General features: G+C 45.5%; 2 protein-coding genes, 3 long non-coding RNA genes and 1 pseudogene across 11 annotated transcripts in view; 3 read left to right on the forward strand and 3 right to left on the reverse strand.

Annotated features, from left to right (window-relative positions):
* The first annotated feature begins 231 nt into the window (after nucleotides 1-231).
* LOC125754100 (uncharacterized) lies at nucleotides 232-67,840 on the forward strand. Its single transcript, XR_007407520.1, has 3 exons — nucleotides 232-691; nucleotides 66,726-67,509; nucleotides 67,709-67,840. It is a non-coding gene; the product is annotated as an uncharacterized LOC125754100 (long non-coding RNA).
* Nucleotides 64,630-72,903, reverse strand: LOC125754099 (uncharacterized). The gene is made up of 3 exons (XR_007407518.1): nucleotides 72,458-72,903; nucleotides 66,781-67,835; nucleotides 64,630-66,200 (listed from the first exon to the last, which is right to left on the reverse strand). It is a non-coding gene; the product is annotated as an uncharacterized LOC125754099 (long non-coding RNA).
* A 9,248-nt stretch (nucleotides 72,904-82,151) lies between these two features.
* Nucleotides 82,152-82,252, reverse strand: LOC112661956 (U6 spliceosomal RNA; annotated as a pseudogene).
* A 23,186-nt stretch (nucleotides 82,253-105,438) lies between these two features.
* On the forward strand, nucleotides 105,439-113,061 carry KCNE2 (potassium voltage-gated channel subfamily E regulatory subunit 2). Its single transcript, XM_025449921.3, has 2 exons — nucleotides 105,439-105,591; nucleotides 112,361-113,061. Exon 2 carries the CDS (start codon nucleotides 112,373-112,375, stop codon nucleotides 112,742-112,744), a length of 372 nt encoding a protein of 123 aa, XP_025305706.1. The 5' UTR covers nucleotides 105,439-105,591; nucleotides 112,361-112,372; the 3' UTR covers nucleotides 112,745-113,061.
* LOC125754101 (uncharacterized) lies at nucleotides 112,880-116,839 on the reverse strand. The gene is made up of 2 exons (XR_007407523.1): nucleotides 114,302-116,839; nucleotides 112,880-114,218 (listed from the first exon to the last, which is right to left on the reverse strand). It is a non-coding gene; the product is annotated as an uncharacterized LOC125754101 (long non-coding RNA).
* A 72-nt stretch (nucleotides 116,840-116,911) lies between these two features.
* SMIM11 (small integral membrane protein 11) overlaps nucleotides 116,912-144,179 on the forward strand; it is a 37,433-nt gene continuing 10,165 nt past the window's right edge. The window contains exons 1-5 of one of the 7 annotated variants that reach the window (XM_035709299.2): nucleotides 116,912-117,054; nucleotides 120,414-120,497; nucleotides 121,141-121,238; nucleotides 126,708-126,885; nucleotides 137,214-137,396. In XM_035709299.2, coding sequence (XP_035565192.1) covers nucleotides 121,227-121,238; nucleotides 126,708-126,872 — 177 coding nt within the window. In that variant the 5' untranslated portion in view covers nucleotides 116,912-117,054; nucleotides 120,414-120,497; nucleotides 121,141-121,226 and the 3' untranslated portion in view covers nucleotides 126,873-126,885; nucleotides 137,214-137,396. Of the gene's footprint in view, nucleotides 117,055-117,149; nucleotides 117,279-117,456; nucleotides 117,694-120,413; nucleotides 120,498-121,135; nucleotides 121,239-126,707; nucleotides 126,886-137,213; nucleotides 137,397-144,179 lie in introns of those variants that run through there. The other 6 variants (XM_025449809.3, XM_025449810.3, XM_025449812.3 and 3 more) reach the window with 6 other exon arrangements.

Here is a 144,179-nt window from a genome sequence, read left to right on the forward strand (position 1 = left end):
CACCACACAGATTTAAGCTTCACTGCCAAGTATGCTCCCTATAAGAGGATCTTAACGTATTTTTTTTGTATTTATTTACTTTTTATTGACAAACTGCCTCCCTCCCATGCTGGGGTCTTCTAACCAGGCTCATTCCTCCAGCTGCTGGGAAAGGGGCTCAAGGGGCCATCCTGTCTCGCTGGCATGCTGGATGTGGGGTGGGGAGGCGGGGAGGATGGGCTTGAGCAGACCACGAGGCACACCCATCTTCCTGCAGGAAAGCCTTGCTCTCTGATTATCAGTGGGCAGCAGGGAGCTTTTGCTTTGGACCCACCACCATCCTCCTAGGGAAGAGGCAAACAGAGCTAAAGAGGACCGCAGGGGTCAGCTGCTGCTCAGCCTCCCTCTTCCGGTGGAGAAGACAACGGAAGTTCAGAGAAGTGAAGCAGCCTGGCCAAGCTCCCTTAGGCACCACGGGGAATGGGGATCAAGCTGATATTTTTTCAGGCCATCCAGCTGTTTTACAGACACCCAGATCTGGGGAGCAGGGAACCTAAGGACAAGAGGGAGAGCATATTCCCTGGAGAGAAGGAGAAGCAGAGGCCGTGAACAAGCTTCTCGAAAGATGAAGAGGCAAAGCTCCAGATGTGGTGTAGCTCCCCTGACGTGAAGCAGCTGGAGAGCTGGGGTCAGGCTCATCAGCCCTGAGGAGGTGAGTCCATGGGGAGGTGTTTCCCACTGCTTCATGGTCTCAGTGGGCACCCTGGCAGGCGAGGGCCTGGAGGCTGTTCATGCCCCCTTGTCTGTCCCAACTTCTAAGTGATCTCGGTTTGGATGTTCTACTCTGCTTGGCTTTCTGTCTAGGACTGGAGTCTGCTGGGAGGAATTTGCCATAATCTGCTATTCTTGCTTTCAAAGTCACCAAGGGACGCAGACAGGAGACATATGCTCAGTGTGAACGAGACATCACAGCTAAAATCATCATTTTTCTAGTTGCAACCAATTGGATTTTACAGGACTAAGTAATTAGACAAAAAGTCATAAGCGGACAAAATAAGAGCTTTCTGCCAAGAACCCCTCTGCTTCAGGGTTTGAGGTTGGAATCAGCGGCCTGATTTATGGGGATCCTGTTCCCTGGGAATGCAGAACCCTGTGCCAGAGTTGTAGGGCTTCATTCCTCCTGAAGACAGCCTGGAGCAGAGACTGTCCAGGCCGCATCTGTTTTGCAGATTAGGAAAGACACACAGAAAGCACACTATTGTGCTTCTGCCACTCTCATGGCTCATGATGGCCTGAGTAAAGTGTTGATGGCCAAGCATTAACATGCAGCGCACACAACTTGGCCTTCCTTGGAGAATCTTCTTCTTTTTCAAAAAATACTTGAATACCATATTTAGAAGTCCATGACTACTAAGAGGGAAGTTTGGGCAAGAGGATCCCTCTTAGGGATCCGATCCTCTTTCCAGGATAGATCTTCTGTTTTTATTTTCAACAACAACAAAAAATAGCATGAATAAACTATACACATATCTTGGGAGTTTACTGTGTGCCAGACACTGTTCTGAGTACTTTACCTATTGTTTTCGTTAGTCCTTAGTATGGCCCAATGAGATAGGTCCCATTTTAGAGATGAAGAAACCGAGTCTCAGAGAGAGTGAGAAACTTGGACAAGGTTTCACATAATTAGGTGGCACAATCAAGATTCCAGCCCAAATAGTCTGGCTCCAGAGCATACCCTTAACCACTGTTCTTTATTTTTCCTTAACACATTCATCATTTTAAGTCAGTGTGTGTTTGCTATAGACTGACTGAATGTGTCCCCCACCAAATTCACATGTTGAAACCTAATGCCCAATGTGACGGTGTTAGGAAGTGGGGCTTTGGGATCTGATTAGGTCATGAGAGAGGAGCCCCCATGAATGGGGTTAGTGCCCTTATAATAGAGACCCTTGAGTGTCCCCTTGCCTCTTTAACCACATGAGGATTTGGCATGAAGATGGTTGTCTATGAAGCAAGAAGCAGGCTCTCACCAGACACCAAATCCATTGGCACTTTGATCTTGGACTTCCCAGCCTCCAGAACTTTGAAAAATGAATTGTTGTTTCAAAGTCATCCAGCCTGTGTTACCTTTGTTATAGCAGCCTGAATGGACTAAGACCGTGTTAGAGATGGGCCTGGGCTGGGCTTTTCTAGATGAGTCTTCTTGTGTGTAGATCTGATGTAACCTTTCCAACTTGCTAGGACATTGTAGAGCATTCTGGGGATAGGACTGATATTCAGTGCCCTGAGCCAGGTAGGTAGCATGGCTTCTGGTGGGGGCATCAGCACTGCCTTATGGAGGAAATGTGAGAAAGAAGGAGAGTGGAAGGTAGCCTCCCAGATGTCCCTCATGATCCCTGTCGTCTGGTAATCCCTTCTCCTTCAGTGCATGCTGGACCTATCAACTGACTTCTAACAAATAGAATATGGCAGAAATGATGGGATGCCACTGTGGAGATTATCTTCCATCTTGGCTGCTCCCATTCTCTTGGATCACTCATCTTTGGAGAATCTAGCTGCCGTGTCGTGTGGTAGCTCTGTGCCATATGGAAAGGGTGAGGTCTTTCAACAACCAAATAAGTGAGCCTCAAAATGGATCTCCTCCTCCCCACCCCCCTCCAATCAAGCGTTTGGATGAAACCATAGCCCTGGTTGACAGCTTGACTGAAACCTCATGAGGGTTCTTGAGCCAGAGGCACTCAGCTAAACCACATCTGGATTCCTGACCAACAGAAATTGTAAAATGATAAACATTTGTTGTTTTCAGCTACTAAGTTTTAGGATAATTTGTTACACAGCAATAGATAATTAATACAAGGAACATCTGGCACTCATCTCCCTCAGGTGTCCCTGAAGAGCTCTGATGGAAAAAGGCTTGGGCAATCTGTGGGTTTTCATCAGCCCCCATTGGTGTGTCCTGGATGTGCCCTGAACGTGTAGGTGTTACCTGATGTCTAAGGGCTGGCAGGAAGGAAAGCTGTGTTTGGACTAACCAGTGGGGTATGGACATCTTGCCTGCACATGCTGGGCATGGAGGAGGAGACAGACGACTCAGGCTCATAGGAGCCACAGCCACCCCAATAAGTTTTAGTGCATACTCTTCCTACCCTTTTACCCTGATTCTTTCACCAAAAGTGGAATCTGTCAGAAAGCTTTATAATATACACAGCACTTCTATGTACATTCTTTCTTGGGTTTTTCTAGTTATCCTAGGAAGCAGATAAATAAGGAAACTGAGCCCCCCAAACTTGTATAACTCTATATGGTTTACAAGTTCGCTCATATTCATGTTCTCACCCAAGACATCATGTTCATGCTTGGGCTCAGAAGGGTTGAAAACCCTGCTGGTGGGCACCCGGGTGGCTCAGCGGTCAAATGCCTGCCTTTGGCTTGGGTCATGGTCCCGGGGTCCTGGGATTGAAGTCCTGCCTCAGGCTCCCCATAGGGGGCCTGCTTCTCCCTCTGCCTATGTCTCTGCCTCTCTCTCTGTGTCTCTCATGAATAAATGAGTAAAATCTTTAAAAAAAAAAACAAAAAAAAAACTTTACTTGAGCCAGGACCTGAACACAGATAAGAGACACAGAGCCTAAAGATAGCTCCCTCCTGCCCCCTGCTTGGTTTCTAAGCCCCAGTATACCTCTGAGCCTCTTCCTGCCCATTGAGGACCACAGAAGAGGTTCTTAGGAGGGGTTGAGTGGAGAGGGGGAACTAAAGAATTAGGCATCCCTTCAGAGAGAATTCTTTTTTTTTTTAAATTGGAGTTCAATTTGCCAACATATAGCATAACACCCGGTGCTCATCCCGTCAAGTGCCCCCCTCAGTGCCTGTCACCCAGTCACCCCAACCCCCTGCTCACCTCCCCTTCCACTACCCCTTGTTCATTTCCCAGAGTTAGGGTCTCTCATGTTCTGTCTCCCTCACTGATATTTTCATTCATTTTCTCTCCTTTCCCTTTATTCCCTTTCACTATTTTTTATATTCCCCAAATGAATGAGACCATATAATGTTTGTCCTTCTCCAATTGACTTATTTCACTCAGCATAATACCCTCCAGTTCCATCCACGTCGAAGCAAATGGTGGGTATTTGTCGTCTCTATTCAGAGAGAATTCTTTTTTAAAAAAAATTTTTTATTGGTGTTCAATTCGCCAACATATAGCATAACACCCAGTGCTCATCCCGCCAAGTACCCCCCTTAGTGCCCGTCACCCAGTCATCCCAAGTCCCCACCCACCTCCCCTCCCACTACCCCTTGTTCATTTCCCAGAGTTAGATGTCTCTCATATTTTGTCACCCTCACTGATATTTTCACTCATTTTTCAGAGAGAATTCTTAAAAATGCTGAAACACCATAGAAAAATATGCAAAGGAAAAAAAGCCCTCCCCCAACCAACCAAGGAAAAAACCTCTCAAAAACACAATTAATTTTTAGCTATAATTTAGGGACAATAACATTATACTTGACTTTGAAGGTTTTTATGAAGGTTAATTAATTAATTGATGAATCAGTTCATTAAATATATGACAGAATGTCTTCCATGTGCTAAGCATTATTCTGGATACTTGGAATGTAGTAGGAAACAGGATCTAGAAAATTCCTATCCACATGGGGTATATTAAATTCTAGTGGAAAGATCTGCTTATTCTATAGGAGCTAAAAGTATGTTTAGTTTTAATTCATGTGTAGAGGTGGGCTACTTTTTCACTGAACTGTATGCCATATATACTCTTCCACTGGTTTTAGGAATTTACATATTAAATTTTTAAATTGCTTTAGTTTACTTAACCTTATCTAATTGTTGGGCATTTTGACCATTATGACTAAAGCTGCTGTAAACCATTCTCTATAAAAAATTTTCAACAATTTCTTCAAATTATTTCCACAAAATAAATTCCTAGAAGGAAATTACTGGGTTAAAGATGTATTTTTGACTTTTGTTAGATTATATCAGATAATGCTCCAGGAATGTTGCATCAAACTGCATAATCAGTAATGTTATTTTTTAAATCCTCAGTATTGCTAGCATTGGATTTTTGTCACTTAGTTCCTTTTTTTGCTAATTTATATGCTCAAAATGGTATTTTACAGTTGACTTGAATTTTATGAAGCTGAATATTTTTCTTTCAATGTCATATATAGAAATCTAGTCAGGCTAGGTAAAGGTGTGGTAATAACATCACAAAAATCTTAGTGACTTAAGATTTCTTAAGGTTTAATAAAGGTGATAATAAAGGTTTATTTCTTGCTCATGGCTACATTTTCAGTGTGGGTTGATCAGAGATCTTGCTCTTCATTGTAGGAGCCAGACTGGTAGAGCATCCACTATTAGAAATGTTGTTGACTCCTGAGGAAGTGGAAGAGAATAACAAATTATGTTTAGGTCATTAAACACTGTGGCCTAGAAGTTACACATGTCATTTCTTCCACCATTTCATTGACCAAAGCAAGTCTCATGACCATACCCTACTTCAAGGGCAAGGGATCTGCAATTCTATCATAGTCCTAAAAAAAGATTCAGAAAAATATGAAAGAATTAATGACCACCACGTCATGATTTATTCTTTGTGTTTTTTCCTATATAAATGGACTATTTATTCTTTGGTTACTTTATGGGAGGCATTGGATTCTGAAAAAAAAAGAAGCATAATATTCTTTATTTAATGCTCTTCTCTGAGAACATTAGACACTCATGTCACCATCCCACAGAATTCTTCTGAGGTCCCCTTTCCCCTTCCACCAACTCAAAACCTGCATTAACCTGGAAGTATTTTTGACTTTGTCTTCAGTTTCTTTTTTGCTAAGTCATAATGACGAACTCAAGAAGTGTCCAGTCATCCTTTCCTCATTCTCAACAATGGGGCATTGTTCTCTCAGGTATTGCCTATAGCTTTGAGACTAATTGGTGTGGAGCCCAAGGAGTTACTTTGAAGTGATCGTTTCAGTGGATTCAAGGAGTGATTACAGGATAGTGAGTTACTTGTTCCTTTTCAAAGGCAAGTCAATTTGACTTCATTTCTGGTTAACCCAGTGCTTCCTTTGATGACACCCATGTAGAAGAGTGTTACTAAAAACAATCAAAGCATATTTGTACTCCAACTTAAATACTATTTGATGTATTTTTTGTTATCTGACTGAGAGAGTATGGTTGTTTCAGGTAAATGCAGACCTAATTTTCCTTTTAATATAAATCTGATAACTTTAATGAGTTGACTCTTGTATTTCTCACCTGATCGAGTTCCTTGTATAAACCAACTAGAAAAGAAATAATTAAGATAGAGATTTAGTTTTCATCTGGGATAGCACCTTTAAGAAAACTATGCTGTTCTTAACAAAGATCACTATGTGCTGGTTTGAATATCCCCATTTGGGGAAAAGGGTCTCATACAGAAAGAGGTGTGAGTCACTTGTGGTCAGGTAATTACGTGTGTGGGGGAATGAATGTGTGTCTGGGAGACTGCACAGATACTGGTAACAAGTGAAGCCAAGAGTCTACTCCATTATGTCATTGATACACCCCTGCTCAAGAGGGGCAGGTTCTAGGGTACATCTCTTGCAGTTGAATGCTGGGAAGTGCCTGATGAACCAGGCATGGAAGCGTTTCTGCTTGGGCTAGTGGGCTTGACAAAGGACAAGGCTCTCTTCTATTTACTCTGGGGGAGGCCTGGGAGCCTCATAAAAACTCACAACCCTTCATGTCTCACCTAGCCCCCAGTGATTCTTAGCCCTTGCCACACATTAGAATCACCAGGGAAGCTTTGAAAAATACTGACATCTGGGACTTATCCCCTAGAGATTCTCATTCCGTTAGTCTGTGGTGAAGTCTGGGCTTCTGTATTTTTTCAAGTTGAAATCCAGTGAAGCACAAATGCTTCACATTCTTTCTGTGTCCAATGTATGAAAACATACATGTTCACCATCAAACATCAAACAACCTAACTTTGGGGCATTTGTTTTTCATACTCATGAGAAGTAATTATTTCAAGTTCATTCTTTTTTAAAGATTTTATTTATTCATTCATGAGAGACACACACAGAGAGGCAGAGACAGGCAGAGGGAAAAGCAGGCTCCCTATGAGGAGCCCGATGCGGGACTCGATCCCAGGATCCCAGGATCATGACCTGAGTGGAAAACAGACTCTCAACCACTGAGCCACCCAGGTGCCCCGAGAGCTAGTTATTTCAACCCTTTCTCCTAAATTCTGTGTAGTATCTTGTGTGGTGGCTCCCCCAAAGGATGTCCATGACCCTTTGACTGTGACCTTATTTGGAGAAAGGATATAACTAAGTACAGACAGGCAGCTTGAGATGAGATCATCTGGATTACCCAGGTGGGCTTTAAATCCAATGAGAAATATCTCTGTAAGAATAATAAGAAGAGAAGACACAGACACAGAGAAGAAGGGATGACCATAGGAGATGGAGGCAGAGGTTGGAGTGACAGCCACAAGCCAAGGAATGTCTGTGGCCACCAGAAGTCGAAAGAGGCAAGGAAGTAGTCTCTCCTAGGGCCTCTGGAGGGAGCACAGCCTTGCCAACACCTTGATTTGAGACTTCTCCCCTTCACAACCACAAGAGGATAAATTTCTGTTATTTGGAGTCACCAAGTTTGTGGCAATTTGTTATGGCACTCACTAAATATGTCCCATGTCCTATTTCCTTTTTTCTTTACTCACCCTTCCTTTGGCTCTTTCCAGGTGTCTTTTGGCTGTTTTCCAGATAAAGTCTATACTTTTTCTGATTTCTCTTCATTCTCCCTTGACTAAGGCCTCCTGACACCACAGCAGCAGCAACATGATGCTGACCCGTGGATATGGGCTCCAACAAAGACTCTGGCTATTGTCTTGCTTATTTTGAACATTCTTCTTGGAGTGGTTCACATTTTCTCTTCACAGGTTTATCTCTCTACCTGTGCCCTCAGATAATGTCTCCTTTATCTGTTTTCCCCAGGGTCTTTGTAGTACTAAGTTGATGCATTGATGTATAGAAGCAAAGGCAGTAGAGATAGAGAAAAGGAAAGGGATAACCCTAGGATATGCAGCTAGGGCCAGAACAAGTTTTATGGATCAAATGCATGATTTTCAGCTCTTGAAAAGCTATTTGCAAAAAGGATCTTGTTCATTGCCTTCGCGGAAGGGCACAGGAATGTTGGGGCATCAGAATCTGAGAATGTTCTAAGTCTTCAGAGTCTGGGAATGCTTTAAGTCTTATTTCTTTGGTCAGTCCTTTTATTGTATCATGCAGAAAAGTAGCTCCTCCTTCAAATAGCTCCTCCTACTAAAATGGGCAGAAGCAGAGGGGAATGGAAGCAGCTGTGTTAAAACACGGTCTTCCTGAGTATTCACTGGCTTTGAGTGAAGTTTCACATTAGGCTAGTGTCTTGCCTGGGATGCCTAGTGGTACCTGCAGATGATGATGTGAAAGAGAAGAGGGCCTCTCAGTAGGGTCTTGTGAAGGTGTGGGTTCAAGAAGGGTAACCCAAGCAGATCCAAGGATCAGAGCTAGGGGACCCAGGGCAGGAAGCAGAAAGTCTGTAGAAACTATGATGATCAAAAAGGACTGTACAGGTCCCAGGATCTTCTGAATCAGTGAGCCAGTTCCTGGTTCCAAGTAGTGCTGGAAGGAGAGCTGGCTTGGTTGGTGCAGGTTTCCTTTCCTTTCTTTTCTTTTCTTTTCTTTTCGTTTTGTTTCGTTTCTTTTTTTTTTAGTAACTCTTGAATTTTATTTTAATGAACTTTTAATTTTAGAACAAATCTTATTTTAAGATATGTAAAAATATTGTAAAGATAGCACAGAGAGGGGCACCTGGGTGTCTCAGTCGGTTGAGCATCTGACTCTTGGTTTCAGCTCAGGTCATGATCTCAGGGTCATGAGATTGAGCCCTGCATCAGGCTCTGCACTCAGTGGGGAGTCTGCTTGAGATTCTCTTCCTCTTCCTCCCCACTCCTCTCTCTCAAATAAATAAATCTTAAAAAGAAAAGAAAAGATAGCACGGAGAGTTCCTATATGCCCCATACCCAGTTTCCCCTATCACTAATATCTAATCTGAGTATGAGTATGAATATTGGTCACAATTAATGAACCAATATTGATGCATTCTTTTTAACTGAAGTGCATACCTTTTTCAGATTTCCCCAGTTTTTCTTTAATGTCCCTTTTATGGATCCCATCTAGGATCCTACATTTACATTAATTGCTGTATCTTTATGTTCCTCTTGGTTGTAACATTTTCTAAGACTTTGTTTTTGATGACTTTGACAATTCTGAGGAGTACTGTTCAGGTATTTTGTAGGATTTGTATGATGTTCTCCTCATGATTACACTGGGGCTATGGGTTTTGGGGAGCTAAATGCCATTCTCATTACATAATATCAAAGGTACACTAAAGGTATCGATATGACTTATTACTGTGGATGTTAACTTGGATCATCTGAGGTAATGTTTGTCAGATTCCTACACCGTAAATTTACTTTTTGTCTCCCTTTCCATACTGTCCTCTTTGGAAGAAAGTTTCTGTGCACAGTCCATACTTAAAGAGTGAGGAGTTATACTTTGTCATCTTGAGGGTATACCTCATTCTGTATAAATTACTTTAAATTCCTTCACAAGAGATTTGCCTATTCTCCCCCATTTATTTATTTATGCAATCATTTATTTATAACAGGATGGGCTTATTGATATTTACTTTGTACATTGAGTTATAACCCAAAACTGTGTTTCAAATTTTGTTGCTCAAATTTTTCCAGGTTTGGACATTGAGAACTCTTTCAGTTTGACATAACCCCAACAATGTGAGTTGTTTTTTGTTTTTGTTTTGGTTTGGTTTTGAGTACTTCCTTACTTTCTGGCACTACAAGATGTTCCAGGATCATCTTGTATATTTTCTGCCCCTGTCTTAGAATCAGCATTTCTCCAAGGAGCCATGGTCCCTTTTATTGGAGAATGTTACTATAAACCAAGATCTGGATGGCCATTGCTTCTGGTCTCTTAGTTGACAGAGTAAGAGGAATATGTGTGTATACTAACTTGTGTCTATACACCTAGCTACAAATATTTATACACACATAACCATCGGTATCTGTTTTAAGCTAAATATGAGTTCATACTGATGTCTCCAACTCTACTCCATTACTACATAGATTATTCTAGCCTCCTCTTATTTCTTATCTGTAACTTCCCACCCCAAAAGTAAGAAACTCAACTCTCTCCACATGCTATCCATTTACTTAACTGCCCAATTCCAATATACATAGATAGTATTTTGAAAGTCATTAACTTGTTCCCTTATGTGAAATAACTTTATTAGATGGAATGCAGTGCGGTGTCTATGTACATTCCTCTGGCTTTTAATCTTACAGACTCTACCCATTTCCAAAGTTTCTTAGGTCAGCACTTTATTCCCCTACTTCTGTTTTTATCTGGGATCTCCTGACCTCTGAAATTGATATTTTGTTCCAGCTTATCTAGAAGAATACCAGGGAAGGATTTAGACTTGAACCAGAGTTTTTGGTTAGAATAATGGGATACTTTGATCATCAGGGTCCATATTAGTTGCTCAATCTTACACCAGTCATGCTGGGGTTGTCCTTCTATCCATAAGGACATCATTTCTATAGAAAAGGAGCAATTCCCTAAAGGAAATATTGGGACAGATAAAAAACACAGATGTCCACAACATTCTACTCCTTAGTCCCACAGCAAATACACAGATCCTTCTCATATTTATGGTTCAAAATATGCCTCCTTCTAACAAAATTTATATATATATATATATATATATATATATATATATATATATATATATATTTGCCTAAAGTCAAGCTAAAGCCCACACAATTACCATATCCAATTGCAAATCCAGGGTCCTGGCTGATGAGGTTTCTTTTCTTTTTTCTTTCTTTCTTTCTTTCTTTCTTTCTTTCTTTCTTTCTTTCTTTCTTTCTTTCTTTCTTCATTCTTTTAAAAAATATTTTATTTATTTATTAATGAGAGGGAGAGAGGGGGGTGGGCAGAGACACAGGTGGAGAGAGAGGCAGAGAGAGAGAAGCAGGCTCCACACAGAGAGCCTGACGTGGGACTCGATCCCAGGTCTCCAGGATCACACCTGGGCTGGAGGCAGGCACCAAATCACTGAGCCACTCAGGCATCCCTCTTTCTTTCTTTTTCTAAGCTTTGGATATCACTTCTTATGGTCAAATACCCAGAAATATTTGGATTTTTAAAAAGAAGAAAAAACAGACTAATACTTAACCAAAGAGATTAACCTTTAATGGAGAAATAGCAAGGAAGATTTTCTGAGTCAGGAAACGTTCATACATTTGTAGTTCTCTTCACAAAATTCTGCATAGGTGCTCGACTACTCCATTCCTATGTTAGTCAAGTCCAGTGGAGAAAGCAGAAAATGAAGGCTATGGATTCATGTGTTTTGGGGACATTCGTTTCTACTCTCAGAATTACTTAGTATATGTTCTTATTTTGTCTATATACAGGGTTCACTTACCAGTAACTCAAACTCAGATAAGTATCTTTTACTTTTCATCACAGTTTCATTTAGTAATCACCTTGTGTTTGTTAAGAATTTTGTATTTTTTCTTTAGTTCTATTAATCTCAGTTGAATTTCAAAGCATTGAAATGAAACTATGTCAAATTGTTTACTTTGAAAACCTTTAAAAATGTCAATGAACTGGGAATATTAATTGGCACAGAGTGTCTTCAAAGGCAGAATGAGATACAATATTGACCATTGCTAATATGATAAGACAAAAGTTGACATTAATAAAAGAATTGTAATAATTTACCATCTATTTGATCTCTGATGCTTCTTAGCATACTATAAAGTACTATAGAATTAAGAAAGCTGTTATAAGTTTATGAAAGGTAATAATGCTCTGTTTGCAAGCAGAGCCTCTCAGTAGTTGAGTCTTTATCAATTCCATTTCTTTAAAGATTCTGGTATTTAACACACACACACACACACTCAAAGTTCCCCAAGTGGTAAAATATTTTAACCATTTCCATTTAATGAATTAATCTTTTTAATATAAAAATCTGAGTTTAATATAATTGTCTCACTCATAAGATTGATAAAAAGACAGAGGTATTACAGTTTGTGTGGACCAGTATTAGGACAAACATTTAAAATCAGGCGGCTAAACATGGCCCTCTCTCAATTCTAATAATGTATTACTATGATATATAAGCCTATCTAGAGATAATGTCAGAAGTTTCCATTTAAGACTCTTTATAGGTATGAGATCCTGCACTCTCTGCCTTCTGGCTTCCTGGCTTCCCTACAATAGACAAACTCTGATGAGTAGCCCATTGTAAAGCTCAATCTCTTCATGCCTCTGCTAGAAAATCTTCAGTAACTCATCATTTCTTAGGTTTCTACCTATGGTCTTCCATAATTTGGCTATCGCTTGCCCATTTACCCTTATTTCTCATTTATTATCCTCCCTCTATTCTTAGTTTTTCTTTTGACTGGAAAACCATTTCCTAGTTTTGACTAGCAGTTCCTAAGGGCAACGGCCCCATCTTGTTTATGGCAAACATCATAGTGGTTATAATCTCTTCCTAAATATGAATGAATAAATGAATGTGTACTTACTCAAATTCTACCCATTTTTTTCAACACTTAGCTTGAATGATACCACTTCTAAGAAAACTGATTCCTTCATCTGGAACTAACTTCTACCTTCAAGCCCTGTGATTTATAACTCCTTTTGTTACACAATTTCTACACGCATATATCCTTTGCTAATGATCTATGCTCATTCATCTTTGAAAACATGAAAGAATAGGAAGAGGAACTTGGAAAATAAAAATAAATAAATAACCAGCTGATCTGATGTCTGTAACACACATTTGCTTTTCTTTTCACAAATGACAATTGATCTTATCCTACCAAAATTTGGTCTCTTCATTATGTTATCTCTTTTTTCTTCTTCTTCTTTCTCCTCTAACATAAACCTATCAATCTCTTTCTTTGCAGGGTCATTTTCATCAGCATTCAAACATATTCTTATATTTATCTTCTTAAAAACAGTCCGTGTTGATACTACATCCTTTTCTGATCACCACCACATTCTCTCTGCTCCCTTTTACAGCAAAATGTTTTCAGTTGTCCATGATAACCTGTCTCTACTTATTCATCTTTTATCCTTTATGCATCTCATTTAGATTGGGTTTACAACCCATTGCTTCACCGTGGTCATTCCTATCAGGGTCATCAGTTTGATCTTCATATTGCTAAATTCTGTGGTCATTGTTTTCTGTTTATATTCAAGCTCAAAGAGGCATTTAACATAGTTGATTATTCCTATTGAAATATTCTTTATGTTGGCTTTCATGACATCATACTCACCAGATTTATTTCCACCTTTTTTACTACTCTCTAGTAATGGAGATAAACTAAATCACAAATAGTCTCAATTAATCAAAAGAAGGAAGTAAAAGAGGGGAAAAAGAATAAAAAACAGATAGGAAAAATAGAAATAAAAAAGGAAGATGGTAAACGAAAACTCTAGCACATGGATAATCGCATTAAATATAAATGTTCAAAAAAACCCCAACTAAAAGGCAGAGATTGTCAGACTGGATAAAAATGCAAGATTGCACCATGTGCTTCCTACAGTAAACTCTCTTTATGTACAAAGACACAAATAGGTTAAGAGTAAAAGGATTTTAAACATACACCATGCTAACTTTCACAAATACAGTGAAAACTGAATTTGCTATATTAACATCAGACAAATTAGACTTTGGAACAAGGAATATTACCAAAGATAAAGGGGAGTTCATAATGATAAAGCGATCAATTTTTCAAGAAGAAATAACAATTCTAAGTGTTTATTCATCAACAATCAAACTTCAAAATACATAAAGCAAAAACTTAACTGAAAGGACAAACAGATAAATCCATAATTACAGTTTAAGACACTCCTTTCTCTGTAACTGGTGGGAGAGAATATCAATAAGCATAAAGAACTTGAGCAATATGTCAACAAGGTGATATAATTAACATTTATTTTAAAATGCTCCATAACAACAACAGAATACTCATTTTTAAAATTTGCACATGGAATATTCATTAAGATAGGTCATATGTAGGGTCATAAAATAAGTCTCAATAATTTTTAAAAAAGTGAAGTCATATGGATTTTGTTCTTTAATAATGGAATTAAATTAGAAATTTATGACAGAGATCACCCATGGAGAGCATGCTGAAAGAGAGAAGATATGGTCCAAGGCTAAAACTTATGGAAATACCAGTATGGTGGTTCCACAGGAGGAGCTTTTGAAGAAATCCAGTGAGAAAAGGTCAGAGAAGACTAAACAGAACCAAGAAAGATGAGTCACAGAGCCAAGGAACAGAGCAATCCAAGGAACTACAATGCTAAATGAAGAAGTATCCAATAAAATGAATGTTGAAGCAAATCCACTGTGCTTGAAGACATAGAGATTAGTGGTGGACCTCAGAAAGAGATGATGTTGATGAAAAATGGAAAGTAAAGGCAGTATCTATCCTTTTTCCAAGCAAACCTCCTTACTTCTTGGGAAAGCCAAAAACATAAAAACAATGCAGTGGCTGGAGGGAGGGTCAGGGTCAGAGGAGGGATTTTTTTTTTTTTTTTTTTTTTTAGTTTGTTAATTTGTTGTTGTTTTAAAGACAAGAGAGATTTGAACATGTTTGTAGACTGAAGATTAAAAGCTGGTAGGAAAGGAGTTGAGAAGGGATGGAATTATGACCATAAGTGGGGGATACACCTTGAATACAGAGATGAGAAGTAACAATGTAAGGATGAGTGAAAATGTAGACCAGTTTGCTGGAAGTTGCTATACAGAGCACCACCATTGACTCAGCTTTTACCTTTATGTTGATGACTCTCAAACTTTACCCTTAGCCCTAACTTTTGATCTCCAGACCCAATTTCTAAGTGCTCTCTGGTCTTGTTCACTTAAATAGACCACCACTTTGCATTTACACATATGAAAACAAACTTGTATTCTGTTTGACAAGTTCCCTTTCTGTCTCCCCTCTCTTCCCTTTTCCCCTCTCTTGAGTCAGGCGATTAGAACTGCAAGTCAGCCTGGTATGTGGCATATCCTAGCCTTAGGTCAAATAAAAAGTTGGGCTCCACTTGTCAAGAGCTACAGGTCATGGAGTGGGCTATTGATGCGTATGGGTTGGATGTAGGTGATGGATCATAAAAGATGGGTTTTGTAAACAAAAGTAAAAGATATGATGACAAATCAAAGCCAGCCAGGTTACCCCAAAATGTCACCAATTCACAGAGGTGAAACAGGAAGGAGAATCTAGGTAGAAAACAGCAAGATGAAATTTTGTGCAATTAGAGGGTTTGAGGGTAGGAAGCAGATCCTGGAGGAAGCCCTGAACTGGTGAAATGCTGGATACAAACCCTTACCATGGTGATACTTTGAACTTGACCATGCACATAGAAAGAGTCATTAAAAGCATGAACATGGGGCAGCCCAGGTGGCTCAGTGGTTTAGCGCCGCCTTCAGCCCAGGGTGTGATCCTGGAGACCTGGGATTGGTCCCACATCAGGCTTCCTGCAAGGAGCCTGCTTCTCCCTCTGCCTGTGTCTCTGCCTCTCTCTCTCTCTCTGTGTCTCTCATGAATAAATAAATAAAATTAAAAAAAAATAAAAGCATGAACATGGCATAGACTCCCCAAGTTTATAGATTGAAGGATCCATCATTCTTCTACACCAGCCTTGGAATGTGGACTTTCCCTTGATTGTTCTTTTCTTTCCTTCATCCCCATCCTATCACAATTTATTTTTGAGCACTGGATATTCTTCCTCTACCATGTCTCTGTACTCTGGCCCCCAAAGCATGCATCTCTTTTTTTCTTGTCCTCTCACCAACCACTGTCTAGATTCCTTACACCTTTTGTTTCTAGTGAGTTTAGAAATGTAAAAAAAAAAAAAAAAAAAAAGATTCTCTCATAGTTTTCCTGCTCTTGGCAGACTAGACCTGGCTAGAGGCCAGTAGTAGCAATGTGCATGAAAATGAAATATATATATATTATATATATATAATGATGAAGAGAAACACTGATCCAACCCTTGGAAAATAACTCTCCTGAAAGTTGTCTAGGTTTATATTCTGGGCCAAGATGTTGATTGTTGTTTATTTGCTCTGAGCCAGACATGGTGGCCACAAGCTGCTTGGCTTTCCAAAGCTCTCACAAGGCATTATAGCCCTGCATAGGCCCCCTTCAGAGAAGATTTAATTAGGGCAGACAATATTAATGTTTTGGCCTGAAGACTGCTATAGTCACTCTGCTTGATGGTGAGTTCAGGAGTCATCCATGCTGGGCCATGACCCCACTCTGTTGCCCGCATTGGTAACTTTAAGTTTCATAAATGCTTGGATGTGTAAGCCCTCAGAAAAGTATCCTCTTTCCTCACTTACCTCTACCACATGGGATCACCTGTGGTTTGGGGCCAATGTATTAATAGCACTATAAATACAGCTCAGAAACTGGTCATCACTTCTCTCTTTGATATCACCTTTTTTAAGGACAAAAACCTCCATTTTGTGGTAGACATTGCTGCTTTTGACATACAGGAGTCTAGAAACAGGGTCTTGTCAAAATTCAGTTCAGATGTGTGGCCACATTTATTCCAGCCTTGGCCCAGCGGCAGCAGAGTTATCTGTTACAAATAGTTAAGCTACCAGTCACATCAACCAGCAACTATTCCTAGCCTCTCTGCTCACAGAATTAAACTATTGATACATCCTCATGTCCTCACATTCAAGAAATATAAAAACCTGTGAGAGCACTTATTGATAATGACTCTTCCTGGACCCTAGTATAAAGGGACAGGTATCCCAACCATTGTGTGAGAAAGGGAGAGAACTGTGACCTGAGGGTTGGGTGATATGTGCTGTCATGGAGGCCCATGTAAGGCAACGGAAGGTGGCAACATGGCCTGTCACTCAGGCCACTGAGGAATGCTGACCAACCTCAGAGACAGAACTGGCTAGGGAGAACAGCACCCCTAACAGAGACAGCCCTGAGTTTCACTGAAAGATCCAGCTGACCTTTGGTGGGGCACGCATCGTGGTTTAATTTAGGGGGCAGAGAGACTGGAAATAATTTCCTTGCCTGCATGTGACTCAGGTAGAGAGAAGACACAGTTCTAGGTCTCAAACTCCTGTCCCTAGGTTTCCTCAACAGTGATTCTTACTAGTGGTACCACTTCCCTAAGGAGAGTGTATAATAATGCGAGGGGGGGGGCATTTTAGTTAGTCACCATGCTGTGAGTGTTGGCATGAGGAACTGAGCCAGGAGGCAAAACAGTCAGCAAGGCCTAGGACCGTGGCACCCAACAAAGATTCATCTTGCCGGGATGTCTCCCTATGAGAAACACACATGGCCTTCCCAGAAAGCTCCCATCAAGTCAGGACAGTCTCTGTATTTTGGAGTTTCAATATGGTGTCCTGCCCCTGTCTTTGCCTGTCAGACCACAGAGCTCTGAGCTCCTAAAGAGAAGGCCTCGCCAGCTCGGCCTGCAGGGGTTGGCACTGGCCAGCTAAGGCAAACCAAGGGCCCGTTCAGTTCAGCAGCTCCTGCAGTTGACAGTGACCCCAAGCCTTCACTAGCACCGCAGCAAAAAATATCTGTAGTAGAGATTGCTCCTCTGAGAGGAGAACTGAATTCTACAGCAGGATTCATGATGAGGATGGCTTTAGAGGGCTGGGTGGGAAACAGTTTTAATTCACTACCTGTAGCTCTCAGGGAACAGAGATGTCTCCTGAAATACGAGTTCATTCAGCTTTTAGAAGGTTCTAGAAGTTTGCACTACCAGGTTTTTCTTCCCTAGGCACCAACCCAGTTGCTGGTTGGTCAGTTTCTTGAACCAGAGCAATGGTATTTTGACAATGGCTAGAACCAAGCTTAGACATAGAGGTAGCAAGATTCTGGCTCCCTTTTTAAGTTTTCTTCTTCTCTTCCCCTCTCTAAAGGTAAGAGCAGAGCCTGCCCGTGGTTTGCTAATTGTCTTCAAGTGAAAAGCCTGTTTAATTCAGAAGAGATTTTAGACTCCCAGGGGCGTGACGCCCATCATTTCACAATGGAGAATTATTTTGTGGTATTTATTTTACGATTCCTGACCCTTGTTCTAAATCTTGCCGGTGTGTTTTCATTTAAAATGTATTAACTGAAACTTGGCATCGTGACTTGGCTCTATTAAGCTCTACAACAGCTTAATCCAGATTTTATTATACTGGGACTTGAGTATATGAACTGTAATATGGGAAATGCTTGGGGATAAATAAAGTAATTTTGATACTTACTATGCGTTTAACTCTTCTGGTGCCCTCTTGGCAATTAAACTGGAGTACTTGTGGTTGGATTTCAACATTTTCTAAATGTTGTGACAGTGACTGTTAAGCCTTCCTGAGACTGGGGCTAATGGGATCTGGGGTAAATAGCAGACTCCGTTGGAAGTTCTAGGTTCTGTGATTGTCATTCATTAGGCTTGTCTCGTGAATGTGGGGCCTGATGAAGCAACCTGAAGAAAGCAGCCTCAGTCTCCACTCTAAGTTCCGGGATACTCAGATCTGCTCACATCCTTACCAACTATACTTGGAGCTCCTGTGAGTTATTCAACCTCAGGGATTGCAAGTGGACCTCTTGACCTCCCCCTCAGACCTGCTCCTTGACTGTACACCCCTTCTGGAAGTGGAGCCACCATTTAATCAGTTGCTCCTGCAACTCACTCTCCTCTAACACAAACTTCTGTCTGCAGTCCATCCACTTCTCTCCATCTCTACTCCCCCATCCCAGGTCCAGTGCCAGTACTTCTCACATGGGGTACCCATTAGCCTCCTACTTGTCTTCCCATGACTGTTTGGGACTATGTTCATCTGTGGCCTTCTCTCCTACAGCTAGGGTAGTCTCCTCTAAGTAGAAACCAAAGCACTTTACAGCCCTGCTCCAAAGCCTTCAATGGTTTCCCAGTGCACCGGCTTAGAATTTAAGTCTTTCATGTATCCCGAAGACCCTGAAGAATGTGTAAGGTGGCCACCTAGCTAGGTCCTCTCTTGGATCCTGTTCTAAGTCCTTCTGTTAATCCATCAAAATCTGTGTGTTTGTGATTCCAGGCACTCTATCTGGAACTCCCAACCACATTCTCCAAGGAGATGCAGGTCTGCTCTTGTCTGCTGTTCTTTCTGGACCTCTGGAGACCCCAGGGTGCATATAATGGTGGGCTTCCTCCATGAACCCTCAGCAGCTATGGGTACAAAGCCCTTTGTCTCAGGCTGACTGCTGGAATTAAAGTACTTTAGACTCCTTTTCCAGGACATAAAATAAAATGTGCTTAATTGTCCCTAGATGTAATGCAAATAATTTATTTGCTTTTAAGTTTCCATGTGGGCCTAGAGAGTTTGTATGTGAAAGAAATATTTACTAAGTTTGTAAATAATGTATAGAAAGTTAGAAGGGAAAAGAAGGTGAAGGTGGGTGAAGGCTGTTTGCTTCAGTGCTGCTGGCACCTACTGAAGGAAATCTGAAAGGTCACATTCTAAGGCCATTTTCCTCTGTTTTTGTTTTGTTTTCTTTTGTTTAGAACAAATACTATACTTTTGAATTTAGGATAGCAGATTTGTAAACCACTAAGGAGGGAAAAGCAGATGTTTGAAAGAGATGTACAAAGTCTTTTATCACTAGTCTTTTCCATAATGAGCTGTTAAGAGCTAAGACATACTTCTGGAGAATCTAGACAGGCCCCTGGAAGCCCAATTGAGCTTGATCCACCCAAGACCCAGCTAGGAAAAATAGAAGGACATTTCTCCCAGGCCTACCCAGTTGGACGGAGCCTCCTCACCAGTTTCTCAAGCACCTCTTTATTGCACTGTGCCTCTGAAAGTGGAAGGGGAATTTTCTTAAGAGGTCTTCTAGTTTGGCTCCCTGGCCTCAACAGGGGAGCTAAGAATAATAAACACCTTGTGCACTTGGATCCAGAGAAGCTAAGTGACCTTGCCTAAGGTCACACAGCTAGTAAACAGCAGAGCTGATGCTAGAACACAGGCCAATGTGGGCCAGACCTATGATGTTAACTCCTATGCCGTATCTTTACTTCCTAGTCCATATCTGTGTAAATCCATGGTTCTCAACATTTCTGTGTTGTCATATTCAATGCTGAAGTGATGTGCTTCTCCCTGTTGTTTCTCCTTTTTCCGAAGTATTGCCCACCTCTTCCTTCTTCCAAACTGTCTACAGGCCAATATGAAATAAAAATGTAGTAACTCTCTTTTTAGAGAACGTTCTAACCCCTTGGTCCTCTGTCCCACCTCCTTTGCCCATCATAACAAGGTTGAGAAACTAAAGCATTTAGAACTTCACAACTGCTCACCAGGCAGAAAACGATTCCCTTTCATTTATTGTGCAAAAATATGCCCAAAATGTGGAACATAATCTTCTCCATTCCCAGGGATACTGGCCTGGATTTCTGTTAGCAACATTATTTTCTTTGGAGCCTTATGCACCTATACAGAAGGATCTAATTATGTTTTAGCAAATCTCAGTGAGAAAGATCTAGTGTAGTAGGTTGATCTCATTTCCAAGTCAAGATCACATGGAAATTGTATTCCACTTTTAAGCCATACAATCTTATTATATTTTAAATGATTTCATAAACTGTTTGAAATTCTTTCAGCAACACAGCAAGCTGTATAAAAATGTATATGCAAACACACATATGTAAATCTGAATATATTGAGAGGGAGCATAGAAAACATAAGGTACTGGGGTTAAAACCACAGAGACAGGACATGAAATGGTATGTCCTCTTGTACCTTCCTTCATATACTTGTGCTAGCAATCAAAGAATATGTACCATTTTCCCACCTGAACCAAAAGTAATCTTAATTAGGGAACCACAAATAATGTGAAATGTGATCATGCCTGTGATCCACCAAAGCCACTCTTCTACTTTCCAGGTAGAAGGCTGAAAATTCTCAGGACCCCCTCCATCTATAGGCTGCATGCTATCTGTGGGAGCATGAAGAACACATCTGATATCTTGCCATAATGGTGCATTTCCCTAATAGGGAATGACTAGTTTACTGCCTCCTGTAGCATAGAGTTCATGCAGCTACCACCCTCTCCTGTGAATTCAAATGGGTAGATTCGTGAATGGTACAGATGGAGAAATAAATTAACTTTAGAAAGGATGCTGGCATTGATGCTCCTGGGACTGAACTTCATCCAAGACAGAAATAGTCTTTGTGCTTTCAAAACTGGGAAGTCTGATGCAATTTTACTCTCCTTGTCAAATGGCTGGATGTTGTGCAATGACCATGAGGGGGAAATGGGAAAAGCATGAGCCATTCAGGTGGCTTGATATGAATAACTTGAAAATGAGGCAAATTATCATGCCAGGATTTTCTACTAAGGTATCAGAAGATTTTTTTGGAGTTTGAAATGTTGACAATTGGATTCTGTGCCCAAACAAATTGTCTATGAAAGGTTCTTGCCTGCTTGCCTTCCTCCCTTCCTCCCTTCCTTCCTCCCTCCCTCCCTTCCTTCCTTCCTTCCTTCCTTCCTTCCTTTTCTTCCTTTCTCCCTTTTCTTTCTTTCCCTTTTTTAAAAAAGATTATTTATTTACTTATTCATGAGAGACACAGAGAGAGAGAGGCAGTGAGAGAGAGAGAGAGAGAGAGAGAGAGAGGCAGAGGGAGAAGTAGGCTCCATGCAGGGAGCCTGACATGGGACTCGATCCCTGGTCTCCAGGATCACACCCTGGGCTGAAGGCGGTGCTAAACCTCTGAGCCACCTGGGCTGCCCTCTTTCCCTTTCTTAAATACTTACTGCATATAAGCTAAGTGATGTGGTACTAAGAGAAATAAGACATGATGCCTACCTTCATTGACTAATGGGGGAGATGGATGTGGACCCAAATACCAATTCTACACTTGATCTTAGCCAAAAGGCTGAGAAGTGATACCAACTTTAATATTTGATGGTATGTGCTGTGATTGTACCCCCCTGGGGATGGGAGGGACATTTATGTGTGCATTTCTATTTGAAATTACTTATGTGTTTATGTTCCATTTCTTCCTACTAGAATACCAACCTTTTGAAGGCAGGGATTAGCTTTATTCATCAGCATATTCCCAGTGTCTGGGAAAAAGCCTCATTAACAGTAGGTTCTAAACAAAGATGTGTTATGAGCACAGGGCTGCAGAAATGCTGAAAAGGAGGAGATTGCCTACAGCAAAGATGGTGATGAGACTCAGAGGGAGGATGTCTTGTATGAGAACAGGGCACAAACGGCAGTGTCTCATTGGGTAGAGAAAGTGAAGCAGACACATCCCTGGAAGAGGGGACAAGGTGGGCAAAGACTTATACGTGTGAAAAAAACTTCAAAAGGGGAAGTTAGGGCAGGGAAGTCATGTTTCAGGCTTAGTCGATGAGGAGCAGGAGAGGAAACTTTATCAAGAAAGATTGGGCTGGACTGTGAAAAGGTCTAGAACAAAGTGAAAAATAATATGAATTCACTGAGTTGTTGGAAGGTTAACAAAATCTTTTCTTAACTATTTGGGATATAGAAATAAATAAACTCTGTGTGTGTGTGTGTGTTCACTGAGCATTTCACACATAGTAAATAACTAACAAAATTAGTTTCCTTGTATAGCATGCCAAGGAATTTATCCTACAGTTATTAAAGTCACCCCCTGCCTGAGGTATTTAACAAGGGGAGCAGCACGATAAGATGGGTATTTTGGGAAGCTCCAGAAAATGCAAGAGGCTGTAACAGGGAGGCGAGGTTAGACTAGAAGTTAGAAGTGATAATGACCAAATTGAAGTCAAATCTGTTTGGAGAGAGAAGGTTTCCATTCAAGGGATATTTAGGTGGTAAAGGAATAAATCTTCATATCCAATTCAATGTGGAGAGGAAAAAGGAACTGAGGATGACATCAAAATGCCTTTATTGCATTTATTATTGTCTGATATGACAAAATATATCTGGTTTTTGTTTGCTTGTTTGTTTTGTGCACTGTGTCACCCACTAAAAGTGAACTTGTTCTTTTTTTTTTTTAGACTTTATTATTTATTTGAGAGAGGGAGAGTGAACGAGAGAGAGAGAGAGAGAGAGCACAGGCAGGGCTCGATCCCAGGACTCAGAGATCATGACTTAAGCCAGAGGCTTAACAGACTGAGCCATGCAGGTGCCCCAAATGTGAGCTTCTTAAGGATTCTGCCAATTTTGCTCTCTATTGTATTTCCATAGCCTAAAACTGTGCCTCTCTCCTAGTGAATACTCAATTAGTATTTGCAAATGAATTAGTGAATGAGTGAGAATGCTCTTTGCCATAGATCAGATAAGGAAGGCAGGAAAAATATCAAGTTTGGATGAAGAGGTTGGAAAGAAGGCACAAAAATAAGGATCTCCAGTTGGGTGGAGCTGCCTGAGGTTCTGTGAACCCACAAGAAAAGCCAAGATTACAAAAAATAGCAAATGCTGGAATCATTTTGAAGTCGTTAACATGGTGGTGATGAATGAGATTGTTACAGAAGATAAGAAGGGGCACAGATTTAGAATGAAAACCTGGGGCACACTAATATGCAAAGGAAGACGTGGAACCAAGACAAGAGATGAAAAGGTGCGTGGGAAGTGTCAAAGGAAAGTCCCGACAGCGTGTTGTCCTAGAACCATGGCAGGAGAAAGCTTCGAGAAGGCTAGTGTCAACTGACAAACCCAACAGCACAGTAGTTTAATGGTTCAAATTTCAAGGGAGAGAGCTATTGATGTGCTAGGGCAGGATGTTGGCTTGCAAGTCTGGTTTGCAAGACCCAACTGTTGACTTTTGTGGAATTTTGTGAGCTATCATTAAAATTTAAAAATTAGATTTTATAAGCTTACCATTAAATATATTTTATTAAAATCAAAGATAATAATTAGTTTATTATTTATTTTCAAAGTTGTTTATTTATTTTATGTTTATTATTTATTTTATTATTTATTATCAAAGATGCTAATTATTTTATTACATTTTACTATTGTCTGTGTTCTTGAGGTTCTTTGTGTCTATTGAATCTGTGTGGTTTAAATGTTGCATAGTGGCATGATACTAACTGTCTCCTCTCAGCTTTGCATTCAGTGATGTTGGTAGCATGAAGTCAGCTACAGTAGGAATATTTACACCATGGCAATTGGCAAAGGAATTAAATCAGGGCTCTTCTCCCCACACAGCTGGTTATTAAACATTTACTGTTTACAATGGCATACCACTGCTTAAATGGGGGGGGGGCAGGGAAGGATCCAGTGTGAGGTCCATTTAGACTAGGGAGGATGGGAGTAAGAAGCCATTGGAGAGGGTGGTGGAGATGCTGGGGACAATGGTGCTTGGATGAAACATGGCTCTGAGCGGGTGGAGGACTGGGTCCCAGAGCCCAACTATGGGGAGGGCCTATTGTCTGCTGACATGGCGTAAGTTCCATTTAAATATATAACAAGATAATGAGATTTTTTCAGCCATATCCTCAAGGAGACTATGGTTGCTCCATTTAGTCTACTTTTCTTTGTAGAGTTCAGCTTTGAGCATTTACAAGTTTGTCTTGAGTGTACTGCCATATTGCACCCCCCCCCCCAGTGTGACAGACCATCAGCCTATTTATTTTGCATAAACTCTCTTCCTTGGCAAATTGCTAGACAGGCAGTTATTTTGTGTGATAGACTGCTTCAGTACGGACAGTTTCAATGTAGTCACTGGAGATCCAATTCAAATGCCATCCTTAAATCAGTGAAGTAAATTCCTAGAACAGATTGCCAGAGGGAACTTAGTATTTCTCGATCTTTTTAAGCCCTGCTTTGATTTTTGATAAACATGCAAAGCTCAGGCTCTTTAAAAATTTTACTTGAGGGGCACCTGGGTGGCTCAGCTGGTTAAGCATCTGACTCTTGATCAGCTCAGGTCTTGATCTCAAGGTCATGAGTTGGAGCTCTATGTTGGGCCCCATGCTGGGCATGGAACCTACTTAAAAGAATAATAATAAAGATATAAAAATATTACTTGAGGTTCAAATTAAGCATAATCTTCCCACTCCATAAAAACACTCCAGTGTTTATAAACTACATGTGCCTGCCCCTTTACCCTCTCTTCTCATATTGCCTCTCTCCTGGGAGGGGAGTATGCGACCTGCCAGCTGAAAGCTACCGGATTTAATACCCTGAACAATGACGTCAAGCAGGTCCATCAAAAAGGCAAGGTGCAACAAAAGCTCCAATAACTGAAGCCCCACATCACTAGTTATTTACCTCACATATCCTCCCACAGAAGCACGCAACTTCACCTGTTACTCTGTGTGCTGGTCTCTTTCTCCTCTTTCCCACTTAGGATGCTTTTGCATGATACTTGCCAGATTTCATAATCATCTCTCCAATTGTCCTTCCTGGTGACCATTTACAATTCCATTATATTAATAGAACGCAGTCTGCCTAAACCATTTCCTCACAGTTGGGTACTTGGGCTGTCTCCAATTATTCACTTGAATACACAACAGGACTCGAAACATCTTTTTACACATGTGTTTGTTTCCTTGGAGTTGTTCCTGGGGACATTTTTTTTTTCCCTAGAGGCTCCACCAGGTCAAAGAGTAGAATGATTTTTATGACTTGTCCCTTATTGCAAAATTGCTCTTGAAGACTTTTTTTTTTCTTTTCAGTTTATGGTGCCACCAGCAAAGTTTATTGAGCCTGCTTCCCCAAAGCCCTGCCAACAAACAATTTTGCCATTTTTATTCATTTCTCCTGTTGTTTTGGTTGCAGCACAATTCCACATAGCTAAGGAGATGGGGTCAGAAAATAATCTCCCCCTAATTAAAGCCTGCTCCAGGTATATGTAGAAGGTTTTACTATATATTATAAAGAGTTAAGAAAGATTTTTATCATTCAAGTACAAAAGTGAAAAAAAATGTAGGGACACAGGCTACCTTTTTAAGTTGTTAGAGACAAAAGAGAGATAGCATCAAAAGGCAAATGATGAAGTACATTGTAGAGCAAATGAGAAGGTAGATGTTTCTTGTTATTATTTTCAGCCCTTTACGAAGCAAAAGAATTGCTGGAATTACTAAATTTGGGGATCAACCTGTAGAGTAAGCTTTGTTTTTACTCTTCCTGTTAAATATGTTAAATCCAACACTATATGTGGGATATTATCTTTTCTCCCTACTTGGCTTGAGATCTGTTTTCTCTCTCAGTAGCAGTAATGCAAAACAAGAACAATGAAAATGCTATTAAATTGGGTTTTTTTTTTGCATTTTTAAGAGCGCTCATTATTTACATAGCAGTCCCTACAGGCTGCATGTGGGTATCTCTGGCATTCATAACAAACAACAGACATATACAGCACATTCCTTTAAGAAGACGGCTGTATTTATACTTTATTATTTTTGGACATTTAAAGCCAATTTCCTCTAAAGGGACACGACTTGCATTTTTAGTTTCATAGAGAATCTTCTCAAAGGAAGCAACTGGATTCAATGCAGCTATCGGATTCTTTCACAGATTGCAATGTCATATCCCTGCGAGAGACAAATGTCTCCAAAGGCTGCATGTGCTGTGCTCTACCTCTAGTTGCTTATTAAGGTCTTAACTTCTGTAATCTCAGCTCTCTCTTGTTGTTAACTACTGAGAAGTTATCTGTTATTTTTAGAACTTGTTTAGCACGGTGAGATTTCCTAATACACATTTACATGGGCTGACTGAGATCCTCTTCCATCTTTGAAATAAAGAGCCTATGTCTACAAAAGCAACGTGAGGTGCCATACTGGGGCACATTCCAAATGACCCAGCCAAGAGAACAGCTTCTGCCTGAAATAGAGGAATTTGTTCTCTTGATGGGATGGAATTAAATTTCATTATTGTTTTCCTTTCTTTCTGAGAACTTATTTTTTCTCTCTTTTAGCTTATTCAACATCCCTAATGCATTTGATACACACTTCCCCGTTGGAAATTGCCCCACCTTGGTATCTCTGACCTCTTTCTCTGATTGTCCTGCTCTCCGGTAACTTCTTATCTGGAATCTATTGTGGCTCTTCTTCTTCCTCCCCCCACCTTCCAAATGACAGTAGGCCCCAACACTCAGGCCTTCTTTTCTGTGTGTATTTCTCCAGGGAGCTCTTCCGTCTCAACGCTTCTTCTACTGTCTCTGGACAAAGACTCCTGAATCAGCATCTTCTAGTACATTCCTCTTCGCCAGGCTCCAGTCCCTTACCTCTTAAGAGCTGTCTACAAGTCATTTCTATCACCACATCTTCCTGACCGTGCTGTCCGTCTGGCAAGCGCAAGAAAACACCTTCCTCCCCAGTATGCTCCGGTCAGCGAGTTCTCTCAGCTTTAGCTCCTCTCAATCACCTAGACCTACCTTAAGTATCTTTGGCCCTTTGCCTTTTCCTCAAATCCAGGCACCAAACTGTGCTTGGATGTACCTCAAAATTTCTCTCACATTAGTTTTCCGATCTTGGTCTGATTTGCTGCCTTTATATTCTGCTCCCCTTGCCTGCATAACCTGTGAGCTGAACACCCCCGTGCCCATCTCTTCCCACATCCCTCCACCCTGCCCATCCCTCTCAGACTTCCCAAGCATCATGGTAGCTGCTTCCTTGCTTGAGTATTCTCAGTGCCTCCCAGTCTAGACCTCCCAGTTCTGTGTCTTTCCTGGACTTTATAATCTGGCTCCAAGAAGCAATGTTTCTTTCCCTCTAACCTCCAACACAAAACATTCCCATGGGCTGATTGCTTTGTCGTAGCTACATAACAGTGTGCTGTAACTGTCTGGTACCGACTCGCAAGAGCTAGTATGAAATTTTCAGGAAGTTTTGGGGCCAGTTAGATGCAGCTATTATTAAAAAGTAAATTGTATAAACCTAAATAAATTATGTTTAAAAAGTCCTTAAAACTCATGAGTTTCTAATTATTTTACTCTTATCCGTGCTTTTGAGATTATTTATGTTGCATGCGGAAATGCTCTATGATGGTGAGCTAACACACATTTCTTCCTAATTCTGAATTCAGTAATCACACACTGGTATCTAGGAATCAGCCATGTTCAGAATATTTATACCGCGGAGATTGATAAATGCCACAAATAGTGGTTTGTTTCTTTTCCTAAGAGAGGAATGTTGAACATTACCCAGCATTCTACTGTGCTCATCCCCTGTATATTCCTCTGTCTGGGACTTTCTCCCCCCCCCCCCCCACCTTATCTTGCAGATCTTCACTTTTTCCTGCAATACAAAGTCTTTACTCATCTATAAACACCAGTTAAACTCTCCTTCTCCATCACACTTCCTCTGACAGTAATTACTTTCATTGATCTATTTTCCACCCAAACCCTGTGTTCTTCATATCCTGAAGGAGACAATCTAGTACTTAATAGGATGTTTTGCATTAATTTGGCTTACTTCGTTGATTCAATCATTGTTAGGTCGATGTGTTCCTGTAGAGCCTAGTATGTGCCATGCCTGGTGCTGGTTTTCTTTCTGGCCTTGCTCACTTACTGCCTTTGACTTCCTTCCACTACAGCTTCATGCACCTTGAAAGTCACCAACCACTTGACTTCAACGTCGCTTTTGAGTCCAACACAAAGCGGAGCCTAATGGGGGCTCAACCTAGATCCATAAGTTGATACAACACTCTATAAGTATTAGATGTCCAAGGATACTGATGGCGACTATTGCTGAATTTCAGGGGAAAAAGTGCCTTGGTTCAAGTTGCTTGAAACTTTTGTTTCGAGTGCTGAAAGTTTCAGCGCCTCAAGTCTCATATCAGGGGATGGGGAGATGATGATGAGGTGTTTAGGAGGCCTGAGTGCAGGACCACGTGACCATGGTCACACCACTGTTCAGTTTCTATACTCAGATAATATTATTTGTCCTGCTTACCTACTTACTTGGTTACTGTGAGGACCAGAAGAGGTAAGTATGTACAAGTGCTTTTGCAAGGGTTCCTCTAATGTACAGACCAAGAGCCTTTACAGCACCCCCCCAACCCTTTACTATATCCATGCCATGTTCTTTCCTTCAGCCATCTGTAAGCAAGAACAAAAGGACTAATCTGTATCTTCCTGATTGCACACCATTTCCCCCATTTTTTCCCTAAGATAAGGAGGCAGAGATGCCAGGATTGATGTCCAAAATGAGATTAGAAAAAGCAGGAGCGTGGCACACTGTCATTACCAGTATCAAGCAGTCATGGCACCATCTCCACAGGTTTTGGTGGCATCATAAAATGTCCCTCCATAAATACATAGATACATCCATATAGGTAGCTGATTTTTGATGCTTTCAACCATCCTGTGAAGTGAATAGGGCAGGATGATAATGATGATGATGACTAATGATTCCTTTTTTATGGGCTTCCCCAAAGACACATGGCGGCTCAGTGGTTGACCAGGATGAGAAGCCAGGTTTCTTGTTTCCAAGCTTAGCATGAATTTATAAGCACCCACTGTCCCTCTCATCTGTTCAGCAGCACCACTCAACTTTGTGCCTTTTCATGAAGGTTTCTGTCCAACATCTCTGTGACACAAGGGAAGGAACCTACCCTGGGAGTCAGGGGGTGTTATTTGAAGCAAATGACTTTGAGCTTCTCAACCTCTTTGTACCCCGGAGATGGATGGCATCTGTCACAGGCAGTGGTTGCGCTGCTGCTCATTGTACTCGCCTCACAGGGCTTTGAGAGGCCAGAAGATGGTAGATGTGATCATGCTTTGAGAACTAAAGCTACATGAACCAGGACATCATCAAACATGACAATGTTCCGTATTTTTAAAGCAGCTCCTGGAGAAGTTGGTGAATGAAAGCCATCCCTGTGCCAGCATTTCTTCTCTTTCTGTGGTTTTCCCTGACTTTTCCTGGCTGCATCCTCCATACAGAAGGCATTGAGGAATCCATACAGTTGTTTCTTTTCTTTACAGAGTCTCTAAGAGTCATGGCAATTAATCTGAAAACCTTTCTATCACTTGGCCAAAAAGATCAGCCATTAGATTGGTCACTTGTAAGACTATTAAGTCTCATCTGTCCTTTTTTGCCTCTTTTTGACATTGAAAAGATACTAACTTGTCCCTCAAGTTCCTGTCAGAATTGCAGGATCTGTTCTCTTGTGGTGTCTTAGGATGGTTGCAGTCCCTCACTGGACAGTTTGAAGAGTAGGAAGTGGGGGGTGAGTAAATGTCCAGTGGAAACACGAACAGGCTTGGGCTTCTGGTGGGCCCATTGCTATCTGCTGTTTTACTCTTCTAAGAATAGGAGCAAATCAGACTGAGGCCAAGCATTTGCTGGAGTGTCAGTTAGTACTGACTTTATGAAATGGGGATAGCTTTTTTTGTTTTTGTTTTTTTTTTGTGTGTTTCTGTTTTGTTTTTGCAAACTACTAATGTTCTTTTACCTTTTGCATTTTTGTGGGGAGAAAAATCTTCCCAGTTCTCCTTCCTTTGTTGGCGCTATCCGTTCCCCCTCAGGGGAAGAAGTTGGGAAAGAGTCAGAGTTGCCCTGTCAGGATTAAAAGGGAAAGAAGTTTCTGATATCCAAAATAGGATTTTGCAGCAAAACAATAGTTTTGAAGACCAGACTTTGCAGAAAGGGAGAGGACTTTGAAAATTCTTTAACATACCAGGAACTAAGGCTGGAGGACCCATATCCTAAATTTTTTCCATAATTATGGAAGAGATAGACTTCAGCCAGTGACAATTAGGCCTTGGGGCTTGCAGTTCAGGGTAGGGGAAAGATATGATAGACGGGAAGGGAGAGCTTAAGCTCATCCTACATAGGCCTTACATTGTGGGTTTAGGAAATAAATGAGAAGGAAAAAGACTGGGTCAGGTACCAAAGATCTTGCTCACACACTTCTATCCCATGGGACTTCCAGAAACATCTGGATAGGTGAGGTAGCCCCACCCCTCAAGACTCAAGGCATGTTTTCCTGGGTGTGTTAAAGGGAGGCTTCTGACCTCTAGGAGGAACCCTGCTTCTCATCATTTCCAAAATGGCAGGGGAGAACTGGCAGCAGGACTGACAGAGGGGAGGCAAGAGACTAAACCCCAGTCCTGTGTGTGCCCTCACAGTCACAACCCCAGAGTTGGGGGGGCGGTGGGGGCCTACTGGGTAAGCTGAGGGAACCACAGTTCAGGACTCTGGGAGGAGACTGTTTCATAGACTTCTCCTGCATCAGCCTGGGAAAGACATCAACTGAGTGGGTCAGAGGGACAGACAAATAGATCGGCCCTCCCCAGCTATCCTCACCTTCAGTGTGGAATGGGCAGCAGATGGGCCTGGATGTCTTTGAAGAAACAGGCAGAAGCCAGACAAAAAATCTGGCTAGGGAATGCTCTCCAGTAGGGAGGTCCAGAGATGCCTTTCCCTGTCTCTTCAAAGTCAGGAGAGCCTTACCTTTCCTCCAAACACTTAGCTGCTATATTGGAAAGAGGCAGAGCAACAGGGGAGGAAATCTGAACCATCCTAGAGAGACTGTTAAGATCAGCCGTACAGAGAATTGAACTTTGAATAAACTGACCAAATGTTTGCATTGAAAGGAGACCACTTAAATTGGAAAAGTCTGAACTGTTGTTAATGGCCAGGCCTGGTTGCCTCCACTGCCCAGCAGGGTGGGGGCTCAAGACAAATAGCAGATGAAGTTATATAGAGAAAAATAAAGGATCGTTTCTTTGAGCCTCTGTGTTGTAATGTGAATAAATTTGTGGCCTCAATATATTTGCCTTCTCAGTCCCCTCTCTGCCAGCAAACATTTCTGACAGAGATCCCAGTCTCCTGCAAATTTCTCTGAAAAATCGCAACTACCTGACTGGTGTTTCTATGCATAGTTAGTACTGTCCTGGGATAAGGTGAAGAAATGGCCTGATTACTGTTTTCTATTTGAGGTTTCCATTTTCTCCTAGCTGGCAAAGGTTAGCGAGGGTGCCTGAACTTTTTGCTATTATAGTCACATGTTCCCTCCGGGGGGTTAAGCGAGGAGGATATTTCCACACAGCTTCCCCCAAGGCTCCCCCTTAGCTCATAAATGAGGAAACTTCCATGACTATGCCCTCCTATCCATCCTTTTTACCATCTTCCTAGTGTGTTTGGTTAGGACTCAGAGGATTTGAGTCAACCCTTTACTAACTGAAGGCTTGAGGATCCATGAGACGTATGCATCCTGTTTCTTGGACTTCTATTCCTGCTAGGAGCTTTCTGTTTCCCATCCACACTTCCCCTGGGCAGGTCTGCCCTTCTCTTTTGTCCCACTCCACATGACTGGATGGGTGGTTGGGCCAAGGGCCTCTCTTGGGCATGGACATCTCTTTTCAGAGGTTGGAAGGTGGAGTAACCAGGGCCAAATGCTTCTGCAGGAGTTTGATGGTCTCTGGTTTAGGTGTGACCCTAAAACTATCCGAGGGAAGTCGGTTATTCTCTATCCTGGCATCCTATTTATTTCATTCATTGCAATTATCATGAGATGTGCCTTCCTTATATGTTCATTTGTTTACTTAAACAAGAGGGAGGGGCCCTGTGTGCCCTGTTTATGGTTACATCCCTAGTACCTGGAGTAGTGCCAGGAATACAGTTAGTACTCAATAAACATTATTGAATTAATGTGTTGAGGGACAGAGGGAGTGACACAGGCATTAGGGAGTGGGGTCGAGTAAATGCATAAGATAGAGGAAAGGAAGAAGCTGAGGTGGCACCCTGATTCGTAGCTTGACTTTGCTACTTCCTAGAGCCCTCATCTACTGAGGGTGAGTTAGTTCCCTCTCTAAGCTGCGGTGAAAAGAGGAGAGTTCTATCGTAGTCTATCTTCTACACACATGACAGATATTTTAAAAAATGGCATAAAGTTCATATTCGGTGTTGGTGTTGGTGATACCTTTGTTAAAACTGATGAGCCTACGTTGATGACAGGTGTGATTTTACTACCATATGTCTACCAACCATTTGAGGCAGGCTAGCCTGCCAAGAAACTTCTGGCCAGATGATTGAGGAGTGGCGGGAGGGACCATGCAGACTCACTTTACTCAAGATGCCATGAATCCCAGATGCAGGCAGGCGAGCTTCGAGTCCAGTTGGTTTAATGCCACTGTGAGACTCCTATCTCAAGGAGCCGATGTGGCGTCGTCCTTCAGGGGACTTGCTGTATTAGAGAGCTGTGTGACTCCTCTCTACTTCCAATGCTAGCATTTGAGTGACAGCAGGGAGGCAAGCCACGGAGAAGGTGGTGGCCCAGCTTCTCTCCTATGCCGGCGGTGTCTGGGCTGGCGAGGGGAGTGAGAGAGCCTTCTGGTTGCTGTTTGATGTACTGGGTTCCCGTGCAAGATTCAGTTTGAAGAAGGTTTCCATAGTAGAAACCATTTTAAAATCTTAAAACCACAAAATTACATAACTTCTCCAATTTTTTCCCATTTGTGACGTGACCACTTTACAATCCTATACGTCTCCAGGGTGGCAGCAGTTGAGGGCAGAGTAGCTTCTCTGAAGAGCACTCTAATGCTATTTATAGCTCGTGGCAGTCATTTTACCCCCTCTAAACTCCTGAAGAGTCTTCCTACTGAGTTACTTTTCTTTTCCCCTAAAGCTACATGCTTAGTGCTGAGGAGGCCACGACCCACGGATAGCTAGGGAGTAAAATAGCCTGTCCACCTGCTAGACTTCCAGAAAGGTCCAGGGTCATTTCTCAGGGTGACTGCTCACTGAAAGCTATGCCAACACCTGGAAATACTCTGTAGTGTGTAGATGTAGTATAATATGGATGTGAGGAAAAATTGAGTCCCTAATTAGTTGAAAGCTTGCACAGGCCTCCCAAGAATTCTGTGGTAGAACCATCTGGATTTAGTCCTTAGTCCTGGGATTAAAGGTACAGTTGGCTCTCATTCCAGTATTCCTGATGGAATATCAAGATATTGCTATGGATGCAAAGCGTAGAGTCACAGGTGGTTTTAATGTGATTTTTTTTCTTTTTAATATTTATTTATTTATCTATTCATGATAGACACACACACATACACACAGAGAGAGAGGCAGAGACACAGGCAGACAGAGAAGCAGGCTCCATGCTGGGAGCCCGATGCAGGACTCGATCCCGGGACTCCAGGATCGCGCCCTGGGCAAAAGGCAGGCGCTAAACCGCTGAGCCACCTAGGGATCCCCTTCAATGTGATTTTAATTTTGATTTTTTTTCCTGATAAAATGGGAGTCTCTTTCGGATTATGCACATTTACACACATGAATCCTACAGAGCAATGCCTGACCCATAGCTCAATAAATGTTCATAACACTGGTCCGCCAACCTTACGATGTTTTCGCCTGGGTTGAGGAAGCATAGGAGCAGTTTGGTAGACTTCGGTCTTCGTTTGCAAGGCTGGGTGAAAATGATTTCCAGGTACAAGAATTGACAAGCCTGAAGTAACTTTCCCCATGGGCAACTTACGTTTTCCTGGCCTAATAAGTGGGAATCTTGATAAATATATTGCTATGTTGATTATGTGGGGGCAGAGTCACTAAGCAGTGGGGTAAGCTTAAAGCTCAGGCCTCAACCAGATATTTTAGAAAGGGCCCCTTGCCCTTAGTTTAAGTCAAAATATATTCAGAAACCCTCCCACCCTCCTCTTGCCAAAACTCAAGGGCTGCCTCGGAGATATTTATGCCCTTTGGGAGAATCTGCCAACATACAGTTGTCTCTACTGGGCAGTGAGACTACTGCGGCCCCTCTGTGTCGCCAGCTCTGGTTCAGACAAGACGGGCCTGTCTTCTGCCTCCGGGACTCCTGGGTCTCAGCCAGATCCCGGGGTGAGCTGGGGAGTGAGGACGGGGTGGGGTGGACTGCTCGGGGCTGGAAGATGAATGGTTTCATCAGTTTGACAGGGGAGGAGGGAGATGGGCCGTGGGGCTTGCAAAACATCACATCTTGGCAAAAATACTTTGAAAAACAGGAGATTCCTGGAAAGCAATAATGCTGACAGCGGAGAGCGAGTCCGGGGCCTGCCAGAAAGTGGAGCAGGGCTTTGGTTGAGATGCCGAAGAGGTGCTGAGTCTGAGAACAGGCTGGCCTCTCCTGCTGTCTGCAGGCCTGTTTCGGCTGCAGGCACTGCTGTGAGCTCCCTGTTCACGCAGCATCCCCTACCTGCACGTAGAAAACTGGCCTCTGCTTTGGTCAGAAACGGAGCCCTGCCTCCCTCTCTCTGCCCCGGCCCAGCTGGCTCCCACCAGCATCGGGTCCTGCTTCAGGCTGTGCCCTCCACTTCTGGGGTCTCCCTCCGACCTGCTCGCAGCCCAGTCATCTCTTCCCTTCCAGGCTCAGCTCAGGCACCACCTTCTCCCCAGACCTTTCTCACCCAGGCCTCTGGCCCTCTCCTCCTCTCAACTTGTACTACACACAGCCCCACTTTGCAGTCCTGGCTCACAAACAGCGGTGTTCCTGTAGATGTTGGTGTCCTTTTTGTCCTTTTAGAGTGGATTTCCCGAAATGTTTCAGCTCATCTGTTGTAGGATCAAAACAGTTCTCTTCAAACAGCTGCGTGAAGCCTCCGATAGGCTCTGGCTGGCGCCTTGGCCCTTCTCCATATGGGTTCCTCCGTTGGGCCTCCTCTATCCTGGGAGATCAGAGGCCCTCAGGGCCGGCCCGCACCTGGTACTGGGCTCCCCATCAGAAACAGGAGCACCACAGACACCACGGCCCTGTCTGTCGGCTGGGGTGTGTGAATGCTTTGGGAAAGCATCTCCTCTGAAGGCTGGGGCGCCGTGGCTACCAGCCAGAGTAGGTGATCGGCACTCACAGTTCAAGGCACCTGGTGACCTCCCACGACCAAGGGGATGGGTGTCTGCATAGGTGAAGATAGGGATCTATCCACTCGCGATTTCAGACACTTCCTCCAAATGACCTTTCTACCAGAACTGTGACCCAGAAGCAACTGACTTTGTCAGACTTTCTCTGGTCTCCAGCCCCTGCGGCTTGCAAGGAATGTCAACAGTCGATAGCCTGGCTGATGGGTAAGGAATAGGAGGGGCGGTTGTGTATTAGGTGCATGCTGTGCCATGTGACTATTATAGACCGAATTGTGTCCCCTCCAAAAGTCATAGGTGGAAGGCCTAGCACCCAGGTCCTCAGAGTGTGGCTGGCTATATTGGAGATGAACCCTTTGAAGAGGTGATTAAGGAAAGGAGGTCATGTGAGTGGGCCCTGATCCCTTCTGACTGGGGTCCTTATATGAGGAGATTAGGACACAGACACATAGAGGGAAGACCATCTGTAGATGTTGGTGTCTTTTTTGTCCAGAAGACAGCAGCCTACAAGCCAAGGAAAGAGGTCTCAGAAGAAGCCAGCCCTTTCAAGACCTTCACCTTGGGCTTCCAGCCTCTAGAACAGTGAGAAAACATATTTTAGTCATCATCTGCAGTACTTGGTTATGGCAGCCTGAGCAGACTAAGACAGGCAGGGACATGTGCGTGTGCCTACATGAATAGTCCTGAGGTGTCCTCAACAATCACATCCTGAAAGCTCTGTAAGCAACTCAGGTGCCATTTGCCTCAAGACTGCGCTCCTCCTGGCCTCCCGGGGCTGGTGATGCCAGGTGAGGAATTCCACAATTCCAGTGTTTATGATCCCGTGTGGGGACCCAGCTAAATGCAACTTTGTTCTATGTGCCCATGAGACCCTGCTCAGGAACAAAGATCAGAGACCAGGGGAAGCTTGGACCTGGCAGGTGATGGGGACGTAGGGCCATTTTGTCCTTGAGATGAGCTGACTTGGCCGATGGTGGAGCAAGGGTGTCTGGGAGGCCACCGAAGCCCTGTGCAGCCCCAGGATTCCCCTGACACAGACAGGAAAACCTGGGGCAGCCCCAGAGTGAAGCAGCCCTGGGGACTGATTGCCAGGGTGGGTTTCCCAAGGCTTCTGCGGAGAGCTTCCGGAGGCTGAGGACTGGGCATTGTGACTCCACCCATGAGGTCTGGGGGCGGGGAGGCAGTGAATCTTGCTGATATTTCTTTCCTGTCAGTGGCCTCTATAGGAGCTCAGCCCGGAGCTCACCCCAGAGTGGAATGGTTTGTGGCCCTGGCACAACACCGACGGTTTCAAAGATTGTAGTTGCAAAGATTGAGGCAATTTGTTTTAATTGGAAACCTCTAGATGCATTTCCGGCACTGATATTCCCCAGATGACCCCCTCTGCGGACTGGGAGCTAAACAAGAAAATGTGTGGGTTTCAGAAAACCTGATGATTGGAGTTTCAGACAAGCCCCGTCCCGGAGTTCTGCATGTGTTAATGCGCAGATGAAAGGCCCCGTGTGACTTGGATCTACAGAAACTGTCAATTCTAAAAGGCCTTCTTTTGGTCTTAAAAGGTGTCCTTGAAATTACTCCCAGGTTTTGGCCCCAACTGACTTTCCAGTCAAATATAATTGGCCGAGTTTAGAGCACAGCTGTGCGGATTTTGAAGCTTGCCTTTGAGAGTTCACTGCTGGTGAGTGATCTCAATGATGACATGTGTAGAGAAACCAACCAGAGCACCAGAGGAAGGATAATGGGGTGCATTTTGGAAGATACTCTCATGAGGTAGGCCTGGCGAGCACAGGAGCCCAGAGCTGGTTCCACACAGCAAGGCCAGGTCTACAGGGGTCCATTCATTCCCCTCTTTGCCACCCCCACTTGCACTTTTGACTATTACCTGTACCTGTGGACGGCTGGTGGATGAGATGTGTGGTCCATGGCCATGAGCAGGGAAAGCTAATAGACTCCCAGAAGACCCGTCCCCTGCCCTGAGCCTCATTAGTGTCTTGTGGTTTCCAAACGTGCCAGTCGGCCATAGATTTTCAATGTCACGTAAAGATCTATGGGTGGCATGTTTTTCCGCACGCTGGCGACAGTGCCCTGTCAGCACCTCAATGTCAAAGTCACGAAACTCAAACATATATTCTCTTCCCCCGAGTGGCTTTTTCTCTTGCAATCCCTGTTTCTGCCGATGACCCTGGCCAACCCCACAGAATCCCCTGGGCCGCTCTCCTGCCTCTCACTTCTCCTCATCTAATGAGGTGCGCCCCATTCCAGATCCGGCACTCTCATTTCCTCTCTTCCCTTCCAGATCCTTCCCTACTGTCCCTCTTCTGGAGACTTTCTGCTGCCTCCTCACTGGTTTCTGCATCTCTAAGTTCTCCTCCTAATCTGCGAGTTCTCGAATTCAGTATACATCAGCATCTTAGAGGTTGTTAAAGTGTTGCTTCCTGGGCCCCTTCCCTAGAGATTCTCCTTTTGCAGGTGTGGGACGTGGCCTGGGAAACTTAACGTGTATTCTAACATGCTGCTGGGGCATTCTGATCCACTTGGTAGGGGACCACGTTTCGAGAAGTTCTGCTTTTACCTATTTGGCCCCTGTGGTCAGGGAGGTCTTCCTGTGGCCTAGCTGTCATTGGGCGCCTCCTCAACTCCGAGCCATCCAAGGCCCCCGTTGCCTTGAGCACAACCTACTGGGTCAGGCTTTCAGAGCCTTCCGTGTATGGGCCCCAACAGGATTTCTGGTCTCATTTCCCACTTTTCCCCTCTAACTGTGTAGGCTAGCTAAGTGGATTTTAAACTCATTTAAGAAACTGAATCCAAAAAAAAAAAAAAAGAAAAGAAAGTAAAAAAGAATCGATTAAAATAATTAAGTATTAGTATTAGTGCAGAGTCAGTATTTTTTTAAGGCTTTAAAAAATTTTTTTAAAGATTTTATTTATTTGACAGAGACAGATGAAAGAGAGAGAGTGCACAAGCAGGGGGAGCAGCAGAGGGAGAAGCAGGCCCCCCACTGAGCAGGAAACCCAACACTGGCTTTATCCCAGGATCCTGAGATCATGACCTGAGCTGAAGGCTGACACTTAACCGACTTAGCCACCCAAGTGCCCCTAGAGTCAGTGTTCTATATGAAATTCTAATTTACGTAAGTGGAAGCAGGGACCAAAGATTTTTTTTTTTAATTATAGAGGGCACACATGTAAAATTAGGAAAATTCAATTATTTGCTGTGGTTTGGGAAAAGACTAGTATTGGCATTTTCAATGTTACATGAATAGCAATCGAGTTAGTGCAAATCTGGGGTGTATAGTTTAGGGCCTAACTAACCCAGGCTACTTGTTTTTGAGTTAACATGAGGGGCACATGGGTGGCTCAGTCAGTTAAGGGTCTGCCTACAGCTTGGGTCATGGTCCCGGGATCCTGGGATTGAGCCCTGCATCAGGCTCCCTGCTCATCGGGGAGTCTGCTTCTCCCTCTCCCTCTGCCCCTCCCCACCACTAATGCTCATTCTCTCTCTCTCTCAAATAAATAAATAAAATCTTTAATATGCCTGAACGCGAAGGGTGTGGGCTTTGAAGTCAGACAGCCCTGGATTCCAAATGTGATTCCACAATTTACTGGCCCATGACCTGTGGCCTAGCCTCTCTGAGATTGTAAAATAAAGACAGTAATGCTCAACCAGGGGTAGGCTGGGAAGGGGATTAAGGATAATGTAGAGCTGAGCCCACAGTCACTATTGATGAGCAAAGGAAGCTCGATGTGGTGGAGAGATGGCTATGGCTTAACCCCGCAGGCCAAGAGTAGCTCTGAGCTGGAGGATGCAGTCCTCTGTGAGCCCTGGGAGCTTGACCAGCTGGCAGAGTAGAGAAGGGACCAGAGGGGCATGCTGCGGGGAGGGGGGAGAGAGAGGGAGAGAGATTGGTTGTTGCTATGGCAATGAGCCCCACAGAGGGGACTAGGGCCAACCAAGAAGGCAGCAGTGAGCCAGGTGGCAGCCCAGGGCTTTGGAAAGACATTTCAAACTATTCCTTCTCCTGCAAATGCTCAGGTTATGGTAGGCCTCAGGCCTATCGTGGATCATTTAGTAGATGATAACAGGTAACACAGAAGCAGTTCATGGCTTCAAATTATCCTCTCAGCTTCCATTCTCTCCCGGATTCAATCTGTTCTTCATAAAATCGAGAATAAGCTTCTGAAACAGAAATCTTATTGGAACCCTTCCCTGCCAGTCTTCCTTTGACTCTCTGCTGCCCACTGGTTTTCAGGTAAAGTCCACCCCCATTAGCATGACCTAGGTGAGGTTCTTTACGGCTTCCTTCCTGGCCATTACCCTCAGAAATATCCTTACCCTAAATGCAACAGCCATGTAGAATTATTTGTTCTCAACTTTTGATGCCTTCGTGCCTCTGCACATCCTTCTTTCCTCTGCTTGGAGGGTTCTTCCTTTTTCTTCTTGGCAACCCCCCCCCCCTTTTTTTCTTGAGTACCCAACTGAAATGTTACCTACCATGAGAATTCTTTTCCATTTCCTTCAGAAAAATTAAAATACTATTTTCCGCCCAGCTTCTATGGTACTCCCTGTGTACTTCTAGTTAAGCCCCTGTCACTGGATTCTGTAAATGTTTAGTTTAGGGTTGTTTTCTCCCCTAAGTGAATGCCTTCTCAGTATTCAGGACTCAGCCCAAATGTCATTTCTTCAAATCCCCAGGTCTAAGTAAGGTTCGATCCTTTGCTCTGCTCTTTTGGAGACCTGAATCTTTCCTTAAGGGTCTCTGTGTAACTGCATGTTCATGGGTGAGATTACCCAACCAGTACCTCCTCCCCTCTGGACTATAGGCATCAAGAGGGCAGGTATCAGATTTATCATTGAATCCTCAGTCGGTAGCACATCATGTCTGGCACACAGTAGGAGCTTGATAAATGTTCTTTGAATATATGAGCGAGTGAATGTATGAATGAATGGTTGAAGTGCTCCTCCTTTGGGTAACAAGAGGATCATCAAATCCCTTATTCTGGAACTGCTTTCTTTTTGGTTGAGTTCTTTGGGTTATAGTTTTCTTTAAGTTTAAGCATAAAGGGGAATTTATTGGAAGGTTATTTGGCATGCCATGTGATCCGAGGAGGAGTTGAAAAGTCACACTTAAGGAAGATGGGACCTAGGCTGTTTTACTGATGTCAACCCCAGGAGTTAATAGGCCTTTTCCTCCGGAACTATGCTATTAATATGCTTAGTTCTCGTCTCCTGATGTCTGTTACTCTCATTCAAAGTCCACATTCCCAGAGGAAAGAAGCTGATTGGCCCATTTAAGTAAAAGATGTGTCCCCTCCCCCAGTCAGCCCTGAAGAGGCAAATTCATGCTGTATAAACAGGGCTGCCAGTCGCCCATTCTTGGAGTTCCCAGAGAAAAGAGTTCACCATGAATGAAGGACAAAGTTACTGAGTCAGGTGTGCAACCTGGTCTTCTGATTCATACCTGATATTATTTCTTCTCACCCCCCCCACTCCTTTATATAATGTCTATTGTCTGTAGCAGAGCAGCGTATGGAGTTGGGAGAAATGATGTGATGGAATGGAGGGGAGGGATGAACATCAGTTGGAATTTAGGAACACTCTGAGCAGTTCACCTTTAGCATCACTTTCTGCATCAGGTAAGATAATGCTAGCTCCCAGGAAACCAATACAAGAATGTATTTGGGCACAAACACAGTAGAAATTTCTTTCCTGCTGTCCTAAAATCTCAAATATGTTCCTGATCTGCTGGTGCCTCTTCTCCAAGAAGTGACTCAGGGACCGAGGCTCCTTCCATGCTGTGGGTTTTCCATATTCAGTTTAGAGAAGTGTATTTGCATCAAGTCAGTGGAATGGGAAAAAGATGATGGGACCTGGAAATGATGCCCAACACTCCTGCTCACAGTCTACAGGCTAGAACTCAGTCACATACCACATCTAATTCCAAGGGAGACTGGGGAATGGAGTGAGCCTGTGAGCCCAGAAAGAAAAGGAATTCAGTTTGAGAAGCTGCTAGTCCATCTACTAACTGTTTCCTGGACACGACTTTTGGCTGTTTCTTCTGGGCAGTGGATGAGTGTGCTTGTGTGTCTAGTTCTGCACTGTGCTACCAAGGGGGGCATGTCTGAATGAACAGGAAAGTTGCTATATGTTGGTGTTGGACAGCCAAGGTCTGGACTTCTGGGGGCTTGTTCAACTACACGATGATCTCACTCTTTCTAGAAACTGTTTCCCTAATCTATGAGATTGGGTCCCCATTTATCTTGCTGATACTACATGACTAGGTTATCCTGGCCCCAACTGGTCGACATAGGATTAGACACTCGACTGGCCACCCAGATCCTCTCATTTGGGAATTTGAAATTAGATCAGAGACTCAATCTTGGAAGTTGGCTGTGAAGTCATCTTCATGGCAGCCCTGGGGATGAAGACCCTCAACTCTCTGCAAGGAAGGCCCCGGAAGAGCTGGGCCCTGGCCTTCCCATGGCTGGTTGTTCGTGGCTTCCATGGCTTGGGGGAATCTCTACTCCCAAATTATTTAATGTCTAAGTTATTCAAATTGGTGGCTATTTCTTGCAACCCAAATAACTTTAATCAGTAAAGGAATTTAATGTTTATCTTGGACAAATCACTTCAAAACCACAGATTTCTCATTTATAAATTGAAGATAATTTTATCTGCCCTGCCTATCTCTCAGGACTGTTAAATAGAATAAAGCACATGAAGCACTTAAAAAAACTGAAAAACCATACAAATATAAGTGGGGGCTATTTGTCTATAGCAGGAAGAGTTTCAAGAGCTTTTTTTCCAAGTATGAAAACGAAGGTTTTCTTTCTTTTTTAGCTTAACTTTAATTGCTTTGTGGTCAAGTTCTCTCAAGTGCAGGAAATCTCCATAGTTTGAGGTTTACTTTTCTTTTGCTAGATATGTAATACTTTGATTATTTCTGACACTGAAATTACCCACGGTTTGCCTTTGCCAAACCAAGCCCAATTTTTGTATTATTATTGCTGTTAGAGGCCATATTCAGTGGTGCTGGTTGAGAGTCTGAATCGAACAGTTATTCTCAACCCATCACACCCAATGCCCTCTTTTTATACTATCTCTCATTCCCCTATACTTTTCTGAAATGAAACTGTTAGTTCACTAGGGCTGCCATAACAAAGAACCATAGACCTCGCAGCTCACATACCAGAAATGTGTTGTCCCACAGTTCTGGACACTGGGAATCAAAGGTCAAGATGTTGGGGTGTTTGGTTCACTCTGAGGACCTTGAGGAGAGGGTCTGTTCCAGGCCTGTAACCGGCTGTCTTCTCCCTGTATCTCCTTATATTGTCTTCCCTCTATGCGTGCCTGTGTTCAAATTTCCCCTTTCAATAAAGGCACTGGTCATATTGGACTAGAGCTTCCCCCCGCCATGACCTAATTATTATTTGATTATTTTTGTAAAGACCCTATCTCCAAATAAGGTTGCATTCTGAGGTTCTGGAAGTTAGAACTTCAACAGTGGAATTTGGATGCTGGTAGGGGGAGGAGACACAATTCAGCCCATAACAGAAATGAGGGACACAATTCAGCCCATAACAGAGATGAATCTAATCTCTGTATGTGGATTATATTTTAAATGGTCCACATAACGCCCTGACTTAAAAAGAAATGGGAAGTAATTTGTAGCAAATTGTATGTTTACATGGGTAAATGCTCCAGCAAGAGTGAGGCAGAAAATGTAGGGCCCAAGTCAAATACTTGGGTGTGCAGCCTCTGTATGAGAGCAGCAGATAGGATTGCAACCTGCCACAGGCGACTCAAGTACCATGGGGCACTGTCGGTAGTGACATGGTATCCCAAATAGCGATTGACTCTTTACAAAGAACAGTCTTCCCTCAATTTATATGGGAGTCTCACTCCTGGGTAATTGCAGCATATTTTAAACCTTGCAGCAAATACTTTGTGTTTGCATGTAAAACAAACAGTTTTTATCTCTGGGAAGCTCTGGTGGAACATTTGGAAGTCAGCAGGATGTGGGATCACTCTTTACTACAGGGGACTGTCCCAGGCTTTGCAGAATGTTGAACATTCTTGGCTTCCACCAAATAAATATCAGTGGGACACCCCTGGTCATTGAGACAAGAATACCATGAGAATTTTCATAATGGTTCTGACCCATTGAGAACCATGGGAGCAGAGAGGAATCCAACAGCCCAAGGAGAGCGACTGCCAAGATGAGGGATGAGAAGCAATGGGGGTGCACTGTGCTCCATGCTGAAGGGACCATGTTTGTTTCCAGCCAGACACTGGCATCCCTGATCAAGAAGGGCAGGACCAGTGCTCTCCTATTTGTCATTTTGTATGCCTGGGCGCAACTTGGAAGTCACAACTTGTCTTTGTCACGGTGGTATGTCCAGAGCCCAGCCTAGTGCTGGGCACATAGCAAGCATCCAATGTTAGTTTGGTATTGTTGAATGGCAGTCTTAAAGTGGGGTTGGATGAGTTGGTGTGAGAAAGTTCCATTTGTTTGTTTTATGTTTATTTGTTCACTTACATATTCCTTTGAAAGTTATTGAACTATGAGTTCACATTGTGCTAATTCCTGGAGAAACCCAGCAGTGAGAGGTAGTCCTTGATTTCAAAGTGTGCAGTCTAGGGGATCCCTGGGTGGCGCAGCAGTTTGGCGCCTGCCTTTGGCCCAGGGCGCAATCCTGGAGACCCAGGATCGAGTCCCACATTGGGCTCCCGGTGCATGGAGCCTGCTTCTCCCTCTGACTGTGTCTCTGCCTCTCTCTCTCTCTCTCTCTCTCTCTCTGTGTGACTATCATAAATAAATAAAAAAAAAAAATCAAAGTGTGCAGTCTAATGAGGGAGAGAGATCTACATGCAGGTCCACTCCAATGTGGTGTGAGTTAAGTGTTGGGAATAGTGGGAACAGAAGAAAAGGGGCACTCTAGCCAGGCTGGGATGAGAGGTAGAAATTCTGGTAATTATCAGAATTATATAGCCCCAAGGAGTGATGTGCTGCTGAGCTACTACTCTCCTTCTTGATGGGGAAATAAGATAATGGGGAAGTAGAGGAAGAACCCCAGTTTTGCAGACAAAAGATAGGTCATAGGATATCTTTTGTGCCATTTGTGGCCCATTGTAGGTCCTGATCCTCCCAAACTTCAGCCCGGGCCTGGAGCTCTCAGATCCTCCTCACCCCAGTTATACTTCCTTTCCTCTTCTTTTGTCACTCTTCCTGTCTTCTTGGTGTAAGCTCTGCCCTGAGCACAGGAGAACAAATATTCAAGGATGGTGGATCCTGGGGGCTTAGTCTGGCTTAGGCCAGATTGAAGAAGCCAATCCTTTTGGGAGTAGCAACAGACTCCTGCTCACCACCACCCCCCCCCCAGACAGTCCCCTAGGCCTGTCTCTTTGGAGACCCTACTTATAAAGTGCTGGTACAGTGTACTCTACCCTCTGCTGCCCACCCCCCTCCCATCTGTCTTCTCCTCATTTGCCCATGCTCCCAGCTGAGTGGACCATCGTAGATGTTTTCATTCATGTCCAACCTTCTAAGAAGGAGTTCTGGATTCCAGCTAGAATATGAGGACGGAGACATGCTTAAATGCACTCCTAATGGTAACAAGAAGAATTGAATTAAACAAAAAAGCTTCTGAGTGGGGTCCAGTGCCTCCATAAAACATCTTTGTGCTGGAGCTGAGAAGAAGACTTTGATGAAGGAATGATGAAGGGAACAAATGGGAAAAATGTGGTCCCTGCTCATCCTCTGTGAGTCTGAAGGCAGCAGAAACACTTCCAGGCATTATTTCTAGCCAGGGAAAGAGGCTAAGCAGTTGTCTGGAGCCAAAGACTGCCAGGAGTAATAAGAAAACCCTTTAAGTGAGCTTTCTCCATCTGTTTAGTTTCTCATGCTGAAAAAAGAAGAAAAAATATAAATAAATGATTCAGAGAAATGTCACATGCAATTACCTCCGCCAGGGAAAAATAAACAAGGCTTCACTTCATTAGGAAGGTTCTCACGTGACTGGTACCTTCCGGTGGTCTTCAACATTATGAGCTTCCAAGTTCAGTTGCTCAGACTCAACTTGGCTGAAACTTGGCTCTAGCAGCCAGGTGGGGCCATCTCTGGGGGGATCTAGTGCACTGGGCATCTCTCTCTTTCTCTCTGCTCAATCACATTGTCCAAAGATGAAATCAGGTTAGAGGGAGCATCTGGGTAGCTGAGAAGATGAGGAGTCAGTAAAGGCCCTGGCCTGTCTAGTATACTGGTAGGAAGGTGGGAGCTTACTCTGTGAGCACCCATACTAGCCTTCCATTGTTTTTAGCACCAGTCGCCCTAACCAGCTGGCAGTCCCTCAATGGGATCCTTGAGAGCAAATTACAGCATGGCCCCCGTTGGCAAAAACAGTAATGTGCCATGCCCTTGGGATTGATTCTGCCCAACAAGATCAGAGCAAAGAAAGTCGGTTTGGACCTTTAACTTTAAAATTGATTTAACTTTAAAATGGTGAGAGCATTGCTCTTATTAGCTTGCAGCTAACCTTGTAAGCCTCCAGCAGGGCCAGGAAAGTTGGTCATTCAACAGCGCTCATAAAAGCAATGTCCTTAAATTCTCTCTGCAAAGCACCCAGCCCAGGGTCTCATGCACTGATCTTCAGTAAATGGGATTTATAGATGCTGAGTAATAAATGGGGATTGCTTCTGTGCAAAGATCTCTTTCCCCACTGCCACCAGAGCAGACTATACCCCAGCTTTTCAGAAAAAGCCTATGCCATGTACCACCAGCAACCTCAACATTTTTGTTCCATGTATCATGGTTTCTTCAAAGCTTTCCTTCCTTCTCCCCTGCCCCTCATTCTTTTCAGAGGAGGGTGAGGAGGCATAGGTCTTCATCTCTCTACTAATGAGACCCTAACCTCGGTCTTAGTCACATCTACTCCTTTCTTATTTGGAAACTTTCTCCAACAATTTATTTCCTCTTAAACTCTCCTTCTCTGCTGCTTTCTTCTTCTTTTTAAAAAGTATTTGTTTGTTTATTTGTTTACTTATTTAAGAAAGAACACACATGCACACAAGTTGATGGAGGGGCAGAGGAAGAGAACATTTAAGCAGACTCTGTGCTGAGCAGAATCTGATGTGGGGCTCTATCTCACCACCCATGAGATCATGACCTGAGCCAAATCAAAAGGTGGATGCTCAATCAACTGAGCCACACAGGCCTTCTTCGTCTTTATCAACAAGTGTCTCTGGCTTTCCCTTCACACCTTAATCTTGGCTCAACTAAAAATGTGGTTATTTTGAACTTCACAAAACCAATCTATCCTTCCAGTGGGAGAACAGTCTCCCAAGCAACTGAGACCAAATTTTGGAGTCATTTTTGATTCATCTGCCTTCCTTGTGTACCTCTTGCATTCAGCCCTTCTTTTCCATTATCATTGTGACAAACCCAATTCAGATGCTTACTATGTCACACTGGACATAGAAATAATAATGGCTGTTTATTAAGTGTTTATCATCTGCCAGGCACTGTGCTGCATGCTTTATATATATTATCTCACTCTTCATATAAATCTTATGAAGTACCTGCTGTTATTATCCACTTTTTTTTCAGATGGGTAAATTGAGACTTAGTTAATCAAGTAATTTACCCAAGGCTAATAGAGCTGACAAGTGGAAGAGTCAGGATTCACAGGCAGGTCTGCTGACCCCAGAGTTTTAAACTGTGATGCTAGGCTCACAATTGTGGTTGCTTCTTCATTGGTCTCACAAACACACAGGGCCTCCTGTGCTTCCTCTAGTCTACCTTCTTCACTGTTACCAGAATGATCTTTCTAATGCCCCAATGGGACCACATCTTTCCTACTCACAATTTCTCATTGGTGCTTCATTGCCTGCAGGAAAAAGTCTAAACAACTTGGCTTGATATTTCAAAGCCAGTCCCACCTAGAGCCTTATACTCCTTCTTCTCTCCTTTTCAGCTCTTTTTACTGTAATCTTCTCTTTTCTCCAAAGTTAAGTGCAAATGTAATCTCCATGGAACATTTCTGACCACACTAACTGAAACGATTGTTCTCTTTGCTTAAGTTCACCTTGTGCTTAATTTGGACCCATGGTGCGTGTGGTGCTTGTACCCTGAGCTGATTTATAATATGATGACTTGCATACCTGTCTTATTATATTATTGAGGTAAGGGATATGTCTGTTTGTTTTTACAACCCCTACAATATCTGTCAAAATGTTGCACACCAAGGAAGGGTATTAACTGAGGTAACATTGGCTGCTGTGACAAATACTCCCCAAATATTGGTGGCTTAACACAATGAATTTTTTAATATTATATTTATTTATTTGAAAGAGAGAGAGAGAGATAGTGAGAGAGAGCGTGAGTAGTGGGGAGAGGGAGAAGCAAAGCTCCCCACTCAGTGGGGACGAGAGGCTCAATCCCAGGATCCTGAAATCATGACGAGCCAAAGGCAGACACTTAACTGACTGAGTCACCCAGGTACCCCCCACAATGAATGTTTATTTCTGAATCTTGTAAAGTTTAGTTGATGACAGAGGGGGTGAGAGTGGTGCTCTGCTCCACATAGTCATTCAGGGACCCAAATGGAAAGAGACACCTCCATTTTCTTTTTTTCTTTTTTTTTAAGATTTTATTTATTTATTCATGAGAAACACACACACACACACAGAGAGAGAGAGAGAGAGAGAGAGGCACAGGCAGAGGGAGAAGCAGGCTCCATGCAGGGAGCCTGACATGGGACTCGATCCCGGGTCTCCAGGATTAGGCCCTGGGCTGAAGGTGGCACTAAACCACTGAGCCACCCAGGCTGCCTGAGACTCCTCCATTTTCAACATGTGGCTTCCAACTTTGCTTTGGGCATTGACAACAAGACAGCAGATGTAGTAACAGAGAAAAATGGGGGCAGATGGCCTGGTGGGTTTCATGGCCTAGGCTTAGAAGTGACACATTCCCTTGGCTAGAACTCAGCCTCATGGCCACAGAAGCCATAAAGAAAATAGCATTGTGTGCTAGAAAGGAGAAGAAATGGAGTTCTGGTGAAGAGCTAAACAGTCTATATTTGTGAAATGAATAAATAATATATTGCTGTTGATTTATCAAGGAAGTGAGCTAAGAATGGTCATCTCCAAAGTGGGACACACACACTCTAGGATGTGCAGGATGATCTATTGGCACAAGGAAAGGTGTATTAGAACATGTTTTTAAACATCTAAGATAATAAGAAAGAACTTCAGTGTTGCCAGCATTGGGCATATGAAATGACACTGGTGCTTATAATTGGTCCTATGTCAGCTCTTCCCATGTCTCATCCAACATGTGAGTCATCTTGAAGGAAGCGTCAGCATCCCCAGTATGCAGATCCATTCATTCATTTTAGTTCAGGGAGATTTGGCAAATGCAAATCATGTGAGCTTAGTTAAGTAGGTTTATGGTTCATATTATCTTGTTTTTTAATAAAACCAATCCTTGCAAAGTGATCAAGCAGCTTTAAATCTACCTACAGAGAAATTGCTGGTTGTAGACAATACTAGTAATGAAAGCAGTAGTAAACCATTAGAAAAAATGTAAAGGCCAACCCTCTGATGCAAGCAAGCTCTTTGCTGGCCACGTTAGGAGGCAAAATAATGATAATCTCATCAGTTCTGGCAACAAGTGACCAAAAAAAAAAAAAAAATTGAAATGACCACAAAAATAAGATTTATGTCATCTCATTAACGATGTATCCTAAGCTAAATGGGTATTGTAACCGGGGTATCAACTAAAGTTGGTATGAAGCCAAAACTATGTGCAAAACATTTAAACACTTGCTATCTGGAGTATCAAACGTCTACAATTTTTTTTAATGTTTAGAGCTATTCACTTACTAAATCCAGTGCTTTACAAAAATCACAATAAATTTGATAAACATTTGGAAGCCCTTAAGGGCTTATTCAAATTTCTTATTTAATAGTTTCTTATTCAGTAGTAAATGGGAAAAGCTACATACTCTGGAAGAGACACTTGTCACTCCTGTTGCGGGCCCAACAGGGGGGAAATAAGACATGGAACACAAGTCAGCGACTAACTGAAAATGCGTCTGTTTGCCAGCACACACTGTTCACAGGTGCATTGAAAACATCACTGAAGACTTAAATAAGTACGAGAAGAAATTAGGCAGTGTGGGAGGCTTGCGATGTGGTTGAAGTACAGATGAATCACATCCAGGACAACTTTCTTTGTGAACCTCTAGAAACAGGTGGCCTGGAGAAGATATTTTTAATGCGAGGTGACTTCTGTAACAAGAACAATGTTTTATGAGACAACAGAATTAGCCTAACCCTTGATATGGCAGCCAATATGACCCGAACGTAAAAGGAATCCCAGGGTAGCCCTACAGAGACAGATCCAAAGGTGATTTTCATTTACTACTTCCTTTGCAGGCGAGTTAGCACCGGGAAGAGGTTGTTGCTGGAAGGTACAGAGTTTTAGAGGACAATGCTGATGAGGCCAATTCTTAAAACAAAATAAAGCAATAAAACAAACACCAAAAAAACCTGTACAATATGTGAGACTCTTCCGAGTATTCTGTAATGGAAGGGGAAGTATCATAAACACATCTTGTATCGTGCAGAGGCTTACTGATTATCTCTTATAAAATACTTAAAAGCATTTGTCCAACTTGGAGAGGAGGCATCCGGTTGCTTTTACAGTAAGATTAGTCTTGCAAATTCAGACACTTTCTGCAGCCTGTGGCTGTCAGGGGCCTGCTAGCTGGCAGAGATTTCTGAAGTGATAAATCAACATAATCTGCAAAGGTAAAGATGATATTTTACCTCCGAGTAAGAAAGTTACTGATTCTCAAGAGGAGATCATGCTATGGAGAAAGCATTTTGAAAACAGATGTTTGGAAATATTCCACGACTACATAGTAGTGTTGTCAAAAATGATGTGTTACCTATGAAAACTCATATCTGCACATTTTTTAATAACAGAAACTTCTTTTTTAACCTGTTCCAAAATCTTCCAGGGGAAGTATTTCAGTGAGTTTTTAATCTGTTGGTTAAAAATATCAAAAAGCCGATGTCTTCCGTTTAGATCACAAGAAGATTCTGTTGTATCAGGACAAAAGAAAGTTACTAGTGCCATTTCAAGAAAACCATCATGGTTGGTAAAACGAATGGAACGATTCCTGACACAGTAAATACAAACACACATGTACATCTTCCATTTGGTTCTTCATATTGGGGCGGTAACCAATTAGCCAGGCCGGCCAATAAAACCACTTCTCTAAAAACAGGCTATGTGGTTTCATGAAGCATAAAGCTAAGACTTGCAAAAATGATGAAGTGTACTACCCACCTCTCTCTTACCAAAGATATATTTTCAAGTATTCTTTCATTATCGGTCCAAATTTTATGGGAGACCAGGGGCAATGCTTAATTTAGTTGATAAAATTCTTCCAAGCATTGCAATCGCATGTCTTCCTGGCATCGCTCACTAGGTGATGATGAAGGGTCATGAGCGCAATAACAAAGTTTCTGAGTGATTTGAAGATTTTGAAGGATAGATGAGATCAAATCAAGATAAGAAGGTGTCATTTAAAAACACCCATCCTCTGGCTTTACCTGTGCTCAATTAGCACTTGAATAATGCCTGGATTGGTAGATGAGCTGGTTGGGGGGAAATGCTTGGCAGAGTGTCCTTTGACCATTCAACATTTATTAGTTCTCCACCACCTGGCAGGCACTGCAGGTACAAAGACACCTGAGACAATGGCTTGCCCTCAAAGAACATAGAATCCGGGTTCCACTGGTGATTGAACATGACAGTTGTGCCCCAGTGCTGATGTCTAAGCATCTTTCCTCCTCCTCATTTCCCCCGACCCCACCCCACCCACCTTTTCTCCAGTGAAGATTCCTTTCAGAAATTCTTTCAGTTCCCGCTGTTGTGCTCTACGTTTCCTGAGAGGAGCTGGAGATAGGTCTGTCATTCTAGAATCTTGAAACTTTACCCTAACTAATTAAGGATCTTCTAACAGTTCAATTAATCCCATCTGCTTTCAACCTGAATCTTTTTCTAATCTAGAGATTCGTATTTCCTGGCTCTTTTGTCATTTTGCTCACAATGTCTTATTAAAATCTCATCTTGAAGTTGTTGACAGCTCCCCTCTTATCTTCCTCTGGTAGGAGAATAGGGCGATATATTAAATTGGCATAAAGGGCCATGATATTAAACAACTGTGATTTGTGAGCATTAATTGTGTTCTAGGTCATGGGCTGAGCCCTTTACATACAGTTTTAAATTTAATCCTCACTTTAACCTTTGAACCTCTCTGGGGGAAGTTCAGCTGAGAGGGTTATCTTTTGGCCCAAAGTTATGCAGTTGGAAGGTCATAGTCTATGTTTGTGGGACTCCAAAGCCCACAGTCTAACCACTATACTACCCCATCTTTCCTCTTTAACTATACACCAATCCTCCACGTAATGCTTACATTAACTAAATCAGTCAACAAATATTTTCAGTGGTGAGATACTTCTAGACTCCCCTACCATCCAACCAGTGGGTCACAGTTTTGCAATTCAAATGGGAAGGAAAATAATCTTCAGTTCTACAAACTCTACCCTTCATATTCTTGTTAGACCCCAAGCAGCTGTGCCCCCCTCTCCACCTACTAGTTCCCATTTCCTTCTATCCCCTTTGCTGTGGCCACACCAAACTATTTTCACTCCTGATTTGGACTAAGCCACTCCTCGATGGCCAGCCTCTACAGATGCAGCACGTGCTATCTCCAGCATGCTCCACTTTCTTCCTTGTCTGTTTCTTGAACCCTCGCAATCCTCAAGACCTCGTTCAAGGGCCCCATCCTCTCTGAGACTGTTGCAGAGCCTGATTTCATCCAGCTCTCAGCAGAGGGGCTCATCATCCTCTGTGACCTTGTATCTCTATTAGCACACACTGTCCATCAGCATGCTATACACACACAGGCTGTGTCTGTTCAGTGTTTCGATCCCAGTGCCTACCATCTGGCCCTCAGAGGTAGTTAATTAGTGTCAGCTGAGCGAATGAATGAATGAACGAATGAATGAATAAAAAGTATGGAATGGGGACAGGGATGGAAGAATCTGGGAAGTCTCCTGGCCATCTCTGTAGCTGGAATGGTTATGCATTCCAGAACTTTGCACAAACACTCAAGTAGAATTCAGCCAGCCAGGGTACGTGGCAGGTCTTGGAGCAGGGGAAGAAGAGAGAGATCTTCCCTGAGTATCCCAGTGTTGAGATCCCCCCACAACTTGGCCTGAACCCAAGGCCAGAAATTCCAGAAAGCATCCTAATCCCCTCTACACAGCTTCAGCCCAAAACAACAAGCCTGTTGTTTTTAGGCTCTAGGACACTGGGAAAAAAATATAGGGGAAAAGTGAGCTGATCACACACCTACAAGTAACACTTGCCTGGGGTGGAATGTGGAGCTGGTTGCTTTTAGAGCAAAATATTATGGGCAAGAACCAGCAACAGTGCAGGGAATAGGGAGTATTAGATTCCTCTTGCTGCTGTAACAAATTATCTACAAACCCAGTGGCTTAACACAACACTAATATATTGCTTTCCAGTTCTGGAATTCAAAACCCTGGAATCAGTTTCACTAAGCCAAACTAAAGGTGTTGGCAGGGCTGTGTTTGGTTCGGGAGGCTCCAGGGAAGAATCCATTTCCTTCCCTTTTCTGGTTTCTAGAGGCTGTCCACATTCCTTGGCTCACAGCCCCTTCTTGATCTTTAAATTTTATCACTCCTTCTCAACTTCTACCCTTATGTATTATCTCTCATTCTGATCCTTCTGCCTTTCTCTTATTAGGACCCTGGTGATTGTATTGGGCCCACATGTTTTTATCTTGGAGAATTTCCCCTTGCAAGATTCTTGATGTAATCACATCTGTAAATTCCCTTTACCAGATAGGTAACTTTTTTTGGTTCCTGAGATTAGGATATGGACATCTTTGAAGAACCATTATTTTGCCGATTATAGGGGTAGGTTCAGAGGAGTTCATGTTCCAGTTCCCCAAGTAACTTTGTGTGTGTGTGTGTGTGTGTGTGTGTGTGTGTGTGTGTAAAGGAAAAAGGAAGAACAGACTAACAAAATGAATACAGCCTTCAATATAAAAGAAAACAAATCAGTTAAATATTTATTTTGGCTTACTTCTAAAAAAACAGGGAAAAACTGACTTAATGTATAAATAACAAAATTAACTTTGGTTGAACTGCAACTTTTTCACTGACTAGCTGTGACCTTGGATGACTTATTTAATTTCCCTGATCCTAGATTTTCTACTAAAACCAGAATATCAATACTTACTTCCCCAACTGTTAAACATGAGAAATTTTTAAACCCTGCAAATCATAGAAAATAATTCCATTTCTTCAACCCTAATATACTTTAATTGCACTAACAAAAAAATAAAAAGGCATATCCAGGGGGTACCAGCTCAGTTGGTTAAGTGTCTGCCTTCAGCTCAGGACATGATCCCAGGGTCCTGAGACTGAGCCCCAAATTGGACTCAGTGGGAGTCTTCTTCTCTCCTTCCCTCTGCCCCTCCCCCTGATCATGCTCTTTCTCTCTCATTCTCTCTCTTGCTCTTAAATAAAACCTTAAAAAAAAAAAAAAAAGAAAGAAAAGCAGATGCACACAAAAATGTATAGGGCTTAGCCAACTGCATAACTGGGCCAGAACTATAGCAAATATACCCAGTGTGATTGAACATACAATAGGAACGTTCTCAAGAACATTTCCTAATATTTTAAAAACGTGTCTTTTTTTATTTAAAAATTTATTTCAAAAAAAATTATTTCCAGCTCTATGAAGATATAATTGACATAGAACATTATGTAAATTTAAGGTATACAATGAGTTGATTTGATACTTATATATTGCAAATGATTGCCCCCATAGCATTAATACTTCCATCATGGCACATAATTAGTGTTGCATTTTTGTGGTGAGACATGTAAGACCTACTATCTCAGCAACTTCAAAGTGTATAATACGCTAATGCTAACTCTAATTGCCAAGATGTACATTCGATTTCCAGAATCAGTCATCTTCTAACTAGAAGTTCGTGCACTTTAACCAATATCTTCCCATTTCCTCTACTCCCAACCTCTAGTAGCAACCATTCTGCTCTTCTTTTCTGCAGGTTTGGCTCTTTTAGATCCCATATATAAGTGAGATTATACAGTATTTGTCCTTCTCTGTCTGGCTTATTTTCACTTAGCATGGTTTAGGAGTCAGTGGCTGTCTGTGGTCAATAGAGAAAACTCATGCTAACCTAAAGATTTGGGAATGGCAAGTATAGGTTTGCTGGCTGGAGAGGTCATGGTGGGTGCACTGCCATATTCTGACCAAGGTTGTGAAGCATCCTGTGGAGGACAAAACTCATAAACATTCCCATCTGGGTTTGGTGGACTCAGAAAAAGCAAGTACAGCAAGGGAGGATTGTTGCCTGGGAAAGGAAAAATCATTGGTTTGCAGCCTAGAGGTCTTCTGAAGTGATGTCTCTTGGTGAGGCTCAAACCTGGGACTGTGGTGTACATTCCCTGCATTGCTGTTCTAAGTCTTCTCTGGCTCTATAGCATTTCAGATGGTGCCCATTTCTTGTGACTTGTTATCACGCAGCTCGGTCCCCAGGGGAGACATTCACATCCAGCAGAGGGGTGGCGTTGTGGATGAGGATGGGCCCAGCTGTGGGCAGGTGAGAACACACATCCCTGTGTGGGCTCTGAACATTTCTCCTCCCCCTCCTGTCATCTCCTGTCACTTTGTGCCTCTCCCTTGGAGAACAGTGCTTTGTACATAGTGATTAGTCATTGTGAAGTAACTGAAAGACTTCTTTAAAAATTAGGATTTTAAACTACTGTAGTGGAAAAAATGATAAATAAACCCAACGGTTATTATTCTTTAAAGAGATAGTATGAATAAAACCTAGACTTTCAAACACTAAACATTCATATGATGGCCTTTCCGTAGAAAGAAGGGGATGACAAGTGCAGAAGTGGTCGCTTATCTCCCCTCTTCATGTTCCTCTAACCCAGCCTTGACTGAGCCTTGTTATCACCCTGAGAATGTTTAAAAAATACAGTGCCAGGGACACTCCCCAGACCAATTAGGTCGGAATCTCTGGGCACGAGCTAGGGCATTGAGATTTCATTTTAAAGCTCCCTAGAATCATTTAATGTCTGGCCAGGGGTGAGAACACCAGTCCTTATATTCTAACTTCCCAGGGAATGAACTTCCAGAATTGAATTCCCAGTCCCCAGGGGCCACATCTCCATGGTGTTTACTGCTTGGTCCAATCCACCAGGCAAACGTACCCAATCTGCCCCTGTTTCTTCCCCATCAGATTTTCATCAAAAGCCTTGAGAGAGTACCAGTGCTTGAGAAGCAACCTAGAAGACTCCAAGTCCATGACTATGATGTCAGGAGAGAGAATGGCCTCTTGGTGGTGTTGTCAAAGGAATTATCTAGCTTCTCAGGGACAGGTCACCTGGCAGCTGGCCTTCCCTGGCATCAGTGATCCTTGGGGACCAGTCCCAGCTTCTGCCTAACCAGAAAGGGGCTTATGCAAGGGGCCTCCTGACCCACCTAACGCCTTTTCCCTTCATCCTGTTTCCCACCTTGACTGTTTCCTAACCCTGATCCGGCGAGTGCTCACCCTGAATGGCCCCTACACCCCCTGCAACTGTCCTGAGCTCTGCCTTAGACAAAAAGACTCAGATTCAGGTCAGCTTTCTGGACTCAGTGTTCCTTGCTTCCTGGACCTGAGTTTACCTTCTTGTGGGGAGTCCCCTGGGCGTGGGGGGCTGCCTGTCTTCCAGTTCTGGTTGTCTACAACCCTCTCATTCCCCCTGCTGCCCAAACTTTGCTCATGACAATTATTTTTCTCAATTGCCTCATGCAAGGTTTCCGCGGGGAACCAAATCTGGTCCCCATAAATGTGTGGTGAGCTTTAAACAAATATTCACAGTGGCATTACAATAATGTCCACCAGATACAGCTCCAAGGGAATGGGTGGAAACTCAGAGTAGATGAGAATGTGGTTTCCAGCATCAGTCTTTTAAGTGCATAAGTATCTTGGTGAGTGGTAAAAGAACCCATTATTTATTTTACTTCTCCCTCAGCTCAAGTTGAAGACTTTTTGCCTCTAAACCATGAAGATGTAAATTACTGTGGCCATTTTGTGGGCTTTCCTATTATAAAAAACCACTTGTTTTCATGGTGGTTCAACATTGTTATTTTGAAATTTTAGGTGAGAAACTCGATAAACTCCCAGGATTCTTTTTTTATGCAAGTGGGATTTTGCCAAGCTTGGGAGCATCAGTCAATCCCTACCCTTAAGCAAATGGTAAAGAACCTACCTTGAGCGCATCTTGCTGTCCACCATGCATGTTCTTGTTGGCAGCAGGAAGAGGCTGCAGGAAGTCCAGACACTGCGTGGGGAAAGATTTTCGAGGGTCCTGGCCCTGGGAACATACCTTCAATCCTTGCTACTCAAAATGTGGCCCAAGGACCCGCTGCATCAGCTTCACCTGGGTAATTGTTAGAAATGTAGAATCTCAGAATCTACCCAGGTCCACTCAGCCAGAATCACCAGGTTAACAAGATCCCCAGATGGCTCATGTGTACATTCACAGCTTGAGAAGTGGTGTTCTCAGCCTTTTCCTGGCCCCTTCTTCCTCTCCTGAATTTTACTAACCTATGCCAAAGAAGCATTTGGTCCACATAGCCCCTTTCATCTAAAAGCTCAGAAGACAGTGAGTCACCTGGGTCTAGTGATTTGATGTCACCTGGGTCTCAGGTTGTGGCCTTGCCTGACAGGAGAGCTACACTTTGAAGAGGGTGGGTGCAGTTGGGGCAGGCTTTGTGTAGGTATGCCCAGGAGGTAAGTGTTTCAGCAAGGTAAATAGAGAAGATATCAGCCCTCCTCTTCTAGTGTCCCACATTTGTGAAAACTTTGGCATGAATGCTCTGTTCCCTGCTTGCCCCTATCCCATGCACCTGCAGTGCAGAAGACTCTGGGCCAAGGTTTGTTAACTCAAAATCTCAGTACCTTCTTCCCCTGTTGGTGTAGTGGGCATTACCAAAACCATCATTATCCCAGAATTGTTTACAACGAAATTGACTGGTTTTTAAAAAATATTTATTTATTCATGAGTGACAGAGAGAGAGAGAGAGAGAGAGAGAGAGAGAGGCAGAGAAACAGGCAGAGAGAGAAGCAGGTTCCATGCAGGGAGCCCGACGTGGGACTCGATCCTGGGACCCCAGGACCACGCCCTTGGCCGAAGGCAGGCGCCAAACCACTGAGCCATCCAGGGATCCCCCGAAATTGTTTACAAAACTTGCTTCTCCACCCATTTAATGGCTTGACATTTGGTTACCTGACTCCTTGGTAGTTCCTCTTCAAGGAGAGACAGAGTGGTGGATGGGGTGGGGAAGAGATGCAGGAAGAGTTACGACTTAGCTTTGCCTTATTTGGGTGGTTCAGATATGTCAAAACAGTCCCCCAGGAGATTTTTAAAATGCCAGTACCCAGGCTCCTTACAGACCTATTAGGTGGGAACCTTTGGGGGTGAAGCCAAACAGTGGCATTTTTTACAAGCTCCCCAGATAATTCTAATAGACCGCCAGGGTTGAGAACCTCTGGTCTCAAAAGATAGTCAAGAGCAATGGTTCTCAAACTTCAGCACACATCCAAATTGGTTGGAAGACTGGGCTCAAGAAGTTACATTTTTAACGAGTTCCCAGGTGATGATGCTACAGCTGCTGGTCCTTGTTCTGGGACTAAGCATGAGAACAATTGGTCAAAGGATCTGAGTGAAAATCTTTGCTGTGCTGCCAATTTGCCATAAATATGAATAATCACTTGAAGTCTTCTCTTTGCTTTGATGGTCTACAACAGGGGCAGGCAAACATCTTTACGTAAGAGCCATATAATAAATATTTCTAGGCTCTATGGGCCATATAGTCTCTGTTGTAGCTGCTCATCTCTCTCACTGTAGTACAAAAGTAGCCATAAATGATGTGTGAACAAATGGTGTGGCTATGCCCTATTAAAATTGCATGTAGGTAGCAGGCAAGATTTGGACCATCAACCATAATTTGCTGACACTTGTTCCACACTTTTACACACTTTTACTATCAAGGTACCTAAGTGAAGATTTTTTTAAAAAGATTATCTAATTTGGTGCACCTGGATCTAGGGGTGGATATCTCTCATTGGTCCTGTAAAATTCATGGCTATTACCTTTTTAAATATTGCCTCTTCCACATTTCCCCACTCATCTCTTCATGCAACTCTCATCTGGTAATATGTTACATTTTCTCCCTTCATCTTTCATGCCTCTGAACCACTCTTATATTTTTACCTCTGTTTCTCTGTGCTGCATCCACATCTACTTTTCATTTCTGACAGTCCTTTTTGGCTCCTTTTCAAATCTGCTTGATGTATTTTGACGCCTATTATATCCTCATCATACACTCAATTCCCTCATTCATTTCTTTAAGTATCTTTACATAAACCAATTTCACATTCTCTGTTAGTATTTCCAACATCTGCGATCTCTGCAGGTCTGATTCTGTGGTTTATGATTTCTCTTGATTTTCACAAACGGCAGCTTATTTCTTCCTGACTTTGGTGAATTTTAATTTTGAGCTCATAGTCCTTAAAACCCTATCTGTGATCATTCTTTGAGGTATTGCATTTTTTTTTCTATCAGATGCATGCACTATCAGATAACAGTCCCAATCTGTTATCACACAAAATAAATTGCTGACTTTAAGAGCTAATCAAGTAGTATGAATTTTGGCGCACTATTTCAGAAATTCTCAGGAGACATTTTTCTTTCCTCTTGTATCCAAAGGGCCTCTCAGAGTTGGTGGTCCTGGTTTTATGTGAGGGGTTTCCCAGTCACCTTTTTACCCTGTCTCTGGTGCCTGAATGACCCATTAAAGCAGGGGCTAGGTCACCAAGAAATGGCCATGCCCCCATAGGTAACCACTACCTCCAGCATTAGCTTTCTCAATTCATGCTTTCTCAAAGTTTCTGATCTCTCAAGAATGCCTTATTCTGATGCTGGTTCAGCTGTGCTTTAAAATAATTATTTTAATTAATATCATCTCCAGCTTTTTAAGTAGCCTGTTTAGGGCTGGTGTCATATTACCAGAAACATCAGTAGGTAGCTTCCTTATCTCTAAATGGAAAAACCAACAGAACCAGGACAAAATGCATTTTTTAAAATGAATCAATCGGTAATCTTTATATTGTTCTCTGCATTCTCAGGGCTATGCAGTCATCGTGCTACTGTGCAATCTGAGGACAGACTAATGAAATGTTTTCCAGATTAGACTCGGTTCATAATATGAATCTATTTCATAGACTTCTTTTTCAAAATGTACTGTATGGAATTTGTGGACTTAGCACTTGTAGGTTTGAGTTTCCCTGTGTGATTCAGAAGGCCCATATCAGGTTGCAATTTGTCCTTTTGCTGAGGCATCAATATGAACCAACTATTCCATGAGGCTCGTAGTGGAGACAAATCTTTTGGCTTTCTGAGTGTGCCTAGCTCACCCCCAGAATCCTCATCCCAGGGCACTATATGGATCTCCTCTCCTTGACTTGCACTACAAAGTAAGTCTTTTGAAATTATCAAACAACAACAAATCATTTTTGTGTATGTGAAAAATGGTCACCAACTAAAAGCTAGACGTTTTGTAAAAGTTGAGAGGCAGTTAGATTGTGGTGTGCATGGATGTGCAGGAAACACTTAACTCCCGATGGAAATGTGATTCGAGAAGACGCCAGGAGCTTGTACAAATTTTCCACATTCTTGAGTTGGGGAATTCTGGAAGAATCAAGAGTGCCATCCCATGAGGATTTCAAGTGCCTACTGCATATTAATAAATAGCTTCGTGAAAAATAAAGTTAAGCAGAAATGCTAAGTTTAAAAAGAGTCTGTACACTTTGGCAGTTTCTTACAAAACTAAACATACTCCTAACATACGATCCAGCAACCAAGCTTCTTGGCGTTTACCCAAACGAGTTGAAAACTTGTGCCCACACACAAACCTGTATATGAATGTTTATAGCAACGTTATGCATAATTGCCCAAACTCGGAAACAACTAAGATATCCTTCAGTAGGTGAATGGAGAAAATATGGCACATCCAGACAATGGAATATTATTCAGTGATAAAAAGAAATGAGCTATCAAGCTATGAAAAGACATGGAGGAAACTTAAATGCCATATTATTAATGAAAGAAGCCAGTCTGAAAAGGCTATGTACTGTATGATTCCAACTATATGACATTCTGGAAAAGGAAAAGTATGGAGATGGAAAAAGATCAAGGGATGCCAGGGCTGGGATTGGGGAGGGGGATGAATAGGCGGAGCACAGAGGGTTTTTACAGCAGTGAAACTGCTCTGTGTGATACTGTAATGGTGGATACATGTCATATATATTTGTCAAAACTCATAGAGTCTTCAACACCAAGTGGTAGCCCTAATGTAAATTATGGACTTTGAGTGATAACAATGTCCACGTAGGTTCATTGACTGTAACAAATGTCCGATCTGGTGCCAGATTTGATAATGGGGAAGGGGAGTGTGCATATGCAGGGACAGGGGACATATGAAAATTCTCTGAACTTTCTGTTCAATTTTGCCATGAACCTAAAACTGCTCTAAAAAAATAGTTTATCAATGAAAAAAAATAAAATAAATATGAGGCTGCAAAATGGAATGCATATTTACCTCTGCTGCTTCTTCAGTGTAGCTGTTACCCCCCGAGAGAAACAACCCTCCTGAAATCACACACGGGGTCTTGGTCTGAGTGCCGGCTCCTCTGTGTGTCTCACCTGGCTGGGGAAGTGATCTCGGGTCCCAGAAGGGAGGAATGAGCAATGACATCCCAGGGCTTGGAGAATGTGGAATGAAATGAGGACCTTCTCCTACATCCGTGAAGGAGAGAAGGGAACAAGAAAGGAACTCAGGCCATGTGGCATCTCTTGCCTTCCCCAGAATGGCCAGGGTGCCTTTCTGGGAAGGCTTGTGTGTTGGGCAGAAATCTGTACCTCTGGGAGCATCAGAATGAGCGGGGAGGGGCTGGACAGGCAGCCGGAAGATCCCACCTCTGGCTTCTCCTGATTCTTAGTGCAAAGCAGGACCTCCACACAGGCACACACTAACATGTGCAACAAGAAATGCACAGATGAAGACAGATGGACAGCGTACATTGATGCTCACCTGCCCGGCATCTGCTTGCACAGTTACGTGTGCACATTCCGAGTTCATGTCTATTATAGATACCCACGGACAGATGATCAAGGCAGCTTACCATTCTGGAACACAAGCGGTAGCTGCTGATAAACATGTTCTCTTGATGGCCTGGGGAGTTAATTGTTCTAATGCACATCCCCAGGGAATGCGACAGTCTTCCAGAACAATCAGCCCTCTTCCCTCAGTCAGCTGCAAGTGGTGGGACTCTGCCTGTAGCCGAGACTCCCCGTATGGTTGCTGGCAAGTGCACACATGTGTTCATGTCAGTCTGCCTGCAGGCGGCTTTCCCACCCACGCATCTTCAATGCCCAAGGCAGGTTGTAATTTAGCGCTGTCAGCTGATGACACTCACTTCCCTCTTGTGACACTGCAGGCGTTTGGGGGCAAGAACGTGCTGCCTGCAGCTGCCCGAGAGGGTCAATGACAGGAGTGGTGAAGGAACTGAGTCATGCTGGTACCCCCCGGGCCCCAAAAGCTTGGCCCTTCTGACTTGAAGCCTGGCTCCCAGTGTTGCATAAGCTTCCTGGAGAGATCAGCAGTCGTTTGGGACACTTCTGCCTCTAGGCTGCACATGGAAGATCTCCTAAGTAGAAACAGCCCCATTTGCACACTGGCAGCTGGAATCTAACTGAATGTGGAAAAAAGCTCAACAGAGGGCTCAAACCAAACAAAAAATTAACCAAAACAACACCTTTCAAGTTTAGTGAGGACTACAAAACTATTTTGAAAAACTTCTGGTACTAATAGTCTTAAAAAATTGATTTAAAGACTCTTCTGTTGAGTTCAGAAGCAGGGAGGCTTTCAATACTTCCATACTTCTAAAATTCTCTACTTCTTTTCCTTATAAAATGACCTTATTGAGCTGTTTTGCAACTGTGATGGCCAGAATAATGGCCCCCAAGGATGTTCACCTCTTAATCCCTTGGACCTATGAATAGTTACCATACATGGCAAAAATCAGAAGTGATTCATCTCAGGGTTTTGAAGGGGGAAGATTATTCTAGATTATTCAGGTGGGCCCAATGAATTACAAAGGTCTTCCTAAGAGGAGGAGATGTGAGGGTGGTATCAAAGGCTGGAGTGATGGCTGTAAAGATAGAGAAAGGAGCAAAAAGACAAGGAACACAGGTGGACTAGACACTTGGAAAAGGCAAGGAGATGAGATCTCTTCTGTAGCCTCCAAAAGTGTGGAGCACAGCCTTGCCAGCACTTCTATTTTAGCATTTCTTAGCCCTCTTCACTGTAAAATAAGAAATTTGTTTTAAGCTACTAAGTTTGCATTAATTTGTTTCTGCAGCAATAAGAAACTAATACAACCTATGGTGAGTGATCAGATCATGCCTGTTAGTTTAAAAAAGGAATGATTATTTTGCCAAATTAACTGTTCCTGTGGATCTTCATACAGGTTCCTTGAATGCCTTCCTTTGTTCTGGTGGGCTTATAGTAGAATTGCTCAAATAGTTTTCACATATTCATGCTAAGTGAAAAATCCCTGTTGGGAGGCTTAAATCTAACTATCTAATTACAATCATCTTCACCCATCTTTGCTGGGGATTATCCAACTGTATGAGTTTTCTAGTACTGCCAGTACAAAGTGCCACAGATTGGGAGCTTAAACAACAGCAATTTATTTTCTCACAGTTCTGGAGGTTGGAAGTGCAAGAGCAAGGTATCAGCAGGTTTGTTTCTTCTGAGGCCTCTCTGCTTGACTTGCACATGGCCACCTTCTTGCTGTGTCCTCACAGGGTCTTTCCTCTGTACCTGCCATGTATGTGTCCAAATTTCCTCTTCTTATATGGATGCCAGTCTTATTGGATTAGGGCCCATTCGAAAATTACCAAAAGGCAATTTGAACTTAATCACCTTTTTAGAGGCCTGATTTCTGGTTGCTTCCCTATGTACCGGGGGTTAGGGCTTCAACATATGAATTCGGGGGGAGCACATTTCAACTCATAACATCTGCACTAGGTACAGGTAGGAGAGAGTCTATGCCAGCTGAGCAGATAAGACTGTGCAATGCCACTGAAGGATTATTCACCATAATTCCATATTTTTTCTGCTTTGGTACAGTCAAGTGTACCATGGTATGAATCAATTGAAACTGTGTCATTTTGTCACTTTCTGGCCCACAAGGAAATGTGTCGCAGAGACCATTCAACTAAGATGAGGACAGGTCAGCTCGGAGTGGTAGAAACAATCGCAGAAAAATCTCATGGGGTTGGGAAGTTGGGGGTGGAGGGTAGGGAGGGCTGTATAAATGCGATTAGATCCCTACTTCACACCATGCACTTTACACATACACCAGATGTGTATGGGTTATATCTACATGTGAAAAATATACTTCAAAACCTGGTAAAGAAAATAAAGGACCATAGCTACATGATCTTGGAGTAGAGGAAATCTTTTTTTTTTTAAAAGAAGAATTTACAAAGCCCCAACAATAAAGAAAAAGATAGATATATTTAACTATTTTAAATTTTAAAAATCTGTGCAGAAAAACATAAACTTCTACTGACAAAAGATTAAAAACAGACTGGGAGACACATTTAATAGACTAGGAATTAGTATACAAAACACATAATAAGGAAAAGTAGAAAAAAATGAATTGTCAGAAAAGGAAACATGAATGGCCACCAAATAAGGAAAACAAACAAGAAGATCCTCAAACTCAGAGAAGGCAAAGAGAAACAACAAAGGGAGACCATTTCTCACTCATTGTATTTGCACAATTTAGTAGTCAGGCTATCGCAACTGTGGCAAGATTGTAGAAGAAATGATAAATCGTTGCTGGAAATATGAATTGGTAGAGGCATCTTGGAGAAAAAATTGGTGGCATGTAGGAAAATATGTTTACCCTGTGCTAGAAATTCTGCTTTGGGATAGCACTAGACAGCCTCCTGCGTGGTGTCATGAGCATCTTGTACCCAACAGGCTGGTGCAGCATTTTTTTGTGTTGGCAGGGGAAAAAGGAAGTGACCGAAACATCTCCCAGTATAGGAATAAAGAAAATGTAGTATTCTCTCTGATGAAATACCATACAACAATTTAATAAATAAAATTGATACATAGTAGCATTAATAGATGTTAAAATCATAAGGTAGAGGGTAAAAGCAAGATGCAGATTGATGGGATATACACAGATAATGTACTTGTGTTTTAAAAACCGGACCAGATAGTCTCTGTGTGTGTGTGTGTGTGTGTGTGTGTAACAGATACACATCTATCTAGAAAAATATTTTTCAAAGAAATGGAAGGATACGTGAACATTTGAGTCTCTAGGGGAATGTGAAGAGGGATGGGTCAGGGTTGGTGGTTTGAAGGGCATTAACTAATTCTCTCTCCTCGGCTTGCCCTTCCCTTCTTCTCCCTCCTTTCCTTCCTTTCTTCCTTCTTTTTTCTCCCCCCAGAATTGAAACAAATAAGAAAAAAAAAGTTAACATTTATTCATTTTAAATTGTGGAAATATGGAAGTTTAATTTCTTTCCTTTATTTTACTATAATTTTTAAATCTCAGAAAGCAGAAACCAAACCAAAGAACCTAGTATTTCTATAAATAAAAAAATAATAATTAACTGTAAAACTCTATTAAAAGAAATAAAGGAATACTCAAACAAAAGAAGAAAAGTATTATAGTAAGTTTGCTGTGTTCTAGAGAGTAGGCCAACTTCCTAATAGCATAAACCAACTCCTCAAAGTTGGGAGTGCCCACTGGTTTTTGAGTTGGAAGGAACCAGAGTGATCATTTACTGCTGAACCCCCTTTTTTCAAACTTCCTTCACGAATGATCTCCAGTCTCTTGAAATACTGTGGTGAGGGTGTCTTCTTCTAGTACCAGCAACTAGCCCTACTGTTCTGAAGCAAGTGATTCCATGCATTTTTCAGCAGCTCCAACTCTTGAGGAAAACGCTTCCTAATCTTGAGAAGAAACCTGTTCCTCTGGACTCCAGTGCTTGGTTCCATCTCTTCTTTCTGGAGCAACAGAGGTGAAATCCAAGGCTTCTTTAACAGGACTGTCCTTCAAAATGTGAAGACAGCTATCTTGCATTTACAAGTTTTTATACCTAAAAATATAAAGGGCTTTTGACGCAAACGCAAACATGTGAGCATCACATGGGGACATCACCATAAAACTCTAACAGGCTGTGAAATTGAGCTTTTAAAATTCTCTTTGACAATATGGAGGAAACTAACCTGACAGCACAGAGAGCTCAGGCCGTCCCAGATAGTGAATTTTTCCTCTGGACTTGGAGGCAAAGGAGTCCCCCTCTTCCACCCCCCACCCCCTCCAAGTGCATAATTGATGAGCAATCCTTATCAGACTTGAAAGGACAAAGATACAAAGGGGAACCGGATGCCTGGTTAGGAACTGATACCTCCACAGACATGAGAGGAAGCCACATTATCTCCTTATTAACAGCATTGTATATTTTATAAGAGAGTAGCGATGCCTTGCCAATTTCAGTGCCAACGTGAGCTAACAAAGGGATCCAAATACTGCCTTAGGAAAGTTTATCTTAAGGGGAAGGGCCCCTGGAGGCCCGGACCCCACGGTATCGATGTTTATTGGTTGGCTTCTTTTCCACCAGCTCGAGAAGTGACCAATGGACAAGAGAGCCCGTTGGCTGACGCCGTCCGAGTTACCTGAGATGCCGTGTATCACCGTAGCGGGAGGGCGGGAACGTGAAGCTCAGGTTCCCACCGTCGGTGATGACGCCGGGTCTCCAGCTCCACTTCCTGGAACTCAGTAGGCCTCCATTTTGTTCTGCTGCAAACCTCACCACCCTCGGGCACTGAGGGCATCCAGAGCAATGATAAAAATAGCTAATGGCTGGAAGCAACCAATCAAAACGGACCATGGCTGCAATGCCTTATGGGAACTTCCGGCCGGATATCCGGCCGCCGGACAGCTCCAACCAATCAGGCTCCGAGAAGCCCTTTCCGAGGAGAGACCCCGGAAGTGTCGCTCCAATCACGCGGACTGGATTGTTACGTTCCGTTAGATCTCCCTGAAATTATATTTTACGCATTAAACCTCTTCTTTTTAAAATTTCTCTTTGGGAATCACTTCAGTTGGTCTTTCTTTCTTTTTTTTTTTTTAGATTTTATCTATTCATGAGAGACACACACAGAAAGAGGCAGCAGAGACACAGGCAGAGAGAGATGCAGGCTCCATGCAGGGATCCCGATGCGGGACTCGATCCCTGGACTCCAGGATCACTCCCTGGGTCGAAGGCGGCGCTAAACCACTGAGCCACCCACGGGTCCCCAGTTTGTCTTTGAATGCAGACGAAAATGAGGAAGGAATGGGAAAGGGATGGCTTAATTTTTCTACGTTGTGAGATGACTGACAAAGCTCCATCCTTCTCTAAGGTGGTTGGGCGGCCTGAATTGAGGGAGGGGGTGTAAGCATCATTTAACGCCCTCCCCATAGCTCCCCAACCCTATAGTTCCCTCTTCGGAGAATGATGCCTTCTTAATACCCCGCCCCCATCTCCACCTGTTGCCATCTCACCCCAGAGCCATTTCCCTTACAGCTTCCTCCACGCAGTCTTCCTTTTCTCCTTACCAGATTCCATCTGCCCCTCCTTTCAGCTATAAGTCTGTTTTCTAAGCCTGACATGGTCCACGCGGATAAAGAAATCTTCAGATGGTGCTTCCCAGACAGCCGTCCCTAACTCTGGGGGTGTTGTGACCACCTACAATGGAAAATAATTATTTCACAACCTTTCCCTTACTGTCTCTTCACCCCCCCCGCCCCCACCCCACATCTTGCTGTATGTTTATTTGTTTTTGACTAGAGTGAATTAAAATCAGTTTTGTTTGGAGGATTTCACAACAGGCTTTGACATTTTTGGAGATACAATGGAGAAAGATTGAAGACGAATGAAAACCTAACCACCGTGAGCATCTCACGAGTTTGTGGGGCTTTCCCCCTTAGTTGTGCAAACTCAGTCCAGTGGGATATAGAAATGAGCGCTGCAGGAAGGCATTTTTCTGTTTGCCAAAAAACAGTGGTGTTGAATGGCTTGAGAGACCACAAAATCACATTTCTCCACTCAGCACTGGGAAAAAATTATAATGGGAAAGTATATGACCAATTCACATCACCTGGGTCCACTATAGCCAGAGAAAAGGGGATTCCAACCCAGTCACTAATATGCATTGGATTAACTTGCTGTGGGTGTTTTTCTGGATCTTTCTGTTGTCTTTTGATTCAACCACATAATTGCTTAAATTAAGCAGTGGAGAGTGCCTGGCTCCTTAGTTCTTGGGCTGCTACCCCTTGAACTTGCATCGTTTAGATTAAGGAAGAAATGAAGGCAACGCAGGAAGGTTCTCGGTTGGGATTGCTGTGGGCATTAACTTTAGTGTCAGTCCCAGCTCTGCCCCCAGCATTTCAGGTGCATGAGGTCTGGCTGGTTTCTCAAGAACTTCCCTGGTCTGATGCCCACTTGAGAAGTTTGTTCTCCAAAACTCAAACCTCAATAATTATAAAAACTTATTGGAAATGTTTTCAATATTTTCAAGCTGAAAATATGCCTATATATTTTAAACAACCCCGAAGGGATTAAGAAGGGGAGAGTGTCAGGGCTGGGTAAGAGGCAGCCTCGTGCTGAAGGCCCAGGTGGGAAAGTGCCAATGTCAAATTATTGGATGAGATTTCTGAGCAAGAATCAAATATTTTAGTCCTCCAGCATTTGTGGAAATTATTTTAGCAGGGAGCAGTGGTGGCACCAGGACAATGATTTGTTTTCTCAAAGTCTAAATTGGGAAACTGTAGGACTCCATGTTTACCTTTTCATTACAAATTTAATCTTTAAGATATTCTATCTGAATGATGAAAAGCCAAGAGGTAGAGCTCTGTATTTTAAAATGGCAGGGGGTCTTGAAGACCCCCCAAAATTGCTTAGTAATAGATCAGTGATCTCCAACCTCAAATGACTTCCACATATATAAATTGCAAGCCAGAAGGAGACAGTAAGGAGAAGAACAGAAGGGTTTGTTTGGAGAGTACCACAAATAATTATAAGTTATGGGAACAGAGAGGAAAATAAGACATGTTGATTAGAAACACCAGGATGAATTGGCATTGATTTCGCTGTACAATAGAAAATTTGTTTCAAATTTTCTTCCAACAGATGCATAGCATGGTGAGAGAGGAATTAAATTTTATTCCAGGTTCAAGTTTAAGTTTGGAAATGAAATTTGGGAAGGTATGCCTCATTTCACAGAAACCAAGCAACTTTCTGAATACTCTTACATAAGGTGTCCAGTTGAGAGCTGATTTGATTATCTAGTAGCTGTAGGCTCAGAAAAAATTGTTCTCCTGCTTTTTAGTATATGTTTAGCCCTTTTTGTTCACTTGCTGATGCATCCTAATATTCTTCCCTGTGAATCTTTGCATGTCCTGCCACAGTCTGGTTCTAATAGCAGTCTCAAAAAAAAAAAAAAAAAAACAAACCCACAGAAGTTTCCATAAAGCCCTTGCTTGTTATATGGCTACGGAACACCAAATCACACATTCTGCTCACTTAAGTTGCAGCTGTTAATTTTCCTCCAGGTCCTTAATAACTGGAATAAATACAAAAGTCACATATATTATTGCTCTCTCTCTCTCTATCTTTTTATTATTTCTCTTTTTAAATGAAGAGCTGGTTAGCATCATCAAGTCTGCACTACTTCCTTAAAGTGGGATTTGACTGCTTGTGGTGCTGACTTTCTTCCCAGAGTCCATGTGGTCTCTTGACCAGGGAGCCCTGTCACTCAGCTGGCCATGGGCTGACCCCTGGGCTGACCCACAAGGCTGGCCCAAGGCAGAACTGGCAGGTGGGCATGGCTGTTCCCCCAGCTCCCTAAGAGGGGCCTGTGTCCTAAGCATGTGCTCACCCTGGGCTCCACTGGCTCTCTCCTGGAGCCACTGTTTAAAAACCACTCATAATAAAATAAAATAAATAAATAAATAAATAAAATAAAAATAATAAAAGCCACTCAGACCTCACCCCATTGGCCTTCTTCTACCCTAATCTTCGACCTGAATCATAAGTGTTCCTGTGACCCTGCTCCCTCAGAAAGGTCCCTGCTCATGGACACCTACTCCCATGGCGATGCTCAAGAATCTCTACAGGGCTGATGTGCAATAGCAGAGAGCCCCTGGCCCACTGCCCACAGTGACTTCTCTGCCCCTGGGGGCTCCCCTGGGCCCTCAGCGGCCTCACCTCCTCCTGCCTAATTGTCAGTATATCCCTGGGCCCCACAAAGAAGATGGGGCAACCTGCTAGAGGGTAAGCGATGCAGAGGATCATGATTGGGCTTACTGATGAGTCCAATGCCTGGTACGTAATCTGCACTCAGCAAAGTGTTGTAACATTGGGGGAATCCTCTTCCTCTTTTTCTCCTTCCTTCCCTCCAGAAAAGAAGACATGGCTTCTCTCCTCATCAGGGATGATCTCAACCTGCCTTGTCACTCTCTCCTCCAGAAGCCTGGTCTTCCCTGGTTTCCTGCCCAGGATCCTCATCTCTATCTTTCTCTTACCCTCAGCACCACCTCCTCTCTAAGTGGTATTCTCTTTCTGACCGTTTTTCCCCAAAGGTTGGAAACTTGTTATTATCAGGGTAGATAGAAGTACTTCTAGAAGGGGCAGGAGCTCTCACGAGGAGATAAGGAGAAAACAAAACAACAAATAAATGATTTCAGTTAAAAAAAATTGAGATTTTTACAGGCTACTCCTGAAAAATTAGAAGGCCTGCCAATCCCAGACCAATGGATCCCCGTATCAACCAGCATCAGTTGTTCCCTTCCAGAAGACCTTGCACTGGACAGATGCAACAGATGTCACCTCTTGCATACTATTCTGTCAATGGCCCTGACATGCTTTTAAATTTTGTTTACAAAAATATCACTGGCAGGACGCCTGGTGGCTTAGTGGTTGAGTGTCTGCCTTTGGCTCAGGTCATAATCCTGGGGTCCTGGGATCAAGTCCCACATCAGGCTGCCTGCATGAGAGCCTGCTTCTCCCTCTGCCTGTGTCTCTGCCTCTCTCTCTGTGTCTCTCATGAATAAACAAACAAAATATTTAAATACACCGGCTACCTAATTCTGATAGACAGACATGCATTCCAGTCCCTGTTTGTAGAGCTAGAGGTTCTTATGCTGAACTTGGCAGTGGGCTGTTTGCATGACCAGTAGAGAGAAGACAGGGAGCTATTACTGAACTTTTTAGACTTTTTCCTCCAATCAAGTGGGACCACCGCCAGCTCCTCTCACCTTTCTCTCCCGACCATCTAACCAAAACTCACCTGAATTTCCCCCCAACATCCAGAAAAACCACACTCCAAAAGATTCAGAGCCAATGGAGACAAAGATGCTTTGTCGATGAAGGATTTACTGACATATTTCTGAGAGATTAATTGGCATCAGGACATGAAGAGGGACTGGGTGAAAAATGCCCTCTTATAAAAGATGTATTTAAAAACCTGATTACAAACATAGTTCACATTCATTGCAGAAAACTCAGGAAACACAGAGAAGCACAAGAAAAGAAAATTAAAACCACCTCTACCCTCACACCTAGAGAATACACCTTTCATTATTTTTTATTCTTGTAAATGGAACAAAACACATTCCAAAGATCAGATCTTATGGTAACCCCCTGTGCTGCATCATATTAGACACATTTCCTCGTGTTACTAAATATCACCTACGTATAATTTTAGGGATGATTTTATACATCGTATTCTATTGGGGGAATGTATCATAATCTAGGTAATCATCTCCTATTGTCAGGCATTGTTTCCAATTTTCTCCTAGCTATGAACATCCTTCCTTGCTTGCATATATTTTCACATGTCCATGATTATTTATTAGATAAATGTCTAGAAGTGGATCAGTGAGTCACAGGTACGATTTTTTTCAAGGCTTTTGATAGTATCATCAAATTGTCCTCTGGAACTGTATTCTCACCTGCAGGGTATAGGAGTGCTCATTTCCCCAAATCCACACTACCTGGAAAACATGTCCTTATGGGTTTGGCCGATCGACAGTTGTAGCACTTGGCATTTAACAATAATATGCCAATAGCCAAGGACCAGACACTGAAAATGGTGGGGAGAACAGAGGAAATCTCTGAGAACACAGAAGGGCTCTTTTACAGAGGAGGAAAGTGAGACCCAGAGAAGTAAGTGATTTGCCCAAAGTCATACAGGTAATCGGTTGGTGTCTTATTGATGTTGGACTTGAGTGTAGTCACCGGCCTGCAGCACAATGACCAATTCTGGTCACAGTGTGGGATCAGTGAGTTAACAATTATCCCAAGCTTACCTGACTTCCCTTGCCCCCTGCCATTTTGAAGCATTAAATTTAGGCAGCTGCTCATACTGGTCGTGAAACGTCATGATGACCAGAAGTTCTCTAGGACCTCAACACTGGGCCAGATCCTCTTCGTGGTTGCTCTCCAATATATATCCTGAGTCTGATCAAACCTGCACACAGCGAGCCATGTATCAGGCTCAGATAAGGGCTAGGTGGTCTGTGTAGGAGCAGCAGCCTTCCTAAAAGCCTCCTCGAAGAAGAGCACATGCGACAGTGCCTCAGGTTCAAGATGCGTGACTTGTTGCACCGGAGGCAGCTGGTCAAGTCCAGACTAGCACTGTATGTGCTGCCTCTGAGCCCTGAAAGCTCTCCCGCCTCATTTCTCACAGCAGACTTGGGGAAATTGTGGCTCCTCCCTGGCCCTTCCGGCAGTAGCTCTCTAGGTGCTCCACACTGCCACCCACGGTTGGGTGGTGGATCTCTTCCCTCCCCTGACTTCTGTGACATCACCACTCTTTTGGTTTTTGTCCTACTTTCTTGTATCTATTTCAGTGTGTCTGCTTTAACCTTTAATCGTAAATATGTGGCACAGATCTCAGATCACAAACTCAGAGATGTTCGTTATTTTAATTTTCAAAACAACCACTTTCACACGCTATTTCAAGCTCTTATTTTGCCAGATAATGGAAACTGAAATGTCAACGAACTTGGGGTCATCTCAGATGCTCCCACTGCCCTGTTCTCCCCTTCCTCTGGGGATTTTATGCTGAGGGGAGGCGCAGGGGTCTGGCATCTGGTTACCACTTATCATCCTTGGGCACATACACACTGGCACAGCCTGAGGCGTCTGTCGTTCCTGTCAGGTCCCTGTCCTCAGCAATGTATGTCACCACAGTGTCCTCCTGGGCCCCCTGAGCTCTTGTCAGAGTTGGCTCTCTCTATCATTTCTGGGCTACTCAGGGACACATGGAAAATATCCAGCTAGCACTGGTGCGGGTGCAGGGGAACTGTAACATGTGACTGGGCCATTTGCCTGGTGACATGCCACCCAGCTTTTGCTCCTCCAGTACTCGTGCTTGGCATGGAGGCACCCCCTCCCCTTGGCTTGCCTCCTTTCATGAATGCAGAAGTAATTCTTCCTAAAGAAGAGTAGCACCTCACTCCTGGATTCCCCGCACCTCTTGGACATTTCTGCCATTCCTATCCTACTCCACACCCCACCTACGCCTTGGCTGGGTCAGGTTTTAAAATCCTGACTTTGGGATGCTCCAATTTAGAATAGAAGAAGTAGCTAGTGAGCAGTGATACTAAAAACACTACTTCTAACACATCATGCTGTCGTTGTGCTACCCGTGGATCTACTCTCAACCCTTAATGGGGATTTGACCCCCTGACATCCTTTCCAAGATGGGTCTCAATCAGCTCCCGTCTGCTGGTATCAGTTCTGCAGGTTTCCACTCTCAGCAGTTCCCCAGATGTGATGGTACTTCCCGGGCAGCACGACCAAACCAGAAATCCACTTCTATCTCACTTATTACCTTGTTCACACCCGCAGAGTAAGAGGACATCTCCTGCCTCCACCCTTACTTGATTTGCTAAGGTCTACCCTGCCACCCTGTCTCCTCTTTCATGGAACTTTCCCGACTACTTTGTCACTCCCCTGATGGCTTCCTTCTCAAGTCCTACAGCACATATTGTCACTCACATCTCACTGAACATGGGCTGCTTAGTATGTTTTTGTGAGATATTGACTAAATCATGACTTTCTAAGGGGGCAAGGACTCTGCCTCTTTCACTGCTGTATTCCCAGGACCTACCTAGCACAGTGCTGGACACACAGTAGATATTCATCAGACATTTTCTTAATGGATAAATTCTGTTAACAAGTTCTGAGCCTCATCAAAAGAAAAAGTTGTGCCGTACACCTTTAGAGAACCCCAGAGCCTAAAAAAATCCATGGTGCTGAGTGTGTGTTTGTGCATGATGGGGATGGTGAAGTAGAGAAAGGATACAGAGGTCACCCTGGAATTGAGAAAGTATTTTTATGGAAGTACCAATACAACATTCTCATTACTAAATACTCAGGCCGGCCATATCTGGGTCCTCATATTAACTCCTTCCTTGACAAAAGCTTTGATTTTGTGTGTTGGAGTATGTGTAGCATAATGGCATCATTCCACACATGTCTAAAAACAACCAACCAAATAACGCACATGTAGTGAGTACCTAATTTGTGTCTGGCACTGGGCTTCTAGAAATGGAAAAGGAAAAAGAAAGGATGATTGCTTCTGGAGAAGTGCTTGTCTCCCAGAGGTTACAGTCTAGTTGGGGAGTCAAGTCATGCACACCCCAAATAATAACAGGGCAAGAACTAAGTTATACATCAGGTACCAAAAAGAAGGTCTAGCAGCTAAAGAATTAGGAGATGAGAAATCCCTGGAAGAATCAATGAACGTATCACAGACATGAAGGGACTTAGGTTGGACCTTACGTGACAAGGTCACACGGGAATGGCCTTGTGAACGCCCAATGGCTTTAAGCATAAAGAGAAACAATATTACTTGTGCTTAATCTAATGCAAAATTTATTAATCTCATAAGCCTATTAAATATTTTTCTTCTAAAAATCCAAACACCACTTACCCAACCAACAATGTAAAACTTAGGAATTTCCAAATGAAAACATTCTCTGATATTTAAACGTGATTACAAACTCCGTTAATCAAATTTGCCTAATCATCCAATTAAAATCACAATTCCACTCTATTGGTTTCTTTTGCACACTTCAAAAAAAATGTGTATATTATCACAATGCTAATGACACTTTGTTACAATTACACTTAAAACAAGGATAAAAGTTCTAGTAGCATGGACCTATTTGTTTCTTTATTATTTTCCACTTATTCTTATTTTGATCCATTCCTGAGATTTCAGTGACTCTACAAGATAGTGATTTCTCTGCCTTCCTAAGATGATAACTTATCAGAACCAAAGTCAAGGTATCATCTCAGCCTAGTCAAGCCAGCATGTTCTAGGTTCTATACCAACTGATTCTTGTGGGGATATAGGGTATGGTTACAAAAACCAAGAACATTTAAGTCCAAAGTTTCTAACTGGGTTCCTTTTTTGTTTTGTTTTGTTTATTCATGAGAGACACACAGAAAGAGGCAGAGACATAAACAGAGGGAGAAGCAGGTTCCCTGCCGGGAGCCTGATGAAGGACTCGATCCCAGGGTCCTGGGATCATGACCTGAGCCGAAGGCAGACCCTCAACCTCTGAGCCACCCAGGTACTCTGCTGGATTCCTTTTTATGATGGAATTTTGATTTTTGTGTTTGCAAAATCTCCCTCTGAACCTCGCTACATCCACCCTACACCCTCCTCCACCCCTGCTTCCGGCCCTGAGGGCCTGACCTATACGGACTCATAGATGGGATGGAAGAGACTATCTTCTTGTTGGCTTCAGCTAGCAAAGTGCTCAGCCTAAGATTAGAAGCCAGCAGTGGGGCGGCACCTGGTCTGACTTCTCTGGCCCCTCACTGTGAAGCGGTTTTGGCAAGCTGTGTCCCTCATAGCTCCTCTCAAGGTGGCCTGTTCCACAGGACCCTCCTGTTCCATGTTCTAGGGACTGCTTCTTCCTTCAGCCAGCCTGGTGGATGGAGGAGCCAAGATAACACCAACACGGCAGTCCTCCACCACCCTACAGCCAGGGCACACCTTTGTAATTATCTCCTCCTTGAATGATCCCCTCTTGCCAGGCCCCTTGTTTCCTGCTGGGGTCCTGGCTGTGGTCTTGGCGGGGATTGGTGATGTGCTTGGATACTCTGGATGCCCCAGGGGCAGGTAACTCTGCCCAGCTTGCCAAAGGCAGGGACAGGAAAGACATGTCAGAAGAAGGACACTGACCTTGCAGGATGGCAGCCAGTTTGGTCAATAGAGGGTGGACGGTTGACCTCAGGAACCTGCCTGCGTGGACACCCCCAGCAGCAGGGGAACAGGGGGCCCTCCCAGCAAAGAAAGACGTCCCAGATGACAAGCTCATTCAGGACCGAGGATCATCAGGACTGAGGTGATCCTCAAGGCAGAAATGACACCTTCCAGGATTATTGTGGACAACTAGCAATAAAAACATTCTTCAAACCTCTGCCAGAGGAAGTCCTTCAACACCAGGCTGTTGCTAAGCTGGATCCTCAGCATTGCCTCGTTCTTCCTTTATTAAATTGGCATCATCACTATTGTTGCCTGACTTCAAACCTCCTTTAGATGAGCTGGAGATTTGTGAGGTCGCATCCACACGGACACGCTAGAGAACTAGGGCAATTATGCGGATAATTCAAGCCAGAGTCTGTCTTTGCTTAAATTCCATGATCACCTGAAAAACCTGTTTTTCAGAGTATCTCCAATGGCACATTCAGACAAAAACAATTTTGTTTTCTGGATGACAGCCTCTGTCTTTTGGCCCTGTGACTTCAGCCCCAGTGGAAAAGTGATATTCATCATGCTCTGGTCCTGAGCCTGTGGAATCAATAAACAAGGCATCGTGATCAGGACCAGTAACAGGTCCAACTGTGCACAGCAGAAAAAATGGAGGGAGAAGAGATCTGCACAGGCCCCTCCGCCCTGCTCCGCACTCTGTGGACAGAATTCACGCAAGGCCGAGCAAGCTACCCTGGGGCTGGGCCCTGCCCCGCTCTCGTTGCCTTTCTGGGGTAATGGTCGTGCCTGCAGAAGTAAGTCTTCCACGGAGCCCTTTTAAGCAACCTGCACACATCAAACTAATGAAAACTTTGAGCCAGTGTTGGCTAGAAGCGATTGGCCACTTTGTGCAAACCAGCTTGGTGGCTATTACTTGAACTGTGAGCATAGTTGGGGAATGCGGGTGAAATGATTTGGAGCTTGCAAGGAAAGACCCATGGCTTTCCAGGGTGCCTGGAATTCTACAGTTAGATATGTGTTTCTTTAGCTCTTCGAGTGTTTTCCACCTATAAGAGCCTCACACTAAAATATTACTTCTAAAAGAAGGGACATTTCTAGATCCACTAGTGTGCTTACTCAGGGTTCATACCGTGCTGCTTCATTTCATCTTTATAATCTTCTCGAGAGAGAGGTGCTATTATCATCTCCATTATACAAATGTGAAGTCCCAGGGACAGAGAGGTTCAGTAACTTATCCCAAGCCACACAGTGAGTAAGTGGAGGGGCCAGGACTGAAACCAGGCAGTCCACTCAAAGTCTAGGGCATAGCTGCCCCTCTTTTCTGCATTCCTTGGGACAAGATGGGGTTTCTTTCAACTCAGAAGGAAAAATGGGTGCAGCAGAGCTGATTTGGAAGAGGTGGTATCTCAAATGGCAAGATACCCTCCGTTATCATGGCTGGATAACATTCCCATGATATCCATGATATCCTCCTGGTTTACCAGGAGGGGGGATAAGGGATCAGGGCAGGGGCCTTAGCCAGCAATGTCAAGGTTTTCTCCAGACTATTCAGAGTTCCCTGGAGGAGGTTAGCCCCTGTTGCTTTGGGTTAGGGAGTCTTCTCTGCCCAAGGGCCATGTAGTTGAGCCAACACCAACAGTAAGAGGGGAACAGATATAGACATGAGGAAGAACATGCTAGTGGGGCCAGACTCCATGTGACTGAGTTCTAGCTCTGCTACTTTTTAAGACAGTGACTCCTGGGAAAGGATAGCTTACCTTTTGTGGGACTCAGTTTTGTCACTTGTGAAATGGGAATGAGGGCAGGCACAGTACCTAACCTGTAGGTTTGCTGTGAGGACAGAATAATAAGCAATGGCCTGGCCAGAGTTGAGAATTCCGAGGCACTCCTCAGTGCATTAGGGTGGAGTAGAGTGGGCTCTGAGGTCTCTGATGGTATGGGAAGGGGCGGTGGTGGGTGGGAATGTTATCCAGCCATGATAACGGAGGGTATCTTGCCATTTGAGATATGAGTGGATCTTGAGGGCATTATGCTAAGTGCAATTAGACAGAGAAAGACATAAACTGTAGGATTTCACTTAGATACGGAATCTAAAAACAGCAGAACTTATAAAAACAAAGAGTAAAATGGTGGTTACCAAGGGCTGGCAGTGGGGGGTGGGCAGTGAGCCGAAGTGGGAAATGTATTTAAAGGTACAAACTTGCAAGTAGCAGATAAAATAGTCCCAGAGATCTAATGCACACCGGAGAGATTATAGTCAGTAATACTGTATAATAAAGTTCAAAGTTGCTGCGAGATTCGATCTTAACTCTTCTCACCACAAAGAGAAATGGTAATTATATGACAGGAGAGAGGGGCTAGCTAATGCTCTGGAAGTAATCACGTGGCAATATATAAATGCGTCAGTTAAGCATGCCGTACGCTTCAAACTTCTACAAGGTTGTATGTCACTTATATCTCAATAAAAATGGAAAAATTAGGTTTTTAAAAAAGGATGTTGGCTGTGAGACATGGTCCACTAGTGAAGACAGTGGGCTCAGGAGAAGATGGTTTTGTAATGTCAGAAAGAAGCCTGTGTGTGGGAAGGGAGAGACTGAGGAAGGGGTGACAGGAAGGTCCTCCGAGGGGAGGACAGACAGTAGACCAGGGTTTAGGTAGAGAGCTGGCCCTGGGGCGAGCCGTGCACGCTGCTTTCCTGAGGCCAAGTGCAAGGAAGAGACATCAGATATGGAGAAAAGTAGTTCTTGAAGATGGAAAGCTATAGCTGGTATAAATGAAGACAACTCTCTTTTCAGGGCCACAGCCTTCTCTACACTCCTGAGGGTGAAGTTATCAGTCAGGAGTGAGAGCATCGTGTAACAGTTGAAAAACATTAATTAAACATAATACCGTACATTTATCTCTGCTGGTACCATTTACCAATTTTTTGTTGTGTCTGTCTCGCTCAGACAGAGAGGCGAAATATGAACTAGCTACTGTGGTGAGCTAACTTTGCAGGGCTGGAGTGTTTATAGAAAGATTTATCCAACTGGGCAGAAACTCTGTGGCCATCAGACACTGAAGGCTAAGAGGGTCTTTTCATTTAGAGATATTAAGGAAGAGAAGTGGTATGCGGCCAGGATCTAAGCCAGCGTTCGAGAACTCTGGGGCGGGGGGGATTCTAATTTATCAGACTGGAGGTTTAAATTCAGAGGTGGTCAAAGTCCAGTGTTTTCGAAGACGAGCAAGCTAAATGTAGATCAATGGCCAAGACTGTTGGTGAAGGATGTAACCCATCATTACGTGTGGTCACAGTGTCCCCGGAAGCCCTACTGCATAACAGAGGGTTCAGTATGTGAACCTTGCCTCTCCAGCATGTCACAAAGCACAGGTAGGAGAGAAGACAAAATCAACCAATACTTAAAAAAAAAAAAAGAAAAAAAAAAAGCATTTCTCTGGGGGAAAGAAAACATTATATCAGGGCAAAATCACACCTAATTTCTTAGAGTTTGACATGAAGATGAATAGCTTTGTGGATATAACTTATATAGACCTTCAACAAACTTTTGTCTTGTCAATGGAGGCTATGAAATACTGACTTTCTGTGAAATTGATGAGGACATAAAGTCATGAAGAAGGGATTGGTTTAGAGATGACAAGCCCCGTGATTGGGCCCCCTGGAAATGGGCAACGTGGTGGCCCAGAGCCTGAGATCTCCAAGGTTGCCAACAACGCCAAATTCTTTCGTAGTAAATCATCAAATCAGCAGAGATTCTACGAGTGACGCTGGGGAGAGTCCGTAAGTAGCATATAAACACTGATCGGTCTCTCAAAGTAATAATGTTAGCATTCACAATTATTTAGTGAATGCCCGTGTCAGACCCTGCCCCAGGTACCCTGTCATCTGCGAGCTTAACTCTCACGAGTCCTGCAAGGCAGATATTTTTATTTATAGATGAGGAACAAAGAGGAGACAGCTCCAGGGTCCCTGTCCTTTTGACAGTATATTAAACTGCTAGGGTCCCGTACAAAATATGACAGATTGGCTGGCTTAAACGTCAGAAATTTATTTCACACGGTTCTGGAGGCTAGACATCCAACATCAAGGTGTCTGCAGGGTTGGTTTCTTCCGAGACCGATCTCCTCGGCTTGTAGATGGCCATCTTCTCACTGTGTCCTGGTGTGGTCTTTGTTTCACGCACGTGCACCCCTGGTGTCTCTGTGTGTGTCCAAAATTCCTCTTATGAGGGCTCCAGTCAGCTAGATTAGAGCCCACCCTAAGGGCAGCATTTTAACTTCATTGCTTCTTTAAAAGTCCCACCGCCAAACACGTTTGGAGATACTGGGGGTTAGGGTTTCAGTGCATGAATTTTGGGGGTACACAGTGTTGCCCAAAGCAGACAGCAAGTAGGGTGAACTTTGGAAAATGATGCCATTGGCATGGCGGTAGAGTCTATTGGACCCTCCCACCCTGAAAGCAGGGAAGATGTATTCTCTTTAATGTCAGACCCTGGGCAGGGGGCAGGGGGGCATGTGGGGAGGTCGGAGAATGAGGAGTATCTCCCCAAAATAAGCTGCAAGGAGAGCGAGGAGAACGAGGAGAGAGAGGGTCTCACCCTCCCCTCTTTCCTATACACCCTCTCTTCCATCTCAAGTGAAATCTTGAGTCTTTTATACAGGTCAAAAATGCTGAATTCATTTTCTTCACCCTAGGGTCTAAAATACAGAGTTGAAATAAGAGACCCAGCCACCCTGCACCCCACTCCAGGGCCAAATCAGATGGATGGAATCTGCTCCAAACACAACATCATTCCATAGCGCATAGTTGGGGTAGAGCATGTGGAATGGGGCTAGAGTTACTTGAATTCTTTTCGAGGCTGACATGTATGCAACCCCGGACACAAGAAACTCTCTCTCTGCATTCAGTTTGCAGCAAAGTAAACAATTTGTAGCAAGTCAACAGGGTGTCCGTTGTGTCCAAGCTTGGCAGACCCAGCTTCAAAGAGGCCTTTTGTTGTAAAGGATATTTAAAAATTCTTCGTTAGCCGTAAAAAGTTATTTAAAAACCTCTTTCCCAGCCACCCAAATACCTCTCGTTAAAAAAGAGACAAAAATAAAACCCCCCACAACATTTGTGAATAACAAGGAATGGTCGTTCATGGTCCTGACTTCTAGTCTGATCAAGTCGGTAGGGTTTATGGAGCACATTGGGGTGCCCTTCCTGGGCGATGCGCAGAGAGAGAGGAAGAGGAGGGAGATGGGCTCTGCCTATGAGGGAAGGGAAGAGAAGAAGACATGATAGAGGTGACACAGTCTGCAGGGACAGTAGAACTCCCGACATGTACAATGTTGCTTGGGAATGATTTGGGGTAAAAGGCAGGGCCATGGCCTTCCACAATTCTGGGGGCTATCTTTTATCCTGGCAAAGCTGAGCCACTGATCTAAGCTGCAGTATGTGTGGAACCCCTCCAGGGGGTAAAATCGAGATACACCTGGGCCAGAGGCCTCCTCTAGGGACGCAGGAGCGGCCCTAGCCCAAGCACTATCAAACCATCAGTGGGACCCCAAATGCTCCCATGGGCACCGTGAGAGTCATCCCTTGTGCTCTGTCCTCCAGGGCCCAGCAGACCCCATGACCCACCTTCCCGGAGGTGGTGGCAGGCTGTTCCACAGGAGTGCTGCAGCACCTCCTGTTGGGTCTCCCCATATCCGTAAACATGCCTCACTACTTCTTGGGGGGCTCACAAGAAGCTTCCACTGGCCGGCTGCCCATGAACTGGTCAAGATGGAAGGAACGCTCAAGTCCCCTAAATCATGTCCCTCCTGGTGCAGGGGCCATGCTAGTCTTCTCTGTATACTTCCAATTTTAGTGTGTGTGCTGCTGAAGCAACCACAGTCACGTCCTTCCTTCTGGAAGGAAGGAGACTGAGACCAAGAGAGAGAGAGGCCGGTGTCCAAGGCCCCACAAGAAGTGAAGAGCAGAGCTGGGTGAGTGTCACTCTCCCTCCTCCAAAGCCTCGTTGGCTTTGTCACTGTGACCCCTGTGTCCTCTCCTCTCAGCTAATGCCTCAGTTTCAACAATTAAAATTGTGATCCTTGATGTGAAGGCACCAATTCCCACTACAGTGTAAATCATTTAATACTTACCCTGTGATTAGTGCAAGGGTAGTTGGATCTCATCCCTTCTTAGGAGCAGATTTTGGCAGGCGAGAAGGTGAGACTCTGAGCCGTTCTTGTTGGTGGTGGAGGGGGTGTGCCCCCCCCCCGCCCCCCAGGAAGATGGGCAAGAAGCAGGGGGAGGGCAGAGAGGGGCCCAAGACAAGTTTGCACACTACACAATATTGCCTCCATCTGGCCTCGCTTGGATGGTCTGGATGATTTTGATATTATCCAGAAGACTTAGGATGCTGACCAAAGACTTCTCCAGATGCTCAGAAGTTGTACTTCCAAGCATAATTCTTGGCTCTCTGAGAACCACAAGTAATTGATGACACCCCCCGCCTTTTCCACATCCTATTCTTTCCAGCTCCTGAACAGATAGATTTTCTTGTTTGTAGACTCATTCATTCCAGGCTCCGCAGTAATCTCAGATTTGACAAACGCGAACGCAGTGTGGTCGCATTCATCCGAGGTCACCTGGTCCTCATTAGGGCCATCGGAGGAGGCCAGGGCCTGGTTTTGTGATTCGCGATTCCTCCTCCACGCGGGCTTGAACGCTCTCAGCAGCCTTTTGTTGTTTGCATGAAGGCCTTGGAGGACTCCGCCGGGCTCGGCTCAACATTTTCCACATGACTGATGGCATTCAAAGCGTTGCAATCCCAATAGGCAAATTTCTTGACTGGCTTTGTTTCTCGGTGCTTCAGGTAGAATAATAAGGCTCTCTCTGCCAGGAATGTCAGTGTGTGGTTGGGAAGTTGGCATTTTTCTATAAGGAGGCAGGGAAGCCAATTGGTGGGTGCCTGGGTGCCTGGTGCCAACAGTCAGAAAGGTTATTTCAGTATTTCTCATTCTTAGTGAGACAGAGATGGTGTGTCTTAGGGTTAGGGTGGGCCAACGGAGGAAGTCTTCCTGGGGGGCGCATGCGATTGTGAGCCAAGCCATGGTGAAGCTCTGCTTCATGTGCTCTCCTGAGGCCATGTGGGGGCTGGGTTTGGGATGGGGTGGAGGGTGTTCTGGGATTTGTCTTCCATTTCTGCAGCTGTGAGAATGGCTTGGCCCCTGCCAAAGCCTTTTGTTCCATTTTTCTCTTGCTTCATTGGGACATTTCCGGAACCAAATATGTTCAACTGGTCCTCAGCTTTAGGAGGTAATTGAATATCCAAATGCTGGTCCTTCTATTGTCCAATGACCAGAACCAGCTGAAACATCCAATTTTGCAAAACATTATGCTCCAGCCTTTTCCCTAATTATCTCTTCCAATTATAATGTTTTCATATCCCTTTCTTGCTGAGGTGAGTGAGAAGCCCACATGAATTCTGCGAATTCTTATATTAAACTCCATTCTTCATGCACCCAAATCACATTCTCTTAGGCTGTTTTGTCCCACTGTACTTTGACATGGATTCCAAAGTCTGCATCTTCCTGAAGAAAGACTATTGTAATTATTATTTTGAAATGGACACATTTCTGAGCTCTTGGATCTGAGCCTGAAGATAAACATGGGTACTCAGGGGCCTTGAAACCCACACTCGCTGCTTGCTGATCCTTGCAGGCCTGTTAGATCAGTGCCAGACTAAACATAAAGCTGGCACTCCCTCCCTGGGCCAACACTTTGGGGCTTTTGTCAACTGGGCAGGAGTGCAAATCCTTGAAGATACTCTCCATGGAAAGCCTGTTTCTTTATGTCCTTTGGCTCAGACCTTGGCCATGTTGGCAATGTGGCCTTGAGCTGCCCTGGGATGCCTTGACATTTCCTCATTTGGGCCTCTGGGGTCTTTGCTCCAGCTCAGCTGCATATCTCAGGAAGAAAGAAGGAGGGATGACCATGGTCCTGTTTCTTGGCCTCTAACATTGAGAAGAAGCTTTGGGGTGAGGAAGAGTCCCAAGCTCCAGGTCTTGGTCAGCTTCTGACCGGAGAGGTAGAGAGGAAATCAGAGAGATGGGCTTTGGAATGGCAAGGAGGGAAGAGGTGATGGCAAACAAGAAGGGAGTGTGAGTTTATTACCCCATGCCAAAGATATATCTGGTGTTATTTGGAGTCACTGAACACCTGGGAAGCTGAACCCTTTACCTAGTCAGGTACCCCCAGATATGCAAATGCATTAGCTCTGCAGCCACACGTGGTTTTTGGAAACCCTATTTTTCCAATGTGACAATGTTCCTGTCTCACTGAGGATCATTTACCACCTCTTGAGCTGCCCCTGGCAGATCCTGGCTCGGCAGGACAGTCTCCTGGGTGGTGGCCTTCCATGATTCTTCCTATAGAGGCCACCTCCACAGTCCTCCCTGCTGCTTCTCCTACTAGCTTCCCTTAAGCTTCCTATAGCCCTATCTTGTTCCTCAGATCAGAGAAGAAGGGAGGAACCCTCCTATTCAGAGTCTCCTCTTTTAATTCTCTTTGGTTCTTAACCTTGACCAGTTCCTTGTCCCCCCTGGGTGACACTGCTTCAGTGGCCTGCCTTTGGGGACTGTTTTCCATTGCCTTTGGAAAGCAAACCCAGAGGGTGAGCCAACTTTCAAATATAGAATGTATTCCTGAAATAAAGGAATCTCAGCATACATTATGACTGGAATGATATGGAAGGTGGACAGAGGGAAAAAAGAAAGAAGCTGGGATGGGTGGGGGAAGTCCAAGTCACCCATCTTGTCTCAGAAGAACCTTGGCTAAGTCACCACTAATGCCATCCTGAGGTTGTCATGGAGACCACAGGGTTATAAGGTCCGGCCTCCTTCCTTTGAGGGGGCTCCTAGGCAGGCTGATGGAAACAATGGGCATGATCTTTTAGGTGTCACCACTTACCCTGAAAAGCTGCCAGGAGCAAAGGCCCAGAGGCCTTCCCCAATGAGCAAATTCAGCACACTCTTAGCTTACATTCCTTGAGTGTAGGAACCATGCTTCTTCACCTCTGTGTATCAATGTCAAATACTGTCCCAGGCTCAAAGTAAAAGTGTGAGAAGTGCTTGTTGGTCTGAGGGAGCTCAGACTGGCCAGGACCTAGATGTGAGAGGCTGAACCAGAAAAATAGGACAATTAGGCATTGGGTCCAGAGTTGTGCATGTCTTTAGACATTGGTCAAGAGGATCCATAGATAAATGAGAATCATTAGAAACCCATTAAAATATTTTTCTTTGTCAGTTTTAAAATGAGTACTCATTTTTACAAGTGAAACAATGCAAAGATATAGGAAGAAAAAGTTGTATCTCCCTTCATATCTCTTCATCCTCTTTCATCTTGGTAAGGATTTTTTTTTTTTTTTTTTTTTTTGTCCTTGGAATTCCAAGATTTCCCCAAGTTATTTCTAGGTGTGTGTCTTTAAAAAAATAACCCTGTCTGGGACTTGGGCCTTTCAACCTACAGTCTTAAGTCTCATATCAGACCATGGAAATTTTCTTCTGTTATTTGTTTAAATATTACTTCTCCTTCATCTGTTCTTCGTTCTCTCTCTCTCTCTCTCTCTCTCCCTCTGGAACTTCTATTATTTGAACATCATATCTCCTTTTTTGTCCTCTAAATCTCTTACTGTTTCCTCCTGATTTCCAAATGTTTGTGTTTTCATATTATAAGCCTTTCTTCTGCTTGATCCCCTAGACCTTTAATTCACTGATAAGCAGTGATCATCTTCCTTTCAGTTTATTTCCCAAGTTTTTAAAATAAAAAATAATGTTCTTTTAGTTCCTAGAAGTCCTTTTCTTAAGCTCTGTGTCCTCTTGAGCATTCTCATTACTCCTTTGTTCAAGCCTCTTCTGTCCATCCTGCTCCAACAGGGGCCTCTTGGGTTGAAAGCTTGATCTTTCTCCCTCTCATCACAGACCCTTAAATGTTCCTGATTCTGTAGTCCACTGGCAGGCAGATCAGGATAAGCACATTTATCAAGCAGTGGCAAAAGAAGCAAGTAATGGAAGATTCAGCAGTTTCTGCTTTTAGCTGTCAGCAGTAAACCAACTGGTCAACCACTGCTCTACAGATCTGAGAAGGGCATCCTCTCTTTGAGCTTCTGGGATTAGGGTCTAGATCTCAAAGAGGATGGAGGATTGGGAAATTATGAGCACAGGTAGGAGAATTAGCTTCCTAGAGGAGGAGAATATTCCTTTTTCTGACCTGCAAGATGGGCAGAGAAGCAATATAAATATTGACCCTATACCTTTGTCACTTCATGGGCAGTAAGTTAGGGGAGTTCATGGTCAATGATAGAGATGGACTTGGGTGGTTAGAGGTGAATGTTTCCTCTAACTCAAAAATAAATAGCCACTGAGCTGTTGCCTTCAACCTCCCAACGTTTTCATTTGTCATGGTCAACTCAAGCTGGTGGCTTGAGCACCTCTTCTTTGTCTAATGCTGTCAGGTGCTCTGAGGAGTGAAAAAGACTCGGAAGAGTTCCCACCCCAAGACACTTCCCTGTCCTTCAAGGACCTATTTAGTTACCACATCCTGAATTCTCTCTCCTGTGAGCCGTAAGGATGCTGTCATTCCACTTGTTCTCTCTTCAGGTCTCAGGGAGGATTCTGCAGCTTCCTAGCAGGGGAGGTGGGGGGAAGGTAGATCATCCACACAGATAAGGTGGTGCAGGGTAGTGTGGCAGGAAGGCCTGAGGCTATAGCATTCCTGAGCTGTCCTTGGTTTACCTGTCTGTGGTGAATGTGAGACTCAGGAGGAGCCAAAGGCTGGCTGGGATAAGGTGGGATCTCTGAGAGGAAGGCCCAGGAGAAGTCACAGCCAGACCTCAAAGGGAAGGCCAAGTCACCAGGAGCAGGTGGGCTCTGATGGAGCCAAGGAGACTGACCACATGGCCACAGCTTTTGGCCACCATTTCCAGTGTGTGAGGCTCAGCCAGCAGACAAGGGATAGGGCCCAGGAGTCCAGAGAAGGCAAAAGTCACCACACCAAGAATGCTGAGATGTCCCCTTTTGCCTTGAGGTTACAAAATCACTGCCACCCCATATTCTCAGAGGCCATGGAAGAAAAATCTTGGAGACTTAGAATTTGGGTTTATTTTGTTTTTCTTTCTTTCTTTCTTTCTTTCTTTCTTTCTTTCTTTCTTTCTTTTCTTTTCTTTTCTTTTCTTTTCTTTTCTTTTTAGAAAGACTGAACATAATTAAGAGGGCTTTTAAGATTTAGGATCTAGGTAATAAAGCAGATCAGAGCAGTAATGATCAGAAGGAAGACAAGTTCTAGACAACATAAAGGAACTTGCTTTATTTCCTGCACCTCCAGGTTATACAAGGAGTTTGAAAACACACACACACACACACACACACACACACACACACACACACACTTTCATGTCTTTTGATTCTTTTTTCTAACCCCACTGGTTAGAAGATGACCCAAAATTTATAGGAGAAACCACAAGAAGACAAACAACCCAATTAAAGCATGAGTAAAGGACTTGAGTAGCCATTTCTCCAAAGAAGATACACAAATGGCCAACAAGCACATGAAGAGATGCTCAATGTCATTAGTCATCAGAGGAATGCAAATCAAACCCACAATGAGACACCACTTCAAACCCACTAGGATGGCCAGATTTTTTTTTTAATTTAAATTCAATTAATTAACATATAATGTATTTTTAGTTTCAGAAGTAGAGGTCAGTGATTCATTAGTCTTATACAACACCCAGTGCTCATTACATCACGTGCCCTCCTTAAAGTCCATCACCCAATCACCCCATCCCCCCACGCGCCTCTCCTCCAGCAACCCTCAGTTTGTTTCCTATGATTAAGAGTCTCTTACATTTGTCTCCCTTTCTGATTTCATCCTGTTTTATTTTTCCCTTCCTTTCCCTAAGATCCTGTTTTTTCTTAAATTCCACATGTGGGTGAGATCATATTAGAATTGTCTTTCTCTGACTGACTTATTTTGCTTAGCATAATACCCTCTAGTTCCATTCACATCATTGCAAACAGCAAGATTTCACTTTTTTGATGACTGAGTCGTATTGCATTTCATATATATATATGCATGTGAGTGATATATATGAATATATATACACCACATCATCTTTATCCATTCATCTGTTGATGGACATCTGGACTCTTTCCACAGATTGGCTCTTGTGGACGTGGCTGCTATGAATATTCGGGTGCAGGTGCCCCTTCGGATCACAACATTTGCATCTTTCGGGTAAAAACCTAGTAGTGCCATTGCTGGGTCACAGGGTAGCTCTACTTTAAACTTTTTGAGGAAACTCCATACTGTTTTCCAGAGTGGCTGCACCAGTTTGCATTCCCACCAACAGTGTAAGAGGATTAGGATGGCCAGATTTTTTTTTTTAAGGGAGGGAAATAGCAAGTGTTGTTGAGGCTGTGGAAAAATTAAAACCCTCCTACATTGCTGATGGGAATATAAGATGGTAGAGCCGCTGTGCAAAAGTGTTGGTGATTTCTCAATAAGTTAAACATAGAATTACCATCTGACCCAATAGTGCCACTCCTAGATGTATACCCCCAAAACTGAAAACAGGTGTCCAAACACATTCTTGCTCACAACTATTCACAGCACATTTTTCACAATAGCCAAAAGTCGAAAGAACCCAACTGTTCATCAACAGATGAATAGATCAACAAAATATGGTCTATCCATACCATGGAGTATTATTTAGTCATAAAAAGGAATGAAGTACTGATATATATTTTACAGCATGGATGAACCTTGAAAACATGATGCTAAGTGGAAGAAACCAGACACAAGAGACCATATACTGCATGATTCTATTTATTTGAAATGTCCAGAACAGGCAAATCCATAGACACAGAGAGCAGATTAGTCGGGGGCTGGGAGGGAGGGGAAAAAAAAACAGAGGGACTGTTTAGTGGGTGCAGGGTTTCATTTGGGGTTATAGAAAGTTCTGGGACGAGATCATGGTGATGGTTGCACATTGTAAAGATAATTAATGCCACTGAATTATACACTTCAAAATTATAAAATTTGTGTTATGAGCATTTTTACTTTTAAAAATGCATAAGAGAGGTGTCATAGCTGGAATATATCTACCTCATATTAATAAAGCTCGTACCCATTTGGTGCTTAATTGCATTCTAGCATTTTGTGCAGACACTCTCATTTGGTCCTCATAGCAATCCTAGAAGGTGGTGTCATTCTGCCTGTTTGCAGGGGAGGGCACAGACCTACAGAGCTAATGTGACTGCCCAAGTCCCAGGGAGTGTGACTCAGGAACCCAAGCAGTGAGGTAAGGAGTGAGGGGCTGCTAAGTCCTCCCTCCTCCCTTAGGATATTAGGTAAGTGCTCTGGACACAGCACCAACTTGTCATAGCAGAGGAAGATCCTCCCCATGTCATTGGGCTGAGCAGCAGGAGGTACTATTCAGACTCTGGTCTCTGATGAAACATAAAACAGGGGTAGGAAAGGGCATCTGGAAGGAGACACCTTCTCAAAGCCTGTTGGAAGGAAGCCCAAGGTCACAAGGACAATGGTCCATGAAGGAGCAGCTGGTGTTACCTGGATTGTGAACAAAGGGCCTCTTCCATGGAGAATGTGGGCCTGACCCAAAGGATGCCACTTCTTTCTTGTTTCTCAGCTCTGGAAGCTGGAGTCCTCCTTCCCCAGCACTACACATTAGTTCCTACAAAAAAAGGGCCCAATCAGACCTTCTGAGAAAGAGCGGTGGGGTGACACATGGTAGGAGGCCACAACGCATAGGCAGCTGTCTCCTGAAAGGATGTCAGGTCGGTGGCCAGCTCTGTCCCTGCTATAGCAGACCAGGGGCAAAAACACCAGTCGGGGAACAGCTTCGAGTGTGGGTGTGATGAGCAGAAAGGATATGACCTTGGCATTGACTGTCCCAGCCCTGGGCCACCGTGCCTGGGTCCCCAGTGAAATCCCATCTAGCATTCCCTTCTCTGAGAATCATCGTCAGAGCCGGCTCTTTGGAGGGCAGTGATAAGGATTCTCTGTTTGGGCAATAATTGGCATCAAAGCCACAGTCTGTGGTAGGACATCACTTGACTCCTGTCCTTGCAAAAAGCCTTCTGATGAGATTCTAACTTTGGCCTCTTCTGAGTTACTAAAATAGAAGTGGCAAATATTTTTTCATCTCTCATGCCAACTCCTATTCATTGTAATGGCTTCCTGGGGCACAGGGTTGAGGATTCCAAGCTCATGTCTAAGGCTCTGTAGAAAAGATGACCGCTCTTGATTAGTGAAGTCTGCAATGGGCAAGCAGCAGAGGCGCCACAGTGGAGGTGGCTGGCTCCTCTACTGTCCACAGTATAGGTGGATGGTGGCTCAACTCTGGGTTGCAATAAGCATCTTTATCATCATAGGTATTCTTGGAAAGAAGTCCAAGGGCATTCATGCCCTAGGAAATTTCTGGAAGTGATGACCACTCTCTTCCATTCCTGAGGGGTGGAGGGGGGAGGGACTCCCAGAAAGACTCCTTTCTTCTCCATTTTTTGTGCTCCTGAGAAGGGCAACGGGTCAAGGGCTATTTCCTCCTCTTTCCCCAAGGAGCGAATTGATTGTTGGCCAGAGGGGCCTCTTTCTCCAAGACTGTTCTGGAATTCTTGTTTGCCCAGGGCAGCTGCAGCCACACACTTCGCCTCTCGTCATGGAAAGCTGAAGCTTCTCAGAGCCCAAGCTAAATACTGGCTGCGCACAACATCCAGTTTTCATGAGCCCCTGGTGAATTGAAACCCAGAAGCCAGCAGCACACCTGCCAATTATTACAGTTAATTCTGTGCAGGCTTGAATCAGGAACCGAGACAGAGAGTTCTGTTTGCTGCCGGGGGGTGAGGGGGGTGTGCAGGGTGGGCAGGCAAGAGTGGCTGTGGCCATGGGCTGTGAATGCCCCTGTGTGTGCCCGAGCCGGTCCTGGCAGCCACCGTGCCCTCCCTGGCACTGGGCACCTGGCATCCAAGTGTGACTTCGGTGGGGCCTCCTTCTTGACTGTGTCTGTGATCAGAGATGTTGATGGTCCAGAACTTTTCTTCCTCCTGCTGTATGCCTCAGCCACCCGCTTCCCCTGTAAGGACTCTGTGAAGAACCCTTCTGTTTATTTTTTCCAAAAAAAAAAAAGAGAGAGAGAGAGAAAGAAAGAGAAAGACACTCAGCTTAAAACTGTGGGTTTTTTTCTGTTGCTTTTACTCCTCTAATGCATCAGCTTAGGAGATCCCATTGATTTGGGCAGAGGACAGTCACCCTTTGTTCCCTGGAAGCTCGTTTGGTGGTGGGCCACTGTCAGGTTCTAGCTTGTTCCTGCCTGCCTCAAGGTGACCTTGAACCTGACTGCTCCAGGCTCTCTCTCCTAAAGTGTTTCCAGGCCTCTTTCAGTTGGTTAATTAATTCATCTGTTCATTAGTTCATTTGTTTCTGTGAAGCCAAGTAACTGGACTGGGCATTGGGAAGACAGTGGAAAAGAAGACAAATTCTTGTTCTCCAGACTCAAGCAGGGAAACAGACAGTAAGCAAATAATTACAGAATTATTGAATACCATCCTAGTAATGCCAGGAGGGGATTCATGGGGAGCCATGGCACAGTCCCAGGGATAAAACCCATCTCTACCCCACAAGAAGGGGGTGAGAACACATAAGACGTTATAGCAGCACCTGGTGTGTGATGCAAACATATAAGAAGAGGACTTGATCCAGACAGAGCAGGTGCTATCAAGGATGTTGTCCTCAACTTCCTTGGGCATTTCAGGGGAGACCAGAGTGGTGATTAGGATGAGTCGGAGAGTAGATCTGGGTGGGCCAGACAGCACGTCTCAGGAGGAGATAGAGTGTGTAAAGGGCCCCAAAGTACATGGCTCCTCCAAGCCTGGAAGCCGCGTGAATGGGGGCCTTCCTCTTTGGGACTCAGGGAGTCTATGGGGGTGATTAGCAGTGGTGTGGCACCTCTGCAGCTGCTCTGTCTTTTGTCCCATGGCCCCTGGATGTTGTCTTCCCATGACTCAGAAAGACAAGCCATTGGCCAACTTGACCGCCCATGTTGGACACTATGCCAGGGCCAAGGTTGGTGTAAAGATGATGAGACGCAGATACTGAGCCCAAAGAGCTCACTTATGAGTGCAGTGGATGGACCCAGGGATGGGTGACCTCAGTGCCCAGAGGAGGGAGTCATGATCACTTCCAGCTGGGGAGGGCTGAGAGACTATCTGGAGGGGAAACGTGCACTGACCGCTTCTAGAAGAACAAACCTTCCACTCATGAAGAGAGGGGTGCAGAGATGAGTGCCCGAGGGCATGGTGAGTGGAGAGCATGTTGCACTGAGCTGCACTGTCTACTGACCCTAGGACACTCGAGCCTCTTTATTGACGCAGGCAGTGGAACCACTCCTCTCCTGGCGGTGCAGGAGGGGGGCTTTACTCCAAACACTGCAGGAGAGGATGCAGCCGGGAGGGGCTGTGTCCTCTGGTCCCTCATGAGACCCTCTGGGCTGGTCCCTCGCAGATGAAGAGCTCCATCCTCAGTGACCCACAGTTCTCCCATGAATCTGCAATGTGCCCACCCTTGGAGATTTCTCGGCCAGACAACTAATCTAATAAACCTTAGACCTGCCAGGGTCCCAGGGTTCCTGTGCTCTGTGCTCCCCTCTGGCCCCGGCTGTAGCATATGTCGCCTCATTGTGGCCCGGCTCCCCGAGCCACCTTAATCACACGGTATAAGCATCTATTTTAGTTACATAAACAGAGTTGTCTACATTTGGATCCCGGGGCTGGCTGCAGGAATTTGTAAACAGCATGGTGTACGAGGCTTGCAGCAAGTTGCCAGGACGCGCTCCTTTCCCACTGCCTGTTGTCCACTTTTCCCTTTTATAGAGAGTCTGGCTGGGAAAGAGAGACAGAACTTATTTGGGAATCGAGGACAATCTCTCCAGCAAATTCCTTTCTCCCACTCCTGCAACCACTACCTCCTCTTCTGAAATGTTGAGGTCTGGTGCAAAATTAAAACTGGTCTTGAGTTATGGGTTCCTCCTAAATGCTAGCTTCTCATAAATATAAATCCAAACCCCACAGAAAACAAACTCGGGGAGAGCTGATTCCCAGAAGGGTAACCAGGAATTTTGAATTTGAGGCAGGTTCTAAAAACTCCTGGACACTGATGTCCCTATCATAGCCAAGACCCTGTGTGACATCGTGACGTCCATCTTTCGCTCCAAGCCGGAGCTTGTAGTAATGACATTCTTGAAACCACAGAGAAGCAGTAGCTCGAGGGGGGAGAGGGGCATTCATTTTTTTTTCTCTTCATTTAATAACCATTAATGAAGCATCTGCTTGGATGAGATGCTGCATCTGGTACTGCAAGCCTTAGGAGGGGTATGACACAAATCGTTGGCATCAAAATCCAACAAAGGTGGAATTTCAAGATCCATCACGATAGGTCTGGGATGGCAGGGAGAGTTGAAGTTTACTTGTACACATTTGCCGAGGGAATCATGAATAAGGGGGTGGAGAAGGAAGCCTGCTTCAATGACTGAAGTCAAATCTCAATCTAAAATTCAACGCAGGTGAACTTGTGCTCAAACTTACGGCAAGGATCACAAACCATCCCACTTTGCCTGGGGTCGAGGGCATTCCCATGGATGCAGGATGGAAAAGAATTCCCAGACAAACGAGGATAAGTCAGACTGCTTGTTGAAACCTCAAAGAAAAGGGAATTAGGGAGGAGAAGACCTGACTAGGAAATATGTGAATTAGGGAAATAAGAGGGCTCTGGGAGCAGAGGCGTGTAAGAAGCACTTGCCTTCCCCCGTTCATGTTTTCGTTCGGGAGAACAAAGGACCAGAACATAATTCATCCACACAGGAAGAAACAGGGCAATTAGGAGATTATAAGGAGTTGGGCATCGCAAGCAAAACAAGAGGACTTCAGTTCTTAAAATAGCCCTAAACAAGCTCGGTAGTAAACACAACTGCAGATATGTTTGAACTTCGTCTCCGCAGAGAACTGCAGAGAGAGATTCATGGGTTTTAAGCATCCAAAATGCAGTAAGGGCCTGGAACAGTTATCTGTTTCTCAAGAACGTCCATATTTGGAAAAGTTGAAGTTAGGATAACCAGCAATTTTAAACAGTCAACGTTTAGTGCAAAGGTTCTACATCCTACCTAGATGTGGCATTTGCTTGCTTTTTTGCTGTCGAGTATAACCCTTGCAGTAAGATGTGCAGATGTTAACATTGATGGATTTTCTTTTTAAGAAAGCAAGGATGTCTGCTATTTTTTTTTTTTTTTAAAGAGTTTAATGTGCTAGAAATGCTATAGTTGGGCTGGTGATAGGAGAATCAGCAGAGGGCTTCTGTGAAAAGTCTAGCTGGTCCTCGCAGAGGGAAAGGCTCCGCATTGGCGCCACTCGGTGTCCACTATGCGAATTTCAGGTATAAAACCCAGGGAGAGGCATAATTGCTCAGAAAGTGACAGGAAAGGCCACTTTGATCACCCGAAACAGTATTTTATGCACTCTGTGTAAAATAGCGACCTACATCTTGGTCTTTTATCCTGACACTTTTGGGTTTGATCATGACTTCCCCAGCCGTCTTTCCTTATCTGTCGGACGGGGCGTATTGTGCCAGCTTTGCAGACCGGGGTAAAGACCAGAGGCCCTGAGATGTAAAGCGCCTCGCACGTTGCCTGGCACACAGTAGGTTCTCAATAACTGGAAGTAGCTGAGCTGGAGGCAATGAGTGTTGACAGTATTGCTGGGCGGGAGGCCGGCTGAGCCTGGGAAAGTTGGCTGTGGGCTGCAACGTCAGATTGTATTTGAACTTCGGTGCTGTTAGTAATTTCCTGAGAGAAGACAATGCATTAAGAGCCATGTGAGAATTGGAAAGTGCAGCTGGAGCCTGGTTTCTTCAATGGCAGCAAAGCGCAAGGTCAAGTTTCCTGGGTGAGATATTACCACCACCACCCCCTGAGGCTTGAACAAGGCTCTTCAGTCCTGCCCAAACTTTGACAAGTTTCCAGAAGTGTGATAAAGCGGAGGCAGCTCTGCCTGAGACGGGGACACAGAGGAGATGGTGAGAATAACAGAAGAAGTGGATGAAGGGACAAGGGATGGTCAGGTCCCTCCTTAGCATCTGGCCCCTTCCTATGCAGAATCAATCGGCTGGGCCCCATAACCTATAAGGCCTTGTACAGTTCTAATCTTCTAGAGTCCTCAGGGTTCATAACTCCAGGTACAAAACATAGAGGTTTGCTGGTGGAGGATACGGAGCAACTAGAATTTTCTCTCATTGCTGGTCAGAATGTAAAATGGTACAGCATCTCTGGAAACTAATTTTGGCAGTTTCTTATCAAACTAAAACATGCATCTGGGATCTGATCCAGCAGGTGCACTCTTGAATGTTTATCTCCGAGAAATGAAAACTTAAATGCACGCCCAAATCTGCACATAAGTGTTCATAGCAGCTCTATTCACAATAGCAAAATACTGAAAACAACTCAAAGACCCTTCCGCAGGTAAGCAGGTGAACATCTGTTTATGTTCTAGAGTCCTATTCAGCAGCTAACCATGGACATACACAACCCACATGGATTGCACAGGCATCCTACTGAATGGGGGAAAAAAGCCAGTTCCATGAGGTTATGTACTGTGTAATCCTATTTCTAGAACATCCCAGAAGTGATGGATTTATGGAGAGAGCAACCAGGGAATAAGGGATGGGAGAAAAGGGTGCACGTGGGCAAGGGGGGAACATGTGAAGTTTAGTTCCTCAGTGGTGATGGGACAGTTCTTACCCTGATTTTTGTGCTGCTTCCACAAATCTATGTATCAGATGAGGTTGCATCAAACCACTCCCCCACCCCACCCCCCAACACAGATGAGTGCAGGTAAAAATGGTGAAATCTGAATTTGGTCTGTGGACTAGTAAACAGCACTCCATCAATACCAGTCTCCTGTTTTTTTTAAAAAAGATTTATTTATTCACAGGGGAGGAGGAAGTGGGGAGAGAGTCTTAAGCAGACTCTGTGCTGAGCACTGAGCCCCTCATGGGGCTCCATCTCACGACCCTGAGATCAGGACCCGAGCCAAATCTAAGAGTTGGACACCGACTGGAACCGACTGAGCCACCCACACGCCCCTGGTTTCCTGGTTTTGGTATTGTTTTATAGCTATGTATGATGTCACCATTGGGGGAAACTGGGTGAAGGGTAGGTGGGACTCGGCATTTTTGCAACTGCCTCTGAGTCTATCATGCTTTCAGGATAAAAATAACACAAAAAGATGTATATGGAATGGTTGTATTCATGACTCTCTAAAATAAAAATTAAAAAAAAAAAAAAAAGAAATCAACCCCAAGCCTTGCAGAGGGCTGTTGGCAGGGAGGGCCGGTGGGGAGGAGGGCTCTCCCGCCCAGAGCAGCACGTGGCCGTTTTTATCAGCTACACAGAATTGCTCACCTCCGGACTCAGTAGCTTTATGAGTCATGCACGCTTGACGGCGCAGTGGGGACACAGTGTGGTTGTTTTGAACACCGCAGCCTCCGATTTAGACTTTGTTTCTCTAGCCCTAGCAGAGGGGAACCTATTATAAACACCCTGCCTGTCAAGCTTGAAAGACCATAAAAGAGAGAGTGGATGTTGGGAATTCACCAGAGTGGACAGCAGGTGCCCCCCAGCCATCCCTTTCCTGGATACTTGGTAAAGCTGTGCTTTCTCCTTGAGGATGCTAACTGAAAGCGGAGTCTTTCTTTTTTAATTTTATTTTACTGTAGTAAAAACATTCTGCATGCGCTCTTCCTTCTCAATGATCTTTAAGTGCATGATGTAGCATTATTGACTCCAGGTACCAAGTTGAACAGCAAGTTCTCTGGAGCTTTCTCATCTTGTTTGGCGGAGACTTTATATGCCCGTCGGGTGGTAACTCCCCATTTCCACCTCCCTCCAGTCCCTGGCAGCCACCGTTCTACTCTTTGATTCTCTGCACTGACTACTTTAGACATTCCATAGAAGTGGAAACAAGGCAGTGTTTGTTTTCTATGATGGGCTTGTTTCACTCAGTATAATGTTCTCTGGGTGTATTTGTGCTATCATAGAGAAGCTTCCTCTTTTTAGAGGCTGACTAATGTTCCGTCGTATGTGTCCACCACACTTTCTTCATCTGTTGATCTGTTGATGAACTCATAGGCTTTCTCCATGTCTTGGCTGTTGCGACTAGTGCTGCAAAGAATATGAGAATGCAGACATCCCTTCGAGATCCTGATTTCGCTTCTTTTGCATAAATACCCAGACCTGGAATTGTTGGATCATAGGTTCGTTCTAGTTTTCACTTTTTTGGAGGAATGTCCACACTGTCTTGTGTAGCGACCGTACCATTTTGCATTCCCACCAACAGTGTGAGAGGGTTCCCGTTTCTTCATATTCGCACCAACATTTGTCATTTTGCTTTTTTTTGATAGCGGCCATCCTGACGGGTCTGAGGTGAAGCAAATTCCTAAAGCTACTACTAGCTTTGGAAACCAGCAGAGGCCTAGAGATGGTTTTCTCCAAGACCAGGCAAGGAATCATGGGTTTGTTCTAAATTTTCAAGGACACAGAGTTCTTAGAAAAGATTTTGTATGGGAATAGGTGCTTCCCAGGGAGTGCCTGGGGGTCTCTTCTTGCCCTGGAGACTTTTTGGCCTGGGCTTCTGTCTGAATTAGATATAGAAGCCCCAGAGAAACCCCACTCAACACTAGTGCCCAAATGAATGACTTAGGAATGAGGAGAGATGTTGCCAATAACACATCTGGAAAGAGTTTCATTGGATGCACTAACAGGACCTGGTTTCTAAGCAAAGATAGACCTGATTCTTGGCAAAACCAGAAAAAAGACCCCTTCCTCTGTCCTCTTCTTCACGTTGATCTGCTTTTCCCTACAAGGGAAAGCTTTCCCCGGCTCCTGGGAGTGAACCCCCGTGGCTGTCCCTTGGGTTCCAGGCTTCCCTCCCACCCTTCTGCCTGGTTTTAATTACCACATACCTATGGCCCACACGCTGAGGATTCTTATTTGCTCTGATTCTCTTTCTCACTGAAAATCATCTTTGTGGGGGGCATCTGGGTGGCTCAGTTGGTTGGGCATCTGCCTTTGGCTCAGGTCATGATCTCAGGGTCCTGGTATCGAGCCCCATGTTGGACTCCCTGCTCAGAGGGGAACATGCTTCTCCCTCTGCCCTTCCCCTTCCCCCTCCACTACCTCCACTGCTACTTACTGTCTCTCTCTCTAAAATAAATAAATAAATAAATAAATAAATAAATAAATAAATAAATAAATAAATAAAAACTTTTTAAAAGAAGTGATCTTTGTGAAGGAACTCTAGTATAATGGCAAAGTGTCATTTCACTCTGGATTAATGTCCCAGGGAAAGACACTACTAGTGATTCTGGGATGACACCTGCCCTCATGCACTCCATTCTGTCTTCATTTTCGCTAATAGAAGTTGAAGATAGTATCTCCTGTCATTTGGGCCCAGGTCATCTATCTTTGTGTACTTTGGGCCTCCCTGAAGTCAAGTCATGTCAAGGAAAGTAGAGCATGATGAAGCTGAGGTGTCCTCTGGCTTTCTACTGTGAAGCAGGCCTCCAGTTTCTTGCTGGCCAGAGTCTCATCCCCAGAAGCTGGAAGCCTACAAAATTGGGGGAGTTCCTGGGTGAAGGCTCCATCTGTAGAGGATAAACTTTAACAACACCTAGTTTGCTCTATCAAAAGCAGCATCTCAAAAGCATCCTACCTCCTTCATTGTGAAACAAAAGAAGCCCCACATGTTGGGGGAGTGGAGCCTTGATGAAGCCATATTTGTTGGAAATGATCAAGCTTCTTTTCGACTTAAAGAAGAGAGAACATTCGAGTAACTCCTCAGTCAAATGGTGTCACTGCTTTCAGGGACATTGTCAGCTCTTCTAATATTCTGAAGCTGGGCACAGAGAAATTAGAAAATCAGTGTGCAGCTGCATGAAAGTACCAGTGGTTTCTCAGCACAACCAGCTCCAGCTTTTCATAAAACCGTTAGGCTCGTGCTAAAACCTCAAAGAAAACTTCCTATTTTATAAGTCCCATTTGGAAACTTCACTTTGGAAATTAATGCTCTTGCAATGAGGCAAAGTTTCTTTTCCAAGTATCTTTTTGATTGGGAGAATAATCTTGGTACCTTGTAAATAGATGAGGTGGTGGGTTTCATCGGTTCTGGAATTGAGAATTGAAGTCTTTTCCGAGTTTGGGAAGCACGGAGAGCTTTTGTTCAGCCAGACTTGGGAAAAGCAGTACAGACCAAGCTCTTGCTGTCATGGAGCTCAAGCTTTAGTTAGAGGCAGGAAAAGTAAATAGCAAGCAATAAAATAGGAGAAGTTCAAAATTCAAAGATGTTCCGCACACAGAGTGCAAGCTGTGCACAGACCCCATTCCCACTCTAAGTCAGGGCATCCTCCCACCATGCACTGCCTGACCTATGCCACAGTACGTGGCAGCCCTGCACAACTCAGACAATAAAACATGTTACAAGGAAAATAAAGTAGAGTGACTGGGGACTAGGGTGGGTGCGTGCCAGGGTGACAGGCTGGGACAGCAGGAAAAAACCTGAGAAGATGTCATTTGAAGTGACAAGAAGTGAGCTGTGCTAAGATCCAGGGGAAGAGCATTCCAGATAGAGGGAACAGCTGATGCAAATGTGCTGCAGTCAGCTGAATAATGGCCCCTTGAGGACCTCCACACTCTAATCCCTGGGGCCTGTGAATATGTTACCTTATGTGGTTAAAGGGACTTTGCAGTTGTGATTGAATTAATAGTCTTGAGATAAGAAGATTATCCTGGATTGTCTGGGCAGGCCTGATACAATCACCAAGGTCCTCAGAAGAGGAAGGTAGGAGGGTCAGTTAGAGGTCAGAAGATGTGATGGTAGGAACAGAGGTTGATAGGGTATGAAGAAGGGCCACCATTCCTTCCAAGGAGTTAGGGCAGCCTCCAGAGGAAGTGGTTTCTCTCTCCAGAATCTCCAGAAGGAACCACCCTACCCACACTTTGGACTTTTGACCTCCGGAACTTCAAAATAATAGATCTGTGTTGTTTTAGGTCACTACGTTTATGGTATTTTGTTACAGCAACAATAGGAAACTAATACAGATGCTACAGTGGAAATGAGAAGAGCAGGGAGGCAGGATCAGGTATAAGAGGAAGAAGAGGTCAGAGAGACCAAGGGCTAGGTCCTTTATGGCACCAGGCATTCTGGACATTATTCTGAAGATGATGGTAAACCAGTGGAGAGATTTACTCAGAGAATAGCATGTTCTTATTTATGTTTCTAAAAGATCACCCTGGTCTGGTCATTCTTTAGAAGTGGATGAATGGGTACAAAGAGTGGAAAGTTGAAGACAGTTAAGTCATGACACAGCCATGAGCCAGCGGAGGTTTGAAGAAAGTAAACTGACTTGGGATGTGTGTTGAGGTATCAAATTAAAACACAAAACCACTAGAGCAGTAACAAAAAATAAAAACAAAAAACAAAACAAAATAACAACAAAAAAACTGAATGTATTGCTTTCCAGGCAGAGGAGACAAGTTCAAAATGTCTGTACAAAAATGGGAAAAAGTAGGTTCAGGGCAACAGGGAGACATTACAACTCAAAAAAGGTCAAGATTCTGAGAACAGGTATCTGGTTGGCTCATAAAATGGGGTATAATTCTTCTTTGCATTTGGCTGTTACATTAGTTGACATAACAATTCAGCCTGTTTTTCAAAGAGGTTGGGATGGGCTGCTAAAGTTTTGGTGGGGGGTTCAATGTCACCAAGGAGGCAAATTCATATACCCATGCTCAAGGCTTGGAGTGAGTTTTCTCTGATGGGAGGTAGTCAACAGTATTTGCTAATGGAGTGGATGTGGGAGTGTTGGTTTGCAACCCTCCAGGGGCTTTGCTCATATAACCTGAAACTAGCCCCTGTACTCAGAAGGCGGGGAGAGCTCAAAGAGGAGGTGGTCACTCTAGGCAGGTAGGTGGCAGTTATAAAGTTCCAAAGGGAACCTCCATATGAGCCTTGCCTCGGGTGGCATCAAGATGAATGGATCCCTATACCTGCTTGCCAAATTTTAAAAGTTTATAAAGAGGCCTTAACCAGGTCTGGACATGTGCAAGTGTTCTCAACACCACATCATTATCTCAAGGCCATGTTCTTGGAGCAGCCTCTGGGAGAAGAAGAGGTGAGCAGAACCCACATTCCAAGGACAGGGTGGGGTTTGAGTTGCCTCCAAGTGTCCCTGTCCAGCTCAGAGGTCAGTGAATGGTCACATCTTCCCAATGACATGCCCCCACAGGGAGATGAGGAAAAGAAAGGAATCAACACTAATTCTTAGGGTTTGGGCCTAGCTAACTGGGATGGGAGGATGGTAGGGCCACTTTGCTGTGATGGAGCATAGGTAGGAGCAGATTTGGTGGGAGAATTAAAAGTTCTGTTTGGACATTGAAGTTGAGATACCCATTAGACATCCACATGGCGATGTCAAGCAATCATTTGGACATCTGAGTCTGAAGTTCAGAGTAGAAGACTGGGCTTGGGATATAAATTTGCAAGTCAACTACATAAACTTGGATTTTTAAGAAATGAGCTTTATTTTGGTATAGTTTACATAAAATTACATGTATCCATTTTAAGGGTATGGTTCAATGAATCTTGACAAATGTGTACACCCAGTAACTACCACCACAATCAAGGTATAATACAATTAAGTCACCCCATAAAGTTGTCTCAATAATTTGCAGCCAGTCTTCCCCTTACCTGACCCCAGGAAACAACTGATCTGCTTTCTATCACTATAGAGTCCTTTTTTGCCTTTTCTGGATGGAATACAGAACAGCTTTTTTTTTTTTTTTTTTTTGCATATCCAACATCTTTTGCTCAGATAATCTTTTTGAGATGTATCCATGTTGTTGCTTGTTTGTTCCTTTTTCTTGTCAAGCGATATTCTATTGTATCGATATACTGCAATTTGCTTACCTATTTATCTGTGGAGGGATATTTGAGTTATTCCCAGTTTTTAGCTACTCTGAATAAAGCTGCTATGAACATTCACGTGTAAGTTTTGTGTGGACATACTTTTTTCCATTTATTTTGGGTAAATACCTAGAAATGGGATTTCTAAGGCCCCATGGTAACCTTCTAAGAATGTGCCAAGCTGTTTCAAGTGGTGGTACCATTTATGTTCCCACCAGCAATGTATGAAAGTTTCAGTTACTCCATACTCTCATCAACACTTGGTGTTGTTGGTTCTTTAAGAAGGTCTTTGGCCATTCTAGTAGGTGTGTAAGTTCATTGTGCTTGTAAGTTCATTTCCCTAATGAGTGATGATGTTGAGCCATTGAAGGGTATAGCTTAGTGAAAATGAAAAAAAACAAAACAAAACAAAACAAAACCAAAATCATAACTTACTCCTTGAAAACCAAAATTTGTATAGGAGAGGGATAATTGGATCATCAGAGAACAATATTTCCATCACCATAGAAATACAAAGTCTAAATTTGGATTTAACTGTAAATGGTGACCTACTGAGGAGGTTGTGGAGAAGGAGAGAGGGTGTGGACTTAGAGCTACCTAGATAAAGCCTGTATGGGATATCTCCTAGCAAGATTGCCTTGAGTAGAGAGGCACTAACTGATTTGAAATTCTCCAAAGACAATTACCCAACTTCCTGCACTCCCCATTCCTTGCCACTAGCAGTTGTCAGCCTTTTGGTTTGTGTCATAGTGATGCCCTAAAAACAGTACTAGTAGCTTGAAAGGCAGGCTCAATTCTAAACAGTCTTCCACTGTTCTTATCTTTCGAAGGAATTTTGGGTTTGTTAGGGCTGGATGTGGAACTGAGTAATATCCAATTTTAAATCCAAAAGCAGACTCAACTCCCCATGCTTTAAGAACATATGCCATATGTAGGCAGAGAAGCTCTGTAAAGGTGTGGGTTGCAATTTGATTTTCAAAGAGAACATTTGCTTTTATGAACCTTGCTTTCTAGCAGATACCATTCTACTCTCCTGTTGGGGACAATGCAGAGCGAATCAATAGATAGCCTTTTGCAGGGGCCAGGGGGGCTGAAGCCTGTCAGGGGGGGACATGAAGCAGCTCTGCCCCCTTCCATTTTCTTCTCCACCCTGCAACTGATGCTTGGATCATATTTATACTCCGCTTCTGCATCTATTTTGTCAGGTCCTCATCTTGGTCAGTTGTGTGGATTGTGTATCAGGGCATGAGTAAGAGCCATCGAAAATTAAACCACTAAGGAACTACTCTTCACACAGTGCTAGAATGTTCTTTCCCTTGATGAGATCCGGTCAAACTGCTTCTCACTGCCATGTCCTCTTGCTCACCTCTCTTAAAAATAATAGCAAAAGCTACTATATATAAAAACACTTCCTATCTTACTATGTGTCTGGTTCTGTACTAAGTGCTTTACATTCATTATCTCACTTAATTTTTGTGACAACCCAATGAGGTAGGGGCTCTGAATCTCCCTGATTTACAGATGAAAATTCCAGAGATCAGGAACGTAAGTAATTTGCTCATCTGGTTTGTCAGCCTCCAAAGCCAAGCTTTGGGCCCCTAGGATGTAAATTGCCTTCCAGTTCAGCCTCAAATTACTCAAGTGTAGACTTGCATGCTGTTCTGAGTATCCTCACCTTCACACTAGGAGAATGCAAGACACCAAAATTAAATGACAGAGGCCTTTTCAGGAGTTAGGGAGACGTTGGTCTCTGCTCCTCATTTCCACCAGCAGGTGGCACAGTTGCCCCAGTGGGATTTCCCTGGGAGCCATTTGAATGGCTTTCGTTTCTATGGAGACACTTGCAGCCCAATTGGACCATCAAAACATTTTTGTGTGGTTGCAGTTGACTAATCCTGTTCAGTGAAGACAATCTATGAGGACAAATGGTGTCACGAGAGGCATGAAGTTACAGAGATCCTTGTATTGCTTTAGGTCACACCTGCTATGTTAACTACTACAAGTTGTAGACAATTTTGTAGCCTTGCCACCTTCCCCTTGCCACCCAGTGCACTTCAAGCCACGTTGCTCAGAGCACCGTTTGATGAGAAAACTCAATGGTGAAACGAAGTTAATTTTACTTTGCACAGCTATAGGGCTGAGTAATGGGCAGCTCTATGACTTTCAAATTATTTTGGCGGTGTGTCACTACCACAGCCACCATTCGGGGTTAGATTCAAATCCTGGCTCTACCTTTCTATGTCATCCTGACCTCTTTACCTCTCTGTGCCAGGACTCCTTAGCTGTAAACCTCAGAGTACCTTTACATTAGGTTGTCACAGTGATTGCATGAGACTAATACAATAAAAGCCTTTGAGTAAGACCCAAAACGTGATAATAGGTATCAGCTCTTTCCAAACCCCACTCTGTCCAATTCCAAGGACTCCTATCAAGATAGAAAAGGATCTTTTGGTGAGATGAGCATGTTCAGCTCTTTCGAGGTCTTTACATAATTTGCTGGTCTTGCTTCCATGTCCTCTGTATAGTACCTTTATTGTGGCCAGTTTCTACTGTACAAGATAACAATGTTGCTATAAAGTCACTTGAAAATTGTCTCAAAGGGAGGGTATTTAAACAAAATTAGGTTTATGAGGAGGTGGTTAGAATAGGGCTGCTTGCCTGGAAGCATACTGACCTTCTCCTCAACCCACACCCACGCAGAGATGGCCACGTTCAGCTCAAGTCTCTCTGGGATGTTTTCCCTCGGCATAAGTTCCGCAAGGAATGGGGCTTCCACTAAGCCTTTTCCTGAGAAGGGGGGTTCACCGTGCTCAGGCAGTGTCCTGGCTGGTGCTGGCATCACGGGGCCCGAGAGGGCACTTGTGTTGCCTCTACCCAATGCCAGACTCCCAAGCAGGCACACCCCATCAGGCACCAAGGTTAATTCCCAGCTGCTGGCCGGTATTTAACTTTCCACCTAAGATTAGATTAAACATTTGGGTCCATAAAAGCCTAGATTGTAGACCGCAGCTAACAAAGGCTTGGTTGGCTGCAAATTGAGGGTACTCAGCGGGCTGAGATTTATGCATAGTCCTGGAGAGCTTGCCAACACCAACCAGGAGGTTCAGATCCACCTGGCTTTGTAGTAGGGGATTTAATTACTGCTCACGCACTGCCTAGGTAAGCTTCTATTGCAAATTCTTTATTTTTTGAGAAATTAAGTAACAAAGTGATTTTCCTTTTCCAGAAATTTATAAAAGGAATGATATTCCTGGTATAAGATGGCCTTTCCTTCTTTTTTTTTTTTTTTCCCTCTCTTTCTATTCTTCTCCTTCTTCTCCTTCCTCTTCTTTTTCTCCTGGTCCCCCTCATTCTTATTCTAATTCTTGGTAATGCTTTCCTTCCTCATTTCTTCATAATCAGATGAAAATTTTGAAAGTGTTTTTACAGAATGTTCATGGTAAATGCAGATAATCATATTCTTTTCTATTCTTGATATAAAAATGACTTCAGGGTGCCTGGGGCAGCCCAGGCAGTTAAGTACCTGACTCTTGATCTTGGCTCAGGTCGTTATCTCGGGGTCATGGGATCGAGCCCATGTCTGGCTCTGTGCTGAACGTGGAACCTGCTTAAGATCCTCTCTCTCCTTGGGACGCCTGAGTGGCTCAGTGGTTGAGCGTCTGCCTTCAACTCAGGATGTGATCCCAGGGTCTGGGGATTGAGTCCCATATCTGCCTGTCTCTGCCTCTCTCTGTGTATCTCTCCTGAATAAATAAAAAATCTTAAACAAACAAACAAACAAAAAAACAAGATCCTCTCTCTCTTTCCTCTGCCTCTCCCTGCCACTGTGCACTCTCACTCTCTCTCTCTCAAAAAACAACAACAACAACAACAACAACAAAAAACAAAACTTCACTCTTGTGTTAGGCCCAGGTGATGCTAATGATTCACCATCTTTCTTTCTTTTATTTTGAAGATTTATTTATTTGGGGGGGCTGCAGAGGGAGAGGGAGAGAGAGAGTCTTAAGCAGACTCCCTGCTGAGTAGGGAGCCTGAGACACAGGGCTTGATCTTACTACCCTGGGATCACCACCTAAGTCAAAACCAAGAGTTGGTCCTTTAACCAACTGCACCACCCAGGTACCCCACCATCATCCTTCAAGAAAACAGAACTTCGGATTTGGGGGATCAAGTGGGTGTTACTTTCCTCATAGTGTCTAGATTGTCTCTGTTGCAAATTACACACACCTGTGACAAGCACAGTTGGAATTAGGGGACCATTATGTGTCCTGAAACAGGGTACAACTAATTGGTGTGTATGAGCTGAAACCGTAGTCTTGGTCTCATTTTCTTTCTTTTTTTTTTTAATCCAGCTGAGCTGCCCAGTCAATGATGGAAACAGGGCATTATTGGAATGTGTGACCTCTGCTAGGGCACACTGGATGCTGGGTGCTAGCCTGGGTGACTCGGGTTTCTGGTTCCAACATGCAAGTTTTGTGATGCTGGACAGGTGATTTAAGCTCTGTGGGCTATAGTAACTGCACCTGCCAAACGTGCAGGCCAGCCTAAATCATCTCCAGAGGCCCATCCTGTTTTTTGAGCAAGAACTATTTATAGAAAATGCCTGAAAATATAGGTCCACATATGTTAGGCTGGACCATATGAAGTTGCCAATACTGACCATATTTAACATATGAAATGACAATTTCATATGGTTCAACAGAACATAATATGGTTCAACAATTTCAGATGGTTCAACAGAACATAAATAACCATCTTTGCATTGCTAAACACCTGTTATGGTGTTCTACTAAGAGAAAGGATGATATGTATGCCGAATATGATCAACGTCTATCAGTTAAGAAGTCATTCTGGGTATCATAAATTTAAACCTATTTGAATGTTCTAGCATAATCTCCATCAATAAAATTGACAGACACAATGGATTACTCAGCCTTGTCTCATGCAACAGGGTTGAGAATAGGAATCCCCCTTAGACTCAATTTTTTCAGCCTGGCCAGGAGCCAGGTAGTTAATCTACCTGAGCCCTTTTCACCCTATGATTAAGTTTTATGAAGAAGCACCTCCCGATCTGCCTCTTTTTTTTAAGATTTATTTATTATTTTAGAGAGGGGCTGGTAGGTAGGGGCAGAGGGAGAAAGAGAATCTCTAACAGACTCCCTGATGAGCACAGAGCCCCATGCCATGATCCTGAGATCATGACCTGAGCTGAAATCAAGAGTTGTTCAACCGACTGAGCTACCCAGGTGCCCCAAGAAGCACCTCCCTTGATCTGCTTTGCTGTGAGCCTTTGTCCATGTTAGAAGAGCTGAACAAATAATCAGTATTAGTTCCAGAAGCATGTTGGTGAATGTTGCCATGCTCATACCATGAAACAAACCCAAACAACTCCAGTGGAATCCAGCACCCAGGTTCCTCAACTCAAAGATACTTTGTCACAGAGATACTTGGCTGGGCTTTAGGGGGCCCAGGAGTCCCCTGAAATTAAATGCATAGCTTTGTATGAACATATGTATGTTTTGGGGGGGAAGAGTAAAATCAAATTGTTTAGTTTCTTTTTTCAAGGAGTTTGTGAATCCTTTCCTCTCCGGCAAGTAAGTTGAGAATCACCATTCTAGTAGTTTCCAGTTGAAATCCATAGTGCACGCGAGAGGAACAATTCATTGATTCACCAGACATTTAGTAGAGATCTGCAATGCACCAACCATGATGTAGGGCCCTGGGATTCAAAGATGAGTAAAGCAATAGATCCCTGCCCCCCAGCAGCTCAAGCTCTCATGTAATTATGATTGAAGTTACTTAAGCTCTCTGAACATCAATTTTCCTGTCTGTAAAGTGGAGGCAATAATCCCAGTGTCATAGAGTGGTTCTGAGTATGACATGAATGAACACACAATGCATGGGTCATTGAAAATGAGCAAACAGACGAACATGGCAGTTTGCAGAAGTAGCACAGACAGGGGTCTCCAACTCAGAGGTCCAGGGAAAAGCTTGTGGATGAGGTGACCACAGATGGGGGTTTCTAAACTATAAGAGCTTTCTGCCATTTTTGTGAGTCTGGAGATACTCAGCTCCTTTGTCCTATAGAGATTGTATTTCTTGGGACTGCTGGGTGACCCAATGGTTGAGCGTCTGCCTTCGGCTCAGGGTGTGATCCCCGGGGTCCTGAGATCAAATTCCTCATCGGACTCCCTGCGGGAAGCCTGCTTCTCCCCCTGCCTCCCTGCCTATATTTCTGCCTCTCTTTGTGTGTCTCTCATGAATAAATAAATAAAATCTTTCAAAAAACAATAAGCTGCTTTTAAAAAAAGAAATATTTCTTTCTTCCTCTGCAGGGTGACACAGGAACATCAGAAGAACAAGATTGCTTCAATGCCCTCTCTTCTCTCCTTTGGGCTCCATCTCCCCTCTCCCCCCTCAATACTTGCTTAAAATTGCCCCATTCCCATTTTAGCTGTGCAGTCTTGAAGCTTCCCTTGAGGCACCCTGTCCCTAATGGTCTCACCAGGCATCGAAACATAGCTCTCCTATTCTCCTATGTCCCCGTTCTCTCAGAATCCTGAAAAAAAAAAAAAAAAAAAAAAAACAGACTAACGATTGAACACTCTTGTAAGTCAGGCGCTGGCCTAGATTTTTCACAGGTGGTGCCATTGCTTTGATGAAAACCTTCAAAGAATGGTGTTGGCAGTGAGCGTGCCCTATCCTACTGCACTTCCCATTGAAGATGGGACCTTTACTTCCTCTGCTCAGAGGCATCCCTGGTGGAATTCCAAGCACAGTGACACAGCCCACAAAGGAGATATGTGGGAGGAGGGTGGACAGAGGAGCTCAAAGCATTTAGGAGCTTGCAGTGGTATCACCTCTCTGGGGGAGACTCAGATGCAAGGCAGGGCCTCGTGTTGCCCAGTACATACTGGAGTAGTAGTAAAAAAAAAAAAAGAAAAGTGCTGTCTGGTATGCAAAAATAACTAGAATAGTTCCAATCTTGAGAGCACCTTAGAAAAAAAACTCTGTAATTCTCTGCCCAGAAGGGGATCCCCCCTTCCCCTTGCTAGTTCTCTGCTGCCCTAATTTTCCTCAGCATCCTCCCCCAGACCAAATTTCCCACACCACTCACTCCTGTGACTTCTCTACCCCCTCACCAGCCCTTAGTTTTATACACTTAGCTCTTCGGCTTCGTTTTTTTTTTTTTTTTTTTTTTTTTTTTTCTCATCTCTATGCTCTGTGCAGTTTTCCATTTGGCTTCACAAAAGGAAATAGAATTCTCTCTAGAGGGTGCAGAAGGGGGAAGGTACAAGTTGGCAAAATCACAATTTTCTTCATTGGATGAAGACGTGGAGGAGGGTTGGCAGAAATAGAGGGTGACAACTATCATAGGTGAAGGAACCATATCTGTAAGACTAGCCCTGACATAGCACACAGGGGTGGGTGTTGTCTTTTAATTGATAAAACAAGTGTGACCTCCCCACAAATGAGCAGATCTTGTCTCTGGAAGAGTTAAGGAGCCAGTGGTCATGTCTTGCATAGAATCAAAGCCAGCTTAGCTAAACTTTTTCATATACGCTTCATATACTCTTCGCCTTATATTATTTTTAGGGGGAAGAAAGTATGTCTCTGTTACATTGCTTGGAAAATGTGCTTGGCATGTACTTCGGGGCAATCTTATTTATTTGTCAAGTTTCTTTTCAAGTTGCTCTAGGCTTTGTGTGGATGGGAGAGTGAGGGGAAGTCCTGAGAGCTCTTTTTTTTTAATATGGATTTAAAAAAAATTTTTTTTTGTTTATGATAGTCACACAGAGAGAGAGAGAGAGAGGCAGGCTCCATGCACCAGGAGCCCAACGTGGGATTCGATCCCGAGTCTCCAGGATCACGCCCTGGGCCAAAGGCAGGCGCCAAACCGCTGCGCCACCCAGGGATCCCTGAGAGCTCTTTGAATAGTAGGACTTAAACCATCAGATTGAAAAATTCTGTTACCTTAGTTATAGTAATTCTCAATGAATGAAATGTTGGGAAGGTGTCAGAGAAAGGCCTGGACGTGTACTTGTGCCCCTTCCACAGGTGAGGAGATTGAAACATCTCTCCTAATAGGAAATGAAAGATATGTTAAAGAGAAGGGACATTGTTTTCCAAGTGCATTAGGCAAACTCCCTGTCGGGTTGTTTGGGCTTTTATTGACTGGGTGGACCTGTAGGTCCTGGCTAATCACAGGTACACTTCCTGTCTGCATTCCTTCCAGTCTGTTCACACCTGTTTGCTCCATCTATGCACCATGTTCAGCTTCATTCTCTGAGCTCCCTTATCACTTTGTTCAGACCTCTTACAACTCTTTGTACTTCTCATTGCCATTTGCTTGCAGTTCTCCTGTTACACTGAGCTTCCCCAGACAGAAATCTCATATTCATCATCTCTGCATTTCCAATGCCTTGCCTATGCCCGGCACATCCATTTATTCATTAAACATCCACTATGTGCCTTTGATGTATCAGGCTCTATGCCAACATTTGCTGTACCAAGATAGGCAAAGGTGATATGAATTCTGTCCTTGAGGAGATGACAGCTGAGTAGGAGAGATGACACCAAAAGCCAATAATCATGCGCGCGCGCGCACACACACACACACACCAGCAATATACACACATCATGAATGCATATTGTGACAACAGCTTTGAAGAAAAAAAAAAATAAGATGCTATCGGAGAAAAGTGGTGGTGGCAGGGGGTGAGGGGCAGAACTGATTTAGAGCAGGGCCAGGGAGTTTTCTCAGAAGGGACAGTTAAGCTGGGACCAAAAAGATAAAGGGGGTAGAAGAGGAAACAGAAAGGAAAAATTATTCCAGGGTGAGGAAAGAGAATGTGTAAATGTCCTGAGGCAGAACGTTTACTGACTTGGAGGAAGGAAGGCCAGTAGGACCAGTTGTCATGGGGATAGAGTAGTTGGATTGAGAAGGTGGTCAGGGGTGAGTTCAGGCCAAGCCAGGTGAATCCTATGAAGAAACTAGGATTTTATTTTAAGTACTACAGGAAGGTACTGAATCGTTTCAAAAGCAAGGGGATATGATTCAATTTCCTTCTTAAAAAGAGCACAGTGACAGCTGTGGAGGGCACTGAGGGACACATATGCCCCTAGGAGACGGTTTTGGGGAGGCTGCATTGCACTGTGTTGTGTCATTGAGGTGAGAGATGTTGGTGGCCAGGCAGTGCCAGCGAGGAGGGAGAGGAGAGTTGGATTTGAGGAATATGAATGGTCTCTCGGGTTGTTTCATTGTGCCACTTGCCTAAGACACTTCTTTCAAAAGTAGGCGTACATACTCCTCTCTTTGGGAGTCCTGGAAAAAGCACTGTGTAGACAAAGGAGATGGAACAGACAGCAAAATCCGTCAGTGCCCCTTGCAATCCTCTGCCTCAAAATTCTCCGAAAACGCGGGTCAGGCATGAGTCACCTCTTCATTCCCCTGATGCCTGCCCAATGCCTGTGATGAACAAGGCATTATGCTAGCCACTGTGAGGTGACCCATCTGTTTAAAAATAAAGTAGTGCAAAGTGATTGATGAAAATTTGGAACATGAGGAAAGTATAAAGAAGGAAAAAATTTTCGTTAGGTATACCACCATCAACATTTTGAACTATTTCTTGTCTTTTTCCCATCGTCATTTGCATGTTTATGTTTATTCACATATGGAAATGGGGATACTATATTTAACTTTATGTCCTCTGTCAAATTTTTTATTGTCAGGTATCCTGCACGCAAAAGATGCATGTGCAAAGCTTAAAGAATAAAAAAAAATATGCACTCAATCAATCACCAGCTATGTAAAGAATAAATTATATTATCTCCCCTCTGCATTCCCCTCTCTTTATCCCTTCAAGTAGCCAAAGGCAGAAAGAATCGGCGTTCTTAATCTTGTTCTATTTTACTATTCAAATTGCAGCAGGAGGGAGATATGCCTACTTTAGCCAATCTGACACAGACCCTGGAAGATGTCTTCAAAAAGATTTTTATTACTTATATGGACAATTGGCGCAGGAACACGACAGCTGAGCAAGAGGCCCTGCAAACCAAACTTGATGCTGAGAACTTCTACTATGTCATCTTGTACCTCATGGTGATGATCGGAATGTTCTCTTTCATCATTGTAGCCATCCTGGTGAGCACGGTGAAATCCAAGCGACGAGAGCACTCCAATGACCCCTACCACCAGTACATCGTAGAAGATTGGCAAGAGAAGTACAAGAGTCAAATCTTGAATCTAGAAGAATCAAAGACCACCATCCACGAGAACATGGGTGCAGCAGGGTTCAAAATGTGTCCTTGATAAGTGGGAAAGGCATAAGGCTAACGTCTGATATCCGGATATGAAGACATGGCCCTGCCATGGAGAAAATCCAAGCTGTCATTGCTTAGAAGACACTAAGTTCCTTGCTTTCCGTTGAGAATTTTCATGGAGATCATGTGGCTGCTCCATTAACACTGATGACATTTTAATCTCAGTGATTTATACTTGCTCATCAGAGCCATGTTTTATGCTGAAGACTTCTCTTACTTTCTGGGCAATACAAATGTCATCTGAATCGATGTCAGATTTGACAAATTTTGTCAAGTTAGTGAAAATAAAGTCAAATTTGAAGTAAATTGCCTGTATCCTGGCAGTGGGGATAGAGGGGTGGCTAATAAATCACTGAACCTTCTCGCTAATGAAACATTATTTCCTATGTGACAAATTAACTTTACAAATAACCCAGGGTAATAGTTCACTTAAAGAAGTAGCATCTTTAAGAACTACCCAGTACAACAGAAGCATATTTTTAAATTAACATTTAAAGTTTTCCAGAAAACTTAGAAGTTCTTGTTATTATAGAAAAAAATAAGGAAAGGTTGTAACATTGCTTTATAAATAGCATTCTTTCAATCTCATTTATCTTCTTCCATTTATAATTATTTATTATTTATTTATATTATTTATATATAATAATTATTTATTCTTACTTCTGTTTCAAGAGACTGATGGTACAGAAAGTATCTGAATTGCTGATGTTGTGGCATCAGCAAGGCTAGCAAACTAGCTAGACAGTTAGGGACGCCTAGATGGCTCAGTGGTTGAGTGTCTGCCTTCGGCTCAGGTTGTGATTCTGTAGTACCGGGATCAAGTCCCACATTAGGCTTCCTGCATGGAGCCTGCTTCTCCCACTGCCTATGTCTCTGCTTCTCTCTCTGTGTGTATCTCTCATGAATAAATAAATATCTTTTTTTTTTAAAGAAAAGGTAGACAGTTGATGATACCTAGATTTTGTATTATAGATGCCAGCTCACAGATTAGGTGACTTCATCTGTTAATTAAACCAAGCAATATTTAACACCTATCTACTGGGGCCACTAGAATAGACCCCAGGAGGTGAACAAGACTCTGAGCTGGAGCAGTCTACTCATTAGAGAGAGTCAGGTACGTAAACATCACGATGATAGGAAATGACAGGTTATAAAAGAAACACTGTGGGCAGAGCTAGAACAGGGACAGGAGAGCAGGCCTAACTTAGTGAAAGTCTACTCTCTGAGTAGCTGAGAGTAGGAAGTCAGAGCCAAGACCCATGTATGGGGCCATTGCTTTGGGCCTCCCAGCTTACCTTTCTTCTCCACCATCTCCCCATCAGCCGGGGCACAGCAATTGCGTGTAGAGCCTCAAGTCTCAGGGTACTAAGACAAAATTCAAAAAAGAAGCCCTTCTTCAAGGCATGCTTGCTTGTAGGATGTCTTCCATTGATTACAAGGATTACATCTCCAGAGTGGGGTAGCTACAACATATGGGTTTCTTGGTAACAGATGCGCAATTATGCTAACATGAGCATTATGTACAGGGTTATGGAAAGCCACTTACATTCCCAGAGCAGATGTGGCAAGAGTGGCCTCCTTCTTCAGATCAGAAACCCAGAAATGCTATTGCACACAGAGCATTCATCCCAGTGTGCCCAGAGGGGCCACTTCAGCTACAAAATCCTGGCCTTGGGTCTGGACCCAGACAAAGATCCAAGGTTTCCACCAGGTGACCAAGATTATCTTCTTCACTAAGCTCTGGTCAGGCTCTTCTGAGCTCTCAAGTGGGCCTCAACTTTGGCCTATAGACACTTGGTGTAAGTGATTTTGTCCCTCTCTCCACAGTAGGAGATTTGAACAAACACTAGAATAGCTTCTAACAGCTCAAGGCCTCATCACTAAGAGGACCCCAGCTCCCTTTGGAATGCCTGCCTGAGAAAGTTCAACAAGCTGCCAGAAAAATTTACTGTTGGTTCCAGCCAAAACCTGGAGATAAACAGATCAGCTCCCTGAATCCCCTCTGAGAACAGTTACTTTAGAAAACTTGGAATTATAAATCTTTTCTCTCCCTCTTTTAGATATAAATCTTTTTATATCAAGACCCAGAACTGTCTTGTCCCTGAAATGCCAGCATTCACAAAGGTAACTCTCTCGACCCAATTGCCCTAACCTACCCCACTGTCTTTCAGATAAGTGCCTATTAACAAAACCAGATCAGACTGACTAATCCCCCGGTTTTTGTAAATGTCCACTTTCCTGATTCTGCTCAACTGACCTCGCTCCCTCATTCTCCTTTAAAATGCCCAGTTACCGCTGCATAAACCAAAGTTGACTTTAGTTCACACTGGACCCTCTTCTCTCCTGCAGAAGTTACTGAATAAAGTCTATCCTTAAGGCTTTCACTAGTTTCTGGCTTTATCTTTGACATAGGAAATCAAATGGAGGGAAAGAAATTTAGATTCTTCTAAGAAAGTCTATTTTATTATCATCACTGAAAGTGTAGTGGTAAAGTAGATGGTTATTAGCCAACTTTACTTTTAGGGGATGGGAGAAATGGTGAATCCTTAGATGCATGTTGGGTATACTGTAGTTGAAACCCCATGCCCCCCGTCTGCCACTTTCAGCATCAATTCCCCAAATTCCAGGCTGGCTATTTTCAACTCAGCAACTAAGATGCCAATTCAAACAACTTGCTGGGTTCCCCACCTTGCCCCAACCCCCTTTGCTTTTAGAGCTCGGTTTGCTTGGATGACTGGCTCCACATGACCTGAATCCCACCTCCTTCTTACAGCAGAGTTCAGAAGAGGTTGGAAAAGGAGCTCATGGTACTTGCTGCCCTGATACGAGTCTACATATAGGAGTCTACATCCAGACTACTGAGCGTCAGCTTCCAGCTGTGGCACTGGTTGGCTTTAAAATCCTGGGCATATAATGTTTGTCCTTCTCCAATTGACTTATTTCACTCAGCATAATACCCTCCAGTTCCAGCCACATCGAAGCAAATGGTGGGTATTTGTCATTTCTAATATATGGTCTCATTCATTTGGGGAATATAAAAAATAGTGAAAGGCAATAAAGGGGAAAGGAGAAAAAATGAGTGGGAACTATCAGAGAGGGAGACAGAACATGAGAGACTCCTAACTCTGGGAAAGGAACTAGGGGTGGTAGAAAGGGAGGTGGGCGGGGGGTGGGGGTGACTGGGTGAGGGGCACTGAAGGGGGCACTTGATGGGATGAGCACTGGGTGTTACTCTATATGTTGGCAAATTGAACACCAATAAAAAATAATAATAATAAAAAAAAAGATCCTGGGCAGAGGGCAGCCCGAGTGGCTCAGCGGTTTAGCGCTACCTTCAGCCCAGGGCGTGATCCTGGAGACCCAGGATTGAGTCTCACATAGGGCTCCCTGCATGGAGCCTGCTTCTCCCTCTGCCTGTGTCTCTGCCTCTGACTCTCTCTCTCTTTGTCTCATGAATAAATAAATAAAATGTAAAAACAACCCTGAGCAAATCCCTTTAATCTCTTAGTGCCTCCACTTCCTCACCTGCGAGTTGGCTATTTTACCTCCTCTATGGTCTTCTTGTGAGACTTCAGTGGGACCTCACAGTGCTCAGGACAAAGCTAGTTTTATCCTCCCACCACCCCCCCCTTTTTAAAAAGGATTTCATTTATTTACTCTTGAGAGACACAGAGACAGCGAGAGGCAGAGACTAAGAGGGATGAAAGAGAGGCTCATCCCCGAAGAGCCAGATGTGGGCCTCGATCTCATGACCCGGCGGGGTCAGACCTGAGCCAAAGGCAGACGCTCAACCACCGAGCCATAGAGCATCCCTAGCTTTGTCACTTTCTATCGGAAAACTTGGCTTGTGGGCAGAACTAAAGCCTCCGCCGCTCGGGCTGTCCCTTCCTCTGCACCCCGGCATCCTGTCCTTCATCACCACACACGTCACCATGCGATCTGGCGTTCGGCCCCCCGGGTTCGGATCCAGCGGAGCGCGTCGTTGCCAAGCCGCGCGTTCTCTCGCGCCAGCCGCTCAGTCTCCGCTTGCAGGGGTCCTCAGTCCCGAGGGGGAGCCGAGCCCGGAGAGCGAGCTCCGGGAACACGCCCGGGGGTGGCCCCGGCCTCGATCTGGGGTCGGGCGCGCCCTCCCGTGGGGCAGGGACCGCGCGCTGAAGCGGGAGCCGGGGAAGCCAGCACCGCGGGCTGGCGCCGTCCCTGGGGAAGATGCACGCATTTTGTCAAACAAGATGAACGCTAAGTTTGTAGACTCGATCCTCGGGGCGCAGGACTCCCCGCCTCCGTGCGCCCGCAGCTCAGGTGAGCGCAGGACGCGCGCATCTCCGCGCCTGGACCACCAATCGTGACCCGCCCCGCGCTGCGCCTGCGCGCCGCCACCCCCCCCCCCCCCCCCGCCCAGCAGCCCGGGCCCACTGCGCCGGCGCGCGCTGCGGTGCATTTCGGGATGTGTAGTTTCCTCCCCGCACGCTGGGAGTCTCGCTTCCTGTGCAGGCCTGGCGCCGGCTCCTCCGCGGCCTGCAGCTGTAAGTGGGTGACATCGGTCAGCGGAGCCTGACCCGAGGCCCGGCCGCTCTTTAGGGCGCTGGGGAGTCGCGTGGCCGCCCCGCGTCTGCGCCTGCTGTCGCGGATGCCCGCCGGCCGGCGCCGGGTCGGCGGGGCGGGGCGGGGGCCGGGGCGGGGGCGGGAGGGTGCCAGCCGCCGCAGCCCCCACCTGCGGGTCGTCGCCCCGGCCCGGCCCGGTCGTCCAGGCCTCGCGGGGTCCGCGGCCCGGGCACCTGCAGCTGCCACCCCACCCCCCAACCTCTCAACTGCCAACGAGCGGGGGAAGAGTTGGGGTGCCCCGGGGAGAGCCTGGGGATGCGCCCGCGCTCGCAAGGCTCAGGGTCCCGCTTAGTGGCGGAGGCACCAAGACACAGACGGCCCTGGAGGTTGTTAGAGGTGCCAAGAAGGAAACGTAGATTGTGGACGATATTCTGTTCAGATGGCTTTTTTCTTTTTTCTTTTAAGATTTTATTTATCAATGAGAGACACAGAGGCAGGGACACAGGCAGAGGGAGAAGCAGGCCCCATGCAGGGAGCCCGATGTGGGACTTGATCCCAGGTCCCCGGGGTCACACCCTGGGCCAAAGGCAGGTGCCAAACCGCTGAGCCACCCGGGAATCCACCCCCCCCCCCCGCCCCCAGATTGCTTTCATCGGTGGATGGGGCTTCTGGTTTTGGGGGAGAAAACTGGCAAAGGAAAAAAATGAGACTTTTTTTTTTTTTTTTTTTGCAGTAAAGGAGACAGAACCATTTCTATCCAAGGCATTGCTATTTTTCAGATGTTAAGCTAAGATTGTGGATGAGTCCAGAGAAAGTCTAAAACTCCCTGCACTTCTTAGATTTTATACCTCAGAATTGCCCCTGTCTCGTTGGCTTTTGCAGTGCGGCCCTCAGATACCACCTGCGCCTGTGTCTAATACTGCAGCAGGTGTGCACCTGCGGTGCTGGAGCTAAGAGCCTGCGGATGTTTTTAGCTTTCTCAGTTGTTCTCCTTTGCTGAAGTCCTGCTGGGGTGTTACAAAAAGGGCTGAGTTGGCTGCTGTAATTGCAGGGGGAGGGGGGAAGGCATCAGTTGGAGGCAGGGGGTGGGAATGAGCTGGATTGATCAACCCGCTTGTCTCCCGCCCTCTCACTGTACCTCTTCCACTACTTTGTTTGTAGGTTGACTAAATATGTCTCTTTCTAAAGAGCTTGCAAGTCATCACTCTCCACTTGAAATTGGGGACACTGCCAGTAACGTGTCATAGTCAGATGCTGTGATATCAGAAAGAATGGTGACTTAGGAATTCCAGAGTGGCAGAGTTCTTTGAATTCTGATTTTTAAAATGAGAATATTTTGAATTAATTATTTTTTTATTTTTTTAAATTAAATTTTTTATTAGTTTTAAAAGATTTTATTTATTTCTTCATGAGAGAGAGGCAGAGACACAGGCAGAGGGAGAAGCAGCCTCCATGCAGGGAGCCTGATGTGGAACTCGATCCCGGGACTCTAGGATCATGCCCTGGGCAGAACGCAGATGCTAAACTGCGGAGCCACCCAGGGATCCCCGAAAATGAGAATATTTTGGTTCAGAGAGGTGAATGGTTTGCCTCAGGTCACATGCCTGCTGTTGGCACCACCACGACTAGAGTCCAGCTCTCCAGTCCTCTTGGTCCCTGCTGTCTTGCATTGACTGCATTTTGCCTTGATTGTCTCTTGTTAGTAGTTCTTAAGCATGGCATGTCCATTAGCAGAAAGAGAGATATTTACCATGACAGTAACGGTTGATATTTATGTGATGTTTTCCATTTGCTGAACATGCTGCTTCCTGTTTACAATCCAACCCCTGAAGAATTTACAAATGAGGGACCTGATGCTCAGAGAGGCCAAGCAACTTGTCCAAGGTCACACCAGTAGTAACCGTAGTCCTGAGTTGCCAGAGGGCCAGATCATTGGGTGGTGGTGATGTTTTAAGGCAATACTCCTTTTTTTTTTTTTTTTTAATTTCCTTAAATAATCTCCACACCCAATGTGGGGCTCGATCTCACCACCCTAAGATCAAGAGTTGCATGCTCTACTGACTGACCCAGCCGGGTGCCCCACTAGGTGTTCTTTTTCATTTCCTTGTATAAGCTTTTTGGATCTACTTGTTATCCTTGACCTTGGGAATCAATATCTTATATTAATCCATTGAGGTATCTTACATTAACCCATCAGTTCCTTTATTAATTCATGTTATTAGTATGTTAATTACATTCATACATTAATAGGACCTCAGAGAATTAGGAACCACCAAGCTCACCTATTATATTTATACACAACTCAATTAGAGCAAGAGTTGTAAGAATAAAATTTACATGACCTTAAACGTTGCAAGTTACAGTATGGCTAATCCCTGTGATTATCCGAGATTCCTGAAAGTGAAAATTCTAGCAACAGGTTATGACATGCTAGGAAGATATTTCTCTGGTCCAAGTCAGAATCTGCTGCTACTAAAAGACAAACGGGTCATTTATCCATGAAGAGAACGAGCACCTTCAATCACTGTCATCAGATTTAAACAGATTTATGGTGTACATTCCTTTCATTAACTTATCTGGCTTTGAAAGAAGTCATGGGGAAAAGTTAGTAATCTTGTGCCAGCCTACCAGCATGTTTTCCAGATACTATGACCTTGAATAGATGAGGTACGAATTTTCTATATTTATGCTTTTGTAGGTAAAAGTTTTAGTAAAACATTACTATCCCCATTCCAAAGGCCTGTGAAATTTTCCTGTGCTTTTCTTAATTCTAAGTACATTTAAAGACAAGCGTCTGCCTGATTCTGGAATGCAGAGCTTTCTACCTACATCAGCTTAAGACACCACATTAGACGGGTTCCAATCCCGGTCCCCATGTGACCCCTGGACATGTTACATAGACTTTGTTTCCTCATCTCTGAAATGGAACAGTCACCTCTACCTCCTAGGGCCGATGGGAAGACTGCATGAGTTCATGCAGCTAGTGCGCTCTCGTGCACTTGCCCACATCGTGGGCAATGTGAAATGAAACTATGATTATGCTGTAAGTTGCCAAATTTCAGAAAAGTTGGGGCCCTAAAGTCCAGCTAGTTGACACCCCCTTTCTTCATTTCCAGATGGGACCAAGGCCCCGAGAGGGAAGTCACTTACCAGAGTGTAGTAGGTTCTTCATCCACAGCTCAAGTCTTCTGACTCTTGGGGTATGTGCTGTATTCTAAAAATAGTGACATATGAGGCCGTGAGCAAAGGCTGTGCTCTGGCGGTGTCCCTGACCTGTCCCGCCCTGCTTCACCTTCCCCTAGGTCTCCCTCACATTTTAGATGAAATTCTAGATAAGAATTGCTTTCAAAGGACAATTTTCCCTAGCATTTACTCCCCTCCTTGGTATTTTTTAAAAAACAAGATTAGCTTAGTTAACACTCCGAGGACCTGAAAAACAGAAAGACGCTCATCCACAAGCCAGCTCTTGCTCAGGACAGGAGATGGGTGGAGAAGTCGATTTTGGCCTTGAGCTCTCATGCGCACAGATGAAAGGAATGGGGGGAAGCACATGTCCTCTTAGGAGCAGCGCTGCCACCTTTGCTCGGGGCTGTGCTCCTACCCTCAGCCCAGAGCAGCTGAGGAGACCTTTCTGCTCACTGGGACCCAAGCCTGTGTCAGCCCCGAGCCAGGCTGCTTCCCACCAGGCTCTGGGTCACCCTGTTGGGGAGACTGACCCCTCCTCTCTGCAACCCTTGCTGTCTTTGCTCATGCACCCTTTCTCTCCATCAAAGAGGTCTTCCTAAGACGATCTGCTCCGGGAAACCCCAAGTGACCCGTGTCTTCTCTTCCCCGCCAGAACAGCAAGACCTGCCCTGCCAGCTCCTCTCCTCATGCTCTGCTCTGCGTGGGCCTGCATCGACCCAGAGTGAATTCACAATCAGTCCAACATGAACTGGAAGGTGAGAATTGTTTTAAACATGATGACTTGGGTTTTCTTTTATTTTCTTTCCCCTCACTGTAAGCATTCAGAATAATTCATTCTGGAGATGTAGGTTGATTAAAAAGAAAAAATCGGGCTAAAGCAGGAATCCTAATGATACTTAATATTCTACTTTAAATTAAAACATTTCGAAGTACATTTATTCCCAAGACCCTTGGAGGAGGGCTAGGCCCTTTCTTTGAGTGGGCGTACGCTGACTTTGGATCTGCCTCACTTCTCTTGCAAAAATCATGGCTTTAAAGTTTTACTTACGGTTTCACATTTTGGTTTCTTTAAAGTGGGTTAATATTTTATGAAACAACACACAAAACCTTTCCAGGTTTTTCTGTCTTTCTTTGATAATCTTTTACATTTGTGTTGCTAACCGTTCTTGGTTTTGTTTTGTTTTTTTTTCCAACCTAAATTTGAAAATGCACCAAAAGCATTCAGTTCAGTTTTCACAGAAACAATTTTTTCTTTATATAATATAGCCATGTCTCATCAGTGTTGTGTGTAATTAAATGATCTATTATAATACCATCAAGTACAACTTAAACTGGTTGAGGAATAAACACAGCTGTCCTGGGTAGAACAGACTCAGCCGCCGCGAGCCTGCAAGCTGTGAGCATTGGATGGGCTGTGGGCAGCGGTCAGCAGATCTCCCCTGAAGTACGTGGGGTGTGGCAAAGATTGGTTAAGACAGCAGCCACTAAAATGTGTCTTATTGTAGATTCTTTGACACTGTGAAATCCAGTAAAAACCGTGTCATCTCACCCTCCGGAGATCGCTACTAGTAACAATTTTGGTGTGTTTTCTTCCATTCTTTTTCTGTATATGTAACTGTAGTGTGTATGTATTTTCAAACTTGCAATCTCATCATATGTATTTTTTTTTCAATTATGAGCATTTCCTTGTTCAAAACATCCACCAGCTTTGCATTGCAAGGATGGCTGGAATGATCTGGAAGGAGGACCAGGGAGCTAGAAGGTGGAGAACCCCTCTCCTTCCCCAGCATCTTTGAGTAGGGGTTTGGGCGCAACGCAGGAGGACTGTGAGGACTCTTGTCTAGGACGAGCCTGGCTGAAGTCAAGGGGCAGAGTGAGGGTTTCTTGAAGGTGTTGAAAGTACAGGAGTGTTTGTTTAGCGTATATTGAGCTCACAGCAGAAAGGCTGAGAAGGAAAGACAAGGCACACTGGGGGATATAAGGGGAAGAAGCAGAAAGTGTGGTGTGGGATTTAGGGAAGGGCTCGTCCTCTTTGTGGTGGCCACAGTCAGTGGGGACAAGAGGCCATGTCAGCAAAGTTCAGCGTTACGCGTCATGCACCAAGACAGTAGCGCTCACACCTAAGGGTGCATCAGAACCGCCTGAGGACTTGTTAAAACAGATGGTGGGGCTACCCCCAGAGTTTCTGATCACTTAGGTGTGGGGTTAACACTGGTCTAAGGCAGGGCACAGAGATAGTTTTTATTGATTTATTTTTTTAAGTTTTTGTCGTGGTTGTGGGTTTTTTTGTTTGTTTGTTTTTTGTTTTGTTTTTAGAGAGAGAGAGAGCATGCCCATGGAGCGGGGAGGGGCAGGCAGAGGGAGAGAGAGAATCCCAAGCAGGCTCCACACCCAGCACAGAGCCCAACACGGGCTCAATCTCACAACCCTGAGACCACAACCTGAGCCAAAATCAAGAGTCAGATGCTCAACAGACTGAGCCACCCAGGCACCCTTAAAGATTTTATTTTTAAATAATCTCTGCTCCCAAAATGGGGCTCAAACTCAAAACCCTGAGATCAAGAGTTGCATGAGCCAGCCAGGTACCCTGCAGAGAAAGTTTTTAATCAGAGTGACGGACACCCCATTTGACCACCCTGGCCCATCCTGCTTGTGAGAAAGGGAGTTCTTTCTTGTGTCAGGGACAAAGTCTGCCCAAACCTTTCCAACTTGGAGCAGACACACAGCCCTGGGGCTGCCGGGGAGCAACCTCATGTTTAGAAGGGGGCCCTTCCCTGTGCTGTCAGAAACAAGTGGCCTGACTACACAGAGCTCTGGAAGGCGGGAGGATTCTGTAGCTCACAGTAGAGCCTTCGGGCTTCCTTTTCGGGCTCAGTGGCCTGGGGCCGTCAGTGACAGTCAACATCCTGCATTAGCAATGGAGTGTGACCTCATTACTCAAAAAATTAGCCATTCTCTGGCGCCCGGGTGGCCTCAGTTAAATGTCTGCCTTTGGCTCAGGTCATGATCCTGGGGTCCTGGGACTGAGCCCGGCATTGGGCTTCCTGCTCAGCATGGAACCTGCTTCTCCCTCTCCCTCTGCCTGCCACCACCCACCTTGTGCTCTCTCTCCCTTCTCTCTGTCAAATAAATAAAATCTCAAATAAATAAATAAATAGCTGTTCTCATTACCCAAGTATTGGGGATGTATTTTAAAAATTGGTATAGATCTCGTCGACCCCCACAATATTTTATTCATTTACCCCCTTGAACGTTGGTCTGTTCTGAGAGTTAAAATAAGGGTTTGTTAGAAATCGAAGCGATTGAGCACAGCTGAAGCTTAGTACTGTGAGGGGTGGAGCCCTGAACCCTGTGCTTTAAGCCTGCATAGTGTCCTTGACCTCTGCTGCCGCTTCTGTGCCCTCTCCCAGGCCCCAAGCTTCTGCTTCTTGCTGCCTTCTCTCCTCTACCTTCAGGAAGAAAGTAAATCCTGAAACCACATACCTCTGTCCAGTGTTGATGTGTTTCCAATTCGGTGCATTTTCTGACTTCCGGTTGAGATCTCCATTCCTGTAACAGCTAAAGCTGTCTCATGTTCAGATCACAGGGAACCATGGGCTGTGATAGGGACCCTATGACCCTCATCATTGGACCCACAGGCCCAGCTGTAGAGATGGAGAGAACTGGAAGAGTAACTCTTTCATGTGGATTAGTGCTCAGTTGGCCTCGATCAACCTAGTGATCGTAAAAAGGGGTCCCCACCTCTAAACTGTTGATTTTTGCCTCCAACCAAGTAAAATAAAAGAACATTTAACATTTTTTTCTTTCATAGCTGGATGATAAACATGGAGTCAAGCTTCCTTTCTTGAAGCCTTTTCAAGAAAATAGATGAATTAGGGGATTATTTGGGGCAAGTAGTGGAGGTTAGCTGTAAGTCTGAGTGAGGAGGGTCTGTGTTCTAAGCTGCTTATATTTGTTAGGAGAAACAGTTTCACTGGGCCAATTTGTTTAGTCTTTTATACTCTTGCTGGAGCGATCTTTTCTAAAGCATATATGTTCTTTTTATCGTTTACCATTAAAATGACTTCGCTGTGAAAATTACTATCCAGTTACTCAGTGTTCTTGTGTTCTTACCGTTTTAGTTAAATTCAAGCCATTTAAATATTTGAGTTCCTCCTTTTCATATCCGGCATATTGCTACTGCATCACATTGCAGCCTGCCTCAAACATCCATAAGTAACCAGCTAAATAACTTCAGAGGTGGTGAATCCAGTTGCCTTTGGTAAATTCAGTAGCCAAGACACCACTTACTTGCATAATTTACTTGTAAATCTGGTAAGGGTTGGGGAGAGCATGGTATACATTACAGTGTGGTGTAATGATGAAGACAGTTCAGGCTTTGGACCAGTCCTAGCTCGATCAGACCTTAACCTTTCCAGACTTTGCACTTTCTCAGCCACAGAGTTAGGACAGACTCCCTGCCTCATGTGGATGCGATGTGGGTTCCAGGGGAAAATGTATAGGAGGCGCTGAAAGCACAGAAGGGACCCTGGGAGGCCTAACTGATGCTACATCTCCTGCATGTGAGCTCTACATCTAGGTCTGAGCATTTTAATAAAATTGAACAACCACCTACGTACATAATTTATGATTTCACTAATTCCACTTCCTGAGAAGTCAGGGGGCAGTGGAAAGAAGAGTGGCAGAGAGGTTAGAACATTTCACTCTGAGTGTGGCTTCATTGTGAGGGAGCTGTGTGACGGGGGCTGGTGTCTCCCCACCATGAGCTCTACTCTCCTCCATGAAGCAAGGAGGTGGACTAAGTCATCTGTGAAATCTCCCAGCCCTCCAGCGCCGTGAGCATGTGGTACCCGACCAGACTTTTTTCTGACTAGTTGAGTTCACCTGTTACAAGGAGAGACCAATGTGCTTCCCACAGAATCTCATTAAATAGGAATTGCCTAGAATACGTTTGGCAGTTTAATGATTTCTTTGGAATAAATCCTACCTATTCTCTGGAATGGTGATCACTCAAAAAAAAAAAAGCGTACCTTTTTTTTGAGAACGAACTTTTAATCACAGAAAGCTCATAAATTATCATTCAGATCATGCTAATCATGTTTATAAACCAAGTATAATCAATAGTTTAATATATTTGGGGGATCCCTGGGTGGCTCAGAGGTTTAGCACCTGCCTTCATCCCAGGGCGTGATCCTGGAGTCCTGGGATCGAGTCCCACATGGGGCTCCCTGCATAGGGCCCGCTTCTCCCTCTGCCTGTGTCTCTGCCTCTCCCTCTCTCTCTCTCTCTCTCTGTGTGTCTCTCATGAATAGATAAATAAAATCTTTAAAAAATAAAAGAATAAACCAAGTATAGTATTTGCCTTGAGATACTGTTGTGCTATACAGACTGTCATAATAGTGCACCTGCAGGTACAGAGAGTAATTCAAATCCATAGTTATTTCCCAGACATCATTTTAGCCCATGGGTTAAAGCTTCCCTCTAACAGGAAATTATAAGAACGGTTAATAAATAGTAATTCCAATGTTTTGAATTTTTTTTTTTTTAAGTAGTTTCCACACCCAGTGTGGAGCCCAACCCGGGGCTTGAACTCACAGCCCTGAGATCAAGACCTGAGCTGAGATCAAGAGGCAACTGAGCCACCCAGGGACCCCTCATGTTTTGAATTTTATTGTCCTTTTATATTTATTTTACCTTCAAATCCCAGTGCTAATGAGTAGCCACAACCAAGAGGAAATTGTAAGCCTGCTGAAGTTGGAGACTGCGGAAGGAAGGTCTGGTCCAGCCTCCCTTGAAGAGACAGAAGCTCAGAAAGTCAAGAAGCGACTGACCCAGGTCGTGTGGTCTCTCTGTGGCAGAGCAGAGCCATCCCCCAGGCCCGCTGACTCGGCTCCTTTCTCTGGATAAAGGTGCTGCCTCAGCAGCAGAGGGCCTGGGGGCCTGGCAAAGTGCAGGGTCCTGTTGTGAGAGACCAGAGTTATGTCTGCGGTCCACGGGTGGCTCTCCGGCGAAGCCAGCCTCGAGGGAGTGACGGAGGGCACGCTGGCGTGGGGCCGGGGACCTTGTCTGTCCTGGTCCCTGGCGAAGCCCCAGCACCTAGCCTGGTGCCTGTTACCTAACAGGTGTACAGTCAAGGTTTGTTAGATGAAGGAACATGAAAGAAACATTTCTTATCAATAATAGAGCGTTTAGAATGTTCTATGTCGCTTGCTTTCTTCCTTAAGGTCCTTGAACATGTGCCCCTGCTGCTGTATATCTTGGCAGCGAAAACCTTAATTCTCTGCCTGGCATTTGCCGGAGTCAAAATATACCAAAGGAAAAGGTTGGAAGCCAAACAGCAAAAACTGGAAGCCGAGAAAAAGAAGCAGTCAGAGAAGAAGGATAACTGAAGGGGAATCAAAGGTACGGGGACTTTGCACCGTCGAAGGATATGGTGGGCTCGGGTGGGCTCGTCCCTTGGGTCTGAGGCTGCATGAGACCCTCTTGCTGTCCGATGTGAACACCCACCTGTAGGAGGTGAGGTGCGCAGACCCCGACCCTTGCGCCCTGGGTGCAGAGGAGCCAGGGCACGCAGATGGTTGTCCCTGCCTCGGCTCCAAGCCTGTTGCTCCCTTATGGGGGGAGTGAGGCAGGGGGCAGTGCTACTGTCTTAGGGGGGTTGGGAGGGGTGCGCAGTGCTGCTTCCTTATGAGGGAATGGGAGGGTGGGCATTGCTGCTCCCTTATGGGGATGGGGGGGCAGTGGTACTTAATGAGCCCTGGGTCTCCAGACCCCTGAGAATTCCCTGAAAGCTGTGGACCTTCTCCCCACAGAAGCAGACATACTAGAAACCCCTACAGTTGTACCTAAAATTGCAGACAGGAGTTGGGAGGAGGAGGGGGTTGCAGGTCTTTTGCAACCCATGCCTGCACCTAAGGTTAGGAGAGCCTGCTGTATCTTCGGGATGAAGTTTGACTCCCAGGAATGGCATCAGAATCCCTTCCCCGCCTGTCCTCAGCCAGGCCCCATGCGTGCCCTCCAGGGCCCACGGGACTCCACGTCCCCACAGTCCCGCAGGCCATTCTTTGACCTGACTTCCTCCCCCCTCCGCCTTTGCCTGTTAGTCCCAGAGGGCCCTTCCCAACAGCCTCTCCCCCGGGCATGAAGTCTTGCTCATCACCAGTCCTGGGCCTATCACAGAGCCCACGGGAGGTGCCGGGACCCCGCCTGTTGAGTTAAGGCAGCGGAAGTTGTTGCTAAACCCTCATTACAGACCAAGCCTCTGACAGCACATCCCTTAATTCTCACTTGCTGAGCTAATTCATTTGTCGGGTTGAAATCTGTGCTTCTCTAAAAATTAGAGGATTCAAATACAGTGGCAGGGGTTTCTAGATCACAGTCCCCAAACTTGGCTAATGGATCAGAATTGATAGAAGTGCAGATTTCCAGGCCCTGGCCCCGAGGGATTCCGTTAAGTCTGGTTGGGTGAGGACATCTGTTGTTTTGAAAACCCAGTGATGGGGGCGGGGGGGGGGGGGAGTATCTTACACAGCCCTGTCTCCCTGGGCTTCGGGAAGCTGTGATCTCCAGAACCCTTTCCGCCCTGCGATGCCACTTCCGAACATTGGAAACATCCGAATTCCCGTAGAGAATTTTCAGCGCTGTGGGGTTAAAGGCGCGCTTAGCAGTCATAACGGCAGTACTCATGCCCCATGATGCGTGCTAGCATTTTGCTCGGCATTTCTTGGACGGTGGTGTTACTCCTTCGACAGCTCTGGGAGAGCTGCCCGGCTTGAGAGAGGGCCAGCGCTCTACCTGGTGAAGAGCAGAGTCCGATTTGAACCCAGGGCAGGCATGCGCCCCCGGGCCTCAACGCTGAATGCAGGGAAGTGCACTGTGACAATCACTGCAGCCGTCTGGGCCTCCGGCAGGCCCAGAACCCCCTCCTCTGGCCCTACCTGCCACACCACTGCACACCGTGCTGCCAGGCCACTGCCCACACTCTCCTCTGGCCCTGCCTGCCGCACTACTGCCACCTGGCCACTGCCCACCGCACCACTGTCCAGTGTACCACTGCACACCAGGCCACTGCCCACTGCACAACTGCCCACCCCAAAACTGCCCACCAGGCCACTGCCCACGCTCTCCTCTGCCACTGCCCACTCCACCACTGCCCATTGCACCACTGCCCACCAGGCCACTGCACCACTTCCCAAGGCACCCAAGCCCACCGCACCACTGCACGCTGAATAACTGCACACCAGGCCACTAGGCAATACACTACTGCCCACCAGGCCACTGCACAACTTCCAAGGCACACAAGTCCACCATAGCACTGCACACTGTACAATGCACCGTGCCACTGCACACAGAGAAACTGCACAAAGGCAACTGTCACTGCATCACTGCCCACTGAATCTGCACACTGAATCACTGCCCCACTGACCACCAGCACTGCAGCACTGTCCACGTCCCACAAGCCCACCACACCACCGCACACAGAATCAATGCACACCAGGCCACTAGGCACTGCACCACTGCCCAAGGCAACCAAGCCCACCACACCACTGCCCACCGCACCACTGCACAATGAATCACCGCATCACTGCCCAACAGCCACTGTACACTGCACACCAAATCACTGCACAAAGGCCACTAGCACTGCACCACTGGCCATCCCCAAACTGCACACTTAGTCACTGCACCACTGCCCACCAGGCCACTGCACCACTCTCCACGGCCCAAGGCACCCAAACCCACTGTTCCACTGCACCACTATCCACCAGCCAGCGCACATTCACCACTGCACCACTGCACCCCCGAATCACTAAATATCATGCCACTGCACACTGAATCACTACACAAAGGCCACTAGCGCTGCACCACTGCCCACCCCGAAACTGCACACTGAGTCACTGCACCACTGCCCACCAGGCCACTGCACCACTCTCCACATCCCCAAGCCCACTGCACCACTGCACACTGAATAATGTACACCAGGCCACTAGGCACTGCACCACTCCCCACCAGGCCACTGCACCACTGCACCACTCCCCACTGCACACTGAATCACTTCACCACTGCAGAATGAATAACTGCACACAAGGCCACTGGGCACTGCCCACTGTGCCACTCTCCCCCTGTATACTGCCCAACTGGCCACTTTCCACCGCACAACTGCCCACCCGGCCACCGACCACTGCACACTGCATGACTGCTTCACTGCACATTGCAGGACAGATGACTAGGCCACTGCATCACTGCACACCAAATAATTGCACAAAGACCACTAGCACTGCACCACTGCCCACCAGGGCAATGCCTACTGCACCACTCTCCACCCGTATACTGCCTACCTGGCCACCTACCACTGACCACTGCAGCACTGCCTCACTGCACATTGCAGCACAGATGACCAATCCACTGCACACTGCAGCACTGCACATGGAATAACTGCACACAAGGCCACGGCCCACTGCACCAGTGCCCATGAGGGAACTGCTCACCGCAAAACTGCCCATGGCACCATTGCACAATGCCCCACTGCACACTGCCTCACTCTCCACCTGTATCCTGCCCACCTGGCCACCTATCACTGCGCCACTGCCCACCCGGCCACCTACCACTGCACCACTGCACACTGTGCCACTGCCCAAGGCACCCAAGCCCACCACAGCACTGCACACTGAATCACTGCACGCCAGGCCACTAGGCACTGCACCACTACCCACTAGGGCAATGCCCACCAGGCCACTGCACTGCTGCTCACCCATCCACGTACCACTTCACCACTGCCCAAAGTACCCCAGCCCACCTTCACCACTGCCCACTGCACCACTAAACACCGAATCACTGCACCAGTGCCCACCAGTTGCTGCACCACTGCACACCAAATAACTGCGCAAAGGCCACTAGCACTGCACCACTGTCCACCCCGAAACTGCACCCTGAATCAATGCACCACTGGCCACCAGCCACGGCACCAGTCTTCATAGCCCCCAAGCCCACCACACCACTGCACACTGAATCAGCGCACCACTGCCCAAGGGGCCCAAGCCAACCACACCACTGCACACTGCACCACTGCACACTGAGTCACTGCACCACTGCACTGCACGACTGCTCAGCTAATCACTGCACACCATGCCACTGCACACTGAATAATTGCACAAAGGCCACTCGCACCGCACCACGCCCACCCTGAAACTACACACTGAATCACTGCACCACTGCCCACCAGCCACGGCCCCCAAGCCCACCCCACCACTTCACACTGCACCACTGCCAAGCAGGGCACTGCACACTGAATTACTGCACCACTGCCCACCATCCACTGCACACTGAACAACTGAACCACTGTACACCCTGCCACTGCACACCAAATCATTGCACAAAGGCCACTAGCACTGCACCACTGCCAACCAGGGTGCTGACCACTGCACCACTCTCCACCTGTATACTGCCCACCCGGCCACTTACCACTGCCTCACTGCCTCACTGCAGCACAGAAGACCAGTCCACTGCACACTGCAGAACTGCACACAAGTACACTGCACCTCTGCCCAAGCCACCCAAGCCCACCGTACCACTGCCCACCAGCCACTGCACACGGCACCACTACTCACCAGGCACTGCCCACTGCAGCTCTGCTCCAGGCACCCAAACCCACCACGCCACTGCCACCGCATGACTGCACAATGAATCACGGCACCACTACCCACCAGGCACCCAAGCCCACCGCGCCACTGCCCGCCGCATGACTGCACAATGAATCACTGCACCACTGCCCAATACCCTCTGTACACTGCACCAGTGCACACTGCACACCAAACCACTGCACAAAGGCCACTAGCACTGCACCACTGCCCACCCTGAAACTGCACAGAGTCACTGCATCACTGTCCACCAGGCCACGGCACCACTGCATCTCTGCACATTGCAGCACAGAAGACCAGTCCACTATACACTGAATAACTGCACACAAGTCCACTGCACCACTGCCCAAGGCATCTAAGCCCACTGCACCACTGCACACCAAATCTTTGCACCACTTCCCACAAGCCAGTGCACACTACCACTGCACCCCGAATCACTGCACATCATGCCACTGCACACAAAATCACTGCAAAAAGGTCACTAGGACTGCAACACTGCCACCCCCAAACTACACACTGAGTCACTGCAGCACTGCCCAAGGCACCCAAGCCCACTGCCCACCACACAACTGCACACTGAATCACTGCACCACTGCTGAACAGCCACTGTACACTGCACCAGCGCACCACTGCACGCAGAATCACTGCACAAAGGCCACTAGCACTGCACCACTGCCCACGCTGAAGCTGCACACTGAGTCACTGCACCACTGCCCGCCAGGCCACTGCACCACTGCCCAGGGCACCCAAGGCCACCACACCACTGCCCAACCCATCACTGCACCTGAGTCACTGCAACACTGCCCAACATCCACTGTACACTGCAGCAGTGCGCTACTGCACATCAATAATTGCACAAAGGACGCCATCACTGCACCACTGCCTAACACACCACTGAACACTGATTCACTGCACCACTCCCCACCAGCCACGGCACCACTGCTCAAGGCACCCAAGCCAACCGTACCACTCCACACTGAATAACTGCACACCAGGCCACTAGGCACTGCACCATTGCCCACCAGCCACTGCACAACTGTCCATGGCCCCCAAGCCCACCCCACCACAGCACACTGCAACACTACCCACCATTCCACTGCATGACTGACCAACATACCCAAGCCCAGCACACCACTGCACACTGAATAACTACCACCAGGTCACTAGGCACTGCAGCACTGCCCACCAGAGCACTGCCCATTGCACCACTCTCCACCTGTATACTGCCAACCAGGCCACTGCAGCACTGCCCAGCAGGCCACTGCACCACTGCATGACTGACCACAGAACCACTGCCCACTGCACCACTGCACATGAGGCCTCTATCCACAGCACGACCACACCACTGGCCAGTGTACCACTGCACACTGCATCACTGTCCACCAGGCCACTGCCCACTGCACCATACCCACCGCACAACTACCCACCGCACCACTGCCCACCATGCCTCACTGCCCACTTCACCACTATCCATAAGGCCACTGCACCACTGCCCACCAGACCACTGCACAACTGCACCATTGCACCACTACCCACTGAACCACTGTACACTGAACCACTGTACACTGAATCACTGCATACCAGGCCACTAGCCACTGCACCACTACCCACCCAGCCACTGCCCACCAGGCCACTGCACCACCACCTAAGGCACCCAAGCACACCACACCATTGCCCACTGCACCACTGCCCGCCTGGGTACTGCTCACCCAACCAATGCCCACCCCGCAACTTCCCACTGCACTGCCAACCGCACCACTGCACTGAACCACTGCCCACCTGGCCATTGCCCTGCCAACTACTCCCCACTGCACCACTGTGCACCAGGCCACTGCCCACTGTACCACCACCCACCTGGCCACTGCCTACGCCTACTCTGCCACTGCCCACTCCACCACTGCCCATTGCACCACCACCCACCAAGCCACCGCCCACTCGGCCACTTCCCAACACACCACTGCACAATGCACCACTGCACCACTATCCACCAGGCCACTGCACCACAGAACCACTGTACACTGAGTCCCTGCACACTGAGTCACTGCACACCAGGCCACTAGCCACTGCACCATGGAACCATTGCCCACCCGGCCACATCCCATTGCACCACTGGCCATGAGTCCACTGCAGCACTGACCACCAGGCCACTGCTGACCCTGCTATGGGCCACTGCACCACTGCCACCAATGCACTGCACACCAGGACACTGCCCACTGCACCACTGCCCACTGCATGACTGCTTCACTGCACATTGCAGCACAGGTGAACAGGCCACTGCACATTGTAGCACTTTCCCCCAGGGCGCTGCCCACCCAACCACTGCACCACTGCCCAAGGCACCCAAGCCCACCGCACTACTGCACACTGAATCACTGCACCACTGCCCACCAGCCACTACACCACTGCACACCAAATCACTATACACCCTGCCACTGCACACCGAATAACTGTACAAAGGTCACTAGCACTGCACCACTGCCCACCCCGAGACTGCAAAATGAATCACTGCCCCACTGCCCACCAGCCACTGCACCACTGTCCATGGCCCCCAAGACCACTGCACCACTGCACACTGAATAACTACACACCAGGCCACTAGACACTGCACCACTTCGCCCCAGGGCACTACCCTCCAGGCACTGCCCCACTGCACGACTGCACACTGAATACCTGCACACCATGCCACTGCACACCGAATAACTGCACAAAGGCCACTAGCACTGCACCATGCCCACCCAGAAACTGCACACTGACTCACTACACCACTGCCCACTAGCCACGGCACCACTGTCCACAGCCCCCAAGCCCACCCCACCACTTCACACTGCACCATTGCCAAGTAGGCCACTGCACACCGAATCACTGCACACCCTGCCACTGCAACCCCAAGTCACTGCACAAAGGCCACTAGCACTGCACCACTGGCCACCCTGAAACTGCACACTGTATCACTAAATCCTGCACCACTGCCCCCTAGCCAGTGCACATTCACCACTGCACACCAAATAACTGCACAAAGGCTGCTAACACTGCACCACTGTCCATGGCCGCCAAGCACACCGCACCACTGCTCACTGAATAACTGCACCCAAGGCCATTAGGCACTACACCACTGCCCACCAGGCTACTGCACCACTGCAGCACTGCCCAAGGCACCCAAGCCCACTGCACCACTGCCCACCACATGACTGCCTGCTGAATCACTGCACCAGTGCACCACTGCACACCGAATCACTGCACAAAGGCCACTAGCACTGCACCACTGGCCACCAGGCCACTGCATGACTGCCCAAGGCACCCAAGCCCACCGCACCACTTCCCAACCCACCACTGCACACTGAATCACTGCAACACTGCTGAACAGCCACTGTACATTGCAGCAGTGTTCTACTGCACACCAATAACTGCACAAAGGCCACTAGCACTGCAACACTGCCCAAAAACCACTGCACAATGAGTCACTGCACCACTGCCCTCCAGTCCACTGCACCACCACCACTGCCCAAGGCACCCAAGCCCACTGTACCACTGCACACTGAATCAGTGGACCACTTCCCATCAGCCACTGCACCACTCTCCATGGCCCCAAAAGCTCTCCGCACCACTGGCCACCAGGCCACTGCACCACTTCACGACTGCCCAAGGCACCCAAGCCCACCACACCACTGCACACTGCACACTGAATCATTGCACCACTGCCCACCAGCCAGTGCACACTAACCCCTGCACCAATGCACCTGAATCACTGCACATCATGCCACTGCACACCAAATCACTGCACATAGGCCACTAGAACTGCAACACTGCCCACCCCAAAACTGCACACTGAATCACTGCACCACTGCCCAACAGGCACTAAACCACTCTCCACAGCCCACAAACCCAACGCACCATTGCACAATGAGTAATGTACATCAGGCCACTAGGCACTGCACCACTGCCCACCAGGCCACTGCAGCACTGCACCACTCCCCACTGCACCAGGCCACTAGGCACTACACCACTGCCCACTAGGCCACTGCATAACTTCCAAGGCACACAAGCCTGCCGTAGCACTGCACACTGTACAATGCGCCACTGCGCTACTGCACTCAGAAAAACTGCACAAAGGCAACTGGCACTGCATCACTGCCCACCCCTAAACTGCACACTGAATCACTGCCCCACTGACCACCAGCCACTGCAGCACTGTCCACGCCCCACAAGCCCACCGCACACAGAATCACTGCACACAAGGCCACTAGGCAGTGCACCACTGCCCACAGGCCAATGCACCACTGCACCACTGCCCAAGGCAACCAAGCCCACCGCACCATTGCACAATAAGTCACTGCATTACTGCCCAACAGCCACTGTACACTGCACCAGTGCACCACTGCACACTGAATCACCGCACAAAGGCCACTAGCACTGTACCACTGTCTATCCCGAAACTGCACACTGGGTCACTGCACCACTGCCCACCACCCACTGCACCACTCTACATGGCCCTCAAGCCCACCGCACCACAGCCCACTGAATCACTGCATCACTGCCCACCACCCACTGCACCACTCTATATGGCCCTCAAGCCCACCACACCACAGCCCACTGAATAACTGTACACCAGGCCACTAGCAATGCACCACTGCCCAACACACCACTGCACACTGAACCACTGCACTGCTGCCCAACACCCTCTGTACACTGCAGCAGTGCACCACTGCACCTAGAATCACTGTATATCATGACACTGTACACCAAATAACTGCACAAAGGCCACTAGCATTACACCACTCCCCACCCCAAAACTGCACACCGAGTCACTGAACCACTGCCCACCACCCACTGCACCACTGCCCAAGGCACTGAAGACCACCACAGCACTGCAAACTGCACCACTGCATGACTGACCACAGAACCACTGCCCACCACACCACCGCACAATGAATCACTGCACATGAGGCCTCTAGCCACTGCACCACTGGCCAGTGCACCACTGCACACTGCATCACTGTCCACCAGGCCACTGCCCACTGCACCACACCCACCCCACAACTACCCACCACACCACTGCCCACTTCACCACTATCCACAAGGCCACTGCACCACTGCCCACCAGGCCACTGCACAACTGCACCATTGCACCACTTCATGCTGCACCACTACCCACTAGTCCACTGCCCACTGAACCACTGTACACTGAATCACTGCATACCAAGCCACTAGCCACTGCACCACTACCCACCAGGCCACTGCACCACTGCCCACCAGGCCACTGCACCACCACCTAAGGCACCCAAGCACACCACACCACTGCCCACTGCACCACTGCCTACCTTCCCACTGCGCCATTGCCCACCTGGGTACTGCTCACCCAACCAGTGCCCACCCCGCAACTTTCCACTGCACTGCCGACCACACCACTGCACACGGAACCACTGCCCACCTGGCCACTGCCCCGCCAGCCACTCCCCACTGCACCACTGTGCACCAGGCCACTTCCCACTGCTTCACCACCCACCTGGCCACTGCCCACCAGGACACTGCCTACCCCCTCCTCTGCCACTGCCCACCAGGACACTGCCCATCAGCCCATGCCAGTCCTTGGCAGGCTGTCTGCTTCGGGCAGGCTCAAGAAGCTCCTGTCAGGGAACCTTGTTTTTTTTTGGGAGAGGTGCTTTCCTGACTGAAACTCACAGGGTCAGCAAGGGTGAGCAAAGAGGGAGCCCTGCAGGAGTAACCCAGGCCAGGGAGGGCAGTTCTCTTTGAAAGGTTGCAGGTTGCATTTGTGCCCCAGGCAGAGTCCTTGTGTGGTGCCTTAGAGAAGAGGAAGGAAAGATCGAGCAGGGGCCCTACATGCTCTCCCCTCCCTCAGGCATCCACCTAGGCCCTCAGGGTGGCGGCAGGGTTGCCACTTCCTTTTCTCTCCAGCCTCGAGCCCGGTTTTAAACAAGGGGGACTTGTAGATGTTCAGAACATCGTGAGGCTGAAAATATGTTCGTGAATAAAACTTCAGTGGTTTCTGTTTGCCGCATTGAGATGCTGAGCGTGAGGGCTAATGCTAAGCAGCTAAGACAGACATTTCCTGCTCATCCTTTCGGTCTTCCTTTCTAGAATTTGCAATTTACATGTCAGCTTGAGTGGATTCCAGCTGAGAAGACAGAGGAGACGGTTATTGGATGATGTGTCACAGGATCAACTCCCTGCCTGTACGGTTAACTTAAAATTATATCAATTTTTTTATGCTCTTAAAAGAACCACTATTTTATTTACTGAAATAAAATACCTTTGTAAAAAGCATGTCTCCGTCTCTGGAATAAGCCAAAGGCTTTCTGTCTCGCACAGACACCCCCCACCCCCGTGTTGTGAGGGGAGGCCGTTCAGCAAGCCCACACCCCTCCCAGCCTCTCTGAGCTCTGGGTGCCAGGTCACAGGGGATGGACCCTGGGCCACAGAAGAGGCCTCTGCTCTAGGGATGGAAGCTCAGCTGTCTGTCCTCCCCAGCCTGCCCCCCTCTGCCCCACTGACCTCCCCAGCCTGCCCCCCTCTGCCCTGCTGGCCGCCCCACACACTGCTCCTCTCTTGCCTGCCTTCTGCTGTGTTTTCATGGTTGGGGTGGAGGGAAGCTGCGCGCTCGCTTGCCCAAAGAGTATTGGCACCTCGGCGGACCCCTGAAGGTCCTTGTGGGGAAGGCTACAGGGTGAGGCCCTCTGGCCACACTGGCTGGGAGGCTGGGAAGAACTCATGCCACCAAGTCCTGTCCTGAAAGAGTAAGAGCTAATGTCCTCCAACTTCTCCCCTGGTTTGCTCTTTGAGATTTGCTGATAAGAGCTGAAGGGGGGCTGAGCCAAGGAGACCCCCAGATTTAAGAGGAGCGCTACTAAGATTTTTAGACTCAGCACCTAACGGGCTGAGACCTCTATTAAAAGATGTGTGTTGTCTCACTTCCCTCGAGATCAGCGTGCATGTGGGATGAGGAACCCGGAACCCTAGCCGTACATCTGGTCGGTGCAATGTGTGATTTGGTCCCTTTGCTGGTGGCCCCATGGAAAATTTGCATGAGTGTACAACCGACCCTTGAACCACATGGGTTTGAATGGGGGGGCTCAGAAGCAGCTTTTATTTTTTCAGTAAATATAGTACAGCGCTGTAAATGCATTTTCCATGATTTTCTTAACATTTTTTCCTCTAGCTTACTTCAGGAATACATTATGCAATACATATGCAAACCATGTGCTAATCAACTATTTACATTAGTTGGTAAGACTTCTGTTTAACAGTAGGCTATTGTTTTGAGGAGGCAAAAGTTAAAACAGGTGGATTTTTTATTACACAGGGGTTTGGCACCTCTAACCTCTGCGTTGCTCAGGGTCCAACTGTATATTAATAGATGTTCAACCCACTGTGGCCCAGATTGGTGGAACTTTGAATTTTAAACGAGGCGTAAAAGGAATTCTAGGGGTGCCTGGGTGCCTAAGTCAGTTGAGTGCCTTCGGCTCTGGTCATGATCCTGGGGTGATCTTGGGGTCCTGGGATCGAGCCCCACATCGGGCTCCCTACTCAGTGGGGAGTCTGCTTCTCCCTCTCCCTCTGTCCCTCCCCCTGTTCATATTCTCTCTGGTTCATTCCCTCTCTCAAATAAATAAATAAAATCTCTAAAAATAAATAGGGGCCCCTGGGTGGCACAGTGGTTGAGCATCTGCTTTGGCTCAGGTCATGATCCCGGGGTCCTGGGATGAAATCTTGCATCAGGCTCCCCACAGGGAGCCTGCTTCTCCCTCTGCTTATGTCTCTGCCTCTCTCTGTGTGTCTCTCATAAATAAATAAGCAAAATCTTAAAAAAATAAGTAAAAATTTAAAAAAGAATTCTATTTTTCTTAAGTTTTACTGTGATTGCTAGATACTCTTAATCACAATTTAGAAAGCAGAGTTCACATAGGACCAAATTCTAAGTACAGAATTGATCTTGACCCAACAAGCTACAAATCCCCAAATAGTCAATGTGGCCTGGGTCTCATGGAACGTGAACAGGTGCCAGAACAGAAGGGTAACGCCCAAGCATTTCTGCACCCTGCCCCTGCCCTACTTCCCTGACTTGCTCAGGTGGAGCCAGAACTGACTCTGGTTCCATGGCCAACCCTCCTGCCTTTGTCAGGAGTGCCCTCTGCAGCCCTGCAGGCGACCCACCCACCCTGGTCTGGGAACTCTGCTTCTTTCTCTCTCTGCAGGTCTAAGGCATCACTGGCTCCCAGCATGCCTGGCGGGATACCAGGCAGCTCACCTGGTACCTCTGGGCACCCTCCCTCCCACGTGCACTCCCTGCTGTGTGCTCATAAATCCGAGGAGGGTGGCTGTTTTCCTGGAGAATCTAAATATGCCTAAGCAGTAGGTGGTCATGTTTATTTTAAACACAGGTGCTTTTCTAGAGGGACTTAAAACTTGGTTTTGGAAATCGTGGAACGTGGGGTCATCTTGGAAAATTTGGTAGAAGATGATGTAAAGATTGGCCCTAACATTGACTGCACCCGTGGGGTTTTTTTTGTTTTGTTTTGTTTTATTTGTTTTTTTGTACACACGAGTTTTTGTTATTGTTTTTCCAGTCCCCATTCTCATATACTGTCTTCTACCACTAGGAGGAGACGATTAACACCACTTGGAGTTACTGATGCTCCCACTCCATACACTTGACGTCAGTAGATTTATAGTTTGAATTTAAAGAATCGGTTGGTTGGATGCAGGCATGCATGAGCGAATGTCGGTGGATAGATTGGGAAAGCCCACAACCGGGACACCCCCGCCCCATGGAGAGCTAGCACCTCTCTGGACCATAATTGTGAGCAAATCCATAAGGAGACCACCTCCACCACCACCACCACCAGCACCACCCCATAGCTGAGAGATGTTTCAGAGAGCATAAACCGAAATCTGTGTCCTCTACCCACAGGGAAGCCCCACGATCCCTTACACAGATCCTCTTTAATCTCTAATTAGACACGTCCTAACACCTTTTCATTGGTTTCAAGCTTACCATGTATTGAAGTACCTTAGAGCAAGAGAAGTGGTCTTGCCCAAGCAGGTGGGTCCTGAGAACTCACCGTACGATCGCCCCCGCCCCACACCGGGAACACCACACAAGAGGACGTTATGTTCACAACAATGACCTTAGTCATCGTAGAGCCTAAGGAAAGGCTCTACTGTGTTCAAGTCCTCTGCTTCACGAGGCCGAGACACCTGTAATGTATTTCAGGAACCGAATAGTTCCAACAAAAAAATCCCGGGTGCTTTAGAAAGAGGTCACCTCTCCCCAGACAGTGTCCAAATCATCATCTCTAGGGAAACGCAGCCGTCTAAATGACTCACTCCCGACGAATTCCAGATGCCTGGGCCTCGACAGCAGAGTGTCTCCCCTGACTTGATTACACGGATGCTGCTTGACATCACTGTCCCGTGCAGGTCGCCTGTGTGTCAGAGGGAAGTCGGGGGATGATAGTCCGCAGCGAAAGGAGAACTGAGGATGGGTTCTCCCCTGTGAGCACACACGAGAGAGACAGTTTAAAATGCACATTCCTGGGCCAGACTCCAGGACCCCCCCACCCCCGCTTCAGAACATGTGGGAGAGACCGGGAATCTGTGCTGTGAACAGCCTCAGAGGGTCCCAATGAGGTGGTCCTTGGACCTTCTTTTGAGCTTTATATATTTTTTTTATTGAAGATTGGTTGATTGACTTGAGAGAGAGAGAGAGAGAGAGAACAAGCAGTGGGGAGGGGGAGAGAGGGAGAAGCAGACCCCCTGCTGGGCAGGGAGCTCGATATGGGGCTTGATCCCAGGACCCTGAGATCATGACCGGAGCCGAAGGCAGACGCTTCACTGACTGAGCCACCCAGGCGCCCCTTCTTTTGAGCTTTAAACAGAGGGAGATGAGCCCCAGGAAGCTGAGTCTGGGAAAGCACATCCAGGGTGGGAGGATGACAATCAGGAGACAGGGGGGTGGCATGACTCCTCTCTCGGCTCTTACTCCCCCACGTGCTTTATTTCTGTTACCTCCACCGGCTGTCATTATCCCTTGCTCAAAATAAGGAAACTGAGGCACGCAGGTGCATCGCCCCGTCTAAGGCCCCCAGGTGGCAGGAGGCAGAGACAGAGGTTAGGCTCCATAGATCAGCCCTGGGGCCCATACCCTTCGCTCCTGTGGATGGAAAGGGGGTGTGGGCACGAGTCCTGGTTCGGAGTGGCTGGGGGCCGGGGTTCAGGGGGCAGCGTGAGCGGCATGATGGGGGCAGAAGCCGGGCTGCGGTGAGCTGCGGGGCTGGGAGGGGTAGAAATGGTGCCACTTGCATTATTATTTCAAGTGTGTGCGTGTGTGTGCGTGTGGGGGAGGTGGTGTCTACAAAGCCAGGGCAGAAACGTCACTGAACCAAGTGCTGGTTAAGAATAACCGGCAAGTTTTCAAATCATGTGTTGAGTATTTTCCTTGTGCTTCCCAGTGTTTGGGACACTCGCTGATGTATGGATTCTTTTTTTCCAATTCACTTTGTCCCATTGGCTCAGATTTGTTGTGTTTTTTGTTTTGTTTTTGTTTGTTTGTTTGTTTTTGTTTTTTTTCCATTGGCTCAAATTTGGAGGTACTTTCCCAGAAAACACGGCTGCTAACTGGAACACTGTAGAAGAAGTGTCCTGTGAGGCCAGCTCCCCAGCAGGCCACAACCTCCCGAGGTTGGGGGGGGAGACCCCGGGAGCCCAGGGGAGGGCAGGACGGAAGGGGAGGTTTCTCTGGTGGGAGGAAGCAGGAGCATGATCAAGGCTGCAGGGGGGCAAGGGGACGGATGGGGGCATCTGGGGACCAGGCACTGAGGCTCCTGGAAGCCCCGCTGCTGGCCTTGGTTTCCCCTCTGGTTTGGCACAAGGCCTTCTGTTCCCAATGTGGGGGGGCTGCGGGGGCAGCGGGGACCCAGTGTGGTGACCAGAGTCCCCAGGGGCCAAGCTCCGCAATCCCCTCTTCCTCGCCTTCTCCGCTCAGGTGGACGCACCTTCCTCCCTGTGCCCCTGAACCTCGGTGGCGTCTCCCCGCTTCGGGGTGCCTGGGTGTCAGCAGCTCGGCCGAGCTGGGAGGGAGCCCAGCTGTCGGGTGCCAGAGTAGCTGATCCAGGGAGCGAGCCCAAGATGGAAGGGTTCAGCCTTTAAGTGCTTTCTCGGAGGTTCCGAGGGAGCACAAGCAAGAGTCTCAGCCCGAGGAAGGGTCAGCTGGCCCTGCCCCGTGTCCCCTCAGGATCCCCCATCAGGGGTCAGTGGGGTCCACACCGACCAGCAGCCGCTGGGCTCCCTGAAGGGAAGGTGCTAGCAGTTTTAGGGAGCCTAGGCCGCAGGGAGAGAGGCGGGGAGGAAGGTTCAGGAGCGGAGAAGGACTGGGGACTGGGTCAGAGCGGGGCAGTGTCCCCAAGCCTTCCCCATGAGGACATCTCAGTAGAGCAGCCTGAAGGCCTGGCCCAGGAGCCCAGGAACGAAGGCGCCAGGCTGGGGGTGAGGATGGGTGACCCGTCAGAGGCCCCGGGGCCCGGCTGTCACCACGTCCAGTGTGGGGGGGCGGCTTCCCCTGTGGGCCCTGGAAGGCCACACGCCCTCAGTGGGACAAGTGATACCCCACAGCTTAGACGGGGAAGGGCGTCTTCCCGCCCCGCAGGAAGCCCGGCCTGGCTGTCCTCCCCCTTCCTGGCCCTGCCTCACGCCCGTCCTTCCTGCCATTCTGCTCCCCTTCCTCCCAACACACGCACCTCCGTCACACAGCCACGTGTCGCACGCACGCACGCTCCCACACACCTCACACGACATGCACGCCTCTGCCACACAGCTCACGCACTCACATTTCACACATAAACTCACAACTCTCACATGGGCTCACACACACCACTCTCTCTCACAGTCTTACACACTCACAAGGCGTCTCACACCCCCCCACGCATCTCTCTCACACACGACTCTCACATGCACAAAATTCTCCTATGGTCACACCCTCACAGCTCACCCACATACTCACAGCCCGCCCACAGTCACACACACAACTGTTGCACGACATATACTCATGGTCACACACGCATCTCACGCACACGCCTCTCTCAGACACAATCTCACGCATGTATGCACAACTCGCACATGGTCACACTCATTTCTCACACATACACTCACACACTCACTCTCACCGCCCCCCCCACCCTGAGTGTGAGGGGGTTAGATCCTACACACTTGTTCGAGCTCCCGCGTGCCTTGGCCTTTTCTCCCTGTGATGAGACCCCCACGCTGTCTCAGGTCCCCGCCGTGTCTTCTATAGCTCTGTCCCACATTCCCAGCACCTCACTCCCTGGCCTCGGAGCCCCCACCACCCAAACCTCTAACATCTCACTGACTGAGAGATACTCCCACCACCAGACTCTGACTGCCTCGAGGGCCAGAGCTTGTTTTCACTGGGACCCCTTTTCCCACCACACATAGCAGGTGCTGGAATGTTGATGAGTGGATGACTGTAACACCAAAAGGAAGGGGAGCAGGGAATGTGGCCAAGACTGCCAGTTGCCTACCTCAGTATTCCTTCTCTTCTCCTAGTAGCAGAACCCTGATTTTAGCTGCCCGCAGTGCCTCCCCAAATAAAAGACTGCATTTCCCAGTTTTCCTTGCAACTAAGTCTTGCCAATGAGCTTTAAGTGGAAGTGTTATGCGGGACTTCCAGGAAGGCCCCTTAAAAAAGGGAACTGATGAACTCTTCTTCCTCCCTTTCTCCTTCTTTGCTGCCCAAAATGCTAATGCAATGGCCTGTTCAGCAGCCATTTGGGACTGTGAGGATGGAACCAGGTTAGGACAGTGGAGTAAACAAGATAGGGATCTGGATTCCTGAGGCTCATGGATCCAACATATCAGCCTTCAACTAGCACCTTGGCACTTCTTAATTTTTGGCGGTGGAGGTGGGGTACCTTCTTATCTCTGTGGTTAGGTGTCCACTACTCACAACCTGACCTAATCCTAACCAACCCATGAAGCCTGCTAGAGACAGGTGATCCTTGATAAGAGGACGTGGATTCTTGTTCTGACCCT

Source organism: Canis lupus, chromosome 31, assembly GCF_003254725.2.
Source record: "Canis lupus dingo isolate Sandy chromosome 31, ASM325472v2, whole genome shotgun sequence".
Taxonomy (NCBI): Eukaryota; Metazoa; Chordata; class Mammalia; order Carnivora; family Canidae; genus Canis; species Canis lupus.

What these genes read in the sequence shown, in the direction of transcription:
- KCNE2 (XM_025449921.3), top strand. Translation starts at nt 112,373, where the DNA reads ATGCCTACTTTAGCCAATCTGACACAGACCCTGGAAGATGTCTTCAAA.